Genomic DNA, 114235 nt, shown 5'->3' with positions numbered 1-114235 from the left:
ATGAAATGTACAGAAGAATTTTTTGAAACAGGAGGCTGCCAAGTTAGCAAACTGGACAATTATGGCAGAGGCTAGTGTCCTAGTTTCTTTAGCATCTGTAAACCAGGGATGCAAAACTATGAAACATACTTCAAGGGGAGGACTCTTCTAAAAATGCTGTGTAGTGTGTCTTCTCTACAGTGATATAAAATAAACCAAGATGTTTTCTCTTCAAGTACCATAACAGGCAATAAAAAAATGTAAGATGGGGAAGCAGACGGGGGACATTTTATCATGAAGACGGACTATCTGGAGGTTTAACCCTTTTTTCAGACATAACCAATCATCATCATCCTCTACTGTCACTATATCTAACATGGTCTTCTTGCAATAGGAATGCATCTCTATCCTGGGTCAGAGGCCACCAGGAAGAAAACTCCTCTCACCTCCCTGCTAATGAATGTTCCTCTGCTGTGTTTACTCAAGATGTCAGACCACTCAAACAGCTTAGAGATCATTGACACCTTATTGGCCTACTTTTCATGGTCTGCAACATTAATCGGCTGATATGTGAGTTTTTCAGGACCAAAAGTTTGGGGTGTCACATGATCAGACTTTGCTGTCAAAAAAAATGTACCAACATTCTTCAATCGTGAAGGTTTTTTAAAGCAAATATGGGCAGAAAGACATGCACACATTATGGGTCATTGCAGTCTGATTCAGTTTTAGCACTTATGTAAAGAAGCAAAACCCACATGTGGCACAGATGTTCTGCAAGACTTCTATAACATCAAAAAAACACTAAAGTTTCATCTTTGAACAATCTGCCTTTTCCAGCCAGCCATGTGAGGTTTTAGCACTCCATATGAAGGAGTTCATTGCTGCACCCTTTCTCTAGTCATACTCTGTCAGATATTTTGAAAGTAAACTTCTGTCATTGACTATTGCAACCATTTGCAAAGTACCACAGTGCTGTTGCATACATTCTGCCTTATGCACATGTGCAGATCACTGCAGTTCTTTGCCATGAGGTAATTCTGGCTGCCATCTGCTGGCCGACACTCAAACGACATGGTTTGCTATGACGTGAAAAACAGTAAATTGTTATGACACAAAAGTAAATAATATTTTTTTGTGTTCTTTGCAGACGTAGACTTTATTTTTTTAATTCAAGATATAGCTTTAATGTATTACTTATTTGGCTATGGGCGTCATTTTCCAAAGATGCTGTTTGTTTTACATTAGATTAGATACAATTTTTTAATCACTTTCACGACTTTCTCGCGCTCACCACCTTAAATAAGAATGCTGAAAGCATTTTTATTACACATCAATCAATCATATTGGAGTCATGTAGCACCTTCTGTACAAATAAAATTGCAGTTCAAAGTTCAGTTGCAATAAAATAATGGTGAAATATGTTTGGAAGACAGATTTTAAAGTACAGACTAATGCACACAAAGGATATTTTTAGACGTATAAAAGTAAAACAAAATAATCATACCAAATGGCAATAAAATGGAGATAAAAGTTAAAAGCATATATTAAAAAAATCAAGATACTCAAATAATCAAGAGTTAAAAATAAATGAGAGACAATGAACGATTAAATTTTAGAACATTTTAGTCATATAATTATAAAAACCTACAAGGTGACAAAAGTTGTTGTAGCGTCTCGCGCTTTTAAATGTTTTGACCCTTGTTAGCCACCATATATAGCACAACACACGTGATCCAGTCATTTGACAAAGCAAAACACGGCAGTAGATCAGAGACGGGCGACGGACATGGACCATCATCGAGTGGACAGAGTGGGCCTGCTGTCTCCCCTGGAGGAGTCCAGTGCTGAAATAAGCAGAGACAGCGGCATTGTTTCTCAGAGTGCAAGCAGTTTGTCCATGGTGAGTGAAATCCTCAGCAGCGGTACCGTGTCGCAGAGCCCGAGCTTTGGCGCAGCAGCTAATGTTATCCCCGAAAGCCCGAGCTTCAACGAAGCAGCAGACCCCGGGACATCTGAGCAGCACTACCCGGAGCAGGACGACGAAATCCTGAGACACACTGCCCTCAGCTACTCCACCTACATCAGGGCGACGGCTGGGGAAGAGGTATGCACCGATGGCTTTAATACAAAAAGCCACCAATTCTTTTAAAAAACATTACCGTTACTCACCAACTAGCTGAGATTGTGATAACTGGCCTTTGAATGTGTCATAATAAACAGATGTATCTCTCGCGACTCATACATATTTTAAGCTGATGATCAATGCAGTTCTGACCAACGGCTAAGTGGAGTGGTTGCTAAGCGACACTGATGTCGTGACATTATTGGTTTGTCACCACTCGGTCGACTTTACTATCCAGGAAGACCCAAGTTAAGTCCGGGTCCTACAGACTGTATTTTTCCACGAGGACACTAAATTAGTCATACCACCAATATTAAGAATCACGGTATACTTTAATGTCCCCTTCCCAAGGCACAGTTCTGAGTCATATGGCGAAATACAACAATAAGAAGATCCTATGTGAAAATCCCCTGAAAGGTTCTCTGTGTTAAGCGTATGAAGGTAGTTTCATGGACTCATGATCCATAGTGTTTCCTCAGTTAACTTTCTATTGATGGCAGACTGAACAGAGCCTCGAGTTAAAATTGAGTGGAAAAGCATGATACCAGGATATTTTTCAAAAAGCTTAGCTGGCTTGTTGGCTTAATAGGCAGACAAAGAATCCTGTGTTTGACCATTTAGTTCTTGCTGACACAGTTTTGAAGGCAGACATTTAATGGAATTACTGCTTTGACCTGTGTTTGTGGCTTTGCTCTATAAGGCAGGTCAGATAAGTCTCAGATTTGCCCCATTCATGTGATGTAGCTTTGGTTTCTGCATTGATTATGTATGAATGGTTTTACAGCCCTTTCTTTTTTAAACATTTTACCTCTAGATCCTGTGCTTGGAGAAGAGTCTGGAAGAAATGCTGACAAGAGTAGATGAGTTTGTTGGAATGCTGGACATGGTAAGTGTAGTCTGCCTACGGTACTATAAAAGAATATGGGAGAATATTTCACATTTCTACTATTACTACTACTACTACTAACTATACATTTCTACTAACTTTGAGCCTAAATGTCTCTCATTTGCAAATCCCCCCTCTTTTAGATTCGTAATGATACTTCCCAGATAGTGAGTGAAAACCTACCTCAAATCCAACAGAAGTCAGATGAAATGAGACAAATATACAGAAGAATTGATAAGTTAGAGGTAAGTAAGATATCTTTTGGCAACAATGAATGGGTATCTCTACCGCTTTTTGTATTAATACGGTAATATAATGTGGTAATGTAATGTAATTGATGCTATAAACAATACTGTATAATGCATGTATTAATATTATTTTAACAACATAATGTATATATAGTATATGTGAACTTTGCTAAAAGAGAACTGGATGATGTTTACAAAAAGGGAATCTTTACAGACTGAGCGTTTCCCCTTTCCAAAAAAAATATCTATGAGTGCAGTTTGTTCCTCTTTTTAGGTTCTAATGTGGTTTCACTCTCCCTCTCTATTTACTGATGCAGCCCTTAGTGTTGTAAATAATCAGAGCTGACTTTTTTGCAGCTTGATTGTTATCAATCAGTTAATTCTGCCTCATTATTCTACGTCTACTGCAAATTAAACATCTTTCCAAGATCACTCACTGACCTCTTTTTAAAGATTACTATTGGGCTTTTAAGCCTTTATTCTGGGTATAGGACAGATCAAAAATTCAACAACTGTTGTCTCTGTACATGGGGCATGTGACTAGAAAAACTGAGCTGAACTGGTGAAGATTAGCTTCCTTTCTACAAAAGATCAAAGATAGATTCTTTGCCTCCACCTTTAAGCAAATGTCTTCATGATCATCACATATGGTATATTAGTGTCAGTGTCCTGCAGAAGCGTGTCTTAATGAAAGCTTGAAAGGCTCTCTATTTTATAAGCTTTTGCTATATACATATATATGTTTGAATCTTTTTTTTTTTATTTTGTCTGTAGGCCTTTGTAAAAATGGTGGGCGCCAATGTTAATGCAATGGAAGAGCAGGTCACACAAGCAGAGGGAGAACTAGGAACACTGCCAGGTGCTTTCAAGAAGATCCTTCGCACAATGACTGTTCCAAGCTTCCTAAATGTAAGTGCTCCTTTATCAATCTGTAAACCTGAGGATTTTTGTTTCATGTGAGCTTACCAATAGTATCATGTAATAACCATTGAAGACGATTGACCGGGGAACTATTTGAGATTTTACAGCTTTTATTCTTACCACAATCTGTGCTGTTGTAAAATTCACATTATCATTATCCTTTTATTTTTTGTCACCAGAAACCTTCAAGCCCAAGAAGACCAGCACCACATCAGCGTCAAGAGATCCCCACCGTGTTCCGGACAGACGATTATTTCCCATCACAGCCAGAGCAGTGACACATCAGAGCATTCAGATAACTAACTTGGATCTAACCTCAGAGGCCAAAACTGTAGAGAGAACTTTTACTGCCATCTATTACAAAGAGGAACTATTGGTGCACTGGCCTCAAATAAGCAATAGTAGCCTTTATGAACAAGTCACTGGAAGGTATGTGTGAAGACATTCTGCTTTTAGAGTGTCGTTTAACTGGCAGCATCAAGAAAGCACTGAACTGTAGCAAATGATTTTAAAAGTGCCTGAATGGGTCATATTTCTGTCTTTCTTGTGTTACAGTTTGTGACAAAAACAATGCCAGATGTTGGATTTAAAAGAAGTCAGAATGACAAAGTCATTTGACATTGTAAAGAAGGTACAATAGGAAGAGCTCTAAAAATCTTCCGATGTATCACATGAAGAATTAACCCAGCTTTTTATAAATTACATTCCTGTCATTGGTGTTTGTAAAGACCTGCACGCTGATATGAATTAATATGTATTTGTAATGTATGTCATCACTTTTCCCAAACAAAATTGATCTCATGCCATCAAGCATTTAATGTCTTCCATTTCAAAATACTTACTTACTAATAGCCTTATGTTAAAGGCTATGGATAATAGCTGCCTCGTTGATATGAGGCTACATCTTTGATAGCACCTTTTTAAACAAAGCACACTAAAGATGATCAACTCTGATTGATGGGACTAGTAAATTAAAGTTTAGAATGATAATGAAGCTGCCATCGAGTATTGCAGTCATGGATCTTGTCCTGGTAACTGTACCTAAGAAATGTGATGTTGCCCCTACCAATCACAAAATATATCAACATTGGTCACAGCTATGGTTCATTGTTTGATAATTTGCCAAAATAGTTTTTACTCTTTTTTTCATTTACAAATTATTTTCTGTTGATATTTTTAAGTGATCATTAAAGATTTATTTGAGACAAGGTTTTGTTGTATTGTTGCATGTCAGCATGTCATGTCAGAGTACCTCCCATAAAAAATAATCGCTTTTACCCTGAGTTCAGCATTCAAGGCAGCCTATCTTTCCACGAAACCTGCCTATTGGCCTAAGATGGGCCGTCCTAATGTCCAATCATCAGTGTGGATGTTCTGACGTTGTCCAGGGCCCAATCTCAGTGTCCACACTCACTGACTGTGAGCTGTGTCACCGCTAAGTTCATGAGGGCTTGGGAACTCACCCAGGGTCCCATTGACAAATCGCAAAGTGCATGAGGGGTCTCATTTCAACTTTCTGAGCCTTTTAAGTACTGTTTTCATAAGAGAGCATTTTTGCAGACTTTATGTGAGGGAATTGCCCAAAGTTCATAGCAATGTGATGTGAAACAAAGAGTTCCCAGGAGTAGAGTAGCAGAAATTAACATTTTCGTAAAAAATGGCACACGGTCACGGCGGCAGAGCACCTGGCAGTCCTCACCCAGGGTTTTTTTTCACCCAGTTGTAGATTACATCGTGTCCACTATTGGTCGGCCTGCGCATGACGTCAGAGTTTGTCATACCTCAGAGGAAGCGGGAACCGCACCATCCTCGAGTAACTGTATGTGCCTCCACGCTGACTGGGTTGCTAACTAAAAAAGTAAGCAAAAAATCTACAGAAATTACCAAGACCGGCTTTTCAGTCAAAAGCTTCTTTGCAACAACGTACTACAGTCTGTTTTGAAACAGAGGTTCAGTTTAGATGAGTATTACGGAGATACATCCGGCCAAAACTGAAACAGTTCAGTTTGCTTAGTGTGTGCTAACGCTAGCCAAAAGTTTCGGTCTTGCGTGAGTAATGGTGATGGCTTCTGCTGTTGAGACGTAGACAGGGCACGTCGGGTTTTTTTCTGTTTACCTCAGGCTGCAGTAGCTAACCCGCACATGCCCCAGACTGAATAGATTGGTACTTGTCATTTACATGGATCAGTTTGTAATGTGTATCTTCCGCTAACAGCCGACAACCTAAATCTGCAACAGTCACGTACGTCACTATTTTAGTATTTTCCGTCGAATTGTCAAGGTATTTGGAAAGTTTTCCGCCGTCTCGTTTAAAATTCCCATTCAAGGATACGGCGCGAAAAAGCTTTATTATTTTGTCCATAGACAATGAGCTTTAGAATATAATGCGTGCATCCTGAGTTGTGTTGATATTCGTTTAGAATCCAGTCAATTTGATCACCAACTTAAACTGTGGGCTGTGTATACTACAATGTAGAAAAGACTGGTTTGAGAAATTTTTATTACGGGTATTCAAACTTGTGACTAAATGGTTACACCATGGAGCCTTGATCTGGAAAACTTGTACCAACCGTTGATTGCCGTTATCTCTTTTACAGGTCTGAAGCTTCACGAATGGCTGGAGAGAAAGAAATATGGCAAAAGATTGGAGAGGGCTTTGTTCAGGCGTATTACAACCAATTTGACAATAGCAACAGGCTGGAACTGGGTAACCTATATGTAAGTTTATGTGTCAGTTTAAGTCTTCAACATCAACATGTATTGAAAATCCAAACGTATTTCTGTAATTAGTTGTAATACCTGTTGTGAATGCCATGATGCTGAGTGCACTGGGTGTTAACACACTGTGTTTTATTAGTCTGCTGATGCCTGTTTGACGTGGGAAGGAGCTCCTTTTCAGGGGAGAGATGCCATTGCTGCTAAATTAGCTGTGAGTACCTCTCTTTTCCTGCTTATTTATGAATTCCATAAACACATTTATGGTAGCAGACTTGCCTTACCATGCCACTAACTTTGAAACAAAAAAATCTGGTTCTGAAACCAAAATGTCTTGTTTCAGTTGACCCTAGCAGTTGTTCAGCTACAGAATGTGTTAATACTTTCATTTCTAATCCACAGGGCCTGCCTTTCAAGCGCATTAAACACATAATCACAGAACAAGACTTCCAGCCTACAATAGACAGCTGTATCCTCATCATGGTGTTTGGACAGTTACAGGTAAACTGGTGAATTCTTTCTTGTGCTGGTCTGTCTCAAAGTAAGTGAATTTTAGTCTGACACTCTCTGGGTCACCTGGTGTCACAGAAGTTGCTGGTAAATTAGTCAACTGTTCATGAAGAGGTGTGAATTACTATAAGAAACATTAACAAAAATGCTCCAAGTAAGCCTTTTATATTTATTAGATGGAATTTGTCAAAAAGTGAAAATAAACAAGCTGAGATGCGTACTTTGACTTTAACTACAGAAAAGAGAGCTACTGCAGAAATGATAACAATTTTTGCCGTATAGCTTCTCAAAATGAGCTCTGCCATAATAATGCCTAGCCACATTGTAGTCTGAAACAGACACTCTTCTTCTTCTGGGGTTTTGAAAATGACACAGAATTCCAGCTGCTTAACAGTTTGGTCACAAGGTCTCCTATTCCATATTTTTCATTTAAAGATGCATAATCCGTTTTCAGTGAGAGACGAGTCATCACAACAGGTAGGCCAGTTTAGTACCTGCCCCCAAAATTTCGAAAATTAAAATATCGGTACTTAAAGGGATAGTTCGGATTTTTTGACATGAACCTGTATGGCATCCTCATCTGTAGTTACGTGCATCAGCAGTGACTTACCCCTGTCAGCATCCTGTGACCCGAGATCTGGTGCGGTTTTGGTCCAGACTTAAGTAGTCCGGCAACATGGCTGGGGTCACGAAAGTAAAGCGTTTTTCCTCTCAAAACAATTTGTGTTCAAAAGAGTGATAAATTTGCATCACAAAACTGCAAACCGGAAAAAAGTCAGACTCCGTTATCGCTTGGCACTACTTTTTGGTGCGTATCACTGCTCTGTGCGGTGCATCCAGCTGCCCGGCGCGCGTTGGCACCGTCATAACAATTTTAAAAAGTTAACGATAACCTGTCTGACTACGACACTGATGAAGATGGCATTACATTTAGCACAGAGCCTAGGAGATATCTTTATGAACCCGAATATACAGATGCTGAAATTCGTCAGATGGAGTTAGAACAGATAGAGAGAGAGACGATCAGTCATGTCGCTCCTGGAGCCACAGCTGAAGTCGTGAAAGAGAGGGTGACAGACAAATGGTGGTGCACTTGTCAGAAGTATGAAGTCATGCCGAAAGAGGTTGAGTGCTACTGCTTTTTCCGCGTACCTAGATACGTGAAAAAAGGTCTGTAAGACACCCTCATTCAGTGTCAGGGAAGTCATTATTGTTTGTGATGCAGACAGAAGCTGCAACGCTGGCCTCCTCATCAATTGAAAGGTCTTGCATCTGTGGCATGATGAGGTTCCATTCGTGGCAGCAGTAGCACCCCACCTCTGTCGGCATGACTTCACACTTCTGACAAGTGCACCACCATTTGTCTGTCACTGTCACCCTCTCTGTCATGGCTCCAGCTGTGGCTCCAGGAGCGACATGACTGTGATCGTCTCTCACAGTGGTGAACTAGTTTGCTGTCACAAAGTAACTGACAGTCGTTTGACTTTTGTGTTCGGGCACATCGTTTGAATCTGTCACACCTCCTCTTTGAGCAGGTAAGGATGCTGAACGGTGAGGTGTTTCATCATGTTTGTAGATTTTCCTCCGTGTGTGTCTGTAGTAAGCTTTATAGACAGGCTTTGAAATGTGTATTAGTTTACGAAGCCGCCCGACTGTCAGCTTAGCAAACAGAGTGCACTGGCTTGTTCGAAAAGCTGCTATCGGTTCACGGGAGCGCTAGAACTTGAAGCCATGTCTGTAACCCTGTCTGTACTTTTGCACGCAGCCTAAGAAATCAAACTGTGTAGTCAGGATGAGATTGGATAATTAAGATGCACGTTAACAACTTTGTTGGACTGAAAATGACCAAGCATGGACACGCAGAGCTAATACTGGCTCACTGTCTAACTTCATAACAACACACACACTTTTGAAAAAGAGCAAGTCTCCGTCCACTCCTCAGAGAGGAGAGAGGACCCAGCTCGGTGGCTGCAGACTCACAAGTTGCCTGAGTCAAAATGTTTCTGATTCAGACCAAAACAATGCCTTGGGGTATCGGTACTTAAAACACATGGTATTGTTTACTTTTTGAAAATGGGCAGTATGGATCCTTTCTCAGTATCGATATATCATGCAACCCTAGCTACTCACAATGTGCACTAATATATCCCCGCAGCTTTTCAACATTGCATTAATTCGTTGATGGTTCTTGTCCTCCTGATCTGATGATGTGATGGTCATGATCACCAAAGAGATTGTGAAATAATCATTTATCACACATTGTTTCACTTCATCCTGAATAGGCTCAGACACAAAGAAGTAGCTGGCATTTCTCAATCATGTTTTTGTATGAAGTCAACCACTAGAGAATCATGTCCCAAAAAATAGGGTTGGTTCTATGTGAATGTGGTCAAGTCTGATAAGCACAGTGTCTTTACGGATGTATCCATTTGATTGACGCTTTGTTGTAATTCTAGCGTTGAAACCTAAAAATACAACCGCATAATGGTACTTCTAATCTATAAAGCATTTGTTGCTAGTTATCACTTGTACTTTAGTCCCTATTCAGGTTTCTTAATCTTGCTTTAGAGTACAGAACCACATCTACAGATATAAAACCTGTAATATACTTGTGATACTGTTTGCCGTCTAAAACTCACTCTTCTGTATTATCTTACAGGTTGACGATGATCCACCAATGGCCTTTCATCAAGTGTTTATGCTCAAGTCACAGAATTGTTCTTGGGCTTGCACGAATGATGTGTTCCGATTGGGGATACACAACATACCAGTGTAGCAGTTTAAATTAGTTGGCATGCACATACACAATGAAATCCAGCTATGAATTTATTCCATAGTCATGCTATCACAAAAAAATTCCAGGGATTGTAATTTCCTCCATGTTTACAATACATTCATAAGCATGCTTTGTGTTGGAGATGCCATATGTAAAAACATTCCTGTCTAATAAACATGTCATTAATCTGATTTAATATGAGTGTCTTTTTTATAACTCAGACTGCTGTAGATGTGATTAATACTGGGTGTGTAGTAACTGGGAGTGTTATGTCTCAACATTGTCCTTTGCAGTTATTAAACCTCGCACAGTGAACAGTGAGGTTTTGTAATAAAGCATTTCCAGCTTGGGCGCTAGAGGCGCTACTACTCTGGTGATCCATACAAATGAACGGTCAACAAAGCTTCAGCTTCAGTCAGACCTGCTCAATCACACACAAGGTTATTACACTGAGCACGAGCAAGATGTGTTATAGTCAATGACATCTGTGGTGATAGAAGTCTCCCCGGGAAATGGATCTGGATATAAATCAGCAGAGTGTTCATGTGAATGGGACGGTAAGCTTGAGTAATGTTACGTGAGTAGTTAAACTGACAGTTTGTCAACGAAATCTCGGAATAATAATGTGTTTCATACATTCTTGGTTTGGGATATTCGAGAATCAGTATATATATATCGAATGTACGTTATGGGCAGATTTATAATCCGCCTGTAACCTCGCTTTTATGCCTTGTGCAACATCAGCTACAAGCTAACCGTAAGGGTAGGTTGTCGAATACGCCACAAACATCCAAAATCGCAATTTGCTTTCTTATGTAGCTGGTGTCAGGTGACATGAAACAGAAACATGTTTTTTTTTTTTTAAATACGACTTCACGGGTTAGAACAAACAGGACATTTAATTGCAATATTTATTTTGGACGTTGTGGGTCACCGCGCATGCGTGCTAGTCTTTCCAGCGTTAAAGGTACAGGAGGTCTATTTATGAGGAGGATAGAGAGTGTAACAGAAACATGTCGATTAACAAAGCAAACGGGTCAAAATTGCAGATTTAACAAAATATAATGTGTTTGTCTGCGTAGTCACTGTTAAAAGTTTGTGTTCTGGCTGCTCGTAGAACGGCTACAAAGACAAAGACCCTGACTTCAAAAATGATGCTGAGACAGAACAGGAACCTTTGCTCCGAGAAAATCCCAGAAGGTTTGTCATCTTCCCCATCCAGTACCCCGACATCTGGAAGATGTATAAGCAGGCACAGGCCTCATTCTGGACAGTGGAGGAGGTGGGTGTTACTTTATAAAAATATAAGGAAAATAATACTCCTTATAGTTTGATGAAAACAAAAAAATAAAATCAGTAATCTTTTTTACAGATGGAAAAAGGTGAAATTTAAACTTGTCTCTAACACTGCAAAGTTTTTCACATTGATTTATTTAAACACCCACAATCTGTTTTTCAGTTGTCATCCTTGAAAAAAATATTGAGCCACAGGACTGACAAGGATATCATTGTTGCATTTTTTTTGTTTGTTTGTTTTTTTAGGTGGATCTTTCCAAAGACTTGGCACACTGGGACCGTTTAAAACCAGAGGAGAAAACCTTTATTTCCCACGTGCTTGCTTTCTTTGCTGCAAGTGATGGCATTGTCAATGAGAACCTGGTGAGACCTTGCAAACAACCACATGATTTTGCTACTATTACACAGGCACACAACTTTTTTTTCCCCAAACATTGTGATTTCTGTCTGGTAGCAGTTATTAAAGCCAGCATTAAAACAATTTTTGTTGTTGCTTCATTTAAAAACTATGACAGTGTTCAAATCCCTGCTCAAAACAGTTTTATTTAGCTTGCATATGGCAGCAACAAGTATTTTATCTGCACTTCTCGCTTTTAATTTAATTAATGAATTGTTATTTTCATGTTTAATGGAATGATTTTATTTTGCCTTCTTGTGATTTTGTTTTACTCTAGCTCTAAAGCACTTTGAATAGGCTTGCATATGACTTGTGCTCTACAAATAAACATAACTTGCCTTAATACAACTCTGTCATTATATGTTACAACTTTAGGGTTGCCCCACTGATAGCCATTTATTTTGTATATTTGTATCATCTAACAGGTGCAAAGGTTCTGCCAAGAGGTGCAGGTCCCTGAAGCCCGCTCCTTCTACAGCTTCCAGATCCTTATTGAGACTGTTCACTCAGAGATGTACAGCATGCTCATCAACACTTACATTAGAGACCTGAAGGATAGGTAAGATAAGTGTACTGCTATATATTTAAAAGTATAAAAACTATTCTCTTTAATAGTCTAATAAATTTTTTTGGCTCTAATTGTCATGATTAGTTAGTGTGTGGTGTGATAACCCATTGGTTAAGATAATGTGAATATGTGTTTGTGTTTTTGGAGCAACTACCAAACCACACACAGATAAACTTTGGCAAACATCAAAAGAAACAGTAAGACTTACACCTGCTCACAAAGGCCATGTCAACTGAACTTGGCGGTGATGCCTGTTGGGTTTCCAGCTGCAGCTACTTAGATGCATGTACAGACAAAGAAGAGAAAATGAATGACTTTCCTCGCACAGAAGAGCTGAATATAAAGTGTCTTCATTCCATTTTTTCCATGTTTAGAGGCATGTGTGCTACATCCACCCAACTCTCTATCTGATGTTTAGTTTTGACAAGTGAATTACTCCAAGTCAAATTTACTACCATTTTGAGTTAAAACAAAGAAAAAGTGTGATTTGATACTTTCCTCGGGTGCCATAGTTGTCAAGCTGAGCTGTATGTTTTGAACTGGTTTTACAGATTACTTATTATGTTGTGTTTCAGGGACTACTTATTCAATGCCATTCAGACTATGCCTTGTGTGAAGAGAAAAGCTGACTGGGCCCTCCAGTGGATCAACGACAGTGAATCCACATTTGGTATGGAGGACACAGCACAATCTTGTTAATCTCATATGAATGTGAGCTGCTCATATAAATGAGTTTGGCATTAACCCGTACTCCTGAGAGTAACTTTTGCACATTCTTTCCCCAGGAGAGCGAATTGTAGCTTTTGCAGCAGTGGAGGGTATCTTCTTCTCTGGCTCATTCGCTGCAATCTATTGGCTTAAGAAGAGAGGACTGATGCCGGGCCTCACCTACTCCAACGAGCTGATAAGCAGAGATGAGGTAAGGTGATTTTAAAAAACAAAACAACTTTTAATTTGGGTTGTTCCAATTTTCGAAGGGGCTTGCCAGAACATTTTATTCAGTTTTAACTTAGAGAATAGAAAGAAAAAAAAAATGACTGAAATCCCTCACGACTAGATATAGAGGTGAGTTTTTATGGAGTAGTACAGTTGTTTGTGCAGGCATAAATTAGTACCTTGAATTTAGCAATTTCAGCACTGTTTCAGAAACACTTTTTTACCTCTCTTTTATGTAATAGCTTGACTTTGGTTGGAAAAAAATCTTTTGTAGTTTTTCATAACTCCTAAACTAGAGAAATTGTGAGAGGTAACCAGCACCCTATTTTTTGGAACTGTAATATTTTCTTTGGGTTTTTTGGCCAGTTTTGGATCTGAATTTCGGCCTATACCATTATATCATCTGTCACTTATTCTTACATGATAATTTATCTGTTTTTAGGGCTTGCACTGTAACTTTGCCTGCCTGCTGTACAGCTACCTGTTGAAGAAGCCATCAGAGGACCGTGTAAAAGACATCATCACCAAAGCTGTCAGCATTGAGCAGGTCAGCCACTGCAGATTGAAATTTATGATGAAATACCAAAATCCTGATAGGCCATACCAGTTGTTATATTCATGTATAATGTTTGGTGTTGCAGGAGTTTCTGACAGAGGCCTTACCAGTCGATCTCATTGGGATGAACTGTTGTCTGATGAAGCAGTACATTGAGTTTGTGGCTGACCGGCTTTTCGCAGACCTTGGTTTGGCAAAGGTAATTTTATTTATCAGAAAATAGACATGAAACTATTTAAATAAATACTAGTAATACCATGGGCTGGATACATTTCATTTAATACCATCCAGACATGTTGATAAGTTTTACTCTTGTATGTTGCTAGTAAAAGTGTAAAATGTTAGGGTAGTTAACTTTTCACTCATCTGTTTTCCAAGGTCTACCAAGCAGAAAATCCATTTGACTTCATGGAATCCATTTCACTGGAGGGGAAAACCAACTTCTTTGAAAAACGTGTTGCAGAGTATCAGCGATTTGGAGTTATGTCAAACATGACTGATTGTGAATTTACTCTGGATGCAGATTTCTAGAACTGAGATTTACCACTGTTACATATGTATTTATTTTTCTTATTTTAAGTTATTTACAAAAATACAGTTACAGTAGTTTCATAGTGTTATATGGTACAAAGTAATGGTAAACAGGTTAAAACTGCTCTTTTCTGGAATGATGAACAACTTTTCAATACAGTGTGAATTAGTCTGCAGTCAGTATGGCTTGTTTCTAACATGAGGAGAAACAGATACCCCCAAGATGCACTATTAATAGCTATTCATGACTCCAATAAACCGGTCCAGATGAGCGGTGTGTGACCCAGGCTTGGGATTAATAGTAATAAAAAGTGGAATGTAGAGATGATAACTGTGTATCATTGGATATTTGAAGATGTTTAAGATCAAGATGACATTTTACTGAGTGAACGGTTGTGGCTGCTTGGGTATTTGTTTTTACGCTGTCATTCTTCTTGTACAGTAAATTTTTTTGCAAAATAAATACAATTTCTGTATTCTTTTCTGTTCCTGCCACTTCAGCTGTTCTCACTACATTTTACTTCTGTCTGTGTGTGCACACTAATAGCTACAGAAAGCCTTATTACTTAACAATCAATATAAAGTAATGTTAGTTTGACTGGAACTATAAACTAATGTTTTTCTTTCTAATTTACCTCAAAGCAAAAGCTTTAAATTAATTGAAAACTGTATCATGTAATGTAATTTTTTTCATCAAAAATAGTTGTTTTTCAATTTAAAATGATCTTGATCTATCTCTCCCTTTCACATAAGTGGTGATTGGATGAGAAGTTTTGTACAGGAGGTGCAGTGTTAAGTATAACCCAGCCGTCTGCAGGCACCTGAAGTAAAGCCCTTTTTATTTTTTTATCAGGCTGAAACAGTTACTGGAAATACATTGTACACTACAAGTTTTCTCAATACTATTTTCTGCTTGAGTATTTATTAGCAACTTCAGTGCTTTTTCTTGGCTACTTTAGTCTCCTCTGGTCACATCCACTGTAGAACTTCTTCAACAAATTCCTTATTTAATGAAATTATGACCGACATAATAAACTTTTTAATCACCAGACAACCAACTCGACAACAGCAGCTTATAAATAAGTATGACAGTACTTAATACCATTTATGGACATGGCCTAGTGGCCAAACAGTTGAATATTTTTTCATATATTTACGTTTCTGACACCCAGAATAAAACGGGATTGATTATAGACCAAAATCAGATTTAGTGACATTTCACCCAACAGTCAAATCAGATTAGCCACTCCTCCGTTAGCACACGGATACTGACAATGATTGTTAACAGTTAGCATTGAGCTAACGGTAAGTGTTCACGCGATTTCGAAAGATGGCTGGGGACTTGAAAGATTTCGCGCTTGAGAAAGCCGAACTGCTTTCGGCCCGTTTGAAGGAGGCCCTGACTTTAGGAAACGAATATGTTCGGGCCCAGTTCGGAATCGATTTGGATCTGAAGCCTGAGCTGTACCCGACGTGGGTAATCCTGTCCACGGCTGCCGTGGGAGTCCTGCTGTTACTCTGTTTGTCCTGGGCCGCTGTCTGTGGCGGTTTGCTGGCCGGGAAAAAGCGGGGATCCCCGATCACCCAGGGCAGCACTGAGCCTGACAAGGCCACTGTGGTTAAAACTGCCAAACCAGAGGAGCAGAAGAAGAGAAACAAAAAGAAAACGCTTGAGAAGGTACTATAAGCCTCGTTAACACGCAGTTTAGGCTCATTGGGTCAATGAAAACGTATATTTTACTATTTCATTGTTAACGTGAAACAACGCTAATACGTTCAGTTAGCGTTAGCATGCTTAGGCATTCAACCGTTATATTATTTTAAACACCTGAAAAGATCAGGTTTAACGTTAGTTAACGACAGTGTTCAGTTGCTGTAAAAAAGAGGTTTGATCTTCGAATGCTAGTGGTAGCCTTCCCTTTACAACACAGATTAACTGGACAACACGATTGTGCCTCACCGAAGGACAAAAATAAAGCAGGTAGTTTCAAATAAGACAAATCATGACGTGATATTTAGCACAGGATGCGTGTCTGCTGAGTGTAAAGCCCTTATCAAGAGCTAATGCCAGCGAGTTATAACATTGACTTTAGCTGACACTTAGCTTAAGTTAACTTGAAAATAAACCATGAACAATTTACTGAAAAAAATATGTACAAATGAAATAAACTCTACTTGCTCCGCAACAATGATAGTTTTCTTACAACCACGAACAAAGGTTACTACTCGAAGCTGTCCGCTAGCTGTTAATTTGAAATATTTAATCCACAGCTGGAATCATTTGTGTGCCGAGCTACACAGACATGACTTTACCAATATAAGCATTCAAGGCAATGCTCAATTAAAAAAAAATAAGATAAAATGTGTATTATAGTTGCAGTTTTCCTAAATGAAAATGTGTCTCTACTAGATCATGAAACTCATGTCGTTTATTCGATGTCTGCTTCCCTCCTATAGAGGTCTCAATCCAATGGACAACCAGTGACAGGAGCTCAGGAGGAAGTTAAGGTGACTGAGGGAGTTTCCAAGCAAGCTGCTCCCGTCAAACCTGAGAAGGTATGTGATGTATTTACCATAGCAAAGAAATAAATCAAACTTGGCAATTGCTTCTCATCATATTTGCCTGTATGTGGCTTCAGAGGATGGTTTTAAAACTGCTATTTGTGTGATATCTGCAGGTGCATGAGGTACTGGCCCCAGTGCAAGTGAAAAAGAACAAGAAGAAAACCAAGGTAGACGTTAAACAGGTCCAGAATGTGTCTACAGCTGATGGAAAGGAACCTGATGAAGGTATATTTCAAAAGATGTGTTCCCACTGTTAACTAACATTTAGGGTTTTTTTTAACCTCCTCCTCACATCATCAAGTATCCACAACCAATTATCCAAAACCCTTTTATATCATTACCTTGCACAAACCAAGTCAATTTTATGTGATTGCTAGGTGCATGGGAGACCAAAGTCAGTAACCGAGAGAAGAAGCAGCAAAGAAGGAAGGACAAGGGCCCTGAGGATTCTGGCAGCCCAGGAGGGGTGGATACCCCGAAGACCAGTGTGGAGGCTCCTGTAGCAACAGCACCTACCAACACCAAGAAGAGCAGAGGGAACCAAGGTTATTATTATGCAAGTTATATAAATTAGGGCAAGATGTTTTGACCTAAGAGCTAGAGAGGTAACCCAAAGCTGAGGTGTGAGAGGAAAGCTTACACATATTTTACTGGGTTAATCAAGATATAGTATGTTACATGTTACTCATGTATTGTTTCTTCTCCACAATGTTTCAGAGCCAGCACATTCAAGAACCACTGTAAAGGGGGATGCACCCACTGGAGCTGGTAAAACAGATCTTAACTGTTATTTTTAGTGATTTTGGTTAGAAATATAGTTCATTGCTTGCATTTCTTTGTTTCTTTATTTTCTAAAGAAACCATTTTATATAATGGAGATAAGATAATGTCCTGTATGTTTTGGTATCTAAACAGGCGGAGGTTACAACAATGCAAAGTGTGAGGATTCTGTTCGTACATTTAAAAACACATATTATGCTGTTCTGAAGGTTTGTTCCTGTGTTTTATCCCTGCAGTGTCATCCAGCTGGAGAGAGGAGACTTCAGTCAATGGGGGAGGCTGGACTGACATTTCTTTGATCCCAGGTCAGATAAGTGCGATGGAGGGTACCAAGTGGAGTGCCATTCCAGAGACTGCCCACTATAGAGCCCCACCTAAGCGCCAGTCCTGGGCTCAGGAGACCCAAGGTAACACCTTGATCTGGGTAGATCTTTTTAAAGCACAAATTAAGTCTGTAAGTGGCAAATGGCATCAACACAATAAAAATCTACAAGTGGTTAATAAACAGTGCAACAATATTTCAACACAGAAAATAAGATTTGAAATAAAGCAGTTTAAGGTTAAAGTGACAAGCTTGAGATTGATATTTGTTCCAGTAATAATCAATCACCAATGATTGAAATTTGGAAGGCAAACTGTCTTTTTCCCTGAAGGGACTTGACTGAGGTTTTATTTCTAGCTATTAAACCAGCTAGTTTTCATGATAAAATTTAACTTTTGTCTATACAGTTATTTCAAGACTTTTCATATTGTTCAGTAGTTTAAACAGGCTATGGTAAGGGTGAGAATCTATCATTTTTACTTCTAGGTTGAAAAATCACAAGGTAACCATTGTTTGGGTTCATTTGACCCTGTGTGTAATCACTTTAAAGATTATAGCAGACCGTGCTGCTGAGCGAAAAACAGACACTAAAAATATGCTAGAAGCTAATGTTTGGCACAGGCTAACATAAACTGTCAACCAAGTTAGTCAAATGATCGTTTAAATCACCTGTTGTTCCACCCATAGTAAAAAAAAAATTTGTTTCTCAGTGGACATATTGCTCCATAACAGAGGATTGTTTTCTTGGATTTCATGACATGAGTAAAAGTGTGTTTCAAATGTGAAGGAGTGGCAGGACACTTGTCATAGGGAGGCAGTGTAGTGGTTGAAAAAAAAATCAGTCCCTTTTTGCCATGATGGTTTCACATAACAGCAAATAAAGCATCCTTAACAGACAGCCCATAATCTTCAATTCTGTGCTCTCACCAGCTGCATGGAGTGGCATTGATGGCCAGATGAAGACTAACCTCAACCCTGTGTCTTTCTCCATGCTGGGACGAAACCCCACAGGTTGGTTTTAAGATTTCATTCCTCCTCTAGCTGAATGATCAATCAGAAAATCTTGATTCTAACATTTGATATTGATGGTGAATAAAGTTATTTATGTTGTACCTCCTTTTTGGACTTCATTGTTTTGTCTCCTTTCTCTTTTAGACCCAATCTCAAATTCCATTGAGCTCCAGTGGGTGAGCGGCCCTGAGGTTGATGATGAATGGTCTGGATTTAGTAAGTAATTCAGCAACTCTTTCTGCATCACATACACTTGTCAATAAGATGGTATCATTTAAAAAAGAAAAAAAAATGATAAGCAGATAAGATATTAACGTATTTAATTGGGAAAATTTCTTCCTTGTAAGATGGGACTGCATCTGTGGATCCCAGCTCTGACTGGAATGCCCCAATGGAGCACTGGGGAAACTACGAGGAGCCTCCTGTTTTGCTGACACCAGCACCTCCACCAAAGGAACAGCCCGTCTCTCACAAGGTCTCACTTGCTCTCTGCCAAATCCTCCACATGGCAAATTCCATCTGTTAGACATCCCTGGTCCAGGCTCTAGAGTCTTAATACAGTTCCATGATGGCCTTTTTCGAGTGCTTTATATTTTATGGAATACATCGTCAAGAAAGACATGTAAAAGCAGGTTTTATTACCAATATATTAATTATGTTCAGAAGAATAATCCACTTTAGTTACTCATGTTCTGAATCTTTCAGGTTTCAGAAACCTCCTGAGTCCTGGGACAAAATTTAGTTACCGAGGCCTTGACCTAGTTTTTGTAATTTTTTATTAAGCTGAGGTTTTATTTTTTTGGCAGGTATCAGAGGATGAGAAGGACACTGAGGATCCTGCTGACGGGGCAGCCAAATCAAAGAAGAAGAGAAAAAAGAAGAAGAAAGCCGAAGAGGAGGCTACATCTGAGGCTCAGGTAAGGGAATACATTGACCAGAAAGACCCTGAGCAGAAGACGGTCACTGTTTGTTAGTGATGCTATTGCATGTGTTTTTACTGTAGATGTCAAGCGCAGCACCCCCGGTCGAAACAGTGACTAAACCCCAAGAGCTCCCTATGCTGGCCTCCAAAAAGCAGAATTCAAGCATATCCGCTCAGAGTAAGTGACAACAGCTCATTTCTTAGTTTATTATCACTCAGGCGGACAGGTTGTTTTTTCTAAATAGACCTAAAATTACTTGGTAAATTTTTCTTTTCAGAGAAGTCTGAACCTGCTGTGGAGCCTCCCAAACCCTCCCAGAAGAAAAAGGTTCGAAGGGAAACATGAAGTCTCATCACAGGTCCATATGAAGCATATGCAAATGATTGTTAAATGTGTCACATGCAATAATTACCAGGTACAGAGCTTCTTTCAGAGATACATCAACAGTTTATCAGTTAAAACAAAGAGAAAACAAGCAGTGGATATTTTCTGCTTGGCTTAACAAAGTGATGAAATGTGGTCCTATGGACTGAAATCTTAACTAATTTGCACTATTTGCTACACTGCAACCATGTAGGAGATTCAGGCGAGGTTGTGGTAGTGAAGGTACATGTTTATGTAACCCTTTTTTTCTTTGGTATCAAAAGTGTTTTTTTTCCACCAGTAGTTTAAATTATAGTGTTTTTAGTTTAACTGCAGTTAATCTAAAAATACATCACGAGTTTATTTAAATGTATGCAACAAGAGAAACCACCTCCCAAGAAAATTGCTCTTATATTTTCATCATGCTGACCCCCTCCCCTCTCTGTCAGTTACTGAAGTGTTAAAGCTGGTATCAGATCAGGATTGGTTTTGAAGTTGTTTAGCCTGTCTCAATACAAGACACAATGCCCATATGCACACTGAAAGCCTTAAAGCCTATGGAAATTTCTCTTGGAACAGTTAAAAAGGTTACATGACATTAGAGCTGAGAGTGTTGTCAAGTATTCACAAACATTTGATTGAACCCAAGCCTTTTCTCTATCACACTTCTTCACAAATAGCCAATTTTGTTTTGACTGTACAAGCATGGTTTACAACATTTTTATTTACATCTCTCTGGGTCAGCACATGAGAACGGCAGATGAGACTTTCGACTTGATACAGAGCCACGACAGGAGACCCAAATAGGAGCCCCACTATCTGAAAATCATTGAGCATATCATGCAGTATTGGCTAAGATGCTCTTTACTTCTTCTTAAAGCAAAAAGGCACCATGCTAAGTTACTTTGCTGGATTTCTTCAAACTGCTGACACCTAACCACTGCCAGTATCAAGGCATCATCGGTCAGTATAAAAAAACCAGAAAAATGGCATCAATAACTGTTGCTTGCTATAAAAAGCTGACTGTGGTTGTTAAGATTTGCTCATGGGATCTGTTGCACAAATTTCATTATAAATCTCAAAACATGACCTGTCCTACCTAACTTAAGAGGATTTACAGAAACAAAAAATTAATAACAGAAGAAGAATTTTGCTTGAAACACATTTCTAAACTCTTAAGATGCTAAATTTCATGCACAAAAATTTAAAAAAAAATACACGGTTAAAAGGCCAGTGTGGATTTGGGTTTCCAGTGGCTTTAAGGACTGCTTAGATCAGTTTTCCCTCTGCATCTCACAAACACACACATACACAGACATCATTCAGGCCAATAAGAGCAACTACAGTGTAAGAAATATGGTTAAAAAAAACTGCACAAATTCATTCTCAAGTCGAGACAATGCTAATATGAGAGTCATGCTAAGTCAGTGTTGGCCAAACCAACCACAATTCCCCAAACTCCTGTTAGTGTCCTCAAATGTGTAGTTTAATTTTTTTTACAAGACTAACAATTGTCTGCAAGAACAGAATGAGACCCTTGTTATTGCTATCACTGACTTCTGAGGCTCTGTATTGGATGTTGTCATAAATTCAAACATTATAAGTGGATTTTATACCCTATTTCTCACAGCCTGCTCACTTTCCACCTTCAGATTCAGAGACCTGATCAGATTAATCTTTCCTTAAAAAGATGTTTCCCAAATCTATAATTTGATTGGAAAAACTCTTCTTGTTGGCTGTATAGTTTGTCAAAGCTCCATTTGGAATGGGATGGCAGCAGGTTACGAGACTGTTGAAATAGTGGGAAGTTTTACAGAAGCATAATGTGTCACAGAGATGAAATTCACTGCTTCACTGTACATCAGATGGTAGTATGTTCCAAAGATTTGTTTAGAGCAAATGTTGTTGAATACACCACAGACTGAGTTTCAGAGATGTCTGAAGACTTTTAAAGACACTGAAGAAGTGTACTCAGCAAATTTGTTGAAAATTGAAAGAATCTTGGGTGCACACTGTCAACAGAAAAGACTCAGACTGATCAATTATTCAGTTATGGATGAGAGCAGATACTTTTTCAAAGATGCTGATAAGTTTGAGATATGTTAACTGATTCTGGCTCACTTTGGGGACTGTTGATAACTGTTATATGGAGAGCACAGTAGCTAGTTTGAACCACCAGGTGGCACTGTAATGTGAAGTAAAGATGTGGGAAAATCCCATAAATCAGTAGCACTGATAACTATTGTCTCTCTCTACTTTTATCATTCTAAGTGTGTCTGTTTTTATCTGACTAAACTGTGCATTGATTTTCTATAGACTTTATTGTCCTTTTTGCACTCTATAGTTTTGTGTTTTTCTTTTTAGAGCATTTTTCTTCCGGTTTTGTGCTCGAAAAAGCCATGCCATATGTACAGATTGTAAGGGCTTTTTCCAGTTCTGTGATTGCACTGTGCAAAAGGCAGTAATGAGTTCCTTTGATGTCAATGAATTGTTTTTTACTACCTTTTTTGGAATGTGAAATGTGTAACTTTAAGGTTTGCATCTGACTTCCAGGATTATGATTTGGGGAGGTTGGGGTTGACACAAATTGAGAATGAATACATAGAAATATGATATGGAGCAGCTTTAATTTTACATCAAAGTTGGTTTAAAAAAGACACACAGATATACACACACATACACACACACACAATAACACATATTTAACATATATAAAGGAATTTAATTCCATTGCCTTAACCTGTAGTTGTATAGAAAGTACATTGGCATCCTTTTTTATAGTTTCCAACCAGTTGCAAGTTTTTGATGTCACAAAGTAATTTCATCTTGCATGTCTTTGATAATAGTACCTGTGTACATGAAATTAAATGATCTTGCTTTAACTGTTAGTACTTGTTCCTGGAGTACAACCCAGTGTATATACTGTACTAGCATTTTTAATGAGACAAACTGCAGCTTCTTCCGTGGGCCTCAAATTTAGTGGACGTTAGCAGGATTGTGTTGGTAGACAGAGAGTCTTAGAGGATCGAGACACTGATCAGATGGTATTGATATATAGTGTTTGGTAGACCTGATAGAACAAAGTGAAATGTTGCTGTGGCTTCAGGCGCCCTACTTTTGTTTAATTTTTACTGATGATTAAGATTCAATCAATGTATTTATAAAACTCGTCTCTAGGAAGCAGTTATGTGACTGATTTTGTTTATTGAGAGGATACAAATGATATTTCTATGTTTGTTTGGTAAAAATGAAAAATAAATAAGAATTGCTTGATATCACGTCATGGAATTGCATTTTGTCTCCAAGGAAAACTTTCAACTTTTTTTTTTTTTTTACCTGATTTTTTTCTTTGTTTTTAAGAAAAGCCTCAGTTGATAAGTCTCTTATTTTCACCATTGACTGGATAATACTCAAACATAGTTTCCATAACATCTCCTATTTGATTTTGAAGCAGGGTTTGGAGAAATTCGGTTCGTAAAAGTGAAAGAAATTATTTGTTTTTACTGGAAAGATGTACTGTTTTGAATGAGTGTGAATGTTGTTTCCAATACTTGAAGAGCAACTCTCAAGCGGACACGCTAGTGTTTGCAGTCACTCACACTTCTGCATCAGCTTTATTTCTTTTGACTTGAGGTTGCTGTGTCATTTTCACCATCGATCTCGGTAGCGGTTTATTTTATTTATTTATATTTGTTCAATTTTCAAAGCTGATGTAGATTTGTGACAATTTTGGCACCACCCGCAGACAATGTGGTCTTGACTGAAATTTTTACTGACAAACTGTCTTCTAACAGTTGAATTGGATTATCTGTTCAAGTCTACTTTTGCTTTTCAGACCATAAAAAGACATCATTAGTTCCAGTCTTTTTCACTACCTGTTAAAAAAAAAACCTCAACCTTTGATGAAACCAGTTGTTATACTAAGAAAATGATACCAAGTTGTGAATTCTTAGCTATGAATCCTTTGATTGCAAAATAAACAGAAGTTATGAATAGAAACACATTTTTCTCAGTAGACTACCACTCATGCAGCACAGATTATGTTTTCTGTCAAACTAACCTCAAATCTGTGATTAGTTCAATATGGATTCACTTTCAGTACATGTGATGTTAAAAATCTGTGTCAGCAGCTTGGCCCTGGCTGTAGTGGTTGTAGTGACCCCTCTAAAGGCCAAACTGCTGCCCCAGTCAGTCGCATGGCACGCTTATACAGCCTGACCTCCTTCTCCTCCTCATCTCTCCCTCCATCCACCCCTTATCTCTCGTTTGTTTAGGATTTGCCCACTTTTAATCTCTTGCAATCTGTGGCTCACTGGCCATTCACCTTCACTTCAGAAGGATGTCACGTTTTTTTCCTTATCAAAGTATAGCTTTACCTATTCGTGTACTTGTTTGTGTGCGTAAAAAACAGAAACATAAAGAATGGAGGTCACTTTAATAGTTGCTTGACAGTTGCTCAGTGCTATCTCTCAAAGGATCTCTATTAAGTCCCCAAAGTTTGACAAGCTAGCAAAAGTGCTTTCAAGAGTCAACAAGTCAAAAAGTGTTCCTGCATTTAGACACCCAATGAGAAATGTTTTGGTCTAAAATTGATAATCAAGGTTTTTTTTTTATTGATGCATTAATGTAAAAGGTGAGTCTAAATCTAACCGAACCCTTGTGGTTAATGATTTAAACATCTCTCCTACTGATTATTTGGAGAAACTTAAATTGGACCATTTATTTTTAAATGACCGTTGCAAATTGTGCTCCAGCCTTTAAAGAGTTGACAGTCTGGACAGCATTAAGTCATGGCAGGACAGGAAAATCCCCTAATGTGACGACAATGAGTTCCGCCCACCAGAGCTTAGTGCTGTGGTCACTGTCCCATCTGTCAGGCCTGATCCAGGTTGTTTGCGCAGACGGGGACAAACTGACGCACTCTGGAGTCTAGATTGTTCTACTAAGACTGTGATGAAATCTGTGAATCTTCAGGCACTTCGCCTCAATGTTTCATCTTTCACGGTTTCAGTGATGTGACTGCCAATTACGGTTTAACTTGAGGAGGATTTCACCTGTTTTATTAAGAATATTCCAGTACCTGCATCAGAGCTTGGGCTGGTTAATAAAGGTGTCCTGTACCAAAGATGTCCTGCTGGGACCTTATAAACCTCCTGTCCCTTCTTCCTGCTTTGCACCGTATCTGCTGCCTCTATACTGGAACAACTTAAAAAGTGGTAGCATAATACTTTAACATGGGTCAGCCTAGGTATACCAAGTAGGCACAGAGTGGGTTTACATAATGAAGGTCTTGAAGTCAAACATTAAGACAATATTAAACTCTAGTAAAAATTACCCACACCCAGGAATTGTGTGTAATAAAAATGTATTGAGTATACTATTAATTTTGTAAAGCTGTAGCTTTTGGAGGCTCAAAGATCTAGGGCTAACCTTAATTAAAAAACAATCTACTACAAACTGATGGGAGTTAAAAATACTCAAAGACTGTTTTCTATAAAAGAAATTAACCATTTATATTTGTTGTTTCCACATTATGATAAATGTTTGACAGAAACTAAATCCATTTTGACATTGGACAAGGGTATGATTTTTGCTACATTAGCAATGGCATGTAATGGCATCCATATAGTTGATTAAAAGAGTAGTCAACTCAGCTCTAGGACACTTTCATACACTTCCAGAGAGTCAGCTTTTAAACCATTTTTATGTTGGATAAAAAAAGTCGTTTTTAAATTTCTAAAATGACTGTTAGGTGACACCAAATTTGTCCATATATATATATATATATATATATATATATATATATATATATATATATATATATATATATATATATATATATATATGGTTAGATGCTGTGAAGCACATGTTACTGCCCTTCATTTTGATCAGTGTTTCTCTTAACTAGAGCTTCACAATTACAATAACTTGGACTTCTTACAAATGCAATAGGATTCATGATTGTTATTGCTTTCTTATCACGGAGTACCCCTTTGGAACATGATGGAGTGACAGATGTTAAAAGTTTTTGTACATCACAAAGGATAAACAATATTCAGGTAACACGTTTGGTTAAAATTAAAGCTCTATTGTCCATTTCTTCTTTTCATTCACCAGCCATTACAACTTAAAATCTAAAACTTCAAGTTCTCTCTTCTCATCTCATAAAGTTCTGTTGTGGTGTGGCTGTTGTTACAATCATATTTAGACCCCAAATATTTTAATGCTGACACTTGGTCATGTTCCTTAGCATCCTATCAGAAATGTGGAGTAGTTAGTTATTGAGTATGAAAATAGGCTTAAATGAGAATTAGAGCTCAAACCTCATGAATATTCCTTGTGTTTGTCTTTATTTTTCTAATTTGCAACACTTGGGTAAATCTTACCAGAAGTTTTCTTCAAGATAATGTAAAATGATACTCACTTGAACTGGAAAAAGTAAATTGGTTGATTTACCCCCAGGTGGTTCAATTTACCCACTGACTTGGATCAATGTACCCCTAAACTGGGGCAAGATGAGCCACAAGACCACTTTTTTAAGAGGTCATATTTTCCTTGTCTTTTGACATGGATGCATTCTTGGCATATCGACTGACAGAAAACAGCCTGAAATAAAGGTAGACAGTTTTGTTTTACCTCTGCATCACTTTTTCCTTGCCAAAAAGACAACATAAGTAAAAATGGCTCAGTTTACCCCACTCTGCTCTATGCCTCAATATTCAAGTTATTAAGGGAAGATTTTCAAGATATTTTCAGTGAAAATGTACATTTCTGGTAGAATAAAAAACCTGTCCCAAAATCTTATATGCTCTTGCTATTCTTCCAGGTTGTCAACATTTTTATATGATTGCAATACAGTTCAGTTGGATAACTCATCAAATGCTGATTTGTTAACTGGAAATATTTAAAAATAAAAAGAAAGAGATCTTAAGAAGGATAGCGCAATGTACGGTCTGAACTGGAATATTCTGGATGTTTATTAAGCATCCATCCCTCGGATCTTGGTCAAAATCCTCCCTGGTCACGTGACTCCGGGATGAGCCAGATTAACGGCTGCTCTCTGTTCGCCAGGAGTCCACTTGCGGAAACAGACGAACATCGTTTCAACACAGACGCTGGATGTGGCGATCCTAGCACCCAGAACGATAACTCTCACCCATTTTTAGGACGTTTTGGTCTTGATCAATTAATTTTCGGCAGCATTCATGAACTAGCTTGAACATTTATAGCAGGAGGAATCATGATTTCGCCGTGGGACCGGTGGTACTCGACGAGCTGCTGCCTCTGCTGCCATGTACGGACGGGCACCATCATTCTGGGAATATGGTATATGGTAAGTCGCATTTTCATTCGATGTCAGGGCGAAATTTACATTAATATGTCATTACTCATGTAAAAGAAGCCGATACCAATCAACTACTGTTCATTTTTTATCGCGTTAACGTCAGCCTGTGACTGCTGTTTTTTTTGTTTGTTGTCGACATTCATTTGCCATTTTGGTGTTGTTGGTCAAAAAAAGAGGAATTTGAAATAAGAGTTTCAAATAAGGTATCAAACGATCAGTATGGTCATCCACAGCTTTCTTTTTGACCAGAGAGCTTTTTTTTTCTGATATCTACATATAACCCTATTTGTGGATACTATTTGGGGTGTTTGTTCTTGTGTTAAGATGTTTTGACACAATCTATTATGCTCGAATGATACGCATAACATTTGTCCTAATTTGTACCAGGTAAATATAGAACCTGTTCCTGTATTTAACCACGAGATAACCTAAAGTTTTAAACATAGTTCGGTAAGCCTGTTAAATCCCTGACCTTTAGTAAGCATTAGTCTCTCTCCGTTTGACCCTGCTGCATATAAAGACATGCCTTTACATTGAGCGAGGGCCAGGACTAGTCATCTGTTATGTTACCTCTGTGTGATGGAAATAGAGATTTACAGGGATAACAATGTCAATATTCACGATCGAACTGTTTAGATATTACTGAGTTCTGAGCTTTAACATGTGCTACATGATTGGAAAAGTTATAGATTGAATGCAGATGTAGGACTTCGTTGATTTTCTCCATATAGAGTTACTTCAATAGAGAGGAATCACTACTACTAAACAACTGTAGCAAGTTTTGTAACTAACAAACATTACTTAAGTATAATAGGGTATTTTCCAGATAGACCAACCAGCGGGAAGCTGTGTTATACATGAAGAGTAAAGACAGTCAAACCCTATTCTGATACTTTACCTGCCATAACTCATCATGTTGAACAAATCTCCATTTCCCCACAGCTCATCAATGCCGTGGTCCTACTCATCTTGTTGTCAGCCCTCAATGACCCAGTTCAATACCGCTACCACCTTACCAGCTCTGAGCTTGGAACTGACATTGATGTCATGGACGATGCAAGTGAGTGCAACCGACCCCCCCATTGCTGCATATCTGACTCAGTGTGCATTAGATCATCGGGTGCATAGATACTCATTACTACTTATGAAACCCAAATTGAAGTAGGACGTGGATACAAGATCCCAGGTAGTGATTCAGTGTTTTATTCTTCATCAGCATAAAGCGCCTCTTAAACACTAAAACAATTGATCTTTTTATTCAAGTAAAGCTGTAATTAGTTTACACTTGGATTACACTGGTTTATCAGAAATGACCTATTAAGAAAATAATATTCATGTTTTCCTGTATGAACATAATGAATGTATTAATTTTATGTTAATTCAGCGACATCTACTACACTCAAGTGACCATCATTGCTGGTTGTTTGTCTTCGTAAACAAACTCTCCATCACAGCCTCGGGTTTTTCTGCAGCTTTAACATCTTCTCCGCTTTCTGCCGACCACAAGTTTTCCCATAATGCTGCTCTCAGCACAGACGTGCTGTAGCTGAGCAGGCTCTGCTTCACAGAGAACAAATCTGAGAGCATGTGTATATTCAGTGTTTCCGCCTCCAGCAGTGATCATCATCACAGTCGCCTCTGGAACAGCACAGACCCTGTCACTGGCCACTCTGATTAAAAACGACTGCTCTAATTCTCTGTCGGATTAGAGCGGCCATCTTGACTTGGTCCCTCACTGGGTAGCAGTAATGGTCATGTGGCGTCATTAAAAGATGGTGAAACTGGGAGAAAAAAGCATGTTTCATAGATTTCAGAAGGGTCATCATCGTTTATTTGTCTTAACACAGCATCATTGAGTGTGATTGTACACTGATTTTTTTGATTGTGGTTTCCTGCTTACTACCAGAGGGTGCATTGATTACAATCACAGCCACTACTGTTTCTGTGTAACAAGTTCAATACATGCCAACGCTGTGTAGTGATCTAGGATCCTTTCCATTGCACCACACATCAGATAACCTGTCCAACACTGGACGCCTGTTACTAACAGCGCCTCAGCGACACTGACAAGCGCTTCATCGGACAGTTATCACAGCTGTAATGTGAATCTGAGAAGGGTGCTACATTTTGTTAAATTTAGCACATCTTGCATAACAATTATCCACGTGCCTATCTATCAGGGTTTGTCTGTGGCAGATCGAGTGCTAAAAATAGCGGTGTTACTTAAGGTGTTTTTTGAAATCCGTGTCCCAACAAAGACTTTTCGATTACGTCAGTCGGTGGATTCACAGGTTCCAGAGAAATTACGTGTTCACTGCTGCTCTTGGTTGCTAATCTAGATAATCTGTCCTCACGTTTGTCTGTTTGTGGTTTTTTTTTCTGCAGATATCTGCATAGCCACGGCAATATCCCTGCTCATGATTCTCATATGTGGCATGGCAACATACGGTGCTTACAAGGTAATTAAACACAGAGTGAAAATGAGGATGAGATTTTGAGATAGATTTAAAAACTTTTAAAACAACCAGCCTTACTCTTTTTTTCTCTTCCTATCTTCCACCTAGCAACACGCTGCTTGGATCATTCCTTTCTTTTGCTACCAAATCTTCGACTTTGCCCTTAACACACTTGTAGCCATTAGTGTGGTGGTTTATCCCAACACGGTGCAGGACTACCTCCAGCAGCTGGTGAGGTTTATTTTAATCTAAAATAAAAATAAACACCTGAACAGTTTCAAAAGTAAAATATTACAAGAGTTTTTATTTTTTTTATCCTCTGTGTTACTTTTCTCATTTGTTTCACCTCTTTACCTTCCACCCAGCCGGGGACATTCCCTTACAAAGAGGACATCATGTCCACCAACAACATGTGCCTAGTCTTTGCAGTCCTCCTCTTCATCGGCTGCATCCTCTCCTTCAAGGTGAGGCCATAGAGTCCGTGTGTCAGTCCAGTTTCTCACATCCTCTTTAACTGTGTCTAAAAGTGTGAAATTCTGATTACCCATAAAGTCTGATGATAGAATACACGTCCTCTGAATATTTGTCCCTGTAAAGCTGCCTCTTCATAGATGTCACAGTGTGATTAAGGCTATTAAGTCTCACACTGCGCACATGTATATAAACCATATGGCGTGTGTAATTAATCTGCCAGTGTGAACATTTCAATTATCAATGTCCTCCATGAGATTATCACACAGTCAGGGAGCAGCGGGTCAGGGACAACAGGAAACCAACTCCTGTCAAGCTAATTTCCCCTCAATGCACGGATGATCTCCCGGCGCAGCTTTGCTCTGGGGCTGTGTGACGAGATGGGACATAGAGTTGCAGTCATCTGTACAATCAAATCAACTTGTTTCTCCTCTAAGCTCAGATTGGAAATGTTCTCGGCAGATTTCCAGCGCCAGAGCGGGGGGTTTTATGATAGGAAGCAACCACTGGAAGATACACTGCCAGAGTATCAGAGAGAGGAGTTATAAATGTCATTTCTGAGCTTTGTTGCAGGGAGCTGCAAATTTCAGCATTTATGTTCAACTGTAAACCTCTGCCTTCTAACAACATAAACACGATCTTGACATTTAAGATGAGAAACATAAAGACACTCTTTTATTATCGAGGGCTACATATGCAGCATTTATTTGCTTCTTTAGGAATGAAAGAGTCATTCAACTGGAAAAAAGCCAGATCTTAAAGCTCAAGGACGCAGTCAGCTCTCAGCACACAGGCAACACCTGCTAAAGCTCCTGCTGAAGCCAACATCCTCCACTTGACTGCACTTGGCATAAATGATGGATACAGACAGGCAGGAAGGAGAGCTGGAGTGAGAAGAGAGGGCAGATGTAGATGGATGGATGAATGAAAAGATAGAGACAGTACAGCATGAAAAAGTGGTCTGAATCAGAGTCAAGCATATTCAGGTTTTCACTCTTGATCCTACATTACAGTCATTTCAAGACGCTCAAAAGAATCAGATGCTTGAACAAAAGCGCTGCTTAGTTCGATATAAATGTTTTAAATGTAAAATCATGCATGAAATAGTGAAGCATAGAGCTCCAGTAAGAGTTAGTATCACAGAGACGAGGTCAACTCAGCAGATGGTAAGTGATTGGCTAGCAGGCTGCCGGGTTTCTTGGTTGGTCGGTTGGTTGCGCTTACTGCTGGCAGAGGCACCGACTCAGCAGGCTACTCACACATAAAGACAATGAACCTCCTGTTCTTCTGCCAACTCAGACAAACCTTTACCCCAGTGCTACCAAAGCCTTCCTCAGGGCCAGAGATGCCTGATGAGTTGCCTCATTTAAAATGTCAGAAGACCAAAAAGAGAAATGTGCAGAGTTTCATTTTATTTTGCATTAAATCTGAGCACTTAGACCTGTCTTATAGCAAAGGTAGCAAATCCTTCACATGACACATCCCTGATGTCATTCCTCACACTGATGACTGGATGAGATCACAGCAAGCAGCGTGAGTAATAATGAAAAGAGGAGACAGTGTCGCTAAAGGTCAATGTGTGCTGTTTGTTTTCACCTCCCGTGGACAGGCCTACCTGATTGGCTGTGTGTGGAACTGCTACAGATACGTGAGCGGCAGGGGCACCACGGAGGTTCTGGTTTATGTCACCACCAACGACACCACGGTGAGTCCTCACACACACCCTGAAGGACACACTGAAAATCTCTCCCATCAGACTGCTGTTGTGTTCATGCAGCATAGACTGTAAAATGGTCAACTTCATTTTATTACACAAGGTAGAGATGATCTCATAGAGGCTTCATGTTTAATTTGAATATAGTTAACTGAGTGACAATCAACATTTATGGGCTTTTATTGAACTTAAATACATTCTAGACCATTAACTTTTGCGTGTAATTCCAGTTCAATGAGTTGATACCTCTAAATTTACAAGGTAAGGATTGTAGTCATTGTAAATTTACACCATTATAATTAGCATCAGTTGTGCTTAGAGAATAAAAGTAGCGAATGTAAGTCTCTTAAAACCTCATTAACTTTAACCTCCAAGTTCAAAAGTTCAACAGATCAATGAAACAGGAAAAAAGTATGTTTTTTTCTGTACAGTAATTTACAATTTTCAAAAAAAAGTTCATTGCTCTGAAAGGAAAAAAACACCACATTCATTTCAGACAGTTTGGTGGATGAAATTGTATGATGTTCTAATACCAATCTGTTTTATTGCCATTTCTACTCAATATATAGCTACAGAAAATAACTTCACATCATAGAACCAATAAAGAACCTATTTTCTGACTGTCTTATCTTGAGCCTTGGTTTAATGTCAGACGTTGAATAACTTTTCAACTTTTGAAGAGGTTCAGGTTAGTGATTTCACACTCAAAGATAATTTGGGTATAAACGTCAAATGTTTGAAAGTCACAGTTCCTACAAAGTAGGGAAGATCTCAATCATGAAATAATTCATGCAAATTAAAAATTGCACAAAAATGAAAAAAAAAATCTGCTTGAAATGTAGACAGAATTAGCTGCTCATTATAATACTATGCTGTTTAATCTGAATACAAACAAATACTAAAATGATTCCCATCCCATTTTTAAGAATTGTTTTGTGAACTATTATAACCACCACAAACCTGAGGTGTTGCTCTGTGCGACTGTATTTGGTAGGCGTTGTAGAACTGTTACCCTAGCGTTCAGAGAACAGTGAGCGTGTCTAGACTGGAGACTCTCAGTGTTGTCTCCATGCAGTTTATCTCTGTTGACAGTGAAGTGACATTGGTGCTGTGGGTAGCAGTGCAGTAGGTGCTGTAGGTCATCCTGAGGTGCCATTGGCTGAGCCGGGTGTTGTCCATCCCACTCGTCACACCCCCGCCCTTCTTGACGTTGACTCATGGGGTTTCTGAGAGGCTTTAGCATAGTCACGGTTTCCATTTGTCCGTCAGTCTGTAATCCTCCACATGGATACATAAGACATTAATCTGCCTCACACCCGCTGTCGTCTCAACACACAGCACTTCATCTGTCACTTTGTCCTTGTTGGTGTTGTGTGGATGCTTCACTCTGCGGACGTTTTGCGCCTTATGAAACACATTCCACATGGAGCAGCTAATCCAGTAGAGTCTCTTATCACTCTGAGTATCAGATGGCCTGCAGGGTAATGTAACGGCTCCGTGCCAGTCAGGTTTGTCTACCTGATGTAGGCAGATTTCAGATACATTTTTCATTTCCTTAACTAAATTAATAATTTTAGAAGTACTTTTTACCATTTTAACCATTATGTGAAGATTGATAACTGACAGTCACAATCTAGGAAAAGTAAGTATGATGTTGGCAACTCTACCAGAATTAAGCCATAAATTGAAAAGAGTGACGTCATAACTGGATGAAAAAAAAGTCTGTCGTTGGCTTATTTGTTGTTTTTTAAGGAGGGGATCAAAAGAGCAGAGAGCAGTATTCATTAAATTTCAGAACACTTTATAACATTATACCTAACTCTGAGGTTATTGATAATTGAATTACAAACCATTTGACACGCCATTTTGTTAAAAGTGTCAGGATACTGAACAGATAAAAAAAAAATACATTGGATCAGTCTTAAAAAGGGGCTGGCTAACAGTTAGCCTGAGTATCTCTCTGCAATCAGTCTGGCTTTTTTTTTTTTTTTTTTTGGCTTTTGAGTGAAATTTCACAAGATGATATAACTGGAAATATTAGCTTCTCTTTCATATAACATGGACTTTATTCTCGCTAGAGCACCCTTTAAATCTCTGAAACATATGACTAAAATCTTGTTAATTTAAGTTTTAATTTACAACTTTATTGTAGCAAATTTACAGCTTATTTTTGTAATATTATAACTACTTGTAATGTTACAACTTTATTCATTAAACTTTTTTTTTTTGCATTTTTGATAAGACTAATCCTAATCCTCTGTCATACTAAACTAGTTATGTCTGTTTTTTTTGCTCTTCCAATGAGATTTATTCACCAAAAATGGGTACTGCTTCTATTATTATTATTATTATTATTATTATTATTATTATTATTATTATTATTATTATCATTATTTTCCTTTTGTAGAAGGAGAAAAAAAAGGCATTTTTTAATCTAAATATCAAATCTTACAAAAAAAAAAATTTGATGGTGTCAAAGTGAAAAGTAGCCAACTTGAAAAAATCTTCTGGCACTGTGGAACAAAAAACTTTTGACTTTCCTACTGCAGTAGACATGTTTTGACTGAATTAAGTTTTTCGTCTGTTACAAAAAACATCAAGAAGCATTTATGTTTTACCAAATATGGAAAATGTCCTTGAAGTTATAAATGATACAATGAATACAAGAAACTCAAGCAATCAACAGTCATCTACGAGTTTGTGGAAGTAAAAGCCACAACAAGAGCTGTGAGAATTTGAATGAACAAACTAACCCACAATAATCTGCAGGGCCCGGTTAACTCAGGTTCTCTCATATTTGCCTGAGTAGTGACAGCACGGTCTTTTATCCTCCTCTACATTCAGTGGTGACTGAATAGAACTATTTTTACCAATAAAAAGCCAGCACTGTGTCTAAATGGCTTTCTATTGCCTCAAACATCAAGTACCCAGCTGCTTATCGGCCCCGCTTTTATATAAATGCCATTAAAATGCACTAGGGTCGTCTCTCTCTCTTCCCCTCTCCCTCCCCCTCCTCCTCCTCCCCCTATATATCTCTGTCCATCCTCTCTTCTTCTGGACATGTTACATAATTGTCTGCTTGTCCGCTTCATTTCAAATCCTCTCTGTGATGTGTTCGCCGGGCCTCCCTGGCTGCCTCACAATTCCATCCCCTCTGAGCATATTCTCCCTCTCCCTCCCTCTTTCTCTCACTGAATTAGCAGCAGTGCTGGTTTTATAACACCATTTACAGAGAAAGACCTCAGATAGAGAGATTGCAATCTGCCCTCTAAAGCCCAGAGATGTGTGGACGTTATCCTTGAAGCTAGTGATGCCTTCTATATAAAGTGTACAAAAGATCAAAGAAGAAACCAGCGTCATTCAAAAAGGCTGCGTCTGAAATCACTTTGTATATTCTGCAGAGTGTGTCTTAGTTGACGTTTTCATTCACACTTTCATCTGAGTGAGTATATTTCTGTACATCACGGTCACTGTTAAGATGTACAGCAAGAAATGTAGAAGTTGTATATATTTAACCAAAATGCTTTTTTAAAGTTCCTCATGTAGACTTTCTTTCTGCGGCTGAAGATATAATGTAGTCTGACGCCTAATCAGCTTCTGACCATGCCAGGATTTGTCCTACTCAACTATTTGTCTACAACAAACGTTATCCCAAGATGCTTTACAAACAGAGCAGGTTCAGACTCTGTTATATTACTAACAAAGATCCAACATCAAGAGATGATCAGATCCAGTCACATCTTACACATCTTAACCCACCACAAGCAAAGCACTTTGCAACTTTTACAGTATCAGATACAGATACACAAAGCAAAACCAACTAAATAAACAAAATATGTTGGAGAGAAGTAAAATATTTTTTTTTACATTTGTGCTAAAAGGTGCAAGAAGGTGTTGAGTTCAGGATACCAACAGTACGTAATTAAACATTACTCAGCACCAACGAGTCCGATTTATAATCTCATCATTACTGTAATGTGAAGTGGTTCTTAAACTGAAAAGAGCACATGTCAGGTGAGGAGTGGGATTCATTATCATGAAATTAGATAAATGCACAGATACACTGACAGTATAAGGAGGCCAAGCAAGGTATTTTGTCAGCCTTCATGATAAATATGAGGCGTGTCATCTCAACAGGTTTCATATGTTTGGAATTTTCACTTGTAAGAAAAGAATGTGTTTCAAACTGCCTTTAGCTCTACAGGAATTAAGTATTTGTAGAAAGTCATGATGAAGTTTATAACAGTCGATAGGAAATGGCTTAAGATGGTCTCCTGTTCTGTTTCAGGTTCTGCTGCCACCGTACGAGGAGGCCATTGCCATTCCACCCAAGGAGCCCCCTCCCCAGTATATGGAGGCATGAGAGAAATTCTGGCTGGTGGACCCTTCAAAGCAAACACCTCCCAACACCATGCCCATCTCCCTCCAACAGTAGGACCCTGACGCTGGCTGGAACATGTTGAAAAACAAGACCAAACAAAGTCTTAATGGCTGCTTTCAGCTTGGATTCTTGCCAACCCTAGATAAGATTATGAGGACCCTGAGCCAGTGTTGCCACCATCCATCCCCTTCCCCCAACCAAAACACCACCCCTGGTTGTTGTGACGTATACTCCCCCCTGTCTCCTCTGTCCTCCTCCAAGGACACAACTGCAGCAACTTTAACCACTCCCAACCGCCGCCGACCCTCCCTCTTGGCAGCTGCTGTGTCCTCTGGCAGCGTCTGAACTCTTGCACGCCCTGAACACTCTGTCCCAACTTAATTTGCACTTTTCTTTGAGTGAAATGTGCATTGATCTGGCCACCAACTGTTAACCCCCTGATACTGTGAATCTCCCCTGTGGTCTTTGTCTAGAAACAAACTACCTGAAGACAGAAAGAGAAAGAACGACAGAGTGAGAAGGAAAGCGACATACGTGATCAGTTATGCAAGAGCACTTTTTTTCAGAAAATGATAAATTCCTTCATTGAATGTAATGTCAAGGTATTTTTGTATGACTTTTTTGTATAACAGTGAAAACAGAGAGAAAAAGAAATGAGAAAAGGAAGGCTGTCCTGTCGTGAAGAAACACTTGTGTATCCATGTATCTTAGTCCTGCAGGAAATCGTATTGAAACAGGTTCCTTGACGAGTAACAACTGCTGTACATCTTCCTTTTGTATCCATGTGCCGTCTAACCTGTAACCCACTGACTGCCAGCGGAAACCTTGTGTACCCATTGACTTCTATCAAAATGCCCCAGTTTGCCTTCCTGTCTGATCCCATATCTCAAACATTAGGACTGTAATCATCCAGAAAAAGCACTTATCAGAAACATTTATTATCACTCAAAGGATTAATACTGTAAAATGTTAAATGTGAACATTTCTGAGTGAGATATTTCAGTTAAGACATCTGTCTCGTGTTCCTGTAAGATTGCGACACAATCGACTGTTTTTATCGTGTGTTTTTTTTTATTCGATGGTGTTAAATCTCATATTTTTAGTTAAGCTAACTTAGCTGGACTGAGGGCATTTTTCCTATAAAGACGGCGTGACATGCTGCTGTAAACGCAGAGACTGTCTATGTGTGTGTGCGCGTGTGTATGAGACTGTAAGTCTGTGGATGTGGCCTGAGTGTTGTGGTGTAACTCCCAGGTCCTTTAAATGTACAAACATTTCTTTTGCACATACAGTGATATCATGTGGAGGTACTTCCTGTGTTGGTTACCTTTTGAAATGAACAATGGATGGGAATCTAAAGCATTGATTTAGCTTAGCATAGTAGCACAAAATCAACATACAGAGCTAGAGGAGCTAGATGAGGCTTGTCTTTTGTCCTGCCTATAACCATTCAGGCGATAAGTAAAGACGTATTAATGGAACAAACAGTATTAGAGAAACCTAATCCCTTCTCCCAGTTTTTCCAGTGATTCCTATGTAGTGTTTGATATCAACAAGAAAGCATCATTTTGTCACTCAGACTATGCAACAGTGCAGAACAACTTGTTAGATCTAGAAAAACTTGTATGATGAAGTAGTTCTCCGTTTGATACTAATGCTGTAGTTGGTAATGTAGCCATTTGTTGGCCCCTCCATCATTGTCCCTGTGTGAATTACGACCATCGCTTCTGCAAATCCAACAAAGCTGAAAAATGAAACTGCACTTTAAATCAGCCTGATGTGTTCGTGTTTCAGAGGTATTGTATCTAAGTGGTTCCAATAAGAGCAGCAGCCCTCCTCTGAATGATAGAGGCTTGTGAAACAAATCGATATTTGCTACGTGAGAAGTGACTGTGAAGCTGACAGATTCTTACCTGATTGTGAAGGGAATTTGAGCTGAGTCGTGCAGGGAGTTGGGGGAAAGGCTCGCAGTTATCTGGACCAGCGGACGGCTGATGCCTCGTTTTATTAGAATCACTTTAGACTACTCTCTCATCGTTTCCATTGACACACATCCTCTTGTTGGATCTGCATGAGCTCATGTCTTTAATTCTGAACAATAAAAAGCTAAATCAATCTGTGTCTTCTGCTGGATTTTTTATGAGGTTGTTTTTTGATCAACATCCCTCAAAGCAAAGACCAAAGATTAAAAACTCGAAAGAACAAAGAAGGGGGCGGGTGGATTTTTCTCATATTAGGTGGTTTGATAGACACCCCAAGGACACACATTTTAGTTAGTACACCATATTTAAGTAGATTTGGAGTACTATTCCCCTTTAATACTTATACTAGAATTGAAATTTAACGAGGACGAAGGGCTTCTCAGCCAAGGATGGTATACTCACAATGTAGCTACTGAGCTTGTTTAAAAGTCAGGTTAGTGGCTTTTTCTTGAATCCTGCTAATGTACAAAAAAAGAGCCTATGACAGGGTTGGCCAACCAGTCAGAGACCAAGAGCCACAAAAACGACCATGGTACTACAGAGCGCCACGTCACACACGGGGTCTTACAAACACACTTCCTCTCACACATAAACGAAACGAAATAAAACGAAGCGAGATTTACAGTGTCTGTGTGTTTAAATCCATACTAGAGAAGAGAAACTGAAACTTAAGTATCAATCTGTACACCCAAACATTGATCAATACTGAACCCAACGTTGGCATCAGTATATCATTATTTTAGATTGATCGGCACACCACCACTCATAACTTTATATATATATATTTTTTAGGAATGGATCGAAGAGCCACACACTGAAAGGCAAAGAGCCACATGTGGCTCACTAGCTGCAGGTTGGCCACCCCTGGCCTATGAGATGAGAGAACTGGTTAAGATATCCTCTTAAAGTAGCAATGTAATATTTAACAAACTGTAGAGGGGGATTATTATAACTTGTCTTCTTGTGCCAAACAGCGGTGTGATCTCACTGCTTGAGGTTTAATAAATGTGGCATATGTGAATAAAAAGTTGTTTCAGTGAGCAGACATAGCATAGGGTCACCCCTAGGTCACAGAATTGTAATGTTTTTTTCAAACCCATGATATCAACAGTGTAGGGTCCAGGTCTTGACATTAACCTTATTGATCACCAGCCACTGTGGCTAGTGGTATCCCTTAGTTACTGGCCACTCAGTATTTTCACTGGCCACAATTTGTTTTTGGATAATTATGCTCAATATGATTAAAGCCAATGACGACATGCTAAAGTTTACTTAAAAAAGATTTACAACCTCTTTAAATGTAAATGACCCCAATGCACACTCAAAACAAGACTACATCAATATTAAATCCACAGGTCCTTAATCAGGTATTCAGCTCTGATAAAGTTGTGTGTAACATTGTGCTCCTTTCATATGAAAATATGCAGTCTATTAAGACATAGTAATTAAAATGGTAAAGGGGATTAATTGAACTGATAAAAACTCAGCAAGAGACACTGTCTGCTTAAATATTTATTAACGATTGTAATCAGAAAATCATTTCTTTTTTCATGAGAATGACAATGAAGGAGAGGTCAATTAAATTTCATCAGAGCTTTCATCATCAGTTATCTTTTTGCTTGTCCCTCTGCTCCATGTTTGAGATAAAATTCAACCCGCCAAAGTGGCCAGTGGGAGCGGCGGTGTTACCAGCCACTGCCGAAATCCACCGGCATTTGGCCAGTTGGCCGGTGTTAATGTCAAGCCCTGGTAGGGTCCATTTGAAAAAAGCAGTAACCTCCAGCTTTTAGAAGTAAAGCTGATATAGAAGTGCAAAAAAATTGCAGTTCCTCTTCTGTCCACTTGAGGCTGGCTCTAAGAGTTCCAGAAACCACATTCACACCCATCAAAAAAGCTGATTTCTACAGTGAAGATAAACTTGTTTAGAGCTGGTACGGAAATTTGTTGTGTCTGAAGAGCCCCTATCTCTTTGGTACACTGTGAATGAGGTGATTCTTTTAATATCTCAGTACTTTGGAAAATATCCAGATTGTGAGTGTGGTATAATCGGGTGCTGACGTGGCTGACAGGCGGGCAGACTGTTAGCAAGGAGGCTTTAAGTTTGCCTCTTTCCCTTTTGCTAGGTTGACCTTGAGTTAGGTTGAGTCAGCATTTCCAATATGGCGCCTGCCAGCGAAAGGCTTTGAAAGTCTGCTTCAGAAACAAATGGGTCACGTCACGTGTGTCCATGTACCATACAGTCTGTGGTTTAAAAGCAGTGAGGCACATGTCAGAGGGGGTCACACACTTCTATCTAACATTTAATTTTTTGTAGTCCTGTGTAAGTCAATAACTTCTGGAGGAAATCAGATACAGACAACAAGAAACAAACTATGAACACATAACTTTTAAAAGAAGAATTCTACTCATACATCAGCTCATGCTCTACATTAAGGTTGAATTACTAATAGAAAACTTAAAAATGTTTGAATCACTACAAGGGCATCTACAAAGGCCTTTTTTACCAGACATTTTGACACAGACTTGATTAATGATACCAATCCAGGGTCTAGCAACCAAAGCGTCAAGGTGGAAATCGTGATTTGTTATCTTATGGATTTGGATTTGTTAACGTGGAGCTAAGATGCTACTGAGGTTGAATAAAACCAGCGTCATGTCCATCTGATTCATATTACCCAGTGTGTTCTGTGAAAGGTGAGCTGGCTTCTAAGGAAACATGACTCAACAAAACAAATAAATGCATCACAGGCTGAAACTGAGCACTGAGGGCTGACCTGAGTATTATAATGCCAAGAAATGTAACTCAGATCAGCTCCTCATTTCTCTTGTTTGAGTGGACATGACATGAATCACGTTCTCTGTTGTTGAGGAGAAATGTAGTTCTTTATGCCCTGAATCTGCATTTCCAACCAGCACAGCTCTAAATCTGTCATCAGCAGATTGACTTCTGATTATTTTACCAAACAGACAGTCACGTTTTGAGGTTATGACTATTATAAAAAAAAAAAAAGAAGCTTGTCCAGATGATGTGCGTGCGCCCTGCTGCCCTCAGAAATCCAGCCTCCCTCTCAATGAGGACGAGCATGCTGGCAGATCAGCAAGGATTTACATCCACCAGCCTCAAAATGGAGGCTGGCATTACCTTGGGTCTGACAGCAGGCTAACAGGCAGACACACTCACCTACTTTCAGCCAACAGGACAGGGCAGGGGGAGAGGGGGAAAAAAACAAGTGGGTCAGATTCTGTCTCTTTTCTTGCTGAGATGTTAGTTGGGCATAGATGGAGGGTTGTTGAGAGACATCAGTTTCAAAAAGAGGGGAGGGTTTTTTTCAAAGTGAGGACACTGGAGCCAGAGGGTAGCTTTGCAAAAAGTCTGTCTGCAGACTTCAAATGACCTGGATAGCATTCAAACCCTCCTTTAAAACTTTCTGGAACAGACATTTCACCCTGGAGCACACATAAGAAAATACAGCATCTAGAATCAGAGATATTTCAACCTTATGACCCAGAAAGCCCCTGATGTAAATTTATATTTACATACTGAGAAGTCATTGATTAGACTTTCTGTGTGACTTTGCCCAGAGACAAAGGGACAAGTTTTTCATCAATACTGTTGTGAGTGGAGAGAAAAATGAGAGCATAGAAAAAAAAGCTTTCCAAGCAAACAACCAAAATTCACAAAAATTGAATGGTTCAACCTTTCACAGTAGCTCCAAAATGTGAAGACCTAGAGGATGCTGCATGAGCTCTAATAGGCTTTATATTCTATTTATGGTGCGGATTGTCCACACTCGCTCTCACTGGGTGCGGGGCATCTGCAGCACGTGAGCAGATCATCTGGGATGATTTCATTCGATTTAATTGGGAATCAAGAAAACGGCTTAGGGAGGCAGTGAGGGGGAAAACTGGGCCAAACCGCTCGATGGATGATAGACAGCTTAAATCTCTGACTCTGGGCAGAAATCATTCAGATGTGGACGATCAGTTCTGATCTTGGCATCAAATGGGTTAAAATTCAACATGAAACATAATGCATTACTATTTTTACTCTTCAGATGTTGGAAATAGGACACACATCTGAAACATTTGCAGTTATGAAAATGATACAAGAAATCTTCTGCTATGGTTCTGCAGTTTCATTTGGCAGAAGATTTTGTCCAATGCAACGAACAACACAAACACTCGGAAGTGAGTTGAATTCATGCAGTATTCATAACAATATACTAACAATTACTTATAGCACCTTGAAAGGCTAGTTGCATACAAAGAGCTTTGACAATTAAAAACATAGCAGAGAACCATGGAAATGACAAGAAGTATGTGGTAAAGAGGTTAGTGGTGATTGAGCATTGGATTGTAAAGATAAAAAGGGGAAATAATGACATCACATTGCAATATAATTAAAATGGTTAAAAAACATAAAAGTCTGTAAAAGTGAGTTTTAAGAAGAATTTTAAAAGATGATACCGGCTCAACAGGCCTTATTTCCTCAGGAAGATCATTCCAAAGCCAAGGGACTCTGGTAAAATAATAAGCATGATCAACTTTTGATTTGAACCCCGACTTAGGAACGAACAGCAGAGCTCCACCCAAGGATCTAAGGTGGCGAGGTGGCTCGTAAGGTTTGAACATTTCTGAGAAATGAGCTGTGATACATTTTTTTTTTTTAAGTTATCAGTGGAGTAAAGCGGGAACAGGAGTGATGTGATGTCTGTACCAGTAGTGTATGTGCTCTGGTTATAATTATTTATGAGAAGTGGGTTTTTTTTTCCATTTGGATGCTGCAGTAATTTTACTAGCCACGATGCTAAATCACTAAACTCTCATTCAGGATGTAGGCACTTGCAAGTGACATTTAAAGAGAGGGTTCTTGCATTTGAAGCAGCAAGGCCATGATTACTTCACTTTAAATCCTAAGTCTAAAGTTCCTATACAATGTGTCATAGTCTTAAAGGGGTGCTACATTAGGCTTTCACCGCCTGCTCAGTATCCACACCACATATTTGTTCTTAACAAGTGATGTACAAAGCTGGTGCAGTGCCCCTTTAAATGTGAAATGGGCACTTAACACCTTTTTAGCATTCTTAACCACCTAAAGTGCTTTTTTACTGCTAGTCTCATTCACCCATCCACACCACACCCAAACACTGATGGCATGGATTGTTATAATAAGGGACCATAAAATATAAATGCTCAAGAGCATCTTTTTCTGCTGTTCTTGAAAAATCATCGTCACAGTCATAAAATTAAGGATAAATGGCTTAAACAGTAGAAGACTTCTGTTGAGTAACTTAGGAACATTGAGCTTTTTTTGTTTGTTTTTGGTTTTACAGCTAAAGACTCAAAACGTGGGGATTAGAGAGAACAAAATAACTTCAGTATCTTGACAGAAACAGAAATATCTGTATCAGTCAAGCCAAACACTTTCAATGGCTTTTAAAAATAATCATATTTAAAATGTCCAGCTCAAAGTAAATATTTTTGTTCTTCAATTTTAAATAAACTTGGCTCATAATCCATGAGTTAAATGAAAAGATCATCCAAACCTTGTGAGATGTTGCCTTGATTGATCACTGGTCAGATCAATTATTTACCCTTTAGAAAACCTTTTTGTTCCTGGCTTACTGGAGCACAAGACTGAACTCATGTACACAAGTTGGAAGACATCAACAGTTTATGTGACAGAGGCCTTCATCACCCTAAAGCTTTTAATGCCTCGAAGAGAAAAGTATCTTTGCTCGATTACAGTCAACGAGCTTTGGCCATTAGAGCAGTCAGACATTACCAAGGTTTATGTAAGTGAGAAAAAAAAACTCTTCTCAAAGATTGGTAGTTACGTAATTTTGACATCAACACTGTGATGAGCGGTCAGTTGGGTGAAGCGTCAGTGGCACAGAAGTGTATAATCCCATTGTCATGCTTTGTTACATAATTCTCTAAAGAAAGATCAACTTAAATTTCAAATTTTGATCGCTTTGAATTAAATGTAAGATTTCTGCTGACAGCTTCACAATATAAACAATTCCACTGAGACCAGAAAAGTCCTCACTAGACCTTCAGTGTGCTAATGGAGGAAACCTGATGAGAGGATATCACAGGAGCACACTGATGCTCTCTGGTGGACACTTGCAGGAATAATGAACTGTCTGACATCCAGGTTGTATTGATCAGAGAAGACAAGACTGCAGTGTGTACCGTTAACACCGATTTTATTTATAACAACGGGATGGGGGAACAGCTTTACTGAGGTGGCTGCTGCTGATCTGGCATGCTCCTGATGATGTCAGAATCGCCTGGAGAGGAAACACGACACAAAGTCAGATTAGCCAAAGAAAGAGAGCCATGAATACAGCACAGAAAAAAAACAAACAAAATAGAGCCTCAGTGGTAAACACATTACTGATGATAAAACATTGCAACATGGTGTGCTTAAATGTCACTGATTAAATGTTCTGGTGGTTTGACTGAGAACTCAAAGAGACTTTCATTTAGCTAACCACTAGTCCTGAAATGGACCACTTTGCACAGAAGACACTGTGTGGCAGGATTCAAATTATTAAATAAATTCAGACCATGTCATTTTCATAACTTCATTTAACTTCAATCAAACACTCATATGTGAAAGGATGTTTTCAAGTAAATTTGAGCTGTGTTGAGGCAGTAATTTTGAGCCACATCACAGATCAGCATTCTCAATAAAATAACTTATTAGGAAAGCATCAAATGATACCATAGAGGACAATGCAGTGTCACGGTTAAGAAAAAAACATGCACACAATACAAATGGTGGGGGTTGGTGCTAATGTTATGGGACTATTTTGTGAGCAGGGAGGGCCAGCTTGTTTCAGAAATATTCTGTTTACAGGGTCCTTTTGTGTGTGCCCCTTCTGTTATAAAATTTAAATTAAAGTTCAAATAAAGGATGCTGGGCCAACTTTAACGTCCAAGGTGCACAGAGAGGGGGAAGTGGTCTAAAAAGGTAAAAACTCCAGCAACACATCCTCAGTGAAGACCAAATGCTGAAACATGTTGGTTTAGAACAGGGATCTCAAACTTGTGCCATGGAGGGCCAAAAGGCTGCATGTTTTCTTTCCAACCACAAACTCAACCAGCTGATTTCACTGATTAGTCACTGCTCTCTGTTTGAAGGTGAGGTAATCAGTGAAATCAGCTGGAGGAGAAAGAAAACCTGCAGCCTCTTGGCCCTCCATGGCACAAGTTTGAGATCCGTGGTCTAGATTATAGTTCTCTTTACTTACGAGTGTTGCTGGCATTTTTACATTTTTATGAAATCTGAATGACTCTGGGCTAAATGTGATCTAAAAGAAAAGCTTGAATTCAGTTTCAAGCTGGTACCTACCAGGGTCAATGATGGCCAGTGTGCACACCCTGTAGTATTTTCCACAGGCTGTGCCAAGCTCAATGTTGTTGCCACTGTAGTGGTGGACACCAGTCTTGGCCAGCATGGCATAGTACTCAATCTCAGATTTCCTGGATAGGACAGAGACAAAGGAAAATGTAAGAAGAATTGGCTAAAAAAAAAAAAAATACAGCAAGGGACCTTTGTTGAATGCCACACAATCATATCGAAATGTTACCTTTTAAGTGAAAGATATTAACAGATATCCCAAGTCATGTAAGTCTAACCTTAAAAGTCAAAGCAACACAGTCTGACTTCACACAAACTTTGACCCTAGTGGCCTTAAAAAAATTAAATGCCCATATGTTATTGTACTAATGTCACCATCAAGAAGCCCATAAAAATGTTCTACTGTAATATCTACAAAGTAACAAGTTAAAGCCTGTGTGAATAATCCAAACGCTATTTTCATTAGTGAAAAACAGTCTAATGTATGGTTGTCTTTCATCATCTGCTAGTACCTGAGGGCAGGGCAGTTGTTGGCCAGGATAACCAGCTTGGCTTTTCCCTGACGGATCATCTTCTGGGACTGTTTGTAGCCCAGGACGTATTTTCCACTCTTCATAACCAGCTGGAGTCGGGAGTTGATAGACTCCATGGACTTTTTCTGTTAATATACATGAACGCATCCAAAGTTAGTCACAGCAGGGTTTTAAACACAGACAGTAGTATATTGAACGCTGACTTTAGCAAATTTCTAATGTAAGGAGTATTTGCTTGAAAACACACGGTTTCAACGCTTTTAATGGCAGCTACATGAATATTGTGTAGGTGTTTCACAGACAACATCCTTCGACTTGGCTAACTAGCATTAGCTTGACGGCTGAGTTTATGCATATTTTAAGTAACAGACGGACGAACAGCTCGTCAATGACGCCAACAAGTATACTCCACACTTAAAAAACACCGTCACGATACACACAAAGTGAACATAGCAGGAAACACAAAGCGCTGCTGTGCGAGCTAACAGGGCCTGACAGAAACACGTCTCCACGTGAAGCAGCAGCTCGTGCAGCCCGGCCGAGTCAACGCCACTCACCGTTTTCTTAGCGGCCACCATTTTAGCGGTTTAGTCCGGTTCGGCCAACCTGCGGGCGAGATGGGAAAAAGAAGAGACCTTCGTCAACTTCTGGGTAGGAAAATAACGAGAAAAAGATCGATTCCTGCTGTTTTTTTAGGAAGAAAACTTAGAGCTCGTCTTACTGTGAGTTAACTCCAATATGGCCTCGGAGAGAAAGGAAGTCCCATCATGCACTGCGCTGCTTTCTGTCGGTGGACCTGCGCAAATCGGTACTGCGCACATTGCTCATCAGACTTGTTACCGTTGACCATTCATAACAACACCACTTTTACTCTGCTACTGTGACGATTAACAATAATGGAGATGATAATAGGAAGAAGAAGATAGCACATTTTATTTATAGGTTTTCAAAACTCAGAACAGTGAATTGTAAACTTCCTCTGGTTGATAGTGTTCTTCAAATCGATCTCACTTAACCAGAAAGAACAACAAAACGCTAACTCAACATTCATTTCTTTGACAGAGGCCCCTTTTCATGACCTCTGAGTTTTTTATTTATAAATTTGCTCATTTCTTTTTAGTCATATGGCAACATTATAATATCTACAATGGTAATAAGTATGTCTATTTTTAAATGTATTTATTCATGCATCTTAAACCTCAAAAGGGGGTATTCATTTGGATCGTCCTTTACTGTTTTTAACTTGTAAACTGCAACAGGTTCACTTTCCCTACCACAAGAGGTGGCCCCAGCACACTGACTGAATAATGTATTTATGTCCCTTCGCCAGCCTCCTAGAAACAGCCTAAGTTACAGTACACAACAAAAGCCTACATTTCACCTGCCCTCCCAACTGTTTGGAGACCCGTAGTTACAGCACGGAGAGCTGGACACGTTTGTGCAGAGAGGAAGACCCATCATGCTCGTTCACGCACGGGACTAAAGGAATCCGACGAGAACTATTCATAAGTTCGTCCTCCAGGGGATTCGCTGTCCACAGTTTGGAGCCCTGTTCATTTAAAGAGAGGATATATATGCACGACGTCATCACCTCCTCTCCTCACCTCCTGACTCTGAAGTTTACCATCCAGTCCTCTATGTGCACAGGACAGGATGGGATGCTCCACCAGCTCACAAACTTCTGCGGTGGATACGACTCGACCAAGTACTAAACCAGAGGAAAGCAACGGAGCCAGCACGACAGGTGAAGCACAAGACATTCCGGTGACATTGACTTAACTGTATGCGTCAACAGAAAAAAAAACCAAACAGAAACATGGTAATAGCAGTTATTAACAGCATATTCAAGTGAGCAAACACATAAGACATCATATACGGAGCGAAAAAACGTAAAAAGTTGGTCAAAATAAGTAAATTAAAAGCACAGTTTCTTTTAGAAATCTAAGTTTTATCCACAATTTTATAAGTTACATTTTAAGTACAGCAACTGGTCTGTTTTATTGTTAAACCATTAGGCTATTATTCTTTTAAAAATGTCAAGCAGTAATGCATAGACAATATGTATCTATAATAGCTCAAAATATATCTTTAAGTAAAATGTTTTATTATGATTTGACTCATTTTTGGTCCACTATTTGTTGAATTCATATTTGTGAATACATTTTATGAAAAAAGAAAAGTTATTAACAGCTGAACACTAAAAATAGCTGTTTAATTTGTGGTAGTGGATGTCTCTCTGCCATTTCCTTCTAAAGTTGCATCATCCATTTAATGGTACTGAAGTTATAGCTCTGTTCTGATAAAGGTTCCCAGCCTACATGCAAATGATCGATGTGTCTCTGGCTACTGTATCTGGTGTCTTCGGTTTTATAGTGAGCCTGAGCTCCACAGTGACAGGACGGGAAAGTTTATTGTGATTATTTAACTGTGGTCTCTGGCCCTGTCCTCTCAGAGTGAGACCAAAGCAGATTTGGTGACAGTCTAAAGTTTCAATAGGAAATGGAGAAGCCAATTTGGACACTCCTTTGTAGTAGTGGGTCAGAGATGGCCTTGCTGTGGTGCTAAGTAGTACACTTTTCAGGGTAAAAGACCAACCCTGGATCCTGTTTTTGTGACTTCGGACTTGTTAAGGCTGAACATATATTTGTGCTGTTTCCCTTCAGAGGCTGTCAAGTGTTTATTCTTGCCTCTCATCCATGTGCTGAACAAATACAAAGAATAGGTTTTTGTTTGCATCTGTGCCAGCTCAAGCATAAGTTCACAGAGCTGAGACAATAAGTATGTGAACAACCGGTTGAAGATTTACTAAGCTGGCCCCCCTCTGAGCAAGTGGATCTGCTCTTAATTTCTATATTTTGTCCATTGAGGAAAACATTAATGCTTACTCAAGGGGCTGAGCTTGAATGCATGAACTTAGAGAGATACAGTATATAGAGAAAAGTGCGCAAGTTGTTGCTGACCCTGACCTCTAACCCCCTTTAAAAGTGATTTTCTCTCTATAATTTCAAATCAACTTTCACCACTGCTGTTGCTCTTCAGGTTTATCAGCTCAAAGATACTCAAGCACAAGGTGTTTCTCTGACACTTGTCTCAGAGGTCAGATGGAAATTCTTAAGGATGTGATCTGATCTCATTTTTGCATGTGACTCATTTCTTCACCCGATGCTGCTTGTTGCTCACACGAACAGGTTGACATCAAACATCAGGTTCCCCCCAGAAGATTATTAAAAACTACAACCATGCTGTCCCTCAGTTTGCATCTTTCAGCTGACAGATGGCAATTACAGATTTATTATTTTTATTTTTGTCATGCAAAATGTTCATATTTCTGGAAAGACAGCTTGTTTATGTAAGCTGGGAAGTCAACCTTTGGGAGATCTCTGATCCATGCTTTACAACACTTTGCAATGCAAATTCCCTTGACGAAAAAGACGACAAGGAAATGATACACATTGTTCCGAAAAGCACGGCAACCTGTGTTTATAGAGGCAGGAAAAATGTTTCTTAACGACAATTCACAACATCATTAACCCCTTGTGGTTTTAGTTGAGCATGCAAGGAAGCTTGTATTGGGTTATTTATAGCTGCCCCTCTTTCTCTTAATGATATAATATTCAGTAGTATCAACACATATAAAATGGTTTTGTTAGTCAACTATCAGCGTCTCTATCCAATCTGACTCTTTCACCCTCAGCTGTATCTGTTCACCTTAGAAGTCATGATCTGCAAATGAAGTCTGTAAAATACCAACAGGTTCCTCTGTAGTGTGTAAAGATGTTGTTTTCAGTGTTGCGTGGCAGCTGTGATGATATGTGTTACTGGTTAACTCTCTGGTTTTGGATTAGGTAAACGCTGTAGCCATCACAGAGGCAACACAAACCTAGGGCCAACATACACAGCAGAGCTAAGAGGTGACATCCAAAAGTGTCTCATATTTTAATGTTAAACCTGAGAAGATTTGTTTTAATGTAGGACAAGAAAAAACATCAGGGTAATTTAGAAAAAGGACACAACAGAGAAAGATCAGTGTTCACTCAGAAAAATAATTGACCCTTGTGACTCACTGTAGTCTGCTCTTTGTCAAAGCTCCTTTGTCTCACATTAGAAATAATGATTCCAGTAAAAGAAAAATTTACACTTCATTTTTGTATCTTAGTACATGTGACCATGTTCTCACAGTTATGATATTCAAAGATTTCAGTGTATGTTTCTCAATAATATAAACATCAACAACATAGAGCACAAATCTTTACTTATATGGTGTACCAAGACTTCAACCTCTTAATGCCTGAATTAATTAACAGATATAGAAATAGATAGTTTTTATGTGTTTTTACATTCTTACAGATGTTAATTGAGTAGAGATTACAAATTCGAGTATTGTACACACATTAGTTATAACTAAGTTATATATATATATATATATATATATATATATATATATATATATATATATATATATATATATATATATATATATATATATATATATATACATATGTATAAAGACATGAGAAGTTCATCCCCTGACCAATATATTGTGACAAAGTGGATCTGATATGATCTTTGATATGTGTAATATATGAATCAATAGGTAACAATGAGACACAAAGGTCATTTCAGCATTTGAAGATCTCACAGGGTATGTCGTTGATTTGCAACGGGATTAATTTCTTCAAAGTATGACACATTATGTTTTTAATTGCAAATTTCAGTGAAGCTCATTACTTGATTTAAATCTTGGTTTGAAAAAGTGTTGCTATTGCACTATGGAAGCTTATAAGTAAGTTTTGTCTTTATGTATTAGATCTATTTCCAACAGCTCTTTTGAGATGTGCTGAGTGTTTGTATCACATGCTGTGCTCATGCTCCCTACAGGGGCGGCTAATGAAAATGGCAAAGTAGCCGAAGACAGTGAAACTATCCCTGACCAGACAGTTGCTGAGGGTGGCGATGCAAACCCGGCAGAAGAACCTGCTGCAGCTGCAACATCTGTAGAAAACACTGCTGCACCTCCACCTGCAGGTGAAGAGGCCCAGCCTGCTGCAGCTAGTCCACCTGAAGAAACAGCAGCACCTGCAGAGGCGGCAGCAGCAGCAGCACCTGAAGAGGTAGCAGCAGCAGAGGCAGCAGCAGCAGCACCCGAAGAGGCAGCAGCAGCAGCAGAGGCAGCAGCAGCACCTGAAGAAGTCCCTGCAGCAGCACCTGAAGAAGCCCCTGCAGCAGCACCTGCTGATGCTCCTGGTGAAGCTCCAGCAGCAGCTGATAGTACAGCAGAGACAGCAGCCAGCTCCTCAGAGTCTGCAGCTGCAGCTCCTGAGCAAGGTAGGCCAGAGTCAGAAACAACACTGCAATAGGCTGATGCTTTGACTCCTGTAAAGGAAGATAATATAAAAGAAAATTAAAAAATGTTAAATTTTATCTACTCTTTAGTTTGAAGTCACAAAAAAAAGTTTTGAAACCCCTCCCAAATAAGTTTTCTGTGACGACTTTACTTGATCAACTCAGCTTTTCACTAAACAGCAGTCAGCTGTGGCTTGTGAGACTCCAAGCTTGTGTGTATTTTCATTTCAATGTGCAATTTGTTTTATAGGCAAATGAGAAATTTTCTTAGACAAAGGCTACCTGCTTTTTCAGAGACAACAAAAGACCAAACATTGTTGGAAAAGTATTAAGTTAAAAGGGAAAAGGACACATTTCCTCCAACACACAGTAAAAGCATAAATCTAAGCAAGTGTTTAAGTCTTATTTTTAGTAAACATACATCTATTAGATTTGATATAAGCCACCTGTCCAGAAAAATGTTTTACTTCAGGTATTAAAAGACAAAAATAACTGACACCTGAATTGAGGGTCAAGAGATAACATATTTCCCAGTGGGGTAAGAAAAATGCAGTTAAGTTTCTTTAAATACTATGGCTTTATTTATTTATTTAAAGAATACATTGTTCTCTACCAGTAGTATATATTTTTTTACTCTCATGTAACAAGTCAGGTGCCAATTCTTTCTTTTGATATTTTGAAATAAGACCTGATGTGACTCATACTAATAAGATGCTTATTAAATAAAAATGAGACATTAACATTTAATTTTTTTATGTTGAAAAAAATTAGAAGAGATTTAAAAAATTAATCCATATTTTACTTTTCCTCACTTAGTTTTTTCAAACATGACAGTCCATTACAAAGTACTGTGGCACAAGAGGTTGAAAAAAGTATCAAACAATAAAAAGATAATAACCCTAGGTAAGGTTTCAGGCAGGGGTGGCCAACCATAGACTAAGAGCCACAAAAATTCCCGAGGTACTATAGGGAGCCACGTCACACACGGGGTCTTACAAACACACTTACTCTCACACATAAACGAAATGACATAAAATGAAAATTAATACATTTCAAATTTCAAAGCAAGATTTATCGTGTTTGTGTGTTTAAATTCGTATTAGAGAAGAGAAACTGAAACTTAAGTATCAATTCCAACTGATCCCAATGTTGGCATCCATATATATAGTTTAGATTGATCAGCACACCACTACACATAACTATATATATATATATATATATATATATTTATGAATGGATCGAAGAGCTGCACACCGTAAAGCAAAGAGCCACATGCGGCTCACGAGCTACAGGTTGGCTACCCCTGGTTTAGGGTTATGTCTTTTAGGGTTAGGGTTGGATAATTAATACATTGTTCTTGCCCTATTGGTATATTTTTGTAGGGTTGGTGCTAGGATTATATCCTTAAACCTAATCACCCCAACCCTAACCCTAAAAGACAAAACCCTAACCTTAACCTTAACCTTAGAAGACATATCCCTAACATTAAAGCCTAGCCCCGAAAGACATAACCCTAACCCTAACCCTAACTAAAAATAAGACACTAGCACTTACTTCAATTACATTTTTTTATGTTGAAAAAAATGAAAAGAGGTGCAAAAACCAAATCTATGTCCATAGACAGTCCATCACAAGCTACTGTGGCACAAGAGGTAGAAAACAGTATCAACAAATAGCATTTGTCTTTACACAGAGAGAGACAAATCCTCAGATATAGGAAGTGTAAATATACAATATGTACAATTGGTACAAAACGTCCCTTCTGACTCTCACGTGCAACACTGAAAGACAGTAGCCAGGCAATACCCAACAAAACACACACACACACACACACACACACACACACACACACACACACACACACACACACACACACACACACACACACACACACACACAGAAAATATGTAGAACATGTGAATGGTGTGTGAAATGCGACATTGAATTTCATGCCTGATAAGTTTTTGATTTGTAACTATTGTCTAATGAGTATCTATGTCCTAAAAGAAGTCCTGATTCAGAAGTTTTAAGTTATCATCTAAAGTCAGTATTTACAGTTATTTTTCCAAAGTTGTTTGGTAGCACAAAAATGGTTGAACACCATTTCACGTGTTAGTTTGCTCAGCTGAGACAGCTCAGCTCAGAGAACATGCAATTACTCACTGAGCAAATATGTCATCAGGATATTTGAAAGGTTAAAACCTGAAAGGTTAAAGCTGCTCTGAGACAGGGCTTCTGTTTTGGCAGGTAGGAGGGTAGATTGGCTTAGAGGGACCTCTGATCATTTTAACAAACAGTGTAAAAAACATCCAAAATGAAAGGCTTGTCCTGACTTTCTCTTGATGGAAAAGGACTTCATCGCATTGTGTGACACGGCACTTTCACATTTATCTTTTCTCTAATTGCTGTGTGATGTAACTTTATTCAAATGGCACAGGCTACAGGCAGCTTCATGAGGTTTGCTCTTCACTTTCTTTATAGTCAGATGCAAAGTGTCCTTCACTACATTACAGATTATTACAAAATGACAGTGAGCAGCTTTTGTGTGCATGTGTGTGTGTGAAGAAGAAGATGTGTGTTTTTTTAGTCGAACTGCAGGATATTAATTTAAAACTCAGTCCTAAAGTGGGCAGTACCATGGAAATGTTAAACTAAAAACAGTGTGGGGAAACTAAGTTGGGTTTAAAACCACATATTTTATTATTTTCTTATATAATACTTATGTTAGCCTAATTTCATAAAAAAAAAAAAATACCGCACTCTCCTCGACCTTTCGTATTTACTTGATTTCGACCCCCTGTGGTGTCAAACTGGACTCACCCTCAAGCTTGACCACAAGCCTGTTTGGACAATGTGCATGTTGTGTGTAGGTGTGTGAGTGTGTGTGTTGCCAACGCTTTGTTGTCATCATGGTCTCATTAAGGTGCAATCTGAGTCCAGAGAGAAACTAGAGCACACGCACACTCGTGCACACACACTCGTACTAACACACACACACACTTAGGTCTTCCACTGGCCATGTCAGGCTCACAGAGCCTCTGTGCCTCTGTTTCACAGCCAGGAGAAGAGGGAGGGGATCGAGTGACACATAAACAGGATGGACTCAGCAGCTCAGCCATTTCTGGATTTGTCAGAGTCGAGGGATTAGCCAGAATCTGCAACTCTAAGTATATATGGAAAACTATACAAATGTGCTGTAACGTAAACAAGTTTTTATTTCTTGACGTGGCTTTGGTTTTAAAACTTTGAATAACAAAGTATGTATGGCTAAAAGACATTATTTCACTTTATAAAACAAAACCACCATTTCTTTTAAGAAGTGGTTCACCAAAATCACAAATCATCTTACACACTTCCTGATTTGTACATTTGTTGTGATTTGTTATTTCCGACATGTATAAAGTCAACACTGAAACATGCTTGAATTTGTACACATTGTACCCTTTGGCAGGATGCTTTATGAAGATAATTAGTCACTAACATGTAAATATTTTTGTCTTTCCAAACAGAAAAATCAGAAGCTGCAGCCACAGATCCAGAGCCTAAAACAGAGGAGGCACCAGGTGACTGATGCTCTAAACTCAACACATTGTTGCTCAATCCATAGAAAGTTTTCCCAGCTTTCTTTTCAATAACAAACAAAACTATTTCTCTTTTTTTCCCAGCTCCCAGTGAGTGAGGTTCAACATGGATACCTGCACAAATGAGTTTGTTAGGAACCTTGAACGAATGTGCGAGTGAACGTATGAGTAGATGTGTGATTACGTGTGAGAGACATCTCCTGTTGCCAACACGCGGACGCTTAGATAACCTCTTTTAGTCAGGGTTCCTCGGTTTCCCCCCTCCTCTCTAGACACACTCCATGACAGTGTGTGGCTGAAGTTTATACTTTCATACTGTACATAGACAGATCCCTCTGTCACTCGGTGGCTGTTTATTTTCAGAGGATATTAGCAGAGCTATTTATTTTCTGTATAGAAATTTATCCTTTCTGATTTCCTTCTCTGATTATTCTGCACTTCGCTTCAAACTGATTAATGATAACACTACCAAGGCCAAATTAAACTCATTTATGAGATTATTTCAAGTAGCAGACTTTGATTTTACGATATGAAGAGCTGATACTTTAATAAATTTATGACTGATTTTAAATATTCATGAACTGCATGACTGAGGTGAGAGGACATGCAAAAAATCCTTTTTGTTGTTTCTGATGCGTCATTGTTTCTGTTAGCCCTGAAATTTGTTATAAGCTACTAACTGTCCAAAAATAAAAGAGACATGGTGGACATGGTTTCTGTTTGTGAACTTTCTTTAATTTCTACATTTCGTTAAACATTTGAGATCAGTGATTTTACTAAAATGTTATTTATTTATTTATTAGTCAAAGTTGCTTCAAACAGGAGATGAGGGACTAAACCAGAAGGTTGCCCAATGTGACCAGGGAATGTCAGACTTCATCACTGTGCGAGTTAAAGAAAGTAAAAAATGTAGGAAATGAGCAAAAGAAGAAACTGATTTTTGATAAAATGCAAATGTAATCAAAAAGTCCTTGTTATGTGTTTCTTGTGCTGTATGGCAACAACACATCGCGTCCACTGGAGAACTACAGAGATCACTTGATGTTGACATGACTACAGTTTGTTAGCAATCTGGCCGGCTAGTCAGGAATCAGAGAGTGGACCAAGAACAGCAATCGCCTCAATTTCCACTAATCCACCCTGAGGAGAGAAAGAAGGAGAGGCTGAGGACGTGGGGTAATGAGGCAGTTTATCCATCCAGGTTATTCATCCATATCAAATGTAAGGACATGAAAGTTCAAACCAAAGCATGGGTGATTTTTAGCTTAAAGCTAACAAGCGGTAATAAAAGTGCATACATGTTTAATTTTTCTCTATACAGGACGGTATATGCACATGTGGTTTTCTACTAACTACTTAGCCTTGCTTGGATACTCTCAAGAGTACCACTTTACCCTTCTTAAATATGCATGGATGAATAAGCATGCTCCCAGATACCATGAATCATCAACACCTCAGTGCATTCAGATGCATACTCAGAGCACAGGGTGCCGCAGTTTGGTACTGATGTAAAGTTCATACTCACTCTGGGGAGAGCAGCGACTTGGTAAGCAGCTCTGGCTGGGAAGTTACTGGTGAAGACTGAAGAGAAAACATTTATGTTTTATTAATAATGATACAACAAGTAGAGGTTAGCCTTATGAATATAAAACTGGATTGTTGGATGCCACCTTTGAATAAAATACTATTTAAAAATTCAAACTGAAGTTATTAGAGGAAAATAAATGATTAACCTCTTGATGCCTGTTGTCACATATTTGCAATACACCCTGTCAGGTCTTGATGCAGCTGAGTTGACCTTTGTATCCCACTATTTCCCATTCTAAACATACCAAGGATCGTATCAAATGCATTATGTTCCAATATATTGGCCAGAGGGTGAACTTACTCTATCTATATATAACATAGATATGACTTATTTATGACTATTATAATAATTCTACACTAAAATTTGCAATCTCCACATAACTGAGCATCTTTAAGAATGCAAAACCACACAAAACATTTTTGTATATAACTGTTAATTAAGTTAGGCAGTAAGAGGTTAATCAGTGTCTAAAAATAAATTTTGGCTTCACTTTTGGCTACCAGCTTTTAAATGAGGATTTATTTGGCTAGTGTATTTTTGGTGCTTATGCTCAAGCTTACATTATTCTTGTGTTTCTTTATCCAACATGGAAGAGACTAAAAATCTCTTTTCCAAGAGTGTCCTGGCCAAGACAGGACAGACAGCAGCACAGTTACAAAGTTACAACAGACAGGAACACTCAAACATTAAATATACACAACAACCAGGATTCAAAACCTCGCTGGATTCATTAAACAAAACATCTGGTGACAGATGCCTACAAATCATTCAAGATCTGCTTAAAAGCGTCCAATGAGCACAGTTCAACACGTTTCAAGTATTTTTGTGAGTCGTTCCAGCTAGAGGGGGCAGTAAACTTGAGATCCATTTTCCTACATTCAGTCCTGACCCTCTGAGCAGACAGTACTAAAAGATCTTGTGAACAAAGATGACGTGTTCATGTATTTTTCTGTACGATGTAAGTTGGGAGATAAGAGGGATGTAGACCTAAGATACACTTACATGGTGCTGCCATGTTGGCTATGGCTGCCTTTTGCAGCAGCTCTCTTTTCTTTGTCGGTTTCTTGTCATTTTTTTCATCTCTTTTACTACATTTTTAACACACTTCTTTTCCTGTTCCTGCCCAAGCACCTGGGAAGCATCTGAAACTTCTTTGGTGTCTTATAAAAGCCATATATCAAAGAGAAAGGAGTCTGAGAATACTTCACACTCTTCCAACTATCTGATATTCAAGAGTTAAAACTACAACCTCGAATTTGTTGATCCCTTGAGGACACACATCCTCCTCTCAGGGTCAGAGAAAGTTTCCTGTCTATGTTTTAAGGTTGAGTAGAGTCAGGAGAGAGGTGGGAGCTCGGGGGGCGCAGCAGAGTCCACTGGAAGGGTTGGGTTACATCTGTGTGTCTGCACAGTGGTGTCCGTTTACGACTCACTGGGCACTGCAGCTCTGTTACACCTGTGTGCTGGGATCCAGGAGGAAAAGCCCAGTCAGAGGAGGCTGCATTCAGGCAGCAGAGGACGAGCTGAGTGAGGCTGTCTGTCAGGTGACTGATACACCTGTCAGCAGCCTTTTTCTGAAGGATGTCAGTGAAACATGAGGCTCTACATCCCCTCCTGATACACATTCTGAAATGAACATGGGTAATACTGACTGTATTTTACTGTCGGATATTTGGATTTAGTCGAATGCATGTAACAAATTCAACTTGGCACATTTCCAACAAAACTTATGATGGACAGACACATGACAAAAAGTTTCTCAAGACTCACTATCTGTTTGAAGGGATGACATAAAACAGTTTCTATTTTGTTGAAGTGTGCCCCCCTGTGGCCAAATATGGAAGAATATTAATATGAAAGAACAGGTGGTATGTCACTCTTTAAGAAGCCCAAGTCTTACTTTGAAATGTTATGAATGGTTCAAAATCTTACATGTTTTGTAGACCTCATTGACGTTGTTAAAGTCATTGATGTCTGCCAGCAGCACTGTCGTCTTCACCACTGAAATCAGAGTTCACTTCATCAGAGAGTTTGCAATGCTTCAAATCATTCTGGTAATAAAAAAATAACAGCAACATCATGAAACATCTGGTATTCTGAAAATATTACCATTGGTGTAGTCACAGCCAGCTGCTTTAAGGATCTCCCCCATGTTGATGAGAGCCTGAGGGGTGACAGACAGACATAGACAGTATTTCACCTCGTCCAGTAGTCTAATTTCATTTTTACGCACTTTCTTTAACTTTTCACATTTAGTTGCTGTTTAGAAAAGAGTAGTTTTTTTTACTCTGTTTTTTATGTCAGCTACATATCACATCTTTTAGTGTTTTATTTCTGAACTCAAACATTTTGAACCCTTATTCCTAAATGCACTGCCTATAATCAGATGTTTTAAAGAAATAGGACTGTCGAGAAACACTATGGAGTCTGTAGCTGTGCTATAGGTAAATAATGGCAGATGGAACAATAAATGTCTGGTCGTCTGCTTTAAAATGTCCAAACATTATCCTCATCATTATCAGCAACATCTTCATCATACCTGTAAGACTTACCTGTTTAGCCTGGGCCTGCACACCTCCTTCTACCAGTTGGCCAGAGGCTACATCCATCCCCAGCTGTCCTGAGATGTACATTGTTCTGTCCACAACAACCGACTGGCTATTGATGAAACACACACACACACACACACACACACACACACACACACACACACACACACACACACACACACACACACATAAAAAAATAAGTTCACATTCGCAACCTTGATGATACATCAATTGAATACTGATATATTCTGGTGAATGTCCCCACTCGTTCCTGAGTTACACACAAAAATGTGTTTTTTTGTTCTTTTAAGATTTCAACATGGGAAGAGAATTTCAACATGGGAAGAGAATTTCCCCACGACTTTTCAAAGTTGAGGATATGAGACGAGCATAGGGCAAGAAAAGAAAATCAACCTACATAAAACCTATGCGATTTTCACGTTCACACCCTATTCCCATGGACACATCTACTCAACGTTCATCTAGCTTTTTAATTTTTAAATACTGTATTTACTTTTGAAATTCATTGCATCCTACTTCAAGACATTTATTTTAAATATATGACTCTTCTTATAGATTAATCTATGAGTTTTAATGCCAAGAACTGACCCAACTATGATGTATTCATAAATAAATGACCTGACCTTGAATTCTGTGCTGTGTAATTTATCAAATAATATGTTATCAGAGGTGTTAGATAAAACTGCTTTATCACTCATAAGGTGCCAAAACAAACCCAATCCAACAAAGCCTGCAGGACCTTGTTGAAATGGATTAAAGGGCATTTTGCCTCAATAGTCAGTGTCCATTCATACAGAAGAAACTCCGCCCTCTAACAGCCAATTGGCCAAAGTAGAGACACCCCTCAACATGTGAAACTCTGTGAAGTGAATTAAAACTCCATTAAACCCGAAAATCTGAAACATGTCTGCCTGATTACTTGATTGAGTAAAAAAAAAGAAAAGAAAAAAAAAGAGCTTTTAATCAAACTATCATCAAACAAATAGCTCCTTTTTTTGAGTTTCAGATTGGAGAATAATCAAAGATACAGTATTTACCTCAACTTTGAACCTTACCTGTATATTCCCTGTCTGATGGGGGCTTTTGGTGTGTAGGGAGTTTGTCGCCGAATAGCTGCCATTTCTAGCTTGCTGTTTGATTTCTACTCTGCAAATGAATCCGCTTGTCCTCCAAATGTAAACTTTGGCACTATTTTATGGGGTCATGTGGAGCAGGTTAGTTCACTGAACCCTAAGTCCCGCCCCCGATCGTATACTGCACTGTGCTCATGATTGATTCCTGTTTGTAAAAACTTTCATATGTAGCTGAGGTACAAGTTAATGCAACCCACGTGTCGCTATAAATAGAAAATCTCGCATGTTTGTGTTTTAAGGGTCTGTTTACCTGTATGGTCCGATGGCAGCCGGGGCGGATTTGGTGTTGATGATCCTTCTGATGAGCGCAGACATGTTTTCGTGATATTTTTTTCTCTCGCAACTTTTCCTGACAGAAGAGTGGCTGTAAATGCAGTGACGGCTTTGCAACAGCTTGAGGAAAGGAACAGTTGCTGCCGTAAAGTTTACCGTAATTTTCACTTACAAGCGCACACCACATTTTTGGTGCCCATTCCAAGGAATTTTAATAGGATGGAAACGTTAAAGACACCTATATACTAAGTATTACGGTTCCCATTTATGATAGCTTCCATTGCATCAGAGTCAAATCCAGAGCTTTCAGTGTGTTACAAAGTCAGAGATAAGATAAAACTTCAACGCACTTATAGTTAACTTAAGTAGCTTTTATTATTTCTTGGACCTTTTCAAAACGTTATAAAGTATTACAAACAAAATATAATAAATTAAGTGGTTCAAACATAATTGCTCACATTCCACTCTACTCCCTTAAGCCATTATAAAGCAGAAAAATAACAGTGAAATAAATGAAATCTTTACCCTATATGTCAAAACTATTTCAGATTTATGATAACTATACATATTATGGCAGATTCTTCACAACGGGGCTTTTTATCGTACAGAGTTAACAGTACTCTTACCTGCAGTTAATACAATAATAGCATTCCACTAAATAGTAAACATAATTAAATATAAACATGCATAGTCTAAAACACGAAGAAATCAAGCCATCGTATTTGATAAAGGTGGCAGAAATATTAACAGCCAAATCAGCTACAATATTTAAACCAGTGTTGGAAAAAAAATGAAACGTTTTATAAATAAGATGTGATGATTACGAGTAATGATCCACAGATGTAGTTTATGACAACAGTCCAGAGCAAGAATGCAAATTATTTTTGTGATGAAACGTAGAAAAAAAACACACAAACAAACAAAAACAAAACAGACATGATCATATAATATTTGTGGTAATGGTTTGGATTCAGGGGAGTAAGTCATCGGCTCAGTTTGCCACCATTTTCCATCGTAACAGGTCCCATCTGTAACTACATTACTATAATCGAAATGACAGATTAACATGAAGAAGACGTGGTCTGAACCCTACCATCAAGACTGCACATTAACATTCATGTGTAACAGCAATGTTCGGATGTGTTTACAAGTATTTTAAGACATTCAATTTTTTTAACCAATGTACAACCTAGACAGATCAGTTTGTTTCCTTCATAAGTGACATTTTGTTGATTGTAAGTCTGAGTTTTTATTTCGATATTAATAAATAAATCTAGTAACAGTACAAAGGAATAATTTAGGGATCAACACAACAACCATTATTTTTTTAAAAAGGTCAGTATAGCTTCAATCCTTCAGTAAGAACACCGTTTATTCTAATGCTGTATCAGAGAACTATGAATAAAGGCTGCTGGAAAAAATGCAAAAAACTGCTTGTTACAATTTTGGAGATACTAAAAAGTAAAGCCCTGGCTGGATTTGTCTTAGTGTACAGTGTCCATCATGTTTGCCCTATTTTAACCACATGATCTTTTGATGTAAAAAGCTGTTTTTATGATCCACCATACCCAGCTATGTCATCTTCTGGATTGTTGTTTACATTACAGCTTTAGGTAAAAGATGGTTTCACATCTAATTTAATGCTAATGACTTAATCACATTTTGAGACAAACACAAAAAATATAACAATTACGACAGGGATGTATGATAAAAAAAAGCAGTAAGTTGGAATGTTTCACTTAAAATAGATTTTTTGATTAATCTGGGATATATGTAGATCTTTTTCTGATCAGTCTGTTTGCTTAAAGCTCTTATTTTTTTAATTCAAGGAGATTGAAAAAAAGAAGGTGAGAGAACTTTGACGAATGTAAATGAGGCACTGTGAATGATGAAGAGGGGCCAGTGAATGTTTGAAGAAGCCTAGAACAGCTACTTAAAAAATCAAGATTGAAACTGATGAAAAAAGTTGTGATATTGCTGATTGGCAAACTACAGAAAACATGCACGGTCTGTTCACACACACACCACCTGATTTCTCATTATCCGTCCACTTTTTTTGCAGCTTTCCTCCATTGCTTATTTTAAGGCATTCTTAATTTATCAACATTTTCTTGATTGTCTTTGGTCATGGATAAGCCTCCACAGCTTTTGTTGAAGGTATTTTCAAACTACGATCTATAATCTATTTACACTGAAGTCTGAGGAAGAAAGACATTGAGCTGTTGATTAAAATGCTGCTGCTGCTGCCGCCAGAGGTCAGGTTTCTTTATGAGCTGATGAGGATTCCCTGAAGGTTTTCTGGGCGCAACAAATGTCACTTCATTTTAGAGAGGGGAATTCCACTCAGAGACAACAGAGCCAGATTTCTCACTTTGGCCAGAGTCCTGAGCGTCATTCACTGGAATTAGATCTTAGATTTAAAAAGGAGGAACAACATTCAGAAGTACTGTTGAAACAAGGCAGATAAGTGTGGATTCCCAGAGCCATAATGGGGAGAAAGAGAAGCCTGGAATATCATTTAGAGACTGGTTAGCAAACAGTCAGAACAGCAGTGGGCTTCCAACAGAGACAAGTAGGTCATCTTAGCTCCTCTGAGTCATTGGGATACTAGTTTTCTGGTGTTATTGACATAAGACCAGAAAGAGAAGGCAACACTCAGAAGTTCTGTTGTCTTCTCTTCTTTGCATCCATGGCATCCAGGATGGGCTGCCTCTTGGCAGTGTAGCGCTGCCTGAGCTCCTCGATTTCCCGCTCCATCATGGGATCCAAGGCAGTCAGTCGCATCTGCAGCTCCTCAAAGTCCAGGTTCTTTAGCTAGGGAGGGAAACAAACGTGAAGAAGGGAAAAAAATGAGACATATTCAAGTTTCTTGTTGGTGGAAATGTATGCACTGCTTCTGTTTTTCTATTTTTTACCACCAGAGGAAGTTACTCACAAAGTCAAAGTCCCCATCCTGAGGGACCTTCCAGTTGTCGGGGAAGACGTTCTTTGACTGGATGTGGTAGCCGGGCTGCTCCTGTGGCTGGTTGTGGTTGTAGTTCTCCTGCTGCTGGGCGGCTTTGTTGGAGTCCTGCTTGTCAAAATAATCCATGAAGGAGGGGCGAATTGGCTGCTGAGGGGTGGCGTGCCCTGGGGAGGAATACATGACTTGTTTTAGATCTTAGAGGAAAAGCACCTTCGCTCTTACCCCTCTGATGTTTGTGCTCCCAGCAGTCCAGGGAAAACCAGCAGGTTGAAAATTTGACAAAACCAGTACCTAAATAACTCAACAGTTTATTTTTTTAAAGAAAGAATGCACTTCTGAAATATCCACACAGCTTTCTCCTCTCCAAAAACAAAGAGTTCGGGTGATACATTCTGATTTATGTGATTTATATTCTCACTTCTCATGGATCCCTGGTCTTCCTCCTCCTCTTCATCATCATCACTGTTGATGACCATGGTACCAAGGTCTGACTCCAGCATGGTGCTGCCATGTTCAATCATGGTCTGCGCCCCATCGCTCATAGTGCTAGTGGCCCTCATGGTTCCTGCCCCCTCTGAGCCGGACTTCACCATAGTATGAGAGTCCACCTCCGTCTCCTCCTCCTGGAAGACATTAAATCACACTCAGCTGATTGTGTGAGGATGAATAAAAAGTGAATGTTGTTATGTCAGCAGACTTACAGAGTTGTCATCCTCCTCTTCCAGCTCTCTCTGCTGCTCTTGTTGCCTCTTGGCTTTCATCTCCATGGCCTCAGTGATGAGGTCTCTGAGGATTGTGACCGGCTTGGCCTGGCTGATGAATGGGTGCTGGAAATTATGGAGGGCAGATAGAAAAATCAAGCATTGTTATAATTAATATTTTGTTTGTGCTTAGTAAAAGTATCCCTGAGGTAAAGTTTATTTGAGGTATTTATGGTCTGTAGGTAAATTAGCATGACTGTTTGTTTCCTTATCCAACCTGTAAGAGCTGTGTCGCAGTTGCTCTTTGTTCTGGATTTTTCACCAGACACTTCTTTACAAAATCTGTGAAGTCATCTGACCAAAGCTCTGGCTTCCTGAATGTTGGAGGAGGGTTGGTTGGGATCATGAATATAGCCTGCAGGAGGAGGAGAAAAATACAGACAATCATTTGTGATCCCTGGTTGATTAACTTCCACCTTTTCAACACACCCTGTTTACACTCACTCTCATGGGATGGATGTCAGCGTAGGGAGGTTTACCCTCTGCCATCTCTATAGATGTGATGCCAAGAGACCAAATGTCTGCCACACAGTTGTAGCCAATCTCCTGGATCACCTCTGGGGCCATCCAGAATGGAGTACCAATCACAGTGTTCCTCTTCGCCATAGTGTCCTTTTGACAAAACACTGCTGTTATAGAAACTTGAAAGTTTTCCCAATCCCTTACTGGCCCCTGGTGGTTCACAAAACAAGTATTAAAACCCCCAACTGCTATGAGATTACCGTCAGTTGTCCAGCAACTCCAAAGTCTGCCAGTTTGGCGTGTCCCTCTGTGTTAAGGAGGATGTTCCCTGCTTTAATGTCTCGATGGATCTTCCTCATGAAGTGGAGGTATTCAAGCCCCTTCAGTGTTGATTTTAAGATTGTGGCAATCTCATCCTCTGTCAACTGGAGCAACAGGGAATAAAACAAAACCAAGAATAAAATAATATGCTCAGTACTAACATCTGAAATGTGTGCCTAGTATCAGATTTTCAAACCACTAAATTCTGCTGTTTTTAACACTTTACACAGTGTAGTGATGTTTTTGGAATTAAATTCATATCTATATCATCTCCTTTACATCATAAATGAAATTCATCCCATGTGTAGTTCATTTCTGTATTAGTGATGATATAGATACTAGATTACTGTGGTATATAGAAGCACCCACCGTCTTGTTACGCAGTCTGATGATGTCAGAGACAGAGCCAGCTCCACAGTACTCCATGACAATCCACAGATCAGTGTTCTTGAAGTAGCTGCCATAGTACTTCACTACATAAGGGCTGCCGTGAAAAGCAGAACAGGGTGGTTATTGAAGGAGAAGGGAAAGGTTTCAGTTCAAACAGGAAACAGCAGAAGTGAGAAAACTCTTGTTAAGACAACAGCGGACTATTGAGAGCAAAGTGATGGTCAAGGCAAATAGAAATTTTGGAGGCTAATAACGACCAATCATACAGTTAAATTGGGGTGTGTGCGAGCCATGTTGTTTTGTCACCTGTCACATTGCTGCATGATGGAAATCTCCTTGATAATCTCCTGTAGGTCAGACTCCACAGGAACCTGCTTGATGGCCACCACCTGGCCAGACTCCTTATGAATGGCTTTGAACACACTGCCATAGGAACTAAACAGAAACATTTAGATCACAGTTTGCATAAAATCTATCAATATCCTTAATACATTTTTCTTTCAGTTCAGTTCAGTTTTTACGTTGTATCATCTTACCCTTCACCAAGTTTCTCCAGAACATCAAATACTTCCTCTGGTTGTTTGGTCAAACTGTCTTCACTCAGCTTTTTCAGCTTGCTGTAAAAAATATCAAAACGTTTCATCACTTTTTATGATCGTTTTTATCCAACAAGTCAGGGTTTTTAGATTTACGTTTTTTCACATAAAACACATTCAGATGCTAAACTCAAGGTTCAAACCAAAGTCGTCACAATTAAACGGTATAAAGGCTTGTAACATTTCACCCTGTGCACTGAAACTCTATAAGATATGAATCTCACTTTCTCTCTACTCCCTGAAATGTACTTGTATTTGTATACACTTGAGTCATTGAAATTATAAAACCCGACAGCGAGGGAATATGTGTTCAAGGGAGAATCATATCTATGTTATGATGTCTATTAGTTCACCAATGTACTGATGGGAACAAAACCCTAATACTTAATATTGAAATGCATCACAGGAAGCTTTCCCTTAACCCTTCCACAGATTGATTCGAGTTTTAAAGATATACTACTTAATAATTATTATATAGCAGTAGGTAACCACTTTACAGGGATGTCTGAGTAGTATGTCTAGATGCGAACGTAGAACCCACATGTACTAATGAAAATACAAGAAGTAACGCAAAATTAAAGAGTCTAGAGACTTCAAAGTAACAAGGCGGAACTCCTAAACCGCTAACTTATTGTGACAGAGAAAAAAGTTTGACGAAGAATTGGTACAGCTAACTTAGTTAGCATCAGCTATCAAAACGACAGCTACCGCCTACGTTAGCTTTTCAGTTAGCTAGTTCACAGCTCTATAGTTTTAAAACAGTTGGAAAAAACGGACCTTTTGGGCGCAGACGGCTCCATGGCGTTAACCTTCCAAAACCAAAATGAACAACTTAACAATTGTGAGCTATAACAGTTGTGTGGCCAATAGTCAAGAATTGAACATTGTCGACAGAGTCGTTGTTGATAAAAAAAAACTAGTGGAGGGCCAGCTGAGTGTTCATTTGATCATGGCAGTTCGGGACGTGGAGTCTCTCATCGCGCCACCTGCTGGGTTGGAGCACAATAGATGCAGGGTGGTGTTGCACAGTCATGATCTGTATATAAAAAACGCAATGAACCAACTCGTAATGATTACATCTGAAGTGTTCCCGTATTTAACAGTCCTGTCATGATTTTCTAAAATTCTTTTTCCCTTAAAAAATGTAAAATACACGAAAACAACGCTGATAATTCTGACCAATCACATATCGCGTTACTAAAACGTGTAGTACAGTTGTGCGCATGTGCGCAGGAAGTGTGTGATCTGATAAGGTGTAAACCTCTACGCGATCAGTTTGGTTATTTTAACGATAAGAAGTGTTACTCTACGGCTTTGCCTGGTAAATATGATATTTATTAAAAAAATACTGCGTAAAAAGTTTTGAACGATGTCTTTGATTCACTTCCTGAGCCGGTTTATTTCATCATGTGCGTACAGCCACGCTGCGTCTGTGTTAGCATGCTGTTGTAAGTTCACGATACGACTTCGTTTTTAACTCTTCTCTTGACTTTGTAGGGACAAAATGGACCCACAGAAGGATCTTCAACCCCCAAAACAGCAACCAATGATCTACATATGTGGAGGTACACCGCAGATATTGCCTGTGTTAATAAAACAGTTAGATTACGTGTGTGCAACTACTGCTAATAACAATGGAAACAGCGGAGTTGTAGTCCAAATTAAGGCTGCTGAATGCTGCTGTTTTGACATCTTTCGGCACCAGTATGGAGTTACAGTGTTAAAAAGCAAGTCACTGGTAAAATTAGTGTCATTATTTAACTAAAAATAATATATTTAAAACTTGATATTTTTCTCTCCATATCCACAGAATGTCACACTGAAAACGAAATCAAGGCCCGCGACCCAATCCGATGCAGAGAGTGTGGATACAGAATCATGTACAAGAAGAGAACAAAGAGATGTATCCTTTAATGTGTCGTTTCTCTGTGTTGTTTCTATGTGTTACAATTAAATAGACAGTTACTCTTCTGTAACATCTGATTTCTTATCACAATCACAGTCATTGTTGAATTCCAGCTGTATGATACAAGGACTCCATGGGCTTAATGATATTTTCAAGGTTCTACACCAGGATCAACTTATATATATATATGTATATATACATATATATGATTTTGACCAGCTTATAAATAACTCGTGATTGTATTGATAAACCCTTGTTTTTTAAGAAACATGAGCTTGAATTTATTACTTTTTTTGCTGATACATTCCTTAACCCTTTAATTTCAGTGGTTGTTTTCGATGCTCGATGAAGAGGAGAAGATCACTAGATTTGGTTGTTAGCTGTGTTGTGCTATTTTTCTTTTTTGAAGTATATAACCATGTAAATAGAACCATGTAAATAAACCTTAGGCTCCAGGTACCTTCCTGAAACCAAAAAAATATGGTATTTTCATTCAAAGAGAAACTGTGCCAACGTTTTGCCTACATTTTGGTTTATTAAAAGAATGTTTTTCCACTTATATTGTCTCTCTTTCCACTTTCAATCCATATAATGAGTAAATCTTATCATTCAGGTAATTAAAAGTGCAGCGGTTATCATATATTGATATGAATTACCAGCTATACAATTCCACTAGCTTTATCAGTTACAGTATGTCAGTTTGGTCACTATTGTCCTTTAACTTTGTTAAAATTAAGTAATTGCAAAATTGGAATAAAACTTTATTTGACTTAAATGTCTAACCTAGACTAGTTTATACTCATGTGTGTGAGTAGAAAAAAGTTTTCCACGAAAGGTATTTGCAATTTGTTTGAGGCTTATAATGTCTTCCTTTTTTAAGTACTAAACGCCCTTTTAGCCAAGGTAAGTTACTGTAACCCGGACTGCGTGTCTGATGATAATGTACTCTTGGTGAGTTTTGAGTTCCTTGCAAATGGACAGGTGTGCGCCCTGGGGGCTTTTATTGTGAAAGGGTGTACGGAAACGTTGTTCGCTTTACTGGCGCTGCGTTTTTGACTGGAAAACAAAAGTATTTTTTTCTTCCAACTCTTGTTTGTTCCGGCAGTACTATTATGTGCTACAGCCACAAACGCCGGTGTGTGAGTCAAGGTATGAATTTACAATTGTTCAATGCGTTAGGTCGAAAAATGTCTGTCAAAATGGCAAGCGGAGGAAACCTGCTTTGCTTTTTGAGCTCTTTTATCTCAAGCTAAGCTAACAGGCGACATAAGAATATGTTTTAACCTAACCTTATGTCTTAACGGCATAGCAAATAAACATTTTGTATTCTTCAGCTCAAAGACAAGATGGTATTTAGTGTTTATTCAAACAGCTGGTCTTCGCGCCGCAGTCTCCATGACTTATCGTGAGAAAGGTTGTTATTACTAACAATAACACTGTCAGTTGCTTAGTTCAATTCGGCATTATTTGATTGCGTCTGTTTTCCGTAACTTTATGTGTTTTAATGTCTTAAATATTAGTTTTCAATTTTTATTGAAATTCTTTACAAAAGTGTAAATTATGGTCTGTTTTTTTTTCTATTTTTGGTTGTTTATCTAATATATTACATAAAAACAACGGGAAAATGCAGTTTATCTTTCGTGAATGGTTGTTTTATCTTTTATAAATTTCATTTTAAGACAGAATTTAAGCATTAGTCCATTGAAACATTCATCTTTTATTGTTTTTAATCTCAGTTCATCCTCTGAGCTCTGTGCCATTTAACTTTAATCTGAGGCTCTCCCATCCCATCCTGCTGCAGCACTGCATCACTACTGTGGCACTTCCCCCCTCCGTGACATCATAACTGACGTCTCATCCAGGAGGCGCGTCCTATAGAAATCCCCTGCCAGGCACAGATGTAGCTGCAGCTCTACAAGAGTGTGAGAGGTAGGAGGGGAGGAAGAGTTTGAAGACACTGCAGAGGGAGTGCAGTTATGGGGAACGCACAGGAAAAACCTCCGGGCAGTGGAGGAGGAGGAGGAGGAGGGGAAGGGAGAGCTCATCAGACCACAGCAGGGAGCGGGACCAGAATCCGGGGTGAAGGTAATGTGGACAAGCCTCAAGCTCAGGGAGCTCCCAAGAAGGGGTTGGCCAATGGCACTCAGAAAGAAAACAGCACTGTGGGTGGACAAGGGAAGCAGGACAGCCCTGCAGTGGACACAAGTTACCTGGATGCTCCAGCTGGGGCCCTTCCACCTCACCTGGCTCGGCTGAAGAATGAAGGGAAACCACCTGTTTAAACATGGACAGTTTGGGGATGCCTTGGAGAAGTACACACAGGCTATTGACGGATGTGCTGAAGCAGGTGAGGGGAGAAGGGAGCAGTTTGTTTGATTCTTTAAAGATTTCACTCCATATGCTTTTTTATACTCATCGAAGAAATATTAAATATGTCAATAAGATGAGATAATTACATTTTAGCATCAGAAATTCTCGTTTCCTACAAGGATTCTGTTTGTCTGATCATGTTGTCTAAAACATACATGATCATCAAACAACTTTTATGCTAACTCTCAGGTGGAAATGTAGGATCTTTTGTTTCACAAACAGCCCCCTGTCCAAAAATGTCACAGTGCAGGAGTGTGCACAAACTCACTTTGGGAAACTGAAATCTGTTTATTTCTTGAAGGTTTGCTTTCAAATGGCAAAAATAGTCTGTATCAAGCAATGCTTTAAATAGAACTGGACTGACAATGTGACTCCGTACATTAACTTGTTCTTTATTCATGCAGTTTCTGAAGTATCTTCACAACTGAGCGGCTTCTGTACTTTCAAGATGAAAAGAAACCTTGTAATACATTAAAATGCAATACATTTTGAAAAAACAACAGAATGTCAGAGTCATGTCACGAGTCGGTTATCAGATACAAGTTGACTCAGAGTGCCATTTGGCTCCATGATACCCAGTATCCCATGTCAAATTTGAATGCATTATGTTCATAGTGTTGTGCTGCACACTGCCCTCCATCCTCTGGGTCTGCATCCCTCGTTATCATCTCAAACAATTAACATTTCAGATCAGTCACCTCTGTGGTTCAGAGAACCGTTAATCACAAGTTTGAAGTTTAAAAACAGCAGCTGACACTAGAGATGTCATGGCTGATTTGTGAATGCGGTGGAGTGTTGGCACCACGCAGCAAATGCTGACCGCTGATAGGAGTCATGTGATCATGTGTGAGGCTTTTAGGTAAGATTGAATGTCATGCTGCACCTTTAAGAGCACTCAGCCAACTTTTACTCTTAATGCAGACGAGAGAGGGATTGTTTTTTTAATGCAGCTCTGGAGACGTGCTGAAAAAGATCAGTCAGAGACTTAGCAGAGACTCTCAAAGGAACACACTGAAAACAAAGTGTCAGGATGTCTTTTATCAAACAGTGTACACCACAAATACTCAAGAACATCAGCACTTTAGCGTTGAAAGATTATGATCGCTGATGCCTGACTGGAAGAGAGCATCACAGGAGGTTGAAGGAGGAAGGACAGTCTAGAAAATTACTGCACCAGAGGGACTGATACAGACACATCATTTTTTCTGTCATTCACCCTTTAACTCTAGACTGGGATGTCTTGAAAGTAAGACCACAGAGTACGGCCAATCTTTAAAAACCTTTCATGCACGACTTGTCTGCCCTTTTACATGTGCTGTACTAACACATAGATACAGGATGATCAATGCTGCATTGATTGGTTTTAAAGCATTGAGTCAGTGTGTGTGTTTTTTAAGATAAGGGTGTTGTGGTTGTTTTCCCTGCAGGCATTGATAGTCCAGAAGATCTGTGTATTCTCCACTCAAACAGAGCGGCCTGTTACCTGAAGGATGGAAACAGCACAGACTGCATACAGGACTGCACAAAGTAAGTCTGTGCATGTGCAAAATAACACTTTCTAACTCAAGAGAAACATTTTTAAGGAAACAGAGTCAAATTAAAATGTGTTTTTACTACAGAGTGTATATCTTTATCATTTTTTTGTTGGGAAAACTACCCAGAATGCAATTTAACAAGTGACTGTGGTGGAAGAGATTTGGTTGTGTTGCGCTAATAGTGGCTAATACACTGTAGCTACAGGCTGTTAGTTGATAGCAGTCTGGTTAGCTCACTTCTCTCTGACTCACACCTCAAGGCTTCTTTCTCTTTGAAACTTAAAGCGGGGTGTTGTGGTTTTTTTATAGGATTCCTTCTTGTTTTGTGAATATCTCGTGCTTTTTTTAGAGTGAACCGCTTTCAGCAGTTTGAAAATCTGCACACATTTTTTACGGACATTCAGTATTGTTAATTTATATCCAGGTTTAAAATATGAGAAACCATAATACCCCCTCTTTAAAGTCTTTGAACCCAACCAAGGCTAACTCAAAGGACTTCACTTGAGTCAGTTTATTCATTTTCATTCATAGCCACAAAAGGCTGAGTGCAGCACTTAAATACAGACTTTTAAACATACAGTTGGATTAGCTTCCCTTTGTGTTTATGTTTCCAAGTATTATAGATAATTTTAAGCCAGAAAAAAACTTTTAGTTTTCTTTGGTTATGTTTTAATTTTCTAACTATTGCTGTATTCTTTGCAGAGTTAAGTTATACAGAAAGTTCTTACAGGAAACTCAATGATTCTGCTTATTGCATCACTTTCCTCCAAAGTAATATTCCAAAACTTTTAATAAACTAGGGCTCATCCGTCTTCAGTGTGTAGTTCCAGTTGATGCCAAACTCTAACAAACCTAATAGCAGTTTGTGGTGTTAGGACGCTGCAGGAATTTCTCTGCATGCACAAACACACCATATGTTTATGAATGAGGTGTTGTGGATCCGCTCAGTGACACCTGTTACCCGGCGAGCAGCTGTAGACAGTTTGATCCTCTCTGTTCTCCGCGTCTCTCTGATCCTCTTAGGGCTTTGGAGCTGCAGCCCTTCTCCTTGAAGCCCCTGCTGCGCAGAGCGATGGCTTATGAGTCACTGGAGCGCTACAGAAAGGCCTATGTGGATTATAAGACCGTCCTGCAGATCGACACTGGGGTTCAAGCAGCCCACGACAGCGTCCACAGGTCAGCAAAAAACTGTTTACAAATTATTCATGAGGAATGTAAATGATTAGGATAAAGCTAACAATGTTTAATCAGTTGTACTCAAACACGAGATTAAGTGTCCAACATTTTGATGCTCATACTTGAAGAGAAACAAATTGGTTTACTTAGTTCTGCTGTTTCATTTAGCAGATGCTTTTGTCCAAAGCGACGTACAACACAAGCAAGAATTTAGACAGAAGGAAAAACCTGGTTATTGCAACAAAGTGCTATAAGTTATTTGGCTGCTAGTGCTGCCATTAAATACAAGTTTTTTTTTAATAATGTAGAATAATCTAGCCAACTAACCACAATCAATTGCTGCAACAATATACTTCAACCTTCAACAACATTCAGTAATTAGTGCTGAATATTCACTAAGAGCTGGGTCTAAGACCTTCTGACTCATTCTGCCTCTCAGGACAAAGAGGAGAAGGGTCAGATTAAGTGCTTAAGTGTTCCCTGAAAAGATGAGTCTTCAGACATCTCCTAAAAGTAGAAAAGGACTCTGCTAATCATTTAGAGTTAGGTAATTCATTCCACTATTTGGGCACAGCAGAGGAGAAGAGTCTGGCTAGTGATTTAGAGCCGCGCTGGGCTGGGAGCACCAGGCGTCTTTCACAAGCAGAGCATAGTGGACGAGAAGGAATGTAGACCTGGAAAAGGGACCCCAGGTAGGCAGGAGCCATTCTTGTCAATGTTTGGTAAGCCAGAAGAAGAGCTTTGAATTTGATTCCAGCTGCCACTAGAAGCCAGTGAAGAGAGATTAACAGTGAGGTGACATGTTCCTTTTAGGGCTAGTTAGAGACCAGACACGTCGCTGCATTCTGGATCATCTGCAGAGGTTTAAATGTAGGTTTCCCTCTGTCTAGTTTTAAACATGTTCCTCATTCTTGGATGTAAGTCAGTGCTGTGGGTAAATATGATGAATTATTTCAGAGAGATGTAAAAACACTGGTGAAAGACCATCCAGGCTGCAAAATGTCATGAGCTGACAGGCCATAGACTTCAATCTTTGAATACACACTGCTTTTCCCTTGTTTTTTTCAGGCTTATTTCCTCTTAGTGCTCTCTGGAGCCACAACCACCATGGATTTGCTGTAAAAATATAATTTTCACCTGTGAACCACCATTAGTACTTTAGGTAACTCGCTGTGCCTCTCCCCAGAATCACCAAGTTGCTCATCGAGCAGGATGGACCTGGCTGGAGAGAGAAGCTTCCAGAGATTCCTGCCGTCCCTCTATCTGTCCAGCAGCAGCACAGAGACAAACCCGTCAGCGCTGAAGTGGCTCAGGCACGAGCTGCTAGGGCTGCACAGGAAGAAGGTAGGTGAAATCACGTCTTCTCGGCCTAATGAGGCTGTTAAGTCAACAAGAAGACTGGACATTTTAGATAAAAACATGTGGTAAAGGTGTTATATCACTGAGCTTTCAAACACTCACACATCAGCATGCAGCTGCAGTTATTGAAAAGGAAGGCTTTTATTTTGTTTTTAGATATTTTCTGATCATGAGTGAGTCCGAAATGAAATGAAACTCTTGAATAATAGAAAAATAGAGCAGCAGCAGCAGAAGTCAGAGAGAATCAGTGAGTCAGTGCTGAGCAGTGGTGAAGAAACTCCTGCTGAGGACTACTGTGTGTTAGAATGTGTGTGTGTGTGTGTGTGTGTGTGTGTGTGTGTGTGTGTGTGTGTGTGTGTGTGTGTGTGCGTGCGTGTGTGTGTCTGGGAGGATCATCAATAATGCACACAGTAAGGAGATCCACACAGTGAAGTGCTGCTGTAATGGAACAATCCAGGTCAGGTTTCTCGCTGTCCACTCACTGAAAGCGAAGGCTCATAAACTCAACCTTTGTCATAAAGTGGGATATACTGAAATGAATAAAATGCAGTAAATAAGCCATAAATTCAACTCTCTCGCTGTATGCAAGCATATAAATGACTTCATTGGTATGAAATATTGTGTTGCACACAAAGGGCTGAAACTCACCTCGATAAAGCCTGACGAGTCCTTACACCCTGACAAACATATGACGACTGCATGAAGAGCAGAGGTGATCTCAGAATAGCACACGACTGTTTGCATGGAAACAGATGGGAAGAGGTTCAACTTGTCTCTCATGCATTGGTATAATCCGGAGTTATCACGGCATGTTAAGGGTAAAAATACCTGAAGTGTGATTTTGTGACCTCAGTGAGAGTCTTACTTCAATGTTCAGTCTCATGTATACCATCAGTCAGTCTGCTTAAAGGTCCCATATCATACTCCTTTTCTGCAGTTTAATACTTTTCATTGATGTCTTCATGAAATGGTAGTAACATGTTTTGATCCAAAAAGCCACTGAATGAAGCACAGCAGCATTGTTTCCAGGCTCTCATAGCCCCTCTGTTCAGAACGGTCTGATTTAGTGGACGTGGCCTTCATATGTAAATGAGCCACCGCTGACACCGCCCCGCTCTTCAGTGTCACTGAGAGCGGCGCCATGTAACCATGACTACCAAGCTCCCAGTGCACAGTGTGTAGCAAACAGCGAAGCTTGTTTACCGTAACATTACAGGCTAAAACAACAGGCTAACTGCTGCTAAAGTTAGCATCCTTAAGCTAACACAGAGACGGGGGGGGGGGGGGGGGGGGGGGGGCACTGGGGAAAAGCTCTTACATCTGCTCCACAGCACACAGCATTTAAAATATTCACATTTCCAGGGTCCGAGGTTTGTTGGTGGACACACACATGCACAGTTTTACTGAGTGTAGCTGGCACATTTTCTTGATAAATGAACTCTAGCCACTTAGTCTTGTCTTCTTCCGAGATGGGAAGCTTGTGCATGGAACTATGTGGCTGTTTACAGCCAAACACAAAGCAGTGATGGCTCTTCAACTTTGGCATTCTCCTCCCGGGCAAGGGAGTGGGGGGTTCGGGGGTATCTACTCTAGTGGACCAATCAGGTCAGACTTGCTCCTGATTGGTCAAAAAAGGGAAACGCTGACGTCGGCAAGTCCCCAAATTCCAAACAGCTCGTTTTAGGTCAGGATTTTACATTCACAAGCACTACTAGATACAGGTTTTGTCATTAAATATCACATTTTGTGGGCTGGGAGGAAAGCCAAAGACCCACAAATTTCACTAAAAGACTTAAAGTGATTTTTGCACGATATTGGACCTTTAAAGGAATAACCAGCAGAGTAAACACAGGATCACAAGGTGATTTATGTTATGTGTCGAACACAAAGTGTCAGTGTCCTGAATCCTCATGACACACTGTTTTGTTTACAATTATTGATTAAATTGTTTAAAGTTTGATTCAACTCAGAAATCCATAGCTTTATTTAAAAGTTACATGGAAGCTTTTTCCCAACTGTAAAGAGCATTGCTGGAAATTTATCATTAGATACTTTAAGACACCATAGCAAGAAGAATACAAGAATCCAAGTCCAACATGTTGGAGACACTGTGGTTCAGGGGTGGCAAATCATTTTCATGTCTGAAGTTGTACTGGGAGGAAATCCATACAACACTTGAAAAATTAGTTAACACTCAGATACTGCTGATTTTTGAAGGTCTTTATCTCGATAACATTGTTTCCAAATAAGAGAAGAGTGAAAAAAAACTTATTACAGGCCCTCCTGGCAGCTAGCAAAAAATCCATCTCTCGAAAATGGCTCAATCCTTTACCACCTACAAGGGAGGAGTGGTTCGAATAATCTTAGATATCTTTAAAATAGAGAAGTTGACCTAAGGATTCAAAAGGACAAATTCTATGTCATATGGAATAAGTGGATTGAATTTGTTACCCCATGAAGAGCAGACTTTGTCTGACCCCACTATCAGCCATTCTTCTTCAACCTCCTAAGAGATACAATATAAATGTAAACTCCCTATGTTCATTTGTTCATAGATGATCATTTATACGAGTGATGTGGCATATGTGGATGTTATATGGAGACTTACACACATTTGAAATGTAAACAGCAGCAGTGAATATGTACAGCAGTGTATATTTGAAGAGTAGCAGAAGAAGATGCACAGAATTCTACATGTGTGTAAATATGGAGGACTGGAAAAGGACTTTGTATAGGAAATGCTTTATTATATACTAATGAAAATGTCTTTTCCAACAAAAAAATAAAATATATTATATAGAAACACTCAAAAAAAAGACGAGATAGTTTTTTTTTCCTTAATACTTAAAATTCGAACATTTTTCCCATAATCCTAACTTTAATCTCAGTATTTTAGCTTTATAAAAAGTTTATTATGAAGATGTTTTTGTGAATTATCACTTAAATCTCTGACTTGAATTTCTGACATTATTTCACCAAATCCTGATGTTGATTAGGGCCCAAGCCCGACCATGTATGCAGTGAAGGCCTTCTTTTAACCCTAAGGATTATCTCTTGTGTAATTTTTCACAGAAGACTGACACAAACCAAACAATGTTGACTTTTTTTCATTACATCCTGAAATGAATCTTTGAACTCTGCCTTTTTTCCACCAAATTTTAAGGTTAACGTCAGAGTTTTGACTTTAATTTGATTTCTGCCTTCCAGTAATTTTAAAACTTTTAATTGTAAACTGTTATCCAAAAGATTTTTTATCCAGTTGGGTGCAAATATTTATCCCTTTAACGGCCAGTTTTAGTTTCCCCCCATCAGGATCCTCTGTAGGTGGAGCATTATGATTTGGGATTCTTGCTGCACCATGCGAACATAATTTTAAGTCTCTGAGTAAATTGTGTCATCCCTCTGTGTGTCTGAATCCACGAGTCTGTGGAGACACTTAAGCCATTTAGTGTGTGTGTGTTTGCCAAAGTCATTACACATAGTGGTTTCCTCAGCTCGGCAGAGAGCTCGGTAAGCAGGAGCTGACCCATCTCTTGAGGTTCATTCAGACTGCTGCTGACAGGCTGATGGATGTTTTGATCGATCCTGAGAAATTTTCCTTAAAGAAGTTTCTCTGACCTCTTCAGTCAGTTCAGAGCAAAACTGTTCAACGCACAACATTTATCCTGATAGGAAGTGAAGATGATATGTTTTGGCAATGTGGCAGGAAGACATTTTGCCGCTGTTTTTTTTTTCATATTCATGTTTTCTTTCTTCCAAGTGTTTCATGGATTATACTTTTGAATATTTCTACCAACAGCCAGAAGGAAAGAGGCTCGCTTCACTTTGCTGAAACGGGAAGGAAATGACCTGGTGAAGAGCGGGCAGTACCAGGAGGCTCTGAGGAAGTACAGTGAATGTCTCACCTTAAAACCTGACGAGTGCTCTCTCTACACAAACAGGTATGTGTTACCCAAGCCTGCAGGAGCTGCAAACGCAAAGTGCAATTACTTTATACTTTCGTTGATAAGAATTTCAACTTATTTCATCACCTCAGACATCTGAAAGAAACACAGAGTGAAAACACAGAGAGGAAACATAGTCTCTGAGTTGTAGGAAAAACATTAAGGGGAAATAATGTAGAGAGTGATATCTGCAGAGCTCAACATCCTGTGGCTTCCCGTAAAATAACTAAGAGGAGAAATCAGGATGTCTCCTGAGAGCTGTTCAAAGGGAAAAACAGTAGAGGGCACCAGGATACTAACTTCACCTCCAGCCCATGACTTCTGTTATCTCTGTTCGTGACATGAAACGTGATTTTACCACTGTGAGTGTAGGAAGCCTCAACCAGTTTTATGACATGTCTTATCACACCCCCGCTAAACCTGAAACATTCAATCAGTTTCAGTTTTGCTTTATGATGTGTTTTGTTGATACCTGCATGAAACTCTAGATAACATGGCTGCCGTCATACATGTGCATTTTTACATTAAGTCAACAAAGACCTAATCTCCTCAGACAATGGCAGAAATGTGAGTCATAGAGAAGGAGTCCCTGACTCCTCTTCTTGTTCTCTCCTGCAGAGCCATCTGCCTTCTCAAACTGAGTCGATTCGAAGAGGCCAAACAGGACTGTGACTCTGCTCTGCAGCTGGAGCCGAGCAACAAGAAAGCCTTCTACAGACGAGCCCTGGCCTTCAAAGGCTTACAGGTCAGACTCTCCACAGCATTAGGTCACATTTTAATTCTTGTGAAGCTGCTAAATTGGGATAATGTTGCCTCAGTTTATGGTTTTATATTTTCCCCCACTTCTGTGGAAAAATCTAGGACTACCTGTCAGCCAGCAGTGACCTGCAGGAAGTCCTCCAGCTGGACCCGAAAGTCCGGGAGGCGGAGCAGGAGCTGGAGGTGGTGACGAACCTGCTAAGACAGAGTCTGATGGACAACACAGCACATCCACCACGGGTAAAAGATGTTTATAGTCACTTATACATGCACATGTGAATATCAATCAAGAGGTCGGGGACAAGAATTGAAAAATTACCTCCAATTATTAAAAATTGTAACTACTGGCTTTTTTGGCAGCACTTTTAGATACCAAACACTGAATTATTTACAGAATATAGTCCCATATTGGTGTTGTTTACCTATTTAAAAAAAAAAACTCAAATCACTGTCCTTCTCTTGAAATCAGTTTAAGAATTTATTCTCCTTTCAGTTTAATTAAACTCTGTATTCTTTCCAATTGGTTTTCTATAGCTCGGCTTGGTTTGCACATGACATCAAAGAGAAATTTTGCAGTTTGACTATAATAACACCCAAACCCCTCGGCTGATCTTTTCTCTTTCTCAGCAGGTTTGATGGCTTTTGAAGAGGAAGAGGAATGAAACAAATGCAGACATAAACTGTTTTATAGCAGCAATCGAGAAAAGCCATCGTCTGCAGCACCTACAACCTGCAACAATGAAAACGACTGGCACTGACGTCTGGGGACGGCTCCTCAGACAACCAGCTCTGCACCATCTGCAGTGTGTGCACACACACCATGACTCCTGAGTACACAACCTTACATAACTGGCAGCTTCATTTGAAAAGGCTCATGTCAAGGTACTCATGACCGGCTTGCACTGAAAGTCATTCACATTATGATGTAATGTACTGTAAATACAGAGTCTTATAACAGACACTCTGTGCTCTGTGATAGGGTGAAGTAACACGGGGGGGAGAGAGAGTGTTATGTGTGCCTTATCAGGATTTCTACCAGAGTAAAAGATGAAACTCGCCAAGAATAAAAGTCTTATTTTGATTTCCTCTTCAAGGTTCAGTTTCCGGAGCTCATGATAAAACAGATGTAGGAGGATTCAGCTCACACGTCTTGTTGATGAAGATTTAGAAGGTTCAATAGATCAGTATCTGCTGGTGTCCAGAGATTCAGCTTTTTCAGCTTTTTTCATTGTTTACATTGATTTTAATGATAAAGCTGCTACCTATTCAGAAAGCCAACAACTTACCACAAGTTTTTCACTGCAAAAGCTAAAATCGAAGGAAGTGTTTGTCTTATTTTTAGTAAAAAGGTCCTACGAGACTATATGAGCCTCATTCACTGACAAGACCAGACAAATGTCTAATTTTAAGACATTCATGGAGATAAAAAGACTTCTGAATCAAGTAAAAGAAAAGAAATTCTTTCTTGTCAAGTTTCTTAAAATAAAAAAGCCTGAACCCTTTATGACTTACCAACCCAAGCCAATCAGAGCATATCCTTACATTTTTTCATGCATGTCATATTTTGCATAAAGCTTTTGCCATACATCGATACAACCTTTAGATCTCAAATTCTAATAAAATGTCTAGGCTCATGTTCAGACTATAAAAAGTGCAACAAACCATACAAGATGAAAATTTGACATGTTTAGCTAAATATAGAAATGTCATGCCAGTATACCACTAAAATGTAAAAAATGTAATGGCGTGTATTCAACGTAGGAAGCGATGTGAACTACTGGGACAGCGCACTGGGACGTGTTGAAAGCACAATATGAATGTTTAATTCCTCAAATGTATATGCAAAGAAGGATTAACCTATTTTATTGGGTAAACAAAACATAAATTGTAGTGCTACACTGGGCTCTATTGGCTTAATACAATCAACTACACAAGTGATTTTCTGACCCCAGCAGCAGATTTCAGATTAGTTCCTCTTCAAAAGCACTTCAGCATCGTTTTTTTCCTTTAACATTTTTTATGACATTTTTTCTAAAACTGTCAGTGAATGCAGCTCATATTCAGTCTGGCAAGACTTTTTTTTTCTAGAAATAAGACATAAACACTTGCTCAGACTTATTTTTTTATTTTGCAGCAGTAAATGTGGAAAAGTCAAGAATGACCATGCTTTGTGTCACTTCTTTGCCCATTAGCTCAAGATACAAGCTAGCTAGCTACAACCTTTGGCTCAAATTTAAAGTTATCTTGAGAGAAAAAATGTGGAAATTTTGGAGATAAGATTTTCTATAACAAAAGCATTTTACTTTCTTAAATTCTGGAAAAATAATGAGACATGTCTGTGCCAGTCGATACAAACTAAATGACTGGTGGTGGAGGATAGATAACTAAACAGTGACTGAAGCAATAATAATGAAGTCCTCTTTGCTCCATTCAGTCATTAGGGCAAACTTCTCGCTCCTGCTGTTGTAAAGATGCCAGCTATGCATGCTGTCATGGCACCCCACCCCCGGTAAAAAAAAATAACAGGAAATTAGTTTGATAAGTTAATAAGAAAAAAAAACTTATTTTGAAATTGAGGCATAAATAAGTAATACAAGCAGGCTACACACAGCTTCCATAGAAATAAGGTGAATGACTTACATTTAGTTTATACTTGAAAGATTTGATTTCTCCCCTAAAACAATCACAAGCTCAAGGTTTTAACGATTAACTGTCAGTTTATTGTTTTAGCAGCCACTTAAAGGAGTAACTTAACTGTTTTGTAAGACTTAAAGTCAGTCTCAGGTTCTACGTTGAATGTTAACATTGACCATGTCTCTGTCTCTGTCTGTCAATTGGTGTACAGTATTCATGTTTGGAAAGTGACTTTTCAAAACACTGCTTAAAGGTAGGGTCTGCAGGAATTTTTGTTACTTGTTAGTAAACACAACGTTAAAACTGGGCTCCTCCCCTTTGGCTCAGTGCCAGCAGCAGCGCACACCCACACCCTCCGACTGTGACTATATGAACACAATCACTAGCCTAGCAACCACCTGTAGCATCGCGTTTCAGTGTGGGAGAGTCTTGATAGCTGTGCTCCTGACTTGGCATGTTAGCACACGCTAGAGCCAAGCTTCAGCCGCATTTAGGCGTTTCCTTTCACTTTGGTTGTGTTTTTCTTTCTCCATGTTACAGCATAGCCGCTCAGGACAGCTTCTTTCACTCACTATCATCAACACACAAAGTCACTTGCGCACTCGGCGTGCTGTGATTGGCTGAGGTAACCACACTTATTCTTTGCCTGGAAACGTCCCAATACAACCAAAACATCAATATACAGGCTGAGGACAGGGTTCCAGGCAGATGCAGACACAGACACACATGTATAGAGGCCTATAAGTGACGATTAAGCAGGATAATTCCTGTAAAATTTGGCATTTTATCTTTTTTAAGGAAAACCTTGCAGACCCTACCTTTAAGTTTTCTGACTGCATTTTTAAAGATACTTTCTGTTAGTGGGACACTTCAAGCAGCAATGAGGAGATTGTGCTGTATCACTTTATCAGCTCCAAAACACACAGTAATGTATATTCACAGCACAATGTGCCACAAAGTTAACTATACCCATACATATTTTGTGCTCTCCGGTCATATTCCTGTCTTCAAAATAAAAGCAGACTGATCTTATCTGATTACACTTGATATGAGGCTTGAAGTGTCGCTTCAAGGAATGTAAAGTACTGTATGCATGTACTGTATGTAAATAGTTTGAATGCAACTGTAAATAATAAACCGCTATGTGGTTGCTTTAACGAGCCCTCTGCGTCTTTTTCATGTTTAAAGTTAAATGAAATGTGAAACAGAAAAGGAGCAGAAACAGAAACAAAGCTTGATTGAGAATTTTATTGTTTAAGGATATGCATTTACATGCACATTATAAAGCAAATAATTAGGGAATATATACTTTTTTTTAAAGAGCAAAAGCTTCTTTTGACCAAGTTAGAAAATAGACCTGGCACTAGTCTTCAAATAATAATATAAAAACTCACAGGCATCTTTAACAGAAGGAACAAAAATAAGTGAGAAACTTCTGCAGCTGGAGGCGTTCGAGGTGCACCAACTTCTCTTTACTCTCACTGCTGAACTCAACTGATCATGTCTCGTCACTTCTGATGACCACTTTGGATAAATACAGGCTTTTATTGCTAACAAGAGCCCACAGGAATAGACTTCAGCAGCTCTTCATACATTAAAAGGATTATTTTTAAGGAATCTAAAACCCAGGATAAATTTTTGGTCTTGGATTTAAAGTTCTGAGAAAAACTCAATCTGGGCTTCTATTGCCATTTTTTAATCTGCTGAAACTATTTTTTTGGAAATTAAAGACCAAACATTCCTTGCGTATTAGAGTTAATTAAACCACAATAAAATCTTTTCCATTGCTGCTCTGCCAAGTGTTAAAGTATTTACTGCAGTAGCCTGAACGCTGTCTTTGGTAGGCTAAACAAGCTAACGTGAAGCTAACACTGTCGTTCAGGGGAGGATGCATTCATGCATTGCTTTAGGAAATATGATTCCTTCTATTGTGAATTTTATGTTTATCATTTGAAGACGCACATAGTGAGAAATAAAAACATTTTACGAAGGATTTTTCCCCCTGAAGGCACTGCAGGTCCAACATATATAACATCATTATTTGCATGAATCACCAGCAGGGATTGAAGAACTTAAAATGTCTTTTTAAAATACACCAAAACACCTGAAATTAGACTTGTGTTTGGACTTTTACTGATGGTGAATCAACATGTAACCCCATTATCATTATACATTCACTGCTGAGGATTATATCAATGAAAGATGGAGGCGCAAAAATACACAAAAGAAAGTTTTTCATTGCACCTTTAAGTAATTCAGAGCCAGCTGGAAGAGTCTGCTCTGCTGAAAGCTTCATTACTTTATTGCAAATGTTTTGTTTGGTTGACTTCCAGTTTGACTTTGACTCATTAGTATGAGTTGTAAAAGATGCTACATTTTTAATAAACATTGGGCATTGCATGAATTCTCTTTCTGTAAAAAAAAGCTGACTGAATTGCATGAATCAATAAAGATGCAGTTTAGACTTCTGTGCATTTTTATCTTGAAACTTTTAGACTTGCAATATTTAGAAGAGGGGATACCATTCCCGAGTGATTGAGCATCAATTGTGGACCCAACACAGGGCTTCGACATTAAAACAAACTTTCCCAAAATGGAAAATAAAATAAGCAAAAAGGCAAAAGCACAAAAATGAGAGTCATATTTTAAAACAAGAAAAGCAACATTTATATTTTTCTTATAGCTGATTATGGAAATATAAAATTTGCTACTGTATTGACTGGTCCCTGTCAGGTACCACAATCCTTAAGCCGTGTGGTGTTTCTCATGCCGTTTTAAGAAGTAGCAGAGTGAACTGGTGGCACAGCGGTGGACCACAGTGATGACAAATCCATCCCTGATTCATGCAAACCCCCGAAGAAAAAAACAGATTTTTGCAGATTTCACAAAGGAAAACAGATTCAGGCTTTAAGGTAGCAGCTCAGCTTTTCTGTTAAACGTCTCACCTGCTCCTATCCAGCTTTATCAGTTCTGCTTTTTGTCAATTTGAGATTAAAAATAGTGTTTTCAGGGGACAGATTTTGCAGATCATCATGACAGCTGGATGGGCTCTCTACCCCGATAACGTACTCCAACCTATCCACGTACATTCAACTCTACCTTCTGTAGGCTTGCTGCTTCACGTGACTCTTCATCAGCAGAATAAAACTTCTGTTTCACATCGATCTAGCTTTGACTTTTCTGTGCTCTTGTTCACTTTCCTTTAAAACCTCTCCAACTTGGACCTCTCTGTAACTATGTCGGCTGACATTCACATGACATTCCTGCCTCCACAGCAGATAAAGTATAATTAGACGTATAGCCTCAAGCTTCAAAAGATGCTTTACTGAGTGAAATTAGGTGATAAGGCTAGCTGATTTACCAAAGGAGAGTTCCTTTAGATGTCTGTTTGTATACAGCGCTTCCTTGTCGGGCTTACAGGCTGTGCTGCAGTGTTTTTGGTGGTCTCTTTTGTTTTCTCGTCTGTCTCCGCCTCTGTGTCCGCCGTGGCTCCTCCGCTTTCCTCACTGATGTATAAAAATGTCCCGCTGCTCCCCTCTTTTGGCGATGCAGGTGGAGATGTGGACAGCAGGCGGTGCGTGAAGGCTGTGTGGCTGCTCTGAGACGGGTAGTGCTCCAGGCGGTCGTGCTCCACCTCAGGCATAGGTGTGATGGTGACATCGTTAAAGGCAGCCGCGGGATGCTGAGGTTGGGGGTCTGTCGTGGAGGAGCAGGGTGGGTGAGCTGGTTTTGAGGTTTCGGGGTCTGAGCAGCTGAGCTCTGATGAGAAGTGGCTACAATGTGAGTCTGCTACAGAGGGCAGGCTGCCACTCAGAGACGGGGAATCGAATTCGGAAGAGTTGGTGCTGCGCTGCTCCAGGAGCTGAGCATCCATATCCCCCCGTGACTCATTAATCTTTGATTCTCCTTTGCTGCTGCTGCTACTGCTGCCTCGTTTCCACAGCTTTCCTTTGCTCCTCTTGCCTCCTGAGGTGGAGGGCAGGGAGCAGGGGCAGCAGTGGTCGTGCTGTGCACAGCAGCTGGTGGAGGGGCAGGAACACACTCCACCCATAGCACCTTTAAGACCAGTGGTGCTGCTGCTACAGCTGGCTTCATCCAGACTGCTGCTGGCGCTGCAGTGCCTCACCTTCTCCTGTTTGGACTCCACGTCGGCCTGGACCTCCAGACTGTTGTCCCTGCAAAACACAAACACACACCTTTAGATTTGTAGAATTTGTAAGAACAAAACGACCAAAGAACTCCCGTATAACCCCTAAATTCTGTAGATTTGCACAGAGTCGCAGCCAACAGCGAAGACTGATTAGCAAAACAAAACTTTCATTCAAACAATCTGACCACAGGCCGTCTGGAAAAACTAGGACAGAGATTTAAAAACAAGGTCAGAAATGTGTTGCTGCAGTCAGTAGGACGGTAAATTCAGGATGCAGACCTTTCCAGAGGCATGTAAGCATTAAGGATGGACCCTGCCATGGCTTTTGTGCTTGCGTTATCACTGATCGTCCCAAGACTGACGGTGGCTGACTCTCCGCTCAGGCTGCAGCGCTCCTTCTGGACATCTGCCTGAACTTCCATCCTGGAACAAAACCATCAAAGCGATCGCTTTAAGTCTCTGCAGCTTTGTTTTGTAAAGTATAAAAGAAAACAACATTTTGAGATCTTCTACCTGTTGTAGCAGCTTCCTGATAGGCTGCCGGTGATGCTGGTCCCTGCGAGCGCCGTCGTGCTGGCGTTGTCGCTCATGTTGTCCCGCTGAGTGGAGCTCATGCCACAGCGCTCCATGTGGCTTCCGCTGACACTGAGGCTCAGGCCCGTCAGGCCACCAACACTCGCTCCATCTCCCAGGCTGGGGTTGTTGAGGCGCGTCTCTGCGACAGAAGTTGTGTCTGTGAAGGAAGACAGAGAAAAGAAAGCGTAAGAATAAGAATTAAAAGAAAGGAAAGGAGTTTTAGATAAGCTATGAGCTTCTTGAGACATAAAAAAGGTTTCAAAAAATTGATTTTTTTCAATGATTTTACTGACTTTATAAGCCTTTGAGTCTCACACCTCCTGTTCCTGGAGGGCTGAAGTCTAGGCTGTCATTTTGGCTCGTAACCATCATTGGCAGTGTGACAAACACACCATCACCCTCAATGCCTCCTGAGTAAGCAAACCAGCTCGACCACAGCTCCAGCCATTTCACACCGCAAACATTTATCACCAACCAGCCCTTTTGGCTCGGTATGAGTGATGGCTTAACTACAACAACACACAAGGACATCTGTATTTCTGTCAATGTGCCAGAACACACAGACGCCACAACCCTGCCCATGGTATTTACCAAGTGATCAGGATCTGTTGGTGACGTCAAAAGAAGATAGTTGTGCTAAATGGCATGCGAGCCAAAAAAAACAACAGTGAGTGTGTGACGGGGAAGTAAATGTTTATGAAATAAGAGCAAGTGAAGGCCATCCTGACTGGAATAACTTACATCTAAAAAAAGAAGAAAACAAAGGTCTGGCATTTATAGCAGACAATGTTAGGAAGAATGGATCAGAGAGTTCAGCCTCTTTGAAAGATGACTGGGTGTTTGTTTGATGTGTCTCTTTACCAGTTCATAAAATGAACATTTTCTGTGCTCTGTCATCTTACAAATACAAAGATTGATTTAGGCCTATGAATTCCCGCTGAAGGATTTCTGACTCTTAAAGTGATACTCCGGGATGGAACAAGTTGGGTCCTATCGCAAGGTTTAGGGCAGAAATTACCCCTACAGCAGTGTTTTTGTGCAGCAGAAGCCCAGGGCCTCGCACCAAACACCCCCTCCCTGCTCCTCTGCCGGTTTCCTCTGCATTCAGACGGGGTCAATTTTTACTTGACCAAAAACACAAATAAACGGTCTCCGTTTGTCTGATATCGGTCTGCATTCATGCTTTATTTAGAGAATTTTCAGCGTGTTACTTTCACACAAAAACACCACTAAATAAGGCTCTAGTCCTGGCAGACTACCTGCGTTTGTTTATATCTGGCACGCCGCGCGTGGACTGATACACTAAGCGGCGAGTGTCTCGTTTTATGACACGATGAGAACTAGAGCCTTATTTAGCTGTATTTTGTGTGAAAGTAACGCGCTGAAAATTCTCTAAATAAAGCATGAATGCAGACCGATATCAGACAAACAGAGACCGTTTATTTGTGTTTTTGGTCAAGTAAAAATTGGCCCCGTCTGAGTGCAGAGGAAACCGGCAGAGGAGCAGGGAGGGGGTGTTTGGTGCGAGCGCCCTGGGCTACTGCTGCACAAAAACACTGCTGTAGGGGTAATTTCTGCCCTAAACCTTGTGATAGGACCCAACTTGTTCCATCCTGGAGTATCACTTTAAGCCCTGTTTCCACCAATCGTGTAGTTCTGTTTGTCTCGGCATGGCACACACTTTTTGGCGTTTCCACTGACTAATCCCGGGACAGACCCCCAAATAACTGATACTCGGTCCCACTTTTTGGCACCCTTCCTTAGGGCTGCCAGCCTAAACTGATCCCATCTCGGAAGGTGGAGCTACAACACTGCAGACCGTTGATTGGTCAAAAGAATCGCCACTTACTGTGCGACAGTGGCTGCATTTCTACTGGCGGCACTCAGACTTCTCTGAAACAAAGCTTGATTGCACTTTGTATCAAAGAGACACGTGGAAATCACAAAGAGGGCCAAATGCTGGATGTCTTTCACTGTTGCTCTTTGTTTAATGTATTGCGTTTTTCTTCTTCGTTGGATTTATTAGTGGGGTACACTGTGTCGCGCTGCTCTGGCGTCACACTATTATGTTAGTGATGCTGCTGTCGCCATCCAGCTTACACGTCGCCTACCATGAGTGGGCACAGTTGGCTGTGGCAAACAGGACCAAGCTTAATCGAGCCAACCTGTACCAAACCGGACCGCTAGGTGGAAACAACTTTACTGTGCATCCCTTTCTTCCTCTCCTTTGGGGACTCTTACCCGTGGCCGCTGCCCCGCTGCCGATGTTGTCATTTTCATCATCAAACTCAATCCGCACTCCTTTGCCATTTCCTGCAGACACTCCACAGCCTCCGCTTCGGCACAGAGAGATCGGGACAACTCCATAGACGTACGCCAGCATGATGGGGACGCCGATCCCTGCGCACAACACACAAAAAAGGAACAAGACAACTGTTTAGAGTTTGGATGATGCTCATATTTTGATCTAAAAGTGTAGTAATGACCCACAGAGGAGATATGAATATTAAATCAATAAAGCTAATAGAAAGATCTCTCTCTTACCTACAGTTACCGCGGCGACCACAGGAGATACGATCACAGACAGCGTCACACCACCAGCTATCACTAAATTCCTCTTGTGTTTCGAGATGTCTTTGCCCTCATAGCGATTATGTATCTATAGAGAAAAATAAATCAATGAAATCATATCACTACTCGCTGGTTCTTCTTCACTGCCTTCATTTTTTGGCTAAATATTAAAAGATAAAACTCACCTTTCTGCCCACATAGACGGGGATGCCGATGATCATGGCAGGGATGGCGATGCCAGCAATGAGCGCAATCCCCACAGGTGCTCCGACCAATGTGCCGAGCTGCCAGAGGATCTTCTTCTTCCTGCTCCAGGGCTTCTTCCCCCAGAAGGTGCAGCCTGATGGGCTGAGAGGGTGGAAAGAGGAGCTGGGATGTGAATGACTTGAAACCTGAGGCTTAATCTTACATGAAAAGGCAAAAAGCTGCTGCACAAAAACTTAAAAAGCAGCTGAATTAATGCTTTTCAAAGGGAACTACTGGACTGTTTTCCAGATTTAAAATCACTTAGAAGAAGAGATAACTCAATCAAATATGTAAAAGATCAGGTTGCTCTCACCTTAAATAGTGCAGGTCAGAGATTTCCTTCATGCAAAGCCAGCAGAACTCACAGCCGCAGACAGCACACGTCATGTGATTACAGCTTCCATCATTCATCTTGATGATGTAGGCGGCACATCGAGGGCACGGCTTGATGTCATCACCTATTTTAGGTTGATTGAGGGAAAGCAAGAGAGGCATTTTGTAAACAGGCTATTTGATGGTATTTATGGTGCAGACTACATATCTGGACTTCTAAATACAGATGGGCGTGCAGGTACTTGTGAGGTTTTTTTGTTTGTTTTTTTTGTTTTTACCTGCGGCTCCGCTTTCTTGGCTGTAGCTGAGGGAGGAGGACCTGAAACTCCTCAGCCTGAAGGTTTGGGCCCTTTGTTGCCGAGCCGTGTCACATGTCTGGTTTGGATGCCACAGCTGTTTGCAGTGGTAGCAGAACTCTGTCCCACAGCCCTCACGCCCGCAGGTGATCTTTGGGCAGCTGGCACAGCCAAACGCTATGACTGCATAACTGAGAGAGAAATAAAAAAACCAAGCAGAGATGTGGGTTAGGTTAGCTGGGAGAAAAGCATGGGTGCAGTAACTCAGAACAACTCTAGGGGTCAGTGTGGCTAAAATGACAAGTGTGGAGGAGAAGGACTGAGCAGAAACTTCTTGTGTCCTTAAATAAAACTGCCTTTACTCTAGTGCTATTAACAAACATCCTGAAGAATCCAACAACATAACATTTGTTATGCAATCACAGGAAATTGGCTGACTTTCCACCTATGAGCTCTGTTTTTAAAATTCGTGCTGGCACGATCAGTTCTGCATGACTGCATGTCGTCATAGTGTCCCTCATCAATCATTACAATAGTCTCTTTGAGAGCTAATGAAAAGTACATGTCATCGCTGAGGCAAAGGCTAACGACTGCTGGGCTTTAAACATGCAAATCCACTTTAATTCAACAGACTCAGAGAAGTCTAAAACTGCTGAAGTCATTTATGTCCTCACTTTATCACAGCATTTATTTATGATTGAAAGCCTCTGAAAATAAAAATACAAATGTTAGCAGCTGTTCTCTTTAGGTTGCTCATTCATAAATCTACCTGTACCCTTCTGGTGTGCATGAGGCCAGACAATAATAGACATTTTGTTGAAGGATCTCTTTTGATGCTGAAGGGAGGAACGCAGAGCACTTGGCCTTATAATAAAGTCAGAAGAAGTATGAGAACCTCTTTTTAACCCTGAGATTGTTTCAGCCAAAGCGCATCTCGCAGCAGGGTTATCATGGGAACATTAAAAACAGACGATAGGGAAAAACAAACACTGCCAGTGACGTGTGCAGAGAGGACAGTGTGTAACAGATGTACACTGGAAATCACTGTGTGCAGAAGAACAAGGCTTAACTGTATAGTATCTGGAAAAAAGTCTGTAACTTGCATTCAACATCTAAAACTAATGAACTGAAACACAATGATTTGGTACACTGTAATTAAATAGAGTCTTTATTGATAAATGTAATTCTGTAATAGAAAGTCTGCTGCTCTTCAGGACAAATCTTCAGGAAAACTATACACCACCAACTAACAGTACATCATCTGATGTACAGACCACCAAAGCTGCTGACTGATAATCAGGGATAATGACTCAGTCTATAGCTTGGTTAAAAATAGTATAAGTATAAAAATCCATTAGTCTGGCTTACATCAACGTATATCAGAAAAGTCATAAGGAAATATGTACTTCAATAACCTTCACTATTGGTGAAGTAAACTCAAGTGCTCTAACTTTCATTTATTTCTATTCAACGTAATGGATTGAGACATTCTTAAGTAGAAACCTGTTAAGAGGAACAGGTAAGGATTTTTGAATGCCTGAACATTCATTTAACTCAATTAAATTAAAAATATATAAGTGATTGCAAGTATCATCTTGTTCCAAAAGTATGTTTTTATCGTTTTTACCGGTTGAAATGTAAATATTCCTGCCACATGGAGGCTGTAGCAAGTAGAGCCCGACCGATTAATCAGCGGACCGATTAATCAGCTGACCGATTAATCAGCTGACCGATTAATCAGCGGACTGATTAATCAGGCCGATTATAGCCTGTCACCCATTAATCAACATCGGCCAAAATGTAGCTGACGATAAAAAATTTTGCTCCGCGGAGATTCTGTTGCTCCTGCTCCTGTGTGTTAATTAATATAAGGCTACTACACAGCGTTTAACTTCATAATGCCATGCAGGATTAACCTGGGCTTAGAAATTCACAAGTTATTCTCTTTGTTGAAATAAATTTTGAAAATGCTTCAATGTATTTTTTTGTAACTGTATTTATTGCATGTTTTGAAAGCAGCAACATTGTTACTTAAAATCTAGTGTATTCCCATGCATTAAATGGAAGATGGAACAATAGCTAGTAATTTGTGTTCATATACAGTATTTATCCTGTGTATATAAATGAATTTATTATATATATTAGCCAATATATTGGATATCAGTTGACATATATGGGATATCAGTCAACATATCGGATATCGGCTTCTTTTTGCCCCCAGTATCGGTATCGGCCCCAAAAATCCTATATCAGTCAGGCTCTAGCAGCGAGTGTAAAAGCTGTTACATAAAATCAAAATAAATAACAGAATAAGAACAATACCACATTAAATTGCGAAAAACGCCAACAAAAATGGTAACAGTTGCTTGAAACACGAGATTCAGACACAGAAAGAATTGCAGACACTCAGCATGACTGTAAAATGTAAACACACGAGCCAAGCAGCTGCATCACATCACAAACACAAACGTCAAGCAAGACACTGCCAGCGCGCAGATGTTTTGTGTTGTCTTTAATTCACATTTCTAAATTGCTGTCAACAAAAACATACATTAATTTATTAACATTACGATTGTATGACTGAATTCTTGGTCGGTATCAGTTTTATCATCATTAATGAGCGCTAATCTGCGCGTGTCTGGGGTAGGAGGTTGGGCTGATTACAAATAATGGCCTGACAGATGAATGTGAGTATCAAATGATATTTCTGCTTGAAATGCACACACTAACTTTTAATGCTTATCGAAAAAAGAAATAAATTAAATAATAAATGCTGAGAGTTTAGGTTTAGAAACAATAAATAGCCGACATTTATAATGGACTGGCCAAAGTGTTTCTCATACACAGAAAGCTTTTAATTTACTGGTTCTTCTTGGTTCTTCATTGACAACCAACAGATTTCTAAATTAATCATTAAGGCAGAAAAAGGGGGGATTAAACTGGAAAAAGGTAGTTATTTTACAATGAAATTCAAGTTAAACTTCCAGCATCTTTTTGTTGATAGTAAAAAAAAAGGAACTGAGTTTCTACCCTAGATGTTTTGATTCAGGCCCAAAGTGAAGAAAAGTTAGAAATAAAATAAAGGACTGACTGTGCTCACGGATACCGTGGAAAATTCACATCATTTGATGGTGTTGTTTGTGTGCAATAGTGTCATTACAGAAAATCAGAACAGGCACCATCTGTACCCGATGTCATTTTATGACACTTTGGTCAGTGTTTCCCTCCGAACTGACACACTTTGCAGTAAGAGTAGGAGTAGAGGTGTGTGAAAACCCTGCACCTACACAGATTTTGGTCCAGACAGAGTCCAGACAGTCACTAACACCTCAGTGAAGTGATCTGATGGCAAACAGTCGAACAGTCATAAAGTTGACTTTTCAAATTGACCTTTAAGTTTTATTGCAGCGTGTGCTTTCCCACACAGATGTCAGTGTGCAATCATTATCCATCAACCAGTGCGTTCCTGTTCAGCTTCCATGTGTTTCTACACTGATATCCAGTGTTCCACTTCATGATCTGATAAGCATTTGGAAAACTCAAATAACTTGGACGAGTTTTATAACTTCAGGGAATGTCAGTGCAAATGCAGCCAGAGCTGAACAGATCAGATGATGAGAGCGAGAAGAGCTGAAACAGGCTCATGAAAGAGGCATTATTCTGGGAGACAGGGTCCGAAGTGTTGGTGCAACAAAGCCAAGAGAGGGTGAAGTCATTACTGAGCTCCGCAATCAATACTGAACCAACCATGGTGTATGAATGTGAGGAATGTGGGGCAGTGAGAGCTCCAAACTCTGAGAGAAGAGTTTTCTATAAAAAAAATCATGTCAGCATCTGCAAAAACAAAATAAATCTGTAATTATATATACAGACTGTGATTGTGTTTGTGCTGTTTGTGCCCTGGCAGACATGGCCTTCAGATGCACTAAACAACAGATGAGGCAAAGTGACCTTGTTGGCCTCCATCCGGGCCCCTGTGAGCAAACTGCCGAATCCAGCTCCAAACATACAAGACCCCGGTCTGACCCCACTGACACTTGGCACCTCCTGGTGAAAGAGGAATAGTTTCCCCTCTCAGAAAACAAGAGCTACAGCTTGTTCTTGGAGCAGAGGTTGAGGGCTTGAGCTTGAAGAGCCTCACGCAGCCTGAGGTGAGTCATATCTATCACTCTGGGCTCAAAATGAAAGAGCAGACTGAACCCGTGCAGAAGGAATGGGAACACTTTAACCGTGGTTTCAGTGCCAATCTGAGGGGGCGGCTAATATTCTAGAAAAATCTCTGAATTCCTGAGTAAAAGTGGAAATGATCAAGAGCAATACTCAAGAGATTATAGATTTTCAAAAATTGCAGAAAATCTGTAAGATTTTTATCACAGATTTACTTGGAAACAAAGCTTGAGGTCTTTTAAAACAAAGCACTGAAAGTTAGTTTCTCTGTTTGGCACTGGCATTTTTTTTTTACAGGTGCAACCCAGATACTTAGCTCTAATGCTGGTCCCACATATTCATGTTCCTTACAAATGTGGCTCAGTTTTAAAGGGAAATAAACAAGCTTTCCAACAGTATAAGTTAATTGCCAAGAAGTATCAAGTTTAATTTTACATACGCCAAGGAGGTTATGTTTTTGGGAGCGTTTTCTGTCCGTCTGTTTGTCTGTGAACATTAGTCAAAAATTAACAAATGGATCTTGATGAAATTTTCAGGAAATATTCAAAACGAGATAAGAAAGAAGTGATTAAATTTTGGAGGTGATCTGGATCACTGTCTAGATCCAGGATTTTTTAAAGGATTCTGTATCATTGTGAGATGGGGCTGTTTTCACCATTTGTGTATATAACTCCAGGATAAATGGTCAGATTTGTAAAAGAATACAGGACAAGGTCACAATAACTTCTGACAGATGTCCCAGATCCCGGGAATATTCTGGATACTAAGATCCGGTATATGAAATATGTACTGGGTCATCATAATTTTTAACACTAGCCACGTATACATGGCCCCAAATATTCTGCTTGCATTCAGTTTATTTGCTCAAACGGAAAAATTTAACCTGTGTATACACCTCATTCCAAAAGAAAAGTGCCAATCCGAATGGAAATTTAATCGGTTTCACAGGGGTGGAATATTCCTTTCCCGAAAAAGATTGAGGTATCATGTATTCACTCAGACGGAAAGTTGTCAGGGTGCGTTCTTTCAGCGCATGCTCAGATATGACGTAAGACGCACCTAGAGACGTTCCTCAACTCTAAAAATGGCGGCGAGCGGTCAGCACTGGACTGCTGTGGAAAGTTTGTTTTTGATCCAAACTTTGAAAGAAATGAACATAATTTCAAGACTGGACGGACGACAAACCCGCAATATGGAGGATTGCAACACCATGACAAATAAACTGTCGTCCTTCAGCTTTGATAAATCTCGTGATTTTTACGTTTTTCTGCACATGCCCCATTGACTATTCTGTTTCATTATAGCGGCGCATGTAGACCAGAGATTAGAATATTCCTTCCCATGTGTGCTATTGTTTTTGGAAAAGTCATTCAGAAAGATTCCTTTCGGAAAGACAAAAAACTCCTCATGTAACCGTGGCTAGTGTCAGGTAACAAATTATTGTACAAAGCTGCAACTAACACCAAATTGTAGCAGACAGTCTGCTGAAAGGAAGTATAACATTAAAGTAGGACTAAAGTGTTGCGTGACAATCCCAATATGCTTGGCAGAGGTCTGTGCTCTCTGAGAGCTTTTCTGTGGTGTTATGGAGAAAAAAACCTCAACTTTAAAAATATTTTAATGATTTTTATCCATAATATTTTTTATTTTGGTTCAGATATGCTTCTCACTGCTCATCACGCTGCTTTTTAGTTATATACATATCCTGTTTACAACCATTAACATGTTTTGTAAAATGACAGGCGTGGTTGATTCTCTCAGTAAGTATCATCATCATCATCATCATCTCCTGGTTCTCAAATCTTTTTAGGCTGACTCATCACGCAGACAGAACAAAGAGGGTTATTACTGCCACTGGTTATTTATAGCTCTGACATCAATGCAGAAGCAGAGGTGAACGTCTTCAAAAGGCCAGATTACAGTCTAGAAGTTTTCTCAATGTGGCTGCTTATTTTGGGATGTTTGTGTTTGAAACATCAGAGCATCTGAAGAAATCGGTAAAGAGATTCTGAATCAGCAAAAAAGTTGAGGAAACTATTTTACATGCTGTAAGTTTGAGCGTGTCCTACATGCTGAATGACCAAGGCTTTCAAACTCCTTCCTGTGCTGAGTGATGTCAAACAGATCTCACCAGCTGTCACCTCACTTCATCTGGTGAATCTTTATCCACAGCCCTCTGTGGCCAATGCGCTAGTTTCTCTGCTGTCGTACTTACCCACAGTCAGGGGCCGGACACCAGCGGCAGTCAGGCTCCGCCACCAGCCACCTCCTCAGCATGAACTCCTCGTACTTTTCCATCAAGGCTCGGTCCCCCAGGATCATGCGGATGTCGTGGGGATTGAAGCGCTCCGAGCACTCCGGGCAGCAGATGTTGACACGAGACTCAGAGATCTCGATGCGAAGATACTGCCGCAGACAGTCGGCACAGGAGCGATGGTGACAGGTCATGATGTCAGGGAAGCGGTCGCGTGCGTGGCGCAGAAGACACAGAGGACACTCCATCAGCTCTGACGTTGAACCCGACACAGATGAAGTTGACGCGGCGGCCAGAGCTGACTGGGCTGAAGTTTTGTCGTTAGGAGTCTCTGGTTGGATGTTTTCCGTGACAATGCCGTCCACTCCTGCGCCGGCCTGCAGAGGCCTGGACTTGCGCTTGGTGTCACGGTCATGACGGCGTCGACGACCAAAGAGCGAGTGGAGGGAGAGACGCCGCTTCTTTGGGGTCTTTCTCACAGAAGGGAGACTGACTGACGAGGCAGCAGAGTGAAGGTCTCGCTCAGAGCCTGTGCTGCCATGATGCTGCTGGTGAAGGCTGCTCATCGTGCTAAAAGGGACACGGCTGGAGCTACGACTAAAAATCACCACATCTGGAGAGGAGGTGGAGAGAGGGGTGAAGATGGAGGACAGGGACTAGGGTTGAGGGGGCAGGATGGTCAGGGGAGGGGGCTTGGCTGCTGTTAGCTAGGACATAGTGGCTGAAAGCTGGTAAAGGAGGCCTGAAGTCTGAAGTGTGGTCTCCCCTCGTTCAAATCACAGTGATGAGATGAAGACGTTCAGAAGTGGGACACAAACCTGAAAAGAGAAAACAAAGGAAATCAGGAGCAGAGCCAAAGATGATTCATTAAGTTTTAATGATCTGCAGCAAAAACAAAAGTATGAGAAGTGATGTGTTCTCAGAACCAGTAAAAAACAAATGGGTAGATATGAAACATTAAAAAAATCTGTCTAATCTAAGAAATAGAAGCTATCAACTGAGCATTTCTGGGGTTTCTGGTTCAGGAGACAACATCTCTTTGATGATTAAGAGTTTTCTGGCTGACCTCAGGCATTTTTGGGGGGTGTTTCTTCTGCATACGTCTTTGAATTTACCAATACAATGACTGCAGGCTTTCCCCGAGAGTGAGCATTAATCATCTGAAGGCAAAACACGACAAAACCCAGAGTTCTTCCCATACTAGCTCTCAGATGTTGCCACAGCTGTGTCAGTATGTGTCTCTGGAGCAGCCACACCTCGCCTTGAACACTTCCACATGCTCAGAATGAAAAAATGGAGCAAGAAAACATAAAATTGTTTTTTAAAGTGAGGGACAGTTGTTGCTCCTCCTGATTCTGTAAGTTAAAACAAAACATCCTCAAGAACCAAAAAGTGGATTTCACGCTGTAGTAAAGCACCAAGGTTTGCGGGTGTGGCGCTGTACGAGCTTCCATGGTGCTGACAGATCCCCACCAGGCCGATGAACAAGCCTGTTTTCTGTATCAGATTGGCTTCTTTACAGAAAACCAGTAAAAACAGCATAAGAAATGTGCGATACTTTCCAACTTCTTGAGTTGCAAAACGAGTTTAATCCTGGACAACATTGTTCTGTTCTGCAACCCTCCTGTATCAACAACAGTACCAGACTCCAATTAAAACACACACCAAGACTGGTGCATAAATAAGCTTTAACTGGCCAGAGACCCAGAAATTTGAAGGTAAACTCCTTTCATATTTCAAGGGAAGCTTGACCTGTTTTTTTTCCTTTTTGTAGACAAAAACAAAATCCACCAAAGAGCTTTAAAATCCACAAGAGCTGTAGTAGATTTTAACACGGCTTACAATCACGTGTTGTGCCCCTGTCTTCAAATTGGCCCAAATGTCCTCACATTTGCGCAACGCCTCTGTTATTTTGAAAACTATGAAATTCTGAGTTTTGTTGAGTTAGAAGTTGGCAGCTTTCTGCAAAAATAAGAAATTAATCTCAAGCATCTCCCGTGTTTTTTTTAAACACCTACTTAGAGTCATAATGATGCACACACCCTCTATTGTACTTTGTTGGGTTATGTGAGCATTCGATCACAGTAACATTGCCATTCCAACAAAAACACTTTGTGCCCTCTGGTTAAGAGGCCGTAGCCACTAGAAGGTAACTCCTGCGAGGTTTAGACCACAGGAATGTGAACTCAGGCAGGCCCACATTCAGGATAATCAGGTTCTTCCAACCAACAACTCAACAGTAATGAGAAATACATTGATGTGATGATAATAGAGGATTTGATTAGAAACTCATTTGAAAAAACCCAGCAAGGACGCGCACAAAAACATGCTGGCATAATGAAGCAAAGACTGATCTCCCTCTACTTCTCACGTGCTTTGCTTGTGTTTGTGTCAGCGTGTGTTTGTCATTAGGGACTAATTTCAGGAAAATTCCACAGGGAGCCAAAAGGTGACTAATTAACAAGCCCACTGTAAATCTCAACTGGGACAGCAATCCTGCAAAAGTGCAAATGTTCACTCTCGTAACCTAGAAACCTCGATCTGACTGGCTGCGGTTTGTCCTGGCCTCACCGTGACGTAGAGCAGTGGTTCACTTTTACTACGGCTACTTAAGCAGTTGAGCAGCGAAGGCCAGAAAGAGAAAGTGTTTGGTGTCAGCACCATGTGTCTTCAGAAGTTGTCTCCTCAAATTCTATTTGTCTTCACACCACTGTCACTTTAAATACACTGAGGGTGAGGTTTACGAGTCAACAGATCTTAAAATATGGTCGAATGCACCCAAAACCACAGTGAAAATGGGACGAAATCCTTTAAACATGTCTCACGTAAAGCTGATACGAATCAAACTAGAACAGTATTCTGGGTCAAACAACGCTGTTTTTTTTCCCCAGCTAAGGTGCTAAATACAAATTTTTAATCCATGTCTTCTTGTTTTTCTAATAAGATGCAGTTAAAAAAGATTAAAAGTAACGTGAAAATCATAATCCAGCTACCTGGGATTACCAAATTAGTAGGGATGCACGATATTATCGGCACAATATCGGTATCGGCAGATAAAAGCTTAAAAACACGTTTATCGGTATCGGCAGATATGAAAATTTCTGCCGATATGCACAGCAGATAAGTTGTTATTCAGTTAGGATTATTATTATTCTCCATCTGAAAAATAAGCTCCTTAAATAAAATGTAGCACTTCATTTATTTGCACTGCAGAGCTCTGTGTCTGTCACCAGGTTGTTACAGTAGCTCTAAAATAATCAAATGCAACTTGGTTATGTTTAAAAATGCATTGTACATTTAATGTTCATGTGATCTAAAGAAATTATTTTTCTGTATTTCAATACTGAATGTTTTGAGTTTGAAAAAATAATACATTTCTTATTTCTGGTAAATAGAAGGGTTTTTTGGTCTTGTTTTATGTGTGTTTCTTAAACAAATAAGACCGTCACAATAAGAGTAACATATAAATGCCAGTACAGGATAGACTTAGCTTTCTTTACAGTGAAAAAAACAAAAAAACTTGTGATTAACGGTATCGGTATCAGCCAAAAGGGGTTTCGATATATCGGCATATCGGATATCGGATATTTTTGTTTAGTACAGATACCAACTCCAGGTACCAGGCATCAGATTCTGTATCGTTTCAAATGTTAATTGTACCCATCCCTGCCTGGGTTGTTACATTTTTTTTTTTTGATAAACAGAAGTAAGGCAGTGCTCAAGGTTGCAGTTCTTCCAGCAACCACACGAGGCTGGCTCCAGAAACACTAGAAGTAATACCCACACCATTTCTAAAAAGTCAAACTTTACAGCAAAAATAAAAATATCAGGAGCCTGATTCAAAAAAAGGTTTGAGTCTCTTAAATTCTGGCACAGTTTGGAAAACGCTGTTTGCGGGATGTATTATTTTAAAACTGGATAAATGTGTTTTGTTTTTGTTCTTTTTCATCCCTTCTCTTAAAGTAAAAAGGAAACCTTGTTACCCTGATGTGCTGTAAAAAATGTTCAACTTTTGTATGAATAAAAACTAAGATTAACCCCCCCACACCACCCCAAAAAACAACAACAAAAAAATAGTGACTTAACCGCACAAGGACATGGCTGAATTGACTGTCAGGTGGGCACACTGCACTGGAATGAAGCTACATTGAATTCTGTATTTCCATTATGCCTTCCCAACAACTAAAGGCTTCAAAACTCTGTATCAGAAACATATTGATGACATCACAGAGACTACGCACATGTATTATACAGTCTGTGGGAATAAGATGCTCTTATAACAACATGGTGGCAATTGGATTAAAAAAAACTAAGATATGGATTTACTCTTAACTCTCAGCAAACTGCATAAAAACAGACTTTAGCCATATTTTGCTGACCACAGTCCATAAGTAGCTTCAACGTAAAGTTCATCTGACCCAAATAAAGTTAAATGAGATCTAAAACAGTCAAAACCATAATTGGGTCTCATCAGGCCACTGGCCCTGCAGCAAAGTTGTAAAGAATAATGTGTTTTAATTGCACGCTCTGAAAGTTTAAGAGTCACAATTAAAACCCAAACCTGCACATGTAAGGAAGCAAAGCACAAACCACCACTGCTAAACACAACAGGACACGAGATCCTGTGAAGTGATATGCAGCGATGCATCAGTTTGTTGGTGTTACTCCCTTCAAGTGCGTCAGCGAGAGAAAGAAACACTTTGATCTAAGACAAATCAGATCTTTGCACAGAGCTTAAAGAGACTGTTCATCGTGCAGAAGTGGGGAGTTGTCTGAGGTTCATAAAAAAAGTGCATCACCCCCCGGGGGATCCCAGGCTGCTTGGCTGCAATGTAAGCTAAAAAGTTTCTGAGAGTCCAGTCCAAACACTTTTGCAAGAGGAGGTTTGTTAATGCATTTCAAACACATTCCCTTTTTTTCAGGATTAGTTTGGGAATAAAACAGATGCACAAAGTTAAAAAAAACAGATAGTTGCAATACAAACAAGTCTTAGGAGGATTTGTGCCGTGCATTTCATAAACACAGAAAAACTCAGGATGTGTTTATAGGCCACTGAGTAGAACCTTTAAAACTTTGAAATGAAAAGATATCTTTGTTGTCGCTGGCTTCATGCTTAATTTAACCCAATGGGATGCTCTTTTAATAGCGACTATTGGAAACTTTAAGCAGGATGTTTCCACAGTCATCCCTGAGTATCCTCCATCCTAAATTAAGCCAGCGACCGTGAGTGTGACTTCCATGGTGAGGCTCTTCTGGTACAGCTGGTTAAAGTGAAGGCCTTACACTATAATTCCACATCACAACAAAGCTTGATGATGTATGAGGTCAGCTCTCCAAGTCACACGAGCGAGAGGAAACTTTAACAAGAGAGAGGAGCAATTTCAGGCTGCCCACAAGTGAATGTGAAATTACACTCCCGGAGTGTCATTAAACTGGAAAAGCCTGCTACAGCACTGCATTGAGAGTGAGTGGGACTTTCCATGTGACTGCGGTCATGTGTGTGTCGGTGTGTGTTGGTGTTTGTGTGTCCGCATTCATCTACGTATTCAAGTTCTGTGGCTCGAGGGCAATCATATGCAACTCCAGCTCACACACACTAGGATGGTGTCCTAGTTCCCAAGACAACCCCAGGGGCAGGAGGCTCACTGCTGCTGAATAAATGGCTTCAACCGTCCGTCAGCTCTTAAAAGCATCCAGCAGGTCTCCTCCAGCTGATGCTATGTCATGATCAAGGCTGTAGTATGATTCAAATCTGCATTCTTTGAACCAGAGGAGCAGTTCAATGAAAGGTGAAGTGAATTTTCTGGGAGTCAGGCTATCGTTGATGTGCTGAGATGGAGGGAAAAACTGTAAGACAACGTGTCATTCGGGGCTGCGGTGGTAATGGTTTTAACAAGACCTTTCAGACCACAAAGCAATAACATGTTGGCTCTTGAACTGCCATAAACAAAATAAATCCAGGTTTCCCACTGCCTGGAATTTTGTAAAAAGACAATTAGGTGGATAACCAAACAGCAGCACAACATTTATACTGCAGGTCTGTGAGTACACAGTGGCACATAAAACCCTGCTTCATTAATGGGTTTCATTTTGTTTTTTGGACTATTAATAAACTCTAAACAGAACATGGCAATCTCCCAAAGAACATCCTTCCTGGATTTTTATGTTATTATTGCTCCGCAGTGCTTCTTCTTTTCCCAAAGAAAACAAACATCAGCAGCACAAATAAAAGCGGGAAGCACTAAAACACATCCCCGCTGCAGATGCTTTTTTCTGGAAAATTTCAATAACAAATACGTTAGTGTAAGCAAAGTTGAAATGCATCATATCCTTAAACCATAAAGGGGAGCAGGGGACACAGGAGTGAATGAGTCATCACCAGAGATGATGTTACTGGAGTTCAGGACTCAAACCCAAGTCCGACTCAGGTTCCATTTTGAGGACCCGTGAATTAACTTAAAAGTGCTTTTCAACCACAGGAACTTCCCCCAGGAACAAGGGACTTTTTTAGGAGCTGTGTGCTTTTCAACTGCAAAAACTGGGGTTTAAATTTAGTTCTACTTAATTGAGCTACCCTTGATCTATTACAGGTAGCATATGCCAAATAACCATGGCTAACCACGGTGTTGCATGTAAAGATGTGAGCCTAACTTCGCCCACTATGTTGTCATCTTTGCTGAATGGCTTTAGTTGTTGTTGTCATACTGCCCTCTATTGGTCTAGCGATGTAGTAAAGTAACGTTTTCTTTTTTTCTCCATACGCCACTGGTCTGATTTGCTTAATTTTCCCAGGACTTGGAGCGCCGACGCACGGGTTGTCAAAGTTTGAATACTGCCTGTAGCCTCTTTCCCAGATGTCACTCCCCACTCTCAGCCGGTTTCCTGCTCTATTATCTATCTTTTATCCCATTAAAGGTATAAGGGCCCAAAAAAATTACTGAAAAAATATTCCCAGGGCTTAAGGCCTTGGCGAAAATGCAGACAACAATAGGCCACAGGGTCCACGTGTTTTCTGGAAGAGACGTTCCAGGAACCAAAGGTTCCAAAATCTTTTGGTCAAAAAGCACCTTTAGAGCCCAGAACTGACTGCATTTGGACCCGAAAGACAGAGAGGGAGACTCAAATTCATCTATTCTTAAAAATATTTTTATTGTTATTTCGAACACAGCCTCTGTGTTTTACTTATTTTATGGTTCCCCTTCATGCACATTCAGCTGCTGTCTTGGTTTGGCAAAAGTTCATCCAAGGATGTCTAAAGAGGTGTTGAGATTTAACAGTAATTGCTAGTAAGAGCAGAGTAACCTGTTAAATAACATGTAAAAAGTTGATCAAGGAGAAGTCGGGGGAAACCTCAAAGTAGCGACATTACTTGCAATAAAAAAGTAATGTTAGAACCTAAAAGACACTAAAACAAGGTTGAAGTTGATTGGCAAGTAGGTTGCAGTCATTTTGAGTTTATCAAACACCTGCTGTGTTTCTGTCACTTTTTTCTGTCAATTCAATGCAAAGTTGAACATTGAGACTTCCAATAAATCAAATTATGTTGATAAATCCACAGTTCATTTATGGTGGACTGTAGCCTCTGTATAAACTTGCGTCCTGGTGGATACAGTTTCAATAAAGCATTTTGTTTTCAAACAAAGTACTGGAGGACATTGGACTACAAACCCGTGAGAAAGATTCTTCCTGTGCCTTTTTCCTCTTTACATCTAAATCTGGTTTGGGTTCAGTGTCACCAGACGTGCATTCACAAAGTTTCACTGCTGTGTTTGTCAACACTGTAGTCCTAAGTTAAATGTATAGGATGCATACTTCCTGACGGTAGCCTTTGTCTTCCTTCAAAGAAAAACCACTCATAACGATCAGTTTCCAACACTGGAAATGAGTGTTTCACTGTGTTCTTCTGCAAAGCGTTCATCACGTACGCTAATTTCCGGAGACATTCCAGCCAGAGGACGGACTTCCTGATCATGACAATGCATTCAGCTACTATGGCTTTGAAACAGAGGAACAACCCAGAGACTGGATTACAAACTCTACTAAGAAGTTTTGATTTTACATAACAAGAACAGAAATAAGAAGTAAGACTGCACATCATTCATTAAGCAGAAACCAACGTCCTGTCAGTTGGACAATCAAATTATCCTTTAGCTTTCAGCCAATCAATCTGCTACTGAATGTGTTAAAAAAGTGAAGTGTGTTGGGACGGGAGGTTCTGGAGTGAATGTCACTGAAGCTGCTGTGATAGTGTTTACCTAACAGTGTGATGTACTGCTAATAACAGCTCTGCTCCTTTCTGTGTTAGAATCAAAGATGACACCAGCAGCAGTGCAGGAGCAGGAGTAAGGATTTACTAACAGGTAAGGGCACACTGAAGGTGCTATGACCCCGACAGGCCTTTCAGAGGGGCTGGCCAATCAGGAGAAAGAGGTTCGTAAGCCTTAAAAAGACAGCAGCTAGAATGAGGCCAAAACAGAGGCTGAAATAAAGGTTTTGTAAAAGGCCTGAAAAAAAATCCATACTACCGCCTCTTAAAAAAAAAAAAGGCAAAAAGGCAAAGGTTGTGATAACACCTTTCACTAACAGTTTCACATAACTTATCAGCCAATGACAAACTAAACGCCAACCCTTGCTGGCAAATATCCCATTGTTGACGTCTTTACCATTTGTCAAATGTACACAAATGTTTGTAAGCTTGTTCATCAAGCCAAAAGAAAAGTTAAGATAAGTGATAATGCTTGAAGATAAGAAGCATTGATGCCAAATGCAAATATTTGTGTCAACCCACAGCTCCAGGGTCAACAACCTTCTGCCTGACTTAAAAATCTACATATGCAGCTAGGAAGTGATCTGATTGGTTGTAAACACCTTCTAGTAATAATCAATCAAGCAGAAAATCCACTCAAAAACGCATAGATAGATAGCTCTTCTCTACCACAACCACAACTTTAAAATAAATAAATAAATAAATCATTCATTTTAACAATTTAAAACCTGATTTTTCTGCTTCAAACAATTGGCCAAAAATTTAGGTCACTGTAACTTAAAACTAGTTCAGACAGGATAAACACTGCCCTACTACTTGATCTTCCAAATTAAAGGTGTGGCACAAGCACTGTATGTAAATAAGCATCACAGAAAAACAGGACCTGCCTTTTTTATTACAGGTTTGTACTGATATTTAGGCGCAAGACAACAACACAATGTTTGATGTCTAGCTGTCGCTTAAATTACAATAGATTTTATTTAATAAGCATTGAGACATGCTTCTGTTTAGATACTGAGTCAGAGAAAAGCTGTGGTCTGCGGTAAGGTCACTTCAACAAACCCTAGACATGGGGATTTAGACACTTTGCTGTTGCTCACACTCTGCAGGTTGGGACTGAAGTTTATCTTTAACACACTATTAAAGGAAAACAAACAATATATGGCTCCAAGAACTCCACCGAGAATGGCATGGACTATTTAGCAAGCATGGTATGAAAGTCACAGTTTATATGGAAGAACTGCGCCCAGCAAATGACGTGTTATCTATTCAGGAAACCATTGTTGACTGAGCTGTAAAGTGACGAAAGGAAACATTTGAGGAGAGCTTTGCTATTAACTGAACCGTGCCCGTGTTTGGTAAATGGGCAAGTCATATACGCATTCAGAGTTTGAGGAATTGTTTGTACACGTATCTGTATCGTAGTACTACTCTTATCTTAGACACTTAACAAGTATCGTACTATGTGGCAGTGCGCGTTGCCCTTTGTTTCCTTCCTATAATCTATCATTTTTTAGCAAAGAGAAAAATACATTTCCAGCGTGGTGAAACTTAAGCACAGAAATCGAAACAAAAACGAAATGATGCGTGGGTTCAAATATCATACTGCATATCAATTTATACATTCTAAACTTTATTTTCTGACTTGCTAGTTTGGTTTGGATAAGTTATTACTGCTAATCAAACAACAATAAATTAGCTGATCGTCTTTGAAAAGCTGAGGCAAACAATTCAACGATACGAAGGTAAAAATTATCAAATTTATTAGTTTCGTTCATGGTCTCAGGAAGATTAATTTTTATTTAAGTCTGTAATAACATACACTGCGCGTAGAATGTTGTCCGAGCCATTATAAATGTCGTTATAGCTCCGAATAATATGCTCCGAGCTGTGTTTACACTTTCCACCAAGCTAACTACTATTAGCATGCTAGCTATCGAAACAAGATTCAGCTAGCAGGACGCGAACCTAACTTTAATCGTACAAAGAGTTGCCCATTAGCTGAGCTTCGTGTGTGTCCGTTAGTAAAATCTCCAAATCACAAACAGAGTTTAAATAAATAAACTTTGAGGCCATAAAATTGGATCACGTATATGCAACAGCCCTCAATGGTTTACGAGGTGAACTTACAAGCTAACGAAGCTAAAACAGCTAGCCTCTCGTAGAAGAGGAAGTTCTGATCCGAGTGATATAAAACAAACATTAATGTGGTTGATTCAGACGACAAGTATTAAATTACACCCACCTTGTATTGTTCCTGATCTCATGTTACTTCACAGTAGAAATGTATACTGCTGTCTCCATGTCTCAGTCGGGCGTAGTTAAATAATTTGTTGATGAAAACTTCGTAGGACAGCCGAGCTGCATTCCCCGACTGAGACTGGACGATACATGAAAGCCACTGAACGACACATGCAACTACTTCCGCCTATAAATGCCTTCAAGAATAAAACACATTGATCAGGTCTCAGTTCAACATTATTAATGGTAAAAAAAAAAAAAAAAAAAAAAAAAAAAAAAAAGTGCTCTTATAATTTTATTAAAAAAAAAAAAACACCAGCTTTAAAATAGGAAAAAAAAAGTCAAATGAAACTTTTTCCTCCCAAACAGGGAAATGAAAGACCCTTTTTGTCTCTTGGAATCATAGAGACCTGGAATTTTTATTTTCTAACTAATTTCTGACTGAGCACAGGACACAGAAAAACCACAAATGAACCCATCATTAGTTGTAGCATAATGCATACCAACTAAATTTGGTTTGTCATCAGCAATTTCATAATGTAATAAACCAAAATCAGCTGAAATAAAGATCACACAGTTTCGCCGTCTACATCTTGCGGATCAGATATGTAACTGAGATATACATTAAATTTTTAAATTTATTTTGAAGTGACCTTCGATCCTCTTATTTGAAGTCATCGTTGAACACTCGAAACGTTTTCCCCTATGAAAAATCGTTAACTTCACACACTCAAAGTTCTTGCCAGTGTTTATGTTGCAGAGAAAATACTGCCACCATGTGGCCACCTATCTAGAGTTTTGTCTGGCCTCCATTAAGCCACTGTTCATGTTCGATTACAAAACATGTCCAACATGATTTATTTTAAACAAATGCTTGATGAAAGTATTTTTTTTAAATAATCATTTTAACAGAACGCTTTATGTGATGGTAAATCTAAATGAAGGTATTTAAGTGAATTTTTTTTTACACTTTATTAATACTTCTAAATTTGGAATGAAAATGCACACTATGTTTCACATTGCTGATAACAGTTTTCTGAATTCAAATAATCTAAATCATTTTTAAGTTGTGATTAATCCAAATTTAAAAACATCTTAAGATGTCTCTCTTCATCTTTGATTCAAAAGTCAATGGTTTGCAAAAGGAAAAAGGATAGAACAGATGCCAGATGAGCTCTGGCATGAAGGCAGACCAGTTTGGAGAGTGTGTACAGCTTTGTTACAACAGAAATGTTTTCTTTCCGCATTGCTAACTTGTAATCGGTCACATTAGAATCAGATTACTGATGTGTTCTCTATGAAGCACATGAGCGTCACATTTTCCCATCTGATGGTGTTATCAAGCAGTTTTTTTTTACTGTTTAATATCAATCTAAGAATTATAGTAAAAAATATTTCTTTAACAATTCATTCAATGAGAACTAAAGTGAAATGTTCAAACTCATTCTGGTTTGGTCATAATGTAACCCCCGAATTTCTGTGATGTGTTTTGACGATGCATGAATTGAAGTTTAAACTTTTGTCACTTTTTAAACAACTGTAATAATTTATTTGATTAAGTCCATTAGGCTACAACTACTAAAAAAGCAAAAAATTTTCAAAAATTATTTAACAAATTGTATAGTCAGACTTCCTACAGTTACCAACATGCCGTATTTTGCCTATACAGATTACAACATAATTCCACTTTCCTCTTGATTTTTTTTTTTTTTTTTTGTAAACATAATGTGGCTCACTGGGTATGTTATACACTATACAATATGTTTTGTTGTTGTTGTTATTGTTGCTGCTGTTTTATTGTATTTTAAGCCCTATAACCCCCCAAGAAGTTGAAAAGGACTTTATTAACATTATTATTGCACGAGGGTCAATATGGGAGCCTAAAAGCATAGAAATGCTGGAAATTAAAATTTTCAGTTTAGACCTAGTTTTTATTCATCTAATTAGGGTTTTTCGATAAATGAATTTAAAATAGCTCTTCGCAACACCTAAGATTTAAAAATATATTTAAATTTCCTGGAAAACAGATAAATATCCACAGTTGTTTTGTTGAAATTCTGGGGAAATAATATGCTTATGGATCGACAGACGTGTGATATCTCTTTGTTCACTCAATATCTTTGTGCTCTTTGGTTTGACAGCGACTGAAGGACCCCTCCAGCACATGCGCACTGGTAACTTGTTCAGAGATAACGGACAAACATTCAGCGAGAGCTCGCGAGCGTAGGGAAGTAACAAACCGTCACCTAAAGCTTCTCTAGCCCGAAGAAAGTAATGAGGTAGAAAGTCTGACAACTAACTCTGACCTTGGTTTCTAAAGACTGACAGTGGCACGGTGACAATGGACCAGGAGTTTGGAGACATAAATTCAGAGGCCCGGTGGCAGAAACTCTACCATGTAAGTCTGTTAGCGTAGTTAGCATAGAGCTAACACAAATAGAACAGTCAGGACATGTAATGTGTGCCCAGTTTAACATGTTAACACCTTTACCACACCATTAAGTGTGGCGCTTCATACTTACCTATTGATACCTAATATAAAACTTCATTTCAGTTTTGTTTTCTGAACGGTTTCCCTCTTTTGTGTTTCGGTTTTGTTTTGTTTATTTTTTGCACGCATTGTAAGGCTGAATTATAAAAGTATTCAAATTAACCGAAATTGTTTATTTCGAACATGCAAAAGGAAAAATAAACCGAAACAATCTACAGACGACAAAAATCAAAGCAGAAGAAACATTTTTTTTTTTTCAAACGATGCAAAGAGTTACATCATTAATTTTAATTACTTTACATCCAACAATAAGTAAAAATGACAAATTCCTATCCTTCCTCCTTGATTAATTGATGAACAATCATCCATTCAAATGTCTTTTTTTGTATTCCGACATACACATTAAAAACTCATCCTTGACTCTGTCTAAATTTCCATAGCATGCAATGTGCTGTTATACAACTTATTGTTGCTTACTGTGTTTACATAGCAATACGAAATAGATATGAGTTAGTCTTATAAAAATATAAATTCACTGATTATATTCCTTAACCTGAAGGATATGTTACTTATAACCACTTGTCAATACATACCTAGTTACACATAACCCTTTTTAACCTTTAAGATCCGTGTATAACTTTATTGTTCACAGTAGGACTTTATATGAGTCTATGTTATGTTCAGGGCTGAGAGTATGTGTTCAGTTAGTTGGAAAACTGTTGTATGAAGTTTGTAACTCCAGTTTATGATTCTCATATTAAAGGGCAAGCGGTGGGATTAAACCCCTTGTAATGTGGCGCTATAATCACTGTCATACTTGGGTGTCTTGCGCGTGATTATTTATCGCTTTGAATATAATTTTGTTTCCAGGAAATTAGAAATCAGTCCCACGAATGCTCCTACAGAGTGGCAAAGTATCCAGAGAATCGCAACAGAAACAGATACAGAGATGTCAGTCCATGTAGGTAACATTCTGTTTTTTTCTTTTTTTTACTCACAGTTCTTTGAAGCGTAAGTATCTGTCAGTTATAAACTTATCTTTATGTATTTATTTACACACAGTCGATCACAGCCGAGTGAAGCTGGAGAACTTAGAAAATGACTACATTAATGCGAGCCTTGTGGTGATGGAGGAAGCCCAGAGAAGTTACATATTGACACAGGTATGTCGAAGATGTTTTATTACAGTGGGTAAAAGAATGCACATGTGACGTTTTGTAATTAAGGTACTGAGTTTGTTTGTTTTTTTGTTTTTTTTTTAATCAAATGAATTATCCATATGAAGCTTCAGGTTGCTTTTTCTTTGCAGACAAAAAGTCCAACTTGTAAAGAAAGCAAACTAATGATAAAATAAATCAAACCAAATATTCTCAAAGGTCCAGATATATTTATAATTCAATGGACAATACTAGGTCTAAACATGTCCTTTAAATTAACCAGAAAATCTACAATTTTTGACAGAAGTAAGTAGCCAAACACAAAGTCCAACATTCCTAAAGGTCCCTACACAAGTCAATTAGTTATCTGAAATCTAATGACAGACAGACTGTTACAGGAAAAAAAAAAGGTTGTTGTGGGTCCATCAGAATAAACAGTTCCATTTTCCACGCTGCGTGCTGACTTAATGTGTTGTGTCATTAAACCTTAAAGATGGCATGAGAAGAACGTTTTGTTGGTTTTTATGAATAAGGGGCCAGTATGATCATGAGCATGTTGTGTAGTTTAATCTCCTTAAAAGTAAATTTTTTACCTTTTTCACATTTTTTTTCTCAATATACAGGTAATACTTGAGTATTTAAGAAGTAAAAATTAAAATTCTAACGTCAGTCAGTGCTTCTCAGTCTTCAGATATACAGTGGTTTCCTTTCTTTTTTTTTAAGTCTCTGAAGCCACCGACTGATAAGGGTGCTTGATCTAACTCAAACCCCCGCGGAGGAGTCAGAATGAGTACTCTGATGAGTTCACGCTTATCTGGAGGCCTCTGTTACAGTTGTAGCTATTTTACATGTTCCACACAGCAGAGTGTCACAGAGTGCATTTGACTTTTACAAGAAACCTGGATGAAAGTTTTTTTCTTTTTCATTTGGTAAAGCATTACTTTTTAGCAACAATAATAATAATAATAATGATAATAATAATAATAATAATAATAATAATGGACTTGAATGAAAGTTTGTGCGTTAAAGTTATATAGACTGAAAAATGTTTGGCAGGGGAAAATACTGCTACAAGGAACTTCTTGATTTCTCTGCAGCCTTCTGGAATCATTAAAAAATAACAAATGTAAGGCAAATGTTTGTGTGAAAAAAGATGAAAAGAAAAATTAAAGGGCATTTTTATATTATTTTATTTTTCTAAGCCAGTAACATGCTTTAGATGTATTTTTTATTAGTATGAAGAAATACACTTGGCAATGCTTAGATCAGTTTTTCTCAGCTGGTGGGTCGTAGACTTATGCCTGGGAAAACGTAAAAATTAATTTCTGTGTAAAATTCCTACGCTTCTGTTTTGACGGGCATCTTTCCCAATGGCGTGCCGTCTTTTAACACTCCAGAACAGTGGGCGGCGATAATGCCCTGCAATGCTGAGCAACACTGTTCTATTTCACGGTATGCAGAGGCTCCCTCTCTCAGAGGCTCTCTGAGTGTCTTGAAACAAGCTCTCAGGAGCTCGTCTCCATTATTTCCTGTTTCTTGAAACCTTGCACTTTTTGGTTTTAGTTCAAATAAAGCTAAAAGAATGTGAAAGGGAACTTTTACAACGCCACCTGCTGGTCATTGTTACTGTAGCATTTAACTTGTTTTATATACATTTGTATGTATATTCTGATATTCTGTATCTGAGGTTCAAACTGCACCTTTTGATTTGAACCACTGCTTTAAGCCTGGCTCACACTACAGGATTCTCGCCCCGATTTAACCCAGATTTGGTCCCCCCGACAATCGGGGAAGAACGTTGGGGACTAAAATCGGCCCCGACGTTCGGCCAAGATTATCTTCTAGTGTGAGCAGTTGACAGATGAATCTTTAGCCCCACGATCATCTCAAAAACTCGTCGGAGCCGCCCCGATAATTTTCAAACATGTTTGATATTTATCTGGATGATTACAACATTCATTGTCACTGAGGATGACAACAGACAATTAGAAAGTGCCCCACGGACAACAGACAACAAACGCAGGTTCAAAGTGAAACTGAAAGGCTCTGGGTCAGCTGACTGCGCGCTCCACTGGCCCACTCGAGCCAGTCCAATAATGCCTTTAAAAATAACACATAACCACACAATTTTCATACAGTAGCAAACTGTTGTTTTATCAGTGATCGGTGTGAGATCATGCCATTATTGGCTGATACAGCAACAGTTTCACCTCTGTCCCTCTGCGTGCGCGTAATGGATGAAAGGCACCGCTTCAGACAGCTCCGCTTCTCTCTCCTCCTGTCCCACCAGTGCGCTAAAAACCTCAGATCAAACAACTGAGCAAATGTGATCCATCACTCTCTCTGGTCAAATAATCTTGGGGAAATTCTGTAGTGTGTGGTGGTCGGTATTTTCAAATCTTGTAGTTAGTGCGTGCTTAAGATTTAAGAGAAGATGTTCTGTGAAGATTCTCCTTATGTGTGAGATTAGAACCCGACCGATATGGGATTTTTGGGGCAGATGCAGATACCGATACTGGGGGCAAAAAAAAGCCAATATCCAATATATCGGCCGATATCTGATATATCAAGGGATATCCGATATATCAAGGGATAGCCGATATATCGGCTGATATATATAATAAATTCATAGATACACGGGATGTATACTGTATATAATCACAAATCATTATAATTCCCATATGATTCAAGACAGAGACAGAACACTTGAATTAAAACTAGGAACTTTAACTATAAAACTGTCAACATAGGAACTGTAGTGTAAACCAATGGTAAATAAGAACAAGCTGTAAACACAATAATAAATAAAGAAGTCAAACTGTAAACACCTTGAATATATCAGTCAAACTTTAAACACAGCAAGTATAAAAAAAATAAAAAATGTAAACACACATTGAGCAACTAACACGACGTTGAAATGCCAAATTATAGTCTTACATTAGATAATGGTGGACGTGTGAAATAACGGTACCATTTATCTTTGTTTATCTCACAAAAAAGCAACTTACACGATGTTAAAACGTCATTCTATAGTCTTACATTAGATAATGGTGGATGGAGGGGGCGGGCACTCGGGCAGTGTGCAGCCCAACACACAGACACACAGGAGCAGGAGTGACAGAATCTCCGCTGAGCAAAAATTTTTTATATTCGGCTACATTTTGG

At 39.3% G+C, this 114235-nt stretch overlaps 13 protein-coding genes across 13 annotated transcripts in view; 9 read left to right on the top strand and 4 right to left on the bottom strand.

Annotated features, from left to right (window-relative positions):
- The first annotated feature begins 1719 nt into the window (after positions 1 to 1719).
- On the top strand, positions 1720 to 5356 carry bloc1s4 (biogenesis of lysosomal organelles complex-1, subunit 4, cappuccino). The gene is made up of 5 exons (XM_074686943.1): positions 1720 to 2083; positions 2916 to 2987; positions 3131 to 3232; positions 4010 to 4144; positions 4336 to 5356. Exons 1-5 carry the CDS (start codon positions 1766 to 1768, stop codon positions 4432 to 4434), a joined length of 726 nt encoding a protein of 241 aa, XP_074543044.1. The 5' UTR covers positions 1720 to 1765; the 3' UTR covers positions 4435 to 5356.
- A 556-nt stretch (positions 5357 to 5912) lies between these two features.
- LOC141803498 (nuclear transport factor 2-like) lies at positions 5913 to 10361 on the top strand. The gene is made up of 5 exons (XM_074687576.1): positions 5913 to 6014; positions 6754 to 6874; positions 7014 to 7085; positions 7274 to 7372; positions 10041 to 10361. Exons 2-5 carry the CDS (start codon positions 6770 to 6772, stop codon positions 10155 to 10157), a joined length of 393 nt encoding a protein of 130 aa, XP_074543677.1. The 5' UTR covers positions 5913 to 6014; positions 6754 to 6769; the 3' UTR covers positions 10158 to 10361.
- Positions 10362 to 10515: 154 nt separating this feature from the next.
- rrm2b (ribonucleotide reductase M2 b) lies at positions 10516 to 14893 on the top strand. The gene is made up of 9 exons (XM_074687573.1): positions 10516 to 10714; positions 11275 to 11439; positions 11700 to 11816; positions 12276 to 12409; positions 12994 to 13088; positions 13204 to 13337; positions 13797 to 13901; positions 13996 to 14109; positions 14289 to 14893. Exons 1-9 carry the CDS (start codon positions 10670 to 10672, stop codon positions 14439 to 14441), a joined length of 1062 nt encoding a protein of 353 aa, XP_074543674.1. The 5' UTR covers positions 10516 to 10669; the 3' UTR covers positions 14442 to 14893.
- Positions 14894 to 15671: 778 nt separating this feature from the next.
- On the top strand, positions 15672 to 21366 carry mtdha (metadherin a). Its single transcript, XM_074686948.1, has 12 exons — positions 15672 to 16119; positions 16899 to 16997; positions 17120 to 17231; positions 17384 to 17551; positions 17724 to 17774; positions 18023 to 18193; positions 19039 to 19119; positions 19264 to 19335; positions 19467 to 19594; positions 19926 to 20036; positions 20123 to 20219; positions 20320 to 21366. Exons 1-12 carry the CDS (start codon positions 15772 to 15774, stop codon positions 20385 to 20387), a joined length of 1506 nt encoding a protein of 501 aa, XP_074543049.1. The 5' UTR covers positions 15672 to 15771; the 3' UTR covers positions 20388 to 21366.
- A 6080-nt stretch (positions 21367 to 27446) lies between these two features.
- Positions 27447 to 38877, top strand: laptm4b (lysosomal protein transmembrane 4 beta). The gene is made up of 7 exons (XM_074687619.1): positions 27447 to 27738; positions 28693 to 28810; positions 30136 to 30209; positions 30315 to 30437; positions 30572 to 30670; positions 32287 to 32382; positions 36680 to 38877. Exons 1-7 carry the CDS (start codon positions 27646 to 27648, stop codon positions 36752 to 36754), a joined length of 678 nt encoding a protein of 225 aa, XP_074543720.1. The 5' UTR covers positions 27447 to 27645; the 3' UTR covers positions 36755 to 38877.
- A 6069-nt stretch (positions 38878 to 44946) lies between these two features.
- rpl30 (ribosomal protein L30) lies at positions 44947 to 47465 on the bottom strand. Its single transcript, XM_074686130.1, has 5 exons — positions 47378 to 47465; positions 47214 to 47262; positions 46636 to 46781; positions 46115 to 46245; positions 44947 to 45047 (listed from the first exon to the last, which is right to left on the bottom strand). The coding sequence occupies exons 2-5, from the start codon at positions 47232 to 47234 to the stop codon at positions 44995 to 44997; spliced, it is 351 nt and encodes a 116-aa protein (XP_074542231.1). The 5' UTR covers positions 47235 to 47262; positions 47378 to 47465; the 3' UTR covers positions 44947 to 44994.
- A 489-nt stretch (positions 47466 to 47954) lies between these two features.
- Positions 47955 to 56065, top strand: LOC141802814 (uncharacterized). Its single transcript, XM_074686554.1, has 4 exons — positions 47955 to 48400; positions 51535 to 51981; positions 55509 to 55562; positions 55665 to 56065. Exons 1-4 carry the CDS (start codon positions 48310 to 48312, stop codon positions 55676 to 55678), a joined length of 606 nt encoding a protein of 201 aa, XP_074542655.1. The 5' UTR covers positions 47955 to 48309; the 3' UTR covers positions 55679 to 56065.
- Positions 56066 to 56232: 167 nt separating this feature from the next.
- Positions 56233 to 61309, bottom strand: rida (reactive intermediate imine deaminase A). The gene is made up of 6 exons (XM_074686556.1): positions 61122 to 61309; positions 59721 to 59826; positions 59278 to 59332; positions 59101 to 59169; positions 57106 to 57161; positions 56233 to 56720 (listed from the first exon to the last, which is right to left on the bottom strand). Exons 1-6 carry the CDS (start codon positions 61184 to 61186, stop codon positions 56664 to 56666), a joined length of 408 nt encoding a protein of 135 aa, XP_074542657.1. The 5' UTR covers positions 61187 to 61309; the 3' UTR covers positions 56233 to 56663.
- A 210-nt stretch (positions 61310 to 61519) lies between these two features.
- On the bottom strand, positions 61520 to 67603 carry stk3 (serine/threonine kinase 3 (STE20 homolog, yeast)). Its single transcript, XM_074686553.1, has 11 exons — positions 67417 to 67603; positions 66580 to 66660; positions 66350 to 66478; positions 66023 to 66137; positions 65593 to 65757; positions 65315 to 65482; positions 65088 to 65225; positions 64811 to 64936; positions 64528 to 64732; positions 64080 to 64273; positions 61520 to 63958 (listed from the first exon to the last, which is right to left on the bottom strand). The coding sequence occupies exons 1-11, from the start codon at positions 67437 to 67439 to the stop codon at positions 63800 to 63802; spliced, it is 1503 nt and encodes a 500-aa protein (XP_074542654.1). The 5' UTR covers positions 67440 to 67603; the 3' UTR covers positions 61520 to 63799.
- A 230-nt stretch (positions 67604 to 67833) lies between these two features.
- polr2k (RNA polymerase II, I and III subunit K) lies at positions 67834 to 68944 on the top strand. The gene is made up of 4 exons (XM_074687612.1): positions 67834 to 67960; positions 68137 to 68204; positions 68450 to 68542; positions 68872 to 68944. Exons 2-4 carry the CDS (start codon positions 68144 to 68146, stop codon positions 68892 to 68894), a joined length of 177 nt encoding a protein of 58 aa, XP_074543713.1. The 5' UTR covers positions 67834 to 67960; positions 68137 to 68143; the 3' UTR covers positions 68895 to 68944.
- A 466-nt stretch (positions 68945 to 69410) lies between these two features.
- spag1a (sperm associated antigen 1a) lies at positions 69411 to 83495 on the top strand. The gene is given in 10 exon segments (XM_074687610.1): positions 69411 to 69694; positions 70347 to 70809; positions 70811 to 70892; positions 72343 to 72442; positions 73474 to 73626; positions 74813 to 74970; positions 78785 to 78926; positions 79548 to 79674; positions 79791 to 79928; positions 80319 to 83495. Coding segments are annotated over 9 exon segments (1194 nt in total). The 5' UTR covers positions 69411 to 69694; positions 70347 to 70521; the 3' UTR covers positions 80325 to 83495.
- A 391-nt stretch (positions 83496 to 83886) lies between these two features.
- rnf19a (ring finger protein 19A, RBR E3 ubiquitin protein ligase) lies at positions 83887 to 107591 on the bottom strand. Its single transcript, XM_074687608.1, has 10 exons — positions 107427 to 107591; positions 96877 to 97733; positions 90477 to 90685; positions 90179 to 90323; positions 89805 to 89967; positions 89593 to 89707; positions 89290 to 89448; positions 86986 to 87205; positions 86752 to 86895; positions 83887 to 86497 (listed from the first exon to the last, which is right to left on the bottom strand). Exons 2-10 carry the CDS (start codon positions 97479 to 97481, stop codon positions 85699 to 85701), a joined length of 2559 nt encoding a protein of 852 aa, XP_074543709.1. The 5' UTR covers positions 97482 to 97733; positions 107427 to 107591; the 3' UTR covers positions 83887 to 85698.
- A 1985-nt stretch (positions 107592 to 109576) lies between these two features.
- The window catches only part of ptpn2b (protein tyrosine phosphatase non-receptor type 2b), a 14351-nt gene continuing 9692 nt past the window's right edge, over positions 109577 to 114235 (top strand). The window contains exons 1-3 of the mRNA XM_074687611.1: positions 109577 to 109820; positions 110784 to 110874; positions 110976 to 111076. Coding sequence (XP_074543712.1) covers positions 109764 to 109820; positions 110784 to 110874; positions 110976 to 111076 — 249 coding nt within the window. The 5' untranslated portion in view covers positions 109577 to 109763. The remainder of the gene's footprint in view (positions 109821 to 110783; positions 110875 to 110975; positions 111077 to 114235) is intronic.

Source organism: Halichoeres trimaculatus, unplaced genomic scaffold, assembly GCF_033239565.1.
Source record: "Halichoeres trimaculatus isolate MK-OKI-2021-1 unplaced genomic scaffold, fHalTri1.1 fHalTri1_scaffold_14, whole genome shotgun sequence".
Taxonomy (NCBI): Eukaryota; Metazoa; Chordata; class Actinopteri; order Labriformes; family Labridae; genus Halichoeres; species Halichoeres trimaculatus.
Note: the sequence above shows the minus strand (reverse complement) of the source record. Positions and strands in the feature narration are given on the sequence as shown.

Coding starts and splice junctions, on each gene's coding strand:
- bloc1s4 (XM_074686943.1), top strand. CDS start 1,766: ATGGACCATCATCGAGTGGACAGAGTGGGCCTGCTGTCTCCCCTGGAG. Junction 2,084..2,915: donor GGGCGACGGCTGGGGAAGAG/GTATGCACCGAT, acceptor TTTTACCTCTAG/ATCCTGTGCTTGGAGAAGAG. Junction 4,145..4,335: donor CTGTTCCAAGCTTCCTAAAT/GTAAGTGCTCCT, acceptor TTTTGTCACCAG/AAACCTTCAAGCCCAAGAAG.
- LOC141803498 (XM_074687576.1), top strand. CDS start 6,770: ATGGCTGGAGAGAAAGAAATATGGCAAAAGATTGGAGAGGGCTTTGTT. Junction 7,086..7,273: donor CCATTGCTGCTAAATTAGCT/GTGAGTACCTCT, acceptor TCTAATCCACAG/GGCCTGCCTTTCAAGCGCAT. Junction 7,373..10,040: donor TGGTGTTTGGACAGTTACAG/GTAAACTGGTGA, acceptor ATTATCTTACAG/GTTGACGATGATCCACCAAT.
- rrm2b (XM_074687573.1), top strand. CDS start 10,670: ATGGATCTGGATATAAATCAGCAGAGTGTTCATGTGAATGGGACG. Junction 13,338..13,796: donor AGCTGATAAGCAGAGATGAG/GTAAGGTGATTT, acceptor ATCTGTTTTTAG/GGCTTGCACTGTAACTTTGC. Junction 14,110..14,288: donor CAGACCTTGGTTTGGCAAAG/GTAATTTTATTT, acceptor CTGTTTTCCAAG/GTCTACCAAGCAGAAAATCC.
- mtdha (XM_074686948.1), top strand. CDS start 15,772: ATGGCTGGGGACTTGAAAGATTTCGCGCTTGAGAAAGCCGAACTGCTT. Junction 16,120..16,898: donor AAAAGAAAACGCTTGAGAAG/GTACTATAAGCC, acceptor TCCCTCCTATAG/AGGTCTCAATCCAATGGACA. Junction 20,220..20,319: donor TTCAAGCATATCCGCTCAGA/GTAAGTGACAAC, acceptor TTTTCTTTTCAG/AGAAGTCTGAACCTGCTGTG.
- laptm4b (XM_074687619.1), top strand. CDS start 27,646: ATGATTTCGCCGTGGGACCGGTGGTACTCGACGAGCTGCTGCCTCTGC. Junction 28,811..30,135: donor TGATGTCATGGACGATGCAA/GTGAGTGCAACC, acceptor TTTTTTCTGCAG/ATATCTGCATAGCCACGGCA. Junction 30,671..32,286: donor GCTGCATCCTCTCCTTCAAG/GTGAGGCCATAG, acceptor TCCCGTGGACAG/GCCTACCTGATTGGCTGTGT.
- rpl30 (XM_074686130.1), bottom strand. CDS start 47,234: ATGGTGGCCGCTAAGAAAACG. Junction 46,246..46,635: donor AACAACTGCCCTGCCCTCAG/GTACTAGCAGAT, acceptor TGTCCTATCCAG/GAAATCTGAGATTGAGTACT. Junction 45,048..46,114: donor ACTGGCCATCATTGACCCTG/GTAGGTACCAGC, acceptor TTTCCTCTCCAG/GCGATTCTGACATCATCAGG.
- LOC141802814 (XM_074686554.1), top strand. CDS start 48,310: ATGGGATGCTCCACCAGCTCACAAACTTCTGCGGTGGATACGACTCGA. Junction 48,401..51,534: donor CAACGGAGCCAGCACGACAG/GTGAAGCACAAG, acceptor TGCTCCCTACAG/GGGCGGCTAATGAAAATGGC. Junction 51,982..55,508: donor AGCTGCAGCTCCTGAGCAAG/GTAGGCCAGAGT, acceptor CTTTCCAAACAG/AAAAATCAGAAGCTGCAGCC.
- rida (XM_074686556.1), bottom strand. CDS start 61,186: ATGTCTGCGCTCATCAGAAGGATCATCAACACCAAATCCGCCCCGGCT. Junction 59,170..59,277: donor TGGCTGTGACTACACCAATG/GTAATATTTTCA, acceptor CTCTGATTTCAG/TGGTGAAGACGACAGTGCTG. Junction 57,162..59,100: donor CAATGAGGTCTACAAAACAT/GTAAGATTTTGA, acceptor TTTTCTCTTCAG/TCTTCACCAGTAACTTCCCA.
- stk3 (XM_074686553.1), bottom strand. CDS start 67,439: ATGGAGCCGTCTGCGCCCAAAAG. Junction 65,758..66,022: donor TCAGACTGCGTAACAAGACG/GTGGGTGCTTCT, acceptor CTGTTGCTCCAG/TTGACAGAGGATGAGATTGC. Junction 65,483..65,592: donor GAGTTGCTGGACAACTGACG/GTAATCTCATAG, acceptor TTTTGTCAAAAG/GACACTATGGCGAAGAGGAA.
- polr2k (XM_074687612.1), top strand. CDS start 68,144: ATGGACCCACAGAAGGATCTTCAACCCCCAAAACAGCAACCAATGATC. Junction 68,205..68,449: donor AATGATCTACATATGTGGAG/GTACACCGCAGA, acceptor CCATATCCACAG/AATGTCACACTGAAAACGAA. Junction 68,543..68,871: donor CAAGAAGAGAACAAAGAGAT/GTATCCTTTAAT, acceptor CTTTAATTTCAG/TGGTTGTTTTCGATGCTCGA.
- rnf19a (XM_074687608.1), bottom strand. CDS start 97,481: ATGAGCAGCCTTCACCAGCAGCATCATGGCAGCACAGGCTCTGAGCGA. Junction 90,324..90,476: donor CCAAGAAAGCGGAGCCGCAG/GTAAAAACAAAA, acceptor AACCTAAAATAG/GTGATGACATCAAGCCGTGC. Junction 86,498..86,751: donor GCTTACATGCCTCTGGAAAG/GTCTGCATCCTG, acceptor TGTGTTTTGCAG/GGACAACAGTCTGGAGGTCC.